Here is a 144,179-nt window from a genome sequence, read left to right as displayed (position 1 = left end):
AAATTATGTATAAAGAAGGTGGTTAGTTCGAGTTCTAATCATTTAATAGCTTGTTTATTTTGTTAAGTTCGGTTTCAAGGTTTGATCAAATTATGGTTATATTTGACATGGTTGGTTTATTTTGTTATGCTTGTTATATGATAGGTATGATTTGTGTTTTGGTGATGTGTTTGTGATGTCGATTATATGATTGAAAATGAGATATGTTAATGATGAAATATAATCACCATGGAAGTAGCTCATTTTGGAAGTATGATTTGTGGTATATTTTTTTGTGGTTGATTATAAAATTTGGCTTAAGTGAGGTAATTGGTAAAAGATGTGTTTATGATATAATACATATGCTTTCATAAGCTAAGTTATGTATATGTGATATCTTGCATATTGGTTGTTAAGGTAAGGTTTGAGATATTAACGTATGAATATGTTTTGTATACTATTTGATGTTCATTTAGGTGCGGTTATAAATGATGCAATTAGTTTTGATTTAAATTGTGAAATTGGTTGAATTATTAAAGAATAAATTTTATGACCGAATATATGGTTAAAAGGTTGGCCATGCATATGTATTTTGAAAATGGTAAAGGGTTGTATATTTGTATTTGGCTATCAATTGGAAAAATATGTTTTTACATGCCTATGATATGTTTTGTTTGTGGTTCGACAACTAATGGTTAAGTTGTTAAGTTACATGCTTGAGTTTAAAATGTGCCTTATATGTGGTTTATGAATTTGGTAAATGATAGATTGATATTTTGGATATTTCATTAGTCAAGTGATATTGTAACTATGGTATGATTTGATTCGGCACTTATGTGTAAAATTGGTAGTTATTATTTTGGTAAAATGTGCAAAATTTGGTAAGACCAAATTTTATACTTAAGCAAGTGAAGTTGTTAATGCTGTATATATATATATATATATATATCAACGATTAATAAATCATGTAGTTTGGCTTGACTTAGTAAATAGTGAAGAAATGCATATTTATACATAGTGTTTATGAAAGATAGTTTTATAAATGTGATATGAGTATTTTGTTTGTAAATGAGTAGTAAATATGTTAAGAATGGTTCTAAAATGTATATGGATGCAGTGTGATTGTGTTTGATTGGGAAGTAAATTGTTTGATTTAGCTCAAGAGCCTAGAGGATCAAAGTCGGATAAGGGAAAAGAAAAGTAAGCGAATAGCCGTAGATATCTAGTTGTCGACCACTTAGAGGTAAGTTTTAAGTGATTAAATGTTGAGTAAATTCAATCATAATAGGACATAATGAGTTGATTTAATAAGATATGATGTGGCCATGATATGTCTTAAACTCAAATGGTAAGTTCATAAGTGTTTGGACTTGGGAATTTAAGAGCAAATTGTAATAATTTGCTTGGACAGCAACGATAATGTGATTTTAGAAAATCACTATAAATTGTTGGTGTGGAATTATAGGCTGAATAAAATTTTAATCAAAGCTTAGTTGGTATAGTTTCTTATAAAAGAGACCGTGGAAGCAAAGAAATTTCCTATAAAGAGATATTTAAAGTTATGGGGCGATTATCGAATGACTCAAAATGTGACACCCGAATGTGACCCTAGTCGGAGAGTGGTTTCGGGACCACGAAACCGAGTCACAAGAATAATTAAGTGTTATATTCCGTACTTATTGTATGTGGAATTGGTATGCGTAAATATTTCGTGTCTCGATTTTTATTAATTAGGTGCTAAATTATAAGAAAGGACTTAGTAGTGAACTTTGAAAGTACGATAGGAAATAGGTGATGACTAATTAAAACATGCATGCAAAATAATGGACTTGCATGTCAAATTCCCCCTTTCTACAAGTAATGGCCGGCCATGACAAAGAAATATGGGTCAAACATGTCATGAAACATGTTTTGTTGGGCATTAGGGAGAAATAGTAAACAAATAAGCATGGGTAAGAAAAGAATGAAAAAAAAAAATGTGTGTGAGAGAGTGGCATACCCCATTGCCGTGAGTTGTAGAGAAGGAAAGAAAAAAATTTTGTTCATCCTTTCTTTGAGCCAAAACTAAGGAAGAAGGAGGATTTTTGCTTCATGCTTGGTTTGGAAGAGATCTAGAAGGAGATTTGGCTAAGTTTGCATCAAGATTAAGGTATGTATGAGGTTGTGTTGGGAGTTTCATGCATGTTTTGGTTGCTAACTTGATGTGCATGTTAGCCATGGCTCAAATCTTTGGTATGCCATGGAAATGGTATTTGGCCAAAGTTGTTATAGTGATAAAGCCATTGCATGCTAAGTGTGAAGCTTGATGATGATGCATGCAATGATGGATTTTCTACTCATGAGTAAGATTTTGAGTTTTCTCTTTGTTTTATCATGATTAAAGTTGAAAAGGAGCATGATTGTCATACTTGGCCATGATGCATTCTTGAGCACGATTCATGCTTCTTGCATGTTAGTTAAAAGTTTGTGTTTTGGATGGCTATGGACACTTTGAAAATTCGGCCATGCTCATATATGCATATATATGATTGCCCATTTTGTTTGGTTATGAACTAAGTGATGAATATATTGATTTAAAGAAGAAAATGTGGAAGAATGCTTGTGAAATTGCAAGCACAATTGACCTAGCACACATATAAGTGCTTGATGCTATATTATAAGTTTTGGGCCACAATGTGCAAGCATTAATTAGTAGATTGCATGCTGTTTTTGTGAGGTATTAAGTGCAAATTTTGACCTCAACATGTACATGAATATTCGGCCTTGGGTAGCCCATTGAAGGCCTTAGCATTTCCTTGATGTTCAAACAAATTGTATTGAATTGCTTGATGTAGTATAAAATGTGCATGACCATTGTGTATTCAAGCTAAAGAGTGGCCATATGACCATCTAAAATCCTTGTCATATTAGGCCATAAGCAAGCACAATGAGGTTTTAATAAATTGAATTTGTTTGAATTAGCTCAAGAGCCAAGAGGGCCACAATTGGACAAGGGAAGGAAAAGGTGATCGAATAGCCGAAAAAGCCGTTCGACAACATCCGAGTAAGTCCTCAAGAAGTGACCTTACTTGAATTATGTGAGATGAAATATGGATGTGTATGATTATTGATTATGTGTGTATGAGTATTTGAATTCCACGGGCTAAGTCCGGCGAATATGCTAATGATATTAATTGTGTTTGAGCCTTAATAACGAAAATGAAATATGTATGTCCAATGATTATTGATGTATGTGTGCATGAGAAATTGAATGATATCGGGCTAAGCCGAAGACAATTATGCTGGAAATTATATCGGGTTAAGACCGAAGGCAATTGTGCTAGTGGTTATATCCGGGCTAAGGCCGAAGGCATTCGTCTGAGTTATTCTATCCGGGCTAAGACCGAAGGCATTTGTGCGTGATTATATCCGGTTATACTCCGAAGAATCTTGGGCTGGAGGTGAGTGTTGGTTGCTGAAATGAATTTAATTAGTACACTCGGACAGCCCAAAGGATAAGGTGCGTTATATGTGCATTGGAAAGTCGGCGTGTTTGAGCAACATTCGCTCAATCGACTAATGAATTTCAGTTATTGAATTGATTGATGCTTTGCGAACTTATACAATGATGAAGTATGAAGTAAGAATGTGTATTAATGAAATGATGCATTTGGCTATGTGAATGTATTGCTGTAAATTATAGTTCATTATATTCCTTGAGACTTACTAAGCATAAAAATGCTTACCCGTTGCCTTGGCTCTTAGTTTTCTAGATTTAAGCTCGAGGCAATCGGATTTGGGATCGTTGAAGTCGAAGTCATCCACACTATCAAGCCTCCATTTTGGTATAAATTTTGGTTGAACTTGAGATGGCATGTATAGGACTACCTCTTGGTTGTTAAATACGTTGTAATGTAAGTTTGTATGGCCATGCGAAAATGGCTCGAAAGGGAGCATGAACTTAGACTTATTGTGGGTTGTATGTATATATATTTGGGGTCATGATGTGGCTATGGTTTGGAAGCGGGAATGTTGGTCATATGATCAGCCATTGGCATGGTTAAAATGATCATATATGAACCTATGTATGGCAAGATTAGTTGAATCATGGAGACTACCAAATAGGTAAGTCCTACCTTAAAACAGATGCTGCCAGCTGCAGTGGCGTGAATGTGAAAAATCACCATAATTCATAGGAATGGAATCAAATAGTGAATAAGCTATGTAAATGAACCTTGATGAGTCTATTTTCATATGGAAGAAACAGAAACGGTCATAGGAGTTACAGGTTAAGAGATATTAAAGCTATTGTGAGACAGGGCCAGAATGGTTTCTGGGTTCCCTGTCGCAACTTTAAAAATTCACTATAAATTATCCAAAAAGAATTAGGAGATATACCTTATATGTACAGATTCCATTTTGAGTCTAGTTTCATTAGAAACAAACGACACCAGCATTAAAGCCCTGTGCAGAGAGATATTCAAGTTATACCGCGCGAAGGTCAGAGCAGTCGATCCCTGTAACTTGGGTAACTTTAACTAATAAACTGTACCAATTGGCCCGACCAAAAATCCTAGAAATAAATCCATGGATGTATATATGAGTCTAAATTCAGGAAAATTTACGAAACCAGTTTCCGAGTTTTGAAACTCGAGATATGATTTTAAAGGCGACAGTGACGCAGTTTTCCAGCCTGACTGGAAATGTCAAATTGGTGGGCAAAAACATGTGAACTTGGTTTGTTAACCCTCGGGTCCGACACGGCGATGGTCTCGGGTTTGGGGTGTTACAATTTTATTGGTATCGAGCCACGGTTTAGTCGATTCTAGGACTACCGTGATGTGTTTGAGGTCTAGCTATACATGCCATTAAATGATGAATCGATAGTGTGATGAATTACGACAATTTGACTTCATGTTCGTTTATAGCAATGGATCCGATCCCAACCGGCGATAGCTGATGATGTGGAGAGTGTGGCGCTGCTCCGCGCAAGGACAGCGCCGCGGACTCTCAACCTATGGCCAGCAATCCTAATGACGAGGCTAAGCAAGCCTTTTATAGTGTGATGAGCGAATGGTTTAATCAATACATTCGAACCAACACGGTACATTCCACCACCTCCATTCCCGACGAATGCAACCCCGCACCTACAATACCTCCGTTGGTGACCCAATAAGGTCGGGTAAGCCCCGATCGATAGGATTAGAAAACATGGGGCCACTGAATTTAAGGCTACGGATGATGATGATGCGAAGCGAGCTGAATTATGGTTAGATAACACTATCAAGGTGCTTGATGAGCTATCCTGTACACCCGATGAGTGCTTAAAGTGTACCATCTCCTTGCTACTGAGTCCGCCTACTATTGGTGGAGTACTCGACTTGTGGTGCCTAGAGAGCAAGTGACTTGGGAATTCTTTCTAACCGAGTTAGAAAAAAGTATATCGATCGAGATTCATCGACCAAAAGCGGAGGAGTTCCTTGATCTTAAGCAAGGTTCTATGTCCGTTCTGACTCTGAGCGAAAGTTTGTGAGGCTTAGCCGATGCTGCGAGAATGCATTTCGTCCGAAGCTATTATGTGCAAGCAGCTTGAGGATGGGCTGAATGATGATATAAGGATGTTTGTTGGCATTCTCGAGATCGAGAGTTCGTAGTACTTGTTGAGCGAGCTTGTAAAGCCGAAGAGCTTAGAAAGGAGAAACAAAAAGCGATGTGGGGATTGGAGAATTCGAAAGAGGTCCTCGGAAAGTCTCTTCAACAAGCATCGAAGAGATTTCGAGATGATGCGAGCCGGTCTAGAGCGTTTGGGATTTTCTAGACGAGGACGCGATCGACCCCTGTGACCACACGAGTCACCTCGATTGCTGGTGGCGGAAATGATCGCCGAGAGAGGACGGAGTGTCCACATTGTGGCAAATGGCATTGAGGGAGCTGTTGGTTTCGTGATCGCTCTGCTATAAGTGTGGATCGGCCGACCATTTTATGAAGGATTGCAGGATGCATGAGCAGAATGCAAGTCGAGTGCAAACCGGGTGCTACCACTTTGCTCGAGGTAGGCCACCTAGAAATATGGGCAATGTCGATTGGCGGTCGAGAGGATCTAGAGATGCTACCATCGGATCTGAGGCTCGTGCTCTGCTAGGACTTATGCCATCTGCACGCGAGGATCTTGCCTCTCCGGATGTTATTACGGTACTTTCACTCTTTTCAATACAAATGTAATTGCTTTGATTGACCTGGTTCTACTCATTCTTATATATGTGAAACCTTAGCATCCATAAAGACTTTGCCCATTGAGTCTCTTGAGTTTGTAATTCGGTGTCAAACCCTTGGGTCATTACGTGCTTGTTAACAAAGTGTGCAAGAAAAGTCCCCTAGTGTTAGGGTTCTTGTTTTCCGTGGACTTAATGCTTTTGCCATTCGATGAGTTCGATGTTATTCTTGGTTTGGATTGGTTGACCATGCGATGCGGTTGTAAATTGCAAGAGCAAGACTATCGATTTGAGGTCTTGTGAATAATGAAATAATTGGGTTGAGTCCACGGACTTAAAGGGTTGCCATTTAATATCGTGATGTTGGCCCGAAATATGTAAGAAAAGGGTGCGGCGTACCTTGCGTCGTGCTTTCGATGACAAGGAATCGGAGAAGAAACCGAATCTGTGCGTGGTTTGTGAATACGGATGTTTTCCCAAGAATTGCGGGTTTACCACTGTTAGAAATAGAATTTGGCATCGAATTGGTACTGGTACCACCCAATTTCGATAGCTCCGTGTCGTATGGCACCAACGAATTGAAGGAGTTGAAAACTTCGGTTGCAAGAATTGGTGGATAAAGGTTTTGCTCGCTTGAGTTTTTCGCCTTGGGGTGCTTGCGGTGTTGTTCGTGAAGAAGAAGGATGGAACCATGCGACTATGCATCGACTATCGTCGACAACAAAGCGGCGATAAAGAACAAATATCCGTTGCCACGTATTGATGACTTGTTCGATCAAGCTGAAGGGAGCCTCGGTGTTCTCGAAAATAGATTTGAGATCGGGCTACTATCAATTGCGAATCCGAGATTGAGGCGTGCCCAAGGCGCCTTGAGCGAGATATGGTCACTATGAGTTCTGGTGATGCCGTTTGGGCTCACTAATGCCCTACGGTATTTATGGATTTAATGAATCGAATCTTTAGACCATATTTGGATCGATTAGTAGTCGTGTTCATTGATGACATCTTGGTCTATTCAAGAAATGAGACCGAACATCTTTGAACACTGCGGTTAGTCTTTGCAAATTTTACGGGACAAGCAATTATATGCTAAGTTCAGCAAGTGTGAGTTACGGTTAAGAGGTAAGCTTCTTGGGTCATGTGGTATCTGCATCGGGTATTCGAGTCGGCCGAATAAAATTTCAGCCATACTAAATTGGAAGCCTCAGAAATATTCTTGAGGTTGAAGCTTTTTGGGGCTTCTTGGTTACTACTGAAACGATTTGTAAAGGCTTCTCAACGATAGCCACGCCGATGATGGCTACTCCAAAAGGATGTTAAGTTGAATGGACGGAGAAATGCCAAAAAGCTTGATCAATGAAAACTTATTTGGTGAAGCCCCAATTCTAGTGCAACCCGAATCCGCAAGAGTTTGTCATCTATAGCGACGCCTCTCTACTTGGGTTAGGTTGCGTATTAATGCAAGAAGGTCGAGTTGTGGCCTGTCGTCGAGGCAATTAAAGCCACATGAGAAAAATTATCCGACTCATGATCTCGAATTGGCGCCATCGTATTCGCCTTAAAGATTTGGCGACATTACTTATTCGGTGAAAGGTGCCATGTATACTCGGATCACAAAAGTCTCAAGTATTTGATGACCCAACGAGACTTAAATCTGCGACAAAGGCGTTGGCTCGAGCATTAAATGATTATGAGTGATCATCGACTATCACGGGAAAGGCGAATGTAGTTGCGGATGCCTTGAGTCGTAAATCGTTATTCACTTCTGACGATGAATGTGCACTTGTCTATCCGATCCGACGGTGTGTTAGTGGCTGAAATGAAAGCCAAACCATTATTGACACACCAAATTCGAGAAGCTCGGAAAGTCGATGACGAGTTGGTTGCAAAGCGAAATGCGTGTGTTCGAACAAGGACTCGGAGTTTCAAATCGACGATGACGATTGTTTGAGGTTCAAAAGTCGTCTCATGTGTCCCAAAGAATTGAACTCATTTCGATAATTCGAAAGAAGCCCATTGTAGCGAATGGCAATCCACCCGAGAGTCGAAGATGTACAATGATTTGAAACGTCGATTTTGGTGGCATGGTATGAAGCGAGACATCTCGACTTTGTTTCAAGATGTTTAATATGTCAACAAGTGAAAGCGGAACATCGGTGCCTTGAGGATTACTTGACCAATCACGATACCCGAGTGGAAATGGGATCGAGTCACAATGGACTTTGTATCCGGACCGCCATTGTCGACAAGTAAGAAGGATGCGGTTTGGGTCGTGGTAGATCGATTGACTAAGTCGGCCCACTTTGTCCCCGTCGTCTGGATTTTCAATGGACAAATTAGCGGAATTATGCGTTTCTCGGTTGTGAAATTACACGGGTGCCTATTTCTATCGTGTCGGATAGAGATCCGAGATTTACCTCGCGGTTTTGGAAAAAGTTGCAAGAAGCTTTGGGTACCAAGTTGCATTTCAACACCGCCTTCCACCCCAAACCGATGGTCAATCCGGCGGGTAATTCGAGATACTTGAGGATATGTTAAGATGTTGCGTCCTCGAGTTTAGTGGTTCATGGGAGCGGTATTTGCCGTTGATTGAATTCGCTTACAACAACGACTTTCAATCGAGTATTAAGATGGCACCTACGAGGCTTTATGCGGCGTAAATGCCGTACACCATTGTTTTGGTGAGCTTGGTGAAAGCAAGATTTTGGGTGGATTTGATTAGGGATGCGAGCGAAAGTGAAAGTAATCCGTGAAAGTTTGAAGATAGCCTTGATCGTCGAAAGTCAGTCGTGCGCGGATATGAAGCGTAAGGATATCGAGTATCGGTGGGTGATAAAGTGTTCCTCAAGGTATCGCCTTGGAAAAAATACTCGAGTTGGTAGTAAGGGCAAGTTGAGCCCGAGGTTCATTGGGCCATATGAGATATCGAGCGAGTCGGTCCGGTGGCATATCGTTTGATTTTGCCCCGAACTCAAAAGGTTCACGATGTCTTCCACGTTTCGATGCTTGACGTTATAGATCCGATCCATCGCACGTGATTAGTCCATCGAAATTGAAATTCAAGCTAATATGAGTTATGAGGAAGAACCAATTCGTATCCTATCACGAAGTGAAAGAGTTGCGAAACAAGCGGGTTCCGCTAGTGAAAGTGTTATGGCTCAAGCACGGGATAGAAGAAGTTACTTGGGAGACCGAGAACTCAATGAGAGAGCGATATCCGAACCTATTTACGGTAAGCTTTTAGGGGCGAAAATCTCTTGAGTGGGGAGAGTTGTGACACCGAATGTGACCCTAGTCGGAGAGTGGTTTCGGGACCACGAAACCGAGTCACAAGAATAATTAAGTGTTATATTCCGTACTTATTGTATGTGGAATTGGTATGCGTAAATATTTCGTGTCTCGATTTTTATTAATTAGGTGCTAAATTATAAGAAAGGACTTAGTAGTGAACTTTGAAAGTACGATAGGGAAATAGGTGATGACTAATTAAAACATGCATGCAAAATAATGGACTTGCATGTCAAATTCCCCTTTCTACAAGTAATGGCCGCCATGACAAAGAAATATGGGTCAAACATGTCATGAAACATGTTTTGTTGGGCATTAGGAGAAATAGTAAACAAATAAGCATGGGTAAGAAAAGAATGAAAAAAAAAATGTGTGTGAGAGAGTGGCATACCCCATTGCTTAGTGAGTTGTAGAGAAGGAAAGAAAAAAATTTTGTTCATCCTTTCTTTGAGCCAAAACTAAGGAAGAAGGAGGATTTTTGCTTCATGCTTGGTTTGGAAGAGATCTAGAAGGAGATTTGGCTAAGTTTGCATCAAGATTAAGGTATGTATGAGGTTGTGTTGGGAGTTTCATGCATGTTTTGGTTGCTAACTTGATGTGCATGTTAGCCATGGCTCAAATCTTTGGTATGCCATGGAAATGGTATTTGGCCAAAGTTGTTATAGTGATAAAGCCATTGCATGCTAAGTGTGAAGCTTGATGATGATGCATGCAATGATGGATTTTCTACTCATGAGTAAGATTTTGAGTTTTCTCTTTGTTTTATCATGATTAAAGTTGAAAAGGAGCATGATTGTCATACTTGGCCATGATGCATTCTTGAGCACGATTCATGCTTCTTGCATGTTAGTTAAAAGTTTGTGTTTTGGATGGCTATGGACACTTTGAAAATTCGGCCATGCTCATATATGCATATATATGATTGCCCATTTTGTTTGGTTATGAACTAAGTGATGAATATATTGATTTAAAGAAGAAAATGTGGAAGAATGCTTGTGAAATTGCAAGCACAATTGACCTAGCACACATATAAGTGCTTGATGCTATATTATAAGTTTTGGGCCACAATGTGCAAGCATTAATTAGTAGATTGCATGCTGTTTTTGTGAGGTATTAAGTGCAAATTTTGACCTCAACATGTACATGAATATTCGGCCTTGGGTAGCCCATTGAAGGCCTTAGCATTTCCTTGATGTTCAAACAAATTGTATTGAATTGCTTGATGTAGTATAAAATGTGCATGACCATTGTGTATTCAAGCTAAAGAGTGGCCATATGACCATCTAAAATCCTTGTCATATTCGCCATAAGCAAGCACAATGAGGTTTTAATAAATTGAATTTGTTTGAATTAGCTCAAGAGCCAAGAGGGCCACAATTGGACAAGGGGAAGGAAAAGGTGATCGAATAGCCGAAAAAGCCGTTCGACAACATCCGAGGTAAGTCCTCAAGAAGTGACCTTACTTGAATTATGTGAGATGAAATATGGATGTGTATGATTATTGATTATGTGTGTATGAGTATTTGAATTCCACGGGCTAAGTCCCAAGGCGAATATGCTAATGATATTAATTGTGTTTGAGCCTTAATAACGAAAATGAAATATGTATGTCCAATGATTATTGATGTATGTGTGCATGAGAAATTGAATGATATCCGGGCTAAGCCCGAAGACAATTATGCTGGAAATTATATCCGGGTTAAGACCCGAAGGCAATTGTGCTAGTGGTTATATCCGGGCTAAGGCCCGAAGGCATTCGTGCGAGTTATTCTATCCGGGCTAAGACCCGAAGGCATTTGTGCACGTGATTATATCCGGTTATACTCCGAAGAATCTTGGGCTGGAGGTGAGTGTTGGTTGCTGAAATGAATTTAATTAGTACACTCGGACAGCCCAAAGGATAAGGTACGTTATATGTGCATTGGAAAGTCGACGTGTTTGAGCAACATTCGCTCAATCGACTAATGAATTTCAGTTATTGAATTGATTGATGCTTTGCGAACTTATACAATGATGAAGTATGAAGTAAGAATGTGTATTAATGAAATGATGCATTTGGCTATGTGAATGTATTGCTGTAAATTATAGTTCATTATATTCCTTGAGACTTACTAAGCATAAAAATGCTTACCCCGTTGCCTTGGCTCTTAGTTTTCTAGATTTCGCTCGAGGCAATCGGATTTGGGATCGTTGAAGTCGAAGTCATCCACACTATCAAGCCTCCATTTTGGTATAAATTTTTGGTTGAACTTGAGATGGCATGTATAGGACTACCTCTTGGTTGTTAAATACGTTGTAATGTAAGTTTGTATGGCCATGCGAAAATGGCTCGAAAAGGGGAGCATGAACTTAGACTTATTGTGGGTTGTATGTATATATATTTGGGGTCATGATGTGGCTATGGTTTGGAAAGCGGAATGTTGGTCATATGATCAGCCATTGGCATGGTTAAAATGATCATATATGAACCTATGTATGGCAAGATTAGTTGAATCATGGAGACTACCAAATAGGTAAGTCCTACCTTAAAACAGATGCTGCCAGCTGCAGTGGCGTGAATGTGAAAAATCACCATAATTCATAGGAATGGAATCAAATAGTGAATAAGCTATGTAAATGAACCTTGATGAGTCTATTTTCATATGGAAGAAACGAAACGGTCATAGGAGTTACAGGTTAAGAGATATTAAAGCTATTGTGAGACAGGGCTAGAATGGTTTCTGGGTTCCCTGTCGCAACTTTAAAAATTCACTATAAATTATCCAAAAAGAATTATGAGATATACCTTATATGTACAGATTCCATTTTGAGTCTAGTTTCATTATAAACAAACGACACCAGCATTAAAGCCCTGTGCAGAGAGATATTCAAGTTATACCGCGCGAAGGTCAGAGCAGTCGATCCCTGTAACTTGGGTAACTTTAACTAATAAACTGTACCAATTGGCCCGACCAAAATCCTAGAAATAAATCCATGGATGTATATATGAGTCTAAATTCAGGAAAATTTACGAAACCAGTTTCCGAGTTTTGAAACTCGAGATATGATTTTAAAGGCGACAGTGACGCAGTTTTCCAGCCTGACTGGAAATGTCAAATTGGTGGGCAAAAACATGTGAACTTGGTTTGTTAACCCTCGGGTCCGACACCGGCGATGGTCTCGGGTTTGGGGTGTTACACGAAATCTCCTGTTCTGTTTTTGGAAAATCATTATAATTTGTACAAAAATAGTTATAAGATAAGATTTATATGCTTAGACTCCTTAATGAGTCTAGTTTCAAATGAAATCGAATAGAACACATTAGGAATTCTGTACAATGAAAAATTTCATTCGTAGTGAAGAGTGGTCAGATTAGTCAAACAGTGAAACAGGGGAAACTTTAAGAAAAATCTGGTATTGATTGGCCAAACCTAAAATTCTGAAAATTTTATGGATGGAAGATATATGAGTCTATGTTCAGGGAAAATTAACGGAAATTGATTTTGAGTTTTGTAGCTCCAGTTATAAATAATTTAGTGACTATTGCTCAGGAAAACAGCTTGTGGTGAATATGTGAATTTGTTGTAAACATTGATCAAACTATTTGAGTTGCTTATAAGCTATGGCTGAAATTGATGTGCAAGATAAATAAATATATGTGTGAAATGTATATGTGGTAAAGCCGAATGGCTAATGTGAAATATATGTGTGAAATGTATATGTGGTAAAGCCGAATGGCGAATGTGAAATATATGTGTGAAATGTATATGTGGTAAAGCCGAATGGCGAATGTGAAATATATGTGTGATATGTATATGTGGTAAAGCCGAATAGCTAATGTGAAATATATGTCTGAAATGTATATGTGGTAAAGCCAAATGGCGACTGTGAAATATATGTGTGAAATGTATATGTGGTAAAGCCGAATGGCGAATGTGAAATATATGTGTGATATGTATATGTGGTAAAGCCGAATGGCTAATGTGAAATATATGTGTGAAATGTATATGTGGTAAAGCCGAATGGCGAATGTGAAATATATGTGTGATATGTATATGTGGTAAAGCCGAATGGTGAATGTGAAAAATATATGATATATGTATATGTCGTAAAGCCGAATGGCGAATGTGAAATATGTATGAGATATGAATATGTGGTAAAGCCGAATGGCTAATGTGAAGGTTGTAACATGCGACTAAATGTACATGAAACTTGGAAATAAATTCCGGGTAAGACCCGATGACTACGTGTGGAGATTATGTCCGGGTAAGACCCGATGACTACGTGTGGAGAGTATGTCTAGGTAAGACCCGATGACTTCGCGTGGAGATTTCGTCTGAGCTAAAGGTCTCACCGATAATCCGAGTAGAGGTTAAAGCTATAAGACTTCGTAATAAGAATTGCTTGTAAATATATTCAATGCGAAAGGTTAAACAGGTATGTACCCCAAGTTTATCTATGATGCATACGAGAGCAATCTATGGGACTATTCCTATGATTATGTGACATCGGATTAGTGTGAAAGGTTATGTGAAATCATACGATATATCTATGTCACATGAGCTCACTTTTATGTGAGAGTTTATCTGCCTATTGTATATGATGAGATGTTGATATTCGGAAAAGGGATGGTATGTCCGAAGGAAGAGTGAAATAAAAATACGAACAAATATGTTATAATTTGATTGTTATCTGTTGACACTGCTTAAAACTTACTAAGCATTGTAATGCTTACTCCGTTTACTCTGTTTCCTCTGTCTTATAGGTCTCATTGCAAAGCTACGTGCTCGGGGATCGTCGACAACTAGTCACACTATCACTATCCTTTGCTTATTCTTGTTATGTTTAGAATTATTTTATGGCATGTATAGAATAGAATAGTGGCGGAGAATATTTTTGGTTAATGTATATAAGCCATGCGAAAATGGCATCTTTTGAATGTTTACTTAGAAGTTTAAATTTTATCCTCAGGCGTGCTTAGTACTTATTTAAATGAATGATCTTTATTTCAAGAAAAAGTTCAAAATTTTCTTTGTTCGACATGAGTTACAAGTCGGTAATGCCCTTACCTATTCGGCGACGATTCTGGGATAGGGGTGTTACACCACAATTTGGGCCTAGAAGTTTTGGGCCTTGAGCATGGGAGCGGTTGAAGGCGACTTATAATATTACATTGTGCGTGAAAATTTCGTTAATGAAGGCTTGTTTTAGTGGTTAAGTGTATTGAGAAGTGTTGGAGAAGTCACGGTTCAAACACGGACTCTAGCAAAAATTTTGGTTTAAGGTGAATCAACCACAGGTGTAGTAGGTAGGCCTTAAGAATATTGTTGGAGAAATTGTGACACAAAAAGCCTTGTGGCTTAGTGGCAAGTAGCGTGTAGAGCATCTAAGGGAGGCATGGGTTGAATCCCATGGCAAGCAAAAGCATTTATTTTGTTAACGAGGGGCGGCAAGAGTTGGTGTTGAATTTAAACTCGATGATGGAGGATCCCACATCGGAAGCTAACATAAGAGTGGATCTGGTGGCTTTAAATATGGAGAACCATGAGGAGAGTAAAGGTACCTTTCTTGGCTGATCCCTTTCGCTCTATGGCGTGCTCGTTTGGGTTGGGCGTCGGCTAAGAGTGCTCGGAGCGTGGATTAACTCCAGTCTCCAATGAGGTGTATATTTTCTCGCTACTCTAGCTGTAGGATGGCTACTTGGACGCGAAAGTGAAAGGGGTCATGTGGGCCCAATGGGCCTACGAGCCCAATTGGATAAGTTGTTTGATTGTGTAGTAAATATTGGATTAGGCTAGGTGAATCTCATATCGTGGCTAGATTTGGGCTAAAAGGGCCACATGGCGTGTGGGCCCATTTGGTAGAGAAGAACTTTAGGCCCATTCGTATTGTTATCCCTGTTTAGAATACTTTAGTTTACCAAATTACTGAAATATCCTCAGTTGTAAAATTACAAAAGTACCCTCGATTTACAAAATTACCATTTTACCCTCGATTTACAAAATTACTGTTTTACCCTCGATTTACAAAATTACTCTTTTATCCTCGATTTACAGAGTTACTATTTTACCCTTGAATTACAAAATTATTAATTTACCCTCGATTTATAGAATTACCGTTTTACCCTCGATTTGTAAAATTACTATTTTACCCTCGATTTACAGAATTACCGTTTTACCCTCAGTTTATAGAATTACTTTTTTACCCTCGATTTACAGAATTACCGTTTTACCCTCAGTTTACAGAATTACCGTTTTACCCTCGATTTACAGAATTATCGTTTTACCCTCAATTTATAGAATTACTATTTTACCCTCGATTTATAGAATTACCGTTTTACCCTCGATTTATAAAATTATCGTTTTACCCTCGATTTACAGAATTCTTGTTTTACCCTCAATTTACGAATTACTATTTTACCCTCGATTCTGAATTACTGTTTTACCTCGGTTTACGAAATTCCGTTTTACCCTCGATTTACGAAATTACTGCTTTTACCTCGATTTGTAAAATTATCGTTTTACCCTTGATTTACAGAATTACTGGTTTACCCTAAGTTTACAAAATTATCGTTTTACCCTTGATTTACAAAATTACCGTTTTACCCTCGATTGTGAAATTACTGAAATACCCCTATAGGGTAGAATTACCAAAACACCCCTAGTTTGTAAAATTACCAAAATACCCTTGTAGGGTAGAATTACTAAAATACCCTAGTAAGGTAGAATTACCGAATACCCCTGTAGGGTAGAATTACCGAAATACCCTTGTAGGGTAGAAATACCAAAATACCCTTGTAGGGTAGAATTACCGAGATACCCTTGTGGGGTAAAATTGTCATTTTGCCCTTAGGGTGTTAAATGACTGTTTTGCCCTTGTGAGCAAGTGACTGACTTGGACTGTGGGTTGTGGTTGATTGTGAATATATGTTGGTGATATGAATGATTTGGTTGTGATTGTTTGATTCAAATATGGACATGATATTACGATTACGTATGTTGTATGCGATGACATGTATATCATTGCATGGGATATGGGTTATATTGATGGAGGAAGCGTTACGCGACCTCTTTGCAATCCGGTAACCGCCACATATATCTGATACGTGATTTCGTCACAATATCTGGCAGCCTCGCTACAATCTGGTGGCTTCGCCACATATATCTGTTCTAGTGACTTCGTCACAATATCTGGCAACCTCGCTGCAATTTCTGTGGTGTGTAGCGGTTGGGTAGGTCGAGTAGTCTCCCCACATGGTGTAAGGTTGGTACGGGGTGTATCTGTTGGATTGGGTTGGGATTACATTCACATTCTAATTCGATTACATTACGATCTGATTACGATTACATTACCTAATTCGATTACGGTTACGATTTTGATTACGTCACTTGATTCGATTCGATTACGATTCTAGTTATGATAATGTTTCTTATTACGTAATGGGTTAAAGCCCATCGATCTTCGTCTGTTATAGTGGGCTAAGGCCCAATTGATCTGACTGTAAATACTGGTGGGCGGACTTTTAATTCTTTTATATGACTGACTGTTCCTGTTTATAATAGGGGATTTCACACTGAGTTTTCGTAAACTCACCCCGTTTATTAACCTTTCAAGTAATTTCCAGACTTAGAAGGATAAGAGCTGCGAGGGGCTCGGAGGAAGCCACACACACTATTTATGTCACAATTTTAATTATTACTTTTAAATGTTTTATATGGGTTGTAGTAAAGCCGTTGCAATTTTTTGGATTTCAAATTTGGAATTTTATTTATTGTTCTTATAATTGCTAGTATTAGAACACGGTTTTCCAAAGCAACTACTGTTGTTCAAAACATCACGTAACCGCAATTGTTTTTAAATTAAGCTTCCATAGCGCCGAGATTTTTTACAAAGTTGTTAAGAATGGTATTTAGCTGAGGTTTTCTAACAAGGTTTAAAAAGGATACAAGTTTTTAATTATTAAGAAGGGTTTTTAATGGAAACATGGTTTTCGAAAAACACTTCAATGTGACACGCTAGATTCGAGCCAAACTTCTAGGCCGGGTTTGGGGTGTTACAAATTCGGTCCATGAACCTTCAAAACATGAACATTAAATAGCCCCTACTTGCATGAACGTCTCCAGTACATGTACTCCCTTAAATGCCGTCCATTGAACCTCAATTCTACATGCACCTCTTCATACATTGCACCAAGCCCTACATGAACTTGCATTAATTTCCTTCCATGCATGCATGTGTACCGTCCAAAGGGATTGGATCTTCTAGATACATTCATGCATGAATCTTCATCATTCATGTAACCGAATGTGCATTTGAACCCAAGCATTCATGTATTTTGTGCATTCATGTATTTGGCAAATACATGAACTTGTAAACACCTTGAATCGGTCATACATGCACCTAATTAAATGTTGTTCATTCATGCATGTGGGATGTCCAAAAGAGATGTTTCTTCAAGCATTCATTGCACCGTCCATGAGCATTGTACCTACAAGAAATAAAACAATTCACATGTGAACACACATAAATTCAGCACAATGTGAACACATTTAAGTTATGTGATATCTATGACATATTAATAACAAATATTAATATAAGACAAGTTTAATGCTTAAATAAATATGTGCAAATTTTATTTAATGCATTAAAGACAAAACCGAGTTAAACTAAAATGAGCTAAGCTTTAGCTCGTGAGCTAAAGTTGAGCTGAGATTAAACTCCTAAGCTGAAGCTGAGCTAAGGTTTAGCTCGTGAGCTGAATATGAGCTAGAAGTGAGCTCGGTTTAGCTCAGGCAAGTTGGATTGAGCTAGAATAAGCTAGATTTGAGCTAGACGGAGCTCGTGGAGCTGGAAACGAGCTTGGATCAGCTTGCCAACATGTCAATGCTCGGCTTGACAAGCTTGTTTGATGAAGTTCGCGGGGCGTGCTCGTATCACTCGGTGTTCTGGAAACGAGTTTCTGACACCTAAATAAACTTTGAAAGCATCTCTTCAAGGTTCTTTTTCTTTTCCTGTTGATAGGGTGGTTGTGGTCTTTGATTTCCTTGCTCCACGAGAAATTAGGGTGGTTCCTTTAACCTGCATTGTAAGTGTTACTATATGGATTGTTTTGAGGTCGAGGATTATTACCCATGTAGTTTAATTGCTCGTTATCCATGTTGTGGCCATAAGGCTGGTATTCCAGATGGCTTGTTCCACTTCCACTTGCTTCGCACTGCATTACTGGGTGAACCTGTGAAGAACTAAGAAAACCATTAATCATTTTATTTAAGAGTTCTACCTGATTAGAGAGCATGGTGACCGAATCGACGTTATAAACGCCAGCTGTTTTCATTGGCTTTGTCCTCATGACTTGCCACTGATAGTTATTCAGTGACATCTCCTCTATAAACTCATAGGCATCTTCAGGTGTTTTATTATTGATGGTTCCGCCAGCAGCTGCGTTAACCATTTGTCGAGTCGAAGGATTCAGGCCATTATGGAACGTTTGAACCTATAGCCAAAGCGGTAACCCATGGTGAGGGCACATTCTCAAAAGGTCCTTGTATCTCTCTCATGCATCGTAGAGTGTTTCTAAATCCATCTGCACAAAAGAAGAGATATCATTACGTAATTTAACCATTTTAGCCGGTGGAAAATATTTTAGTAAAAATTTTTTGGTCATTTGTTCCCAAGTAGTAATTGACCCTTGTGGTAACGAGTTCAACCACTGTTTAGCTTTATTCCTCAATGAAATAGGAATAACCGAATACGAATGGCATCATCAGAGAAACCATTAATTTTAAATGTATCACATAGTTCTAAGAAGTTGCCTAAATGAGCGTTGGGATCCTCATCCTGCAAACCATCAAACTGAACAAATTGCTGTATCATTTAAATAGTGTTAGGTTTTAATTCAAAAGTATTTGCAGCTACAACAGGTCTAACTATTTTTGATTCAGTTCCTGTTAAAGAAGGTTTAGCATAATCATACATAGTCGTGGGCGCGGATTTTGATTAACTTAGTAATTGCGGAGGTAGTGATTACCTTGGTTTTCACCATCTCTTGATTGGGGGTTGAGTATCGTCTTCTTGCTCGTTCTCTGTGTATCTTAAGCTTCGCCTTATTTCTCTTTGATTTCTGCGAACTGTGTGATCGATTTCTTTATCAAAATGTAATGGTCTTGACGGATTTCTTCTAGTCATAAACTATAAAAACCTACCAAGAGAAGGAAAAAGTAAATTAATAAATAATAATAATAAATTAAAGTGCACAAAAATAAATGGCTAAAGTAATAAAAATTGAGTGTTCCTAATATTTCAGTTCCCCGGCAACGGCGCCAAAAACTTGATCGCGTGATTTCGTGATAGGTTTTAAATATTTATAATTACTCATTCTTGAACTAACTATTATCGCAATGTAGGCAAGTTTACCTATCGAACAGTAGTATAGTTTTAGCAAGACCGGATTGTCGAACCCAAAGGAACTAAAAGTACTAGTAATGACTGTCTTTTTATTATCTAGCCTAAGAATAAAAAGGTTTTTGTTTTAACTAACTAATTATCTAAACTAAGAATGCACAGAGAATGGAATTGGGGAATTTCTTTTGGAAAAATCGATTGAATGAAGACAATACCTAAGGAAAAATCCACCTAGACTATACTTGTTATTCTGGCTTCGAATCAGGCGATTATTCATTTTACTTGTTCCGTAGAGATCCCTATGTTATGTTATTATCCTTATTCAAGACTAATAACGTCTAATCCCTGGATTGAATAACCGAGACTTTTCTCTAATTAACACTCTAGGGTTGCATTAACTCGATCTAGGGATCCCCTTATTAGGTTTCACCCTAATCCGGCAAAATCTTGTCACCCTATGTCTAGGCGCGCAATCAACTCCGCTTAATTATGACAAATGTACTCTTAAACAGGGTCTATTCCTCCTCTAAATAAGAGCTTATCTTGTATCGGTATCCTGGGATATCAAAACAAGAATTAGGAACACATAATTAAGAACAAGTCAAATATTTATCATACAATTTAGAAAATAATAACAAGATTTGTCTTAGGTTTCATTCCCGTTAGGTATTTTTGGGGATTTAGTTCATAACTAAATAAGAAAACATCTCAGAAAAATAAAGAATACAAAACATAAAGAAAATCCAAAACTCCTGAAGGGGAATTGAGGAGAGATCTTCAGTCTTGATGATGAATCCGGCTTCTGAGATGAATCAATCGGCTTTCTTGGAGTAATTCCTTACCCCCTACTCTGTCCCAGCTTTTCTTCCTTCTCTAGGGTGTATTTATCGGCTTTGGAATGCCTAAAAGCCCTCAAAATTAGCCTTTTCTAAATTGGACTCAACTTGGGCTCGGCAGGGACATGCTCGTATGACATGCCCGTGTGCGATTACTTCAGGCTGTGCTTGAGCCTACCAAATTGACACAGCCGTGTGTTCTACCCGTGTGAGGAGGTCCAGGCCGTGTTGATATTTTACTTTGGCTCATTTTCTCCATTTTTGGCTCATTTCTCGTTCCTTTCGCTCTTCTATACTCTTTTAAGTGTAAAATATGAAATTAAAGCATTAGGAGAATCGAATTCACCAATTCTAATAGAAAATCATCCATAAAATGCGTTAAACATGGGGTAAAAATATGTACAAATTACGGTTTATCAGGCATTAATAATTTAATATGCATATATTTGATTATTAATTGTTGTTAACTTTAAGTAGAATTAGAATTAGAAATTTTTTTAATTGTTAAATTATACTAAGAATTCTACTCTAATTCCTACTACTCTCACTTTAAATTCCACCCTTACTTCCCTCAATTCATTCATCACTCAAAACCCCAAAACACCAAATCCCTGAAGTGCTGCAAGCTCCTAGCCACAACATCACCCAGTAATCGGCTAGCATATGCCCAACAGACTTCACGCACACCTGCCCATCGCGCCCTCCTTGCCTGCTTGGCCCTACTCAGTGCTTACTACTCTAGCTCCAGCTGCCCAAGCCGTGTCCCATACCTGCTCTTAGTGCTTGCACCAGGCTTGCTCAACGAGGCTCTACATGCTACTTGCACACCCAACCCAGCTCCCATGTGCACTGCTACCTGCTTCCGTGCCCTTCCACCCACACACCTAGCAATATTCTAACACCCGAGCGGCACACACCTTCACCTATCCTTAGCTAAATCCTCGAACCTACCTTAAATTGACCTCTTTTGCTTTCTAACTATTTTTTTAGGAGTTCCTAAAAAAAGGTGGTTAATCATGCCTAGAAAGAGAACTCGTGCGTGTGCCCAAATTGATGAAACACAAAACAAGTTCCATTGTGATGAAGCCAAAGCAAGATACGAGATTATCTTCAAAAATTAACAAATTCATCCACAGAAAGGCTTAACATTGAAAGAGATCAACTACAAAAACTTTATGGCACGTATTCTTCAAGTTACTTAAGCCCTTATTTGGGGATTGTTTTGTAAGAAGAGACCTAGTGTGGATGAGGAGTTAGTGCGTGAATTCTATGTGAATTTAACCTCAAGTGAGTTGACAGAAGTTCCAGTTCGCCGAATCAAGGTACTAATAACTTCAAACACTATTAATGAGTTCTTTGAATTGCCTGATTTCGAAAACGATGATTATTCTTCCTTGATGAGCAATATAGAGCCTGAAAATTTGCAAGAAATTCTCAAGGAACTTACAGTTCTAGGTTCTAAGTGGACTGTGTCAAAGCAAGGAATCCACACTTGTCGAAGAGAATATCTAACACCACTCACAAAAGTATGGTTCTATTTCAGCTGTTTCAACCTTATGCCTAGCTCACATGGGACTACAATTTCATTAGAGTGAATGGTCTTATTATACTCGATTTTAACTGGAAAGTCAATCGATGTGGGAAAAATCATTCTGAGAGAGATGCAAAATTGTGCCATTAGACGTTCTAGCCCAGCCTACTTTCCTTTTATAATAACAATTCTGTGCTTGAAAGCTAAAATTTTTACAAACATAAAGAGGACAAGTTATAGCCAGGGCACAATTACAGATTGGGACCTCTATCGAATAGCTAAAGAATCTGTTCTACAGCAACAAGTTCAAGAAAGTGAGGACCTCGAAGAAGAAGAAGAAGATCCCACAGTGCAATCAGCTGAAGTCCTAGATAAGGTGGAACCAATGAAACTAGAAGCTGAACTTGATGCTGAAACTTCAATGTTCAGAGCTCAATCACCTCGCCCAGATCTTCAAGATGAGCTGTCAAAATTGATGAACATAATGCAGCATATGCAATGGTAGCAACAAGCTTACTGGAGATACTAAAAAATAGGGGATGACTCGATGAGAAGTGCTCTTAAGAAAATTTACAATGACCCATTTATTTTTGTGCCTAAATTTCCAGATTTTACATTTGAACCATGGATTCCATTATCAAAGAAGGAGCAAAGCAATTCAAGCAAAGGCAATAATGATGGAGCAAAAGATGAGTCAAATTCAGAAGGATCTACAAATAAATAAAAGGGGGATCTTGACTTTATTTTATTTCTGTTCTTAGGTTATTTTAGGATTAAGTTTAATTAGGAATTGTTATTTTCACAGAATAAAGCAAGAGATGGAAATCATGAATAATGAACAATCGTAAAGTATAATGTGTGGCAATAGGTGTATACATGTCTAAGATTGGATCTAAAGAGAGCTTGGTACTTAAGCAGTCAATTTGACTCACCTTCTCTTTTCTAGAATCCTACTTGGTGTATAGTATCTATTCACTTTAAACAATGAGGACATTGCTCATCTTAAGTAAGGGGACTTAAAAATTGAATTATTTTGACTCAGAATAAAATTTTCTTTTATTTATGATTAGGATATATTTTGTTCAAAAATTGGAAATTTTGTTAAGTATGCTAAACTTTAGTATAAATAAAGTTCTAATATTTCAATAAATTATTATGTTAGCTTAATAATGATATGAATGTATTTCTAATAAAGCATGCAAATCGTACCATAAATTTTTAGTGCCTTACGAAAGTTAGGAATGTGTGAAAGTTTAAGTCTTTAGAATTGACTTAATAGTTTCTTGAGGCGAAATCCTAGGAATCATGGAACACTAAAAAAGATTTAGGAAACTTTTGTTTGGACTGTTTGAGCCTTTCAAGCCAACTATGATGAAATTTTTATCCTTTGAAACCCAACGTTGAGACTATATGGCCTAATTTTTTTTGAACCCTTGCAAATTTAGCCATCACATCTCTCTTCACTATCTTAAAATTGTCCCAAACACTAGACTCAATACTATTCGAAGTATTCTTTAAAAATAAGTCAGGGGAAGTTGAAAAGAAATATAAAATGCTCTAAAATTGTAGTATATTCAGTAAAATGCTCAACTTTAAAAAAAAAGAGTATGAGTTCTTAAAATAAGATATGTAACACCCCTATAACCCGTATCCGTCGCTAGAGAGGGTTATGAAGAGTTACCAATCCAAAACACTACATTCGTACATTCACATATACATAATTTCATTAGCAACTATATGCATAGTCAAATACAATCAAAGATCGAAATTCAGACTTATACCGACATTCAAAAGTTGCCATATTCACTTGGCTTATATACAACAACATCTCAAAATATCATTCACTTAAGTCTATTCTATACATGCCATACTAGTTCCAAAACATAGTAGTACCAAAATGATAGATAATGTGACGAGTTACTGACGATCCCTCCCCGAGCAGGTGACTGAAGTCAACAATCTATAAAATAGAGAAACGTAACAAACAGAGTAAGCTTGCATAAGCTTAGTAAGTTTTAAGCAATGCAAACAAATAAACTCAATTATACATCAATTATTCAATTTCTCAATAGGCCATTTTCTAAATATATTGTCATTTGTCTGAATATACACAAGCACATAATGCACATTTAGCATTCTTATTTCACTTAATCTGAATTTATATAGCATAAATAAATCAAATACTTTTGCATACTTTCACACCTTGACCGAATGCATCATGATCGTAGATATAGATATAACATTTATTCACATATGTATCACATTATACACTTATGATTCAATTCAAATCATACTCACATATAAGTACATAATACGTACCTGGCCAACTTAACGTATTGAATGTATTCATTTGTCGTTCTAACACGAGGTATCTTAGTCTTAGACTTTTATCAAATCACCGGCACTCAGCCTGCTAGGTTTTAAACCCGAATTCATTCACCGGCATTTCACCTGCTAGGCTCGAAGCCCAATATCTTTTCAACGGCATTATAGCTTGCTAGGCTCAAAGGCCCGTATAGTATCTGACCGGCATTATAGCTTGCTAGGCTCAAAGGCCCGAATAGTACTGTACGATATTCAAATCAACAAGTTTCATATAACACAATCACACCAAATTAGGTACAAGCATCATTCGAATATATTATCCTACATTTTTATTCACTTTCATTTCATTTCATCACTCACATTTATCATTTGATAGATTACACATAATATCTTACTCATATTCATCTAACACTATTATTTTATCATAAAAGCATATCACATTTTACTTCCATTACAATTGCCATTCGACCATATACATATATGACAAGTAATACTTTATTCTCATAATCTGTCATGTCATTATCGAATATTATTTATATTTAACTACTTAAAACTTACCTCGAATATTTTCGAACGGTCTCGAATCGACTATTCAACTACTTTCACTTTTCCCTTGTCCAACCTTGGTTCTCTATGTTCTTGAGCTAATTCAAACAAAATTTAACCTATTAAACTCCCATCATGCTAGCTTATGGCCGAATATGACAAGAAATTTAATAGGTCATATAGCTACTTTTAGCTCAAATACAAAATGGTCATACACATTTTTAATCACATTAAGCAATTTAATACAATTAATTTAACATTTCCTCATGTACACCTTTATGACCGAATACATTTATCAAATAAGTAATTTGCCTTAACACATAACTCACATAGCCAAAGTACATATAACCCTAATGACCGAATATGTACATTACAAAAATTCCTATGCCTTAACTTATAACCTTCATAGTCGAAACCTATAACCTTCATAGCCGAATATTCGTTGTATACTTAGTTCACATACACAAACACAAAACTCATATGGCTTATCATATTTCCATATACATATCTTTACCATATAGCTGAATATATTTATAGCTCATCAAATAGGTATTTATTTACGTTTCCGTTTTAACACATATTGATCAACTAGTCCATGCATTAGCCTTTGGCACATTCGGTCACTAAAGCAATAACCTATTTAACATTCAAGCATTTTATACCAAAATTTCTCCTAAGGTCGAATTCATCTACAACCTTTAATACTTATACAAAGTTTATATTTTAAATAATTTATACACACACCATTAACCTAGTATCAATTATCTAAGTACTTTAACAATTTTCTTTAACTATGAAACTCATTCGGCAATGATAAGGACAAATTTAACAAGCTTTAAATTCAACTTATAATTGTGCATATCTCATCAAAGCATCCACACCAATTTATTATCTAATCATCCATAGTCGAATACACATATTTGTTTCATTCATTCTCAACAAAATTTTATCAAGCTTAAATCTCCATTCCATCATTTTAAAACACAAACATTACTCAAATGTTATCTAAATTCACATTCTAAGAACTACACATACACACAAGCCGATTTTCCTATCATCTAAACCACCTATATGAACATTTAACTAGCTCAAACTTCACCTATCTACAATTACTCATAAAAAGAACATGAAACAACAACCATTTCCTTCAATTCAATTCATGACCGAATGCTCACAAGACAAAAATTTTCAAAATTTAAACATGGGTTAACTAAGCAATGCTTTAACCATGCTAATTTCTCAAGAATATCAAGAAAATACATGGAAAATACCTTTGAATCATGTAGTAAATGACCGAATGTTGCTTGAGCTTTTTCCTCTCCTAATTTCGGCTATGAAGAACAAAGATGAACAAGGTTTGTCCTTTTCCTCATTTTGTTATTTTATTTATCTTTATTTTATAATAATAAAGGCATTAAATTTTATAATGCTAATTTAAAATGCATATATTGTTTATCATCATCATTATGGCCGGCCACTACAAATTAAAGTGGGAAATTTGACATGCAAGTCCACCTATTTTAAACCATAAAATATTTGGCCACTACAAATTAACCTATCACATTTTCAAAATTTCTCACATGAGTCCTATTTAATAATTTCACATACAAATGACAAAATCAAAGCATGAAATTTTCACACATGCACTTTCACATACAATAAGCATAGAATATAACATTTAATTATTTTTGTGACTCGATTTTGTGTTCCCGAAACCACTTTTCGACTAGGGTCAAATTAGGGCTGTCACAAGATATACAAAAGAGTATATGAAAGCAAAGTAAGTTGGTGTATTGAGGGAATTTAGTCCAAAGGTCCAATTGAAGCTGAGTCTAGGGTTTAAAAGCCTAAATTTATCTATCTTTTACCTACCCCTAAGCCCAGCCACGTTACAACCTTGTTAAAGACCTATTGATTCAAAGTTCCAATGCAACCTACACTAGTGGAGAGAAATTGCTACGTTGAACATATGAAGGCATAAGTTAAACTTAATGATTACAGCTTAATCTTGAATAAGGGAATAAAATTAAATTGGTAAGGTTTAATATGACTTTATTAGGAAGCATTTAGTCTAATTTTTGCTATCATATTAATGATTGAGATTAATTTGAATGATATGTATACTTAAGTAAGCATAACTATCAAATTTCTTGTTTTTTAGCATAAGTATATTAAATTCATAATTCTGGGAAGAATGTTGTTCTGAAGTAATTTTCAAAGGTGTTTATGAGAAATTCTTTTCAATTTGTTCATTACTCCGGATGATCAATGCATTAAGTTTGGGGGTGTGGAAACACAAAAATTTACACACTTTTCATACCTTTTTTAACTTAAATTCATGCGAATTTGGTTAAATTCTTGTCGAAAAATAATTAATTTTTATAAAATAATTAAAGTGCACTTAAAATATGAACATGTTAAATTTTAGTTAATTTCATAATTATTTTTGATGAATTTTGGTTATTTTCGACAGGTTTGCACAAAGGGCGAAAATTAGCTCGGCAGACACTACTAGAAACACAAAACCGAGAAGCAGGTTGAAGTATCAAGGCAAACTAAATTTCAGCCTAAGATGGTCCAAAATTATATGTATTTATTCATAATATAATTAATTTTAATTTTTATCCAATTTAATTTGGGTTAATAAATTATGATTAATTAATTATGAAAAAGTTGTCCGATTGAACCGAACTGAGTCAACCGAACCGGCCAGAAAAAGGACAGCCCAAAACCGTCCAAATGCTGACCCAATTCAGCTCATTAGATGATTATTTAATCTGAATAGAATCCCTTGAAGACTTTTTCAAATTGCAATTAAACCCCTCCACAATTGGGAGCTTTGTAGATTTGCCCCAAGCCATTTTTAGCAAAGTTTAAGCCATTAACTTTGCCTCATAGGAGACCGGCCAAGGGGTGGCTCTTTGGCTGATATTTTTAGAAAATTTTAGCTGCCGCATTCAGCTATAAAAATCCCTGTTGGCTGACCATTCAACACATCCCTCATTCACATCTCTTCTCTCACAATTCCTCTCTCCTCTTTCACTTTCTCTCTTCTTTTCCATTCTAAATTCTCTTGGTCTCTTGCCGATTTCCTCCCTTGGAAAGGGGGTGTTCACTAGCCATTTTGGAGTAACATTGAAGTTTTCATAGCAGCTTTGATCAACAAGGACAACAGAGAACGAAGAACGAAGTAAGCTAGTCAAGCCACGGAAAAACATCGGATTTGATTCTTGTTCCCTATCTCTTTAATTTTTGTTGTTGTTATGATGAACATATCTATGAATATTTATGTTGTTGGAATGGTTAATTTAATCAATTTAGCTTGAATTTAAATCGTGTTAGGTTGATTGCATTTCGTCTTCTTAAATTGTTAAAATTGTGTTTATGTCGTTATAGGCCTTGGTAAGATGCTTGATTAAGTAAAATCATGACTAAGTTATTCTAGCATTACAATTGTTAGGTAACTAATGAATTAATTTTTAAACGGATTGAAATTGTAATTAATAGACAAAGTACTTAATCAGTGCATATGTTTAATCATCTAAGGTAGCTAAGGGTTAAATTAGCAACGGTATCTGACGATACATTTGCCTTGCATAACTTCAAGATTATTGTGATTAAACTGTTTTAAGGTAAGGGTACTTTGTTACCTTACATAGTCTTTTATGTGCTTATTAAATCTAGTTAATTGTTTGAATTGACATAAGGATATGTTTAAGAGATTATTTCAATTTAATAAGTATGTATGTGCTATAACATATTTGCCTATTAATATTTGTTTAATCAATTGAATTGACATAGAGATATGTCCAAGAGATGAATGGATTTTGGTAGGTAAGTATGTTCATGAGTTAGCAAATTACTAAGTTGCCGTGAATGTAATCATAACAATATAAACATGAGTTGCATATAAGATAAGAAATGTAATTAATCTAACACAATTATGTCATATTGATTAAAATCGTATTTTGAAATCGTGCATTTGAGATTTATTTATTTAGTTTACTTAGTTTAAAATCCTAGTTTTTAATCACCCTCTTCATATTTTTCTTCACCAAAGTGTTTTAAATAGCATTCATAAATAAATTTTTTCACAGTCCTTATGGGTACGATAACTTGACATTTACTTATCACTTTATTACTTGTTACGATTGTGTACACTTGCACATTTCTGCTGTTCCACTGGTCTTCAATGTCTTACCGATGGCTAAGGTCCTGCATTTGTTGTAGATACTCAACAACTTGTGTGAGCAGCATCACGTAGTTTACATTCTGACTGTCAGCTTGTATGAGTAGACCTATTTCACGGCTTATGAGAGCAATGATGTAAAGGTAAAGGAAAGGAAAAGTTATATGTTTAGCACACTTTGTGTGAGCTTCCTTGTGTATTCAATGTTATTCTAAATGGTTCAACAAGAATGAAATGGAAAGGAAGGGTAAGTGTTCAAATGACTTATGTAATGAATCTATGAAAAGGATTAAGGAGAAAATGTTAAATGAAAGTATACTTATGTTTATGAAAATGATGATTTCAAATGATGTTGATCATGTGTAATGACTTACCTTATGTTAATTCAAGTGAATTATGAATTGATGCACTAACATGTGTTGTGATGATGCTTAGGCTTATGCCAAGCTTATGGTTGGATTGTATCATGTTTAATTTTAAGGTTATACATTAAAATGATAAGTTATGTTCATGTTTTACAAACTTCCTAAGCATTTTATGCTTACGTAATTTTTTTCCAATGTTTTATAGATAATCAGAAGCTCGATCGGTTTGGAAGCTCGTTAGAGATCTATCACAGTATCTAGCAATTATAACAGTAGTTTTTGATGTTTTGGCCAAGGTTATAATGACATGTATAGGTGGACTTATGTTTGATGTTAGTTGAATGTTGGTGGTAGTTTTGATGCCTTGATGATATGTGATTTTATGACTAAGTTTTAATACATGTTTCAATGGCCAATATGGTATGTGATGGAATAGTTTTAATGTGGTCAAGATAGGGTAAGTTTGAAATGGTATTAGACTTGATTTGTATGTATAAAATGTGGTAACGTTTCTATGTTTAAATAAGATTTGATTGAATGCATTTGAGGTGCCTTGTTGGCATATTGGTTGGATGGATTTGGTCTTTTGAATTGGTCATTTTATGCATGTTTTGGTTTGTCTGTGATGCCTTCGTCACAAGTGCAAATTGCTTGTAGGTACATGCATGTAATGGTGATAGAAATGACTTGATTTTGGAAATTTTCATGTCCACACGGCTTGAGACAGGAACGTGTGACTTAGCCGTGTGTGACACACAGCCATGCAACACGACTGTGTGTCCCCTATAGGTTTTAAGGAATACAATTTAGGCAATTACACGGCCTAGTACACGAGTGTGAGGCCATTTCGAGAGTTATAGGGCCTACCACACGAGCGTGTGGCTTGGCCGTGTGGCCCAACTTTGAAAGTTACAAGGGCACGGACACGGGCTGGGACATGGCCGTGTGTCCCTATTTCGATTGTTACATGGCCTGATACATAGGCGTGTGTCTTAGTTGTGTGTGTCACATGGCCGTGTGACCCTTGTAGTTGAAATTTTCTAACCTTTTGTTGAACTTTCTAATTGATTCTAATTTAGTCTCAAATTGTTTATAAAATGTTTGTAAGGCCTTGAAGGCTTGATTAAGGGATGATATGCATGTATATAAATGGTTTTTGATATGTTTATGTTGAGTTTTGAAATGTATGTTTTAAAGTTATATTTTTATGGTAATGCTCTGTAACCTTATTCTAGTGACAGATATAAGTTAGAGGTGTTACATTTAGTGGTATCAGAGCTATAGTTTAGTTTATTCTCAGATTGAATGTAGAATGTATGAGTCTAGAAATACATGCCATTAAATAACCTGTTATAGTGTGATAACTCCTGACTACATTTGAACTATGTTTTCATATAGATATAATGTCATCCAACCGAGCTGATTTTGATGAGGCTGAAAGTAACATGCAAGCCTCTATTCATGGAGTAACGTCAAGTGGTAGTAGGCTCATATCTAAGGGTCAAGGAGGAGAGGCTAAGGAAGCCTTCTTCCAAATGATGAATGAATGGTTTACCGAGTTCGTACAAATGAACCTTATGGCTCAACGACCTCCGCCCCAACCTGTTCCCAAAATGGTCCTCGTAGATCCTCAAGGCTTGGAACCAGTACGAGTAAGCAAGCCTCCAGTTGATAAAATCTGTAAATATGGGGCTCAAGAGTTTAGAGGTACATCTAAAGATGATCCGGAGGTAGCTGAGTTCTAGTTAGAAAATATGATTAGAGTTTTTGATGAATTATCTTGTACACTGACAGAATGCCTAAAATGTGTTGTTTCCTTATTGAAAGATTTAGCTTATCAGTGGTGGAACACCTTGGTTTTAGTAGTGCAGAGAGAACGGGTAGATTGGGAATTCTTTCAAACCAAATTTCGAAAGAAATATGTGAGCCAGTGATTTCTTGATAAGAAACGTAAAAAGTTTCTTAAGTTGAAATAGGGCCGAATGGAAATATCTGAATACGAGAGGGAACTTTTCTGACTTAGCAGGTATACCCAAGAATGTATACTGATAGAGGTTGCTATGTGCACACGGTTTGAAGACCGGTTGAACAAAGATATCAAGCTGTTAGTCAGGATCCTCGAATTGAAAGAATTTGTTGTTCTAGTTGACAGAGCACACAAAGCTGAAGAATTGAGTAAAGCAAAAAGAAAAGCCGATTATAAGGCTCTTGATTTAGGAAAGAGATCAGCAGGAAAGCCGTGTCAATCGCCATCGAAGAAATTGAAAGACTATCATGGACGTTCATTAGCTTCAGTGGGTTATTCAGGTAAAGATAAGGGAAAGCAACATGTGAGTTCAAAACCTCAAGCTACGCCTGTAGCGAGTGTGGGCAGTGTTAAAAGCAACAAGCTTAAATGTTAGCAATGTGGATGATGACACCTCAGTGATTACAAATTGAAAGATGAGACATGTTTTAAATGTGGTTCGTATAAACATTATTTTAGAGATTACCCAGAACGGTTCGATAAATTAAATGTCTAGACTACTCGACCATGTAACGCTACTGTGAGAGGTAGACTGCCATGGAACATTGGAAATCTGAGAAATAGCCATGATGGGACAAAGGACTCTACTGTGAGATTCGAGGCACGAACGCCAACTAGAGCTTATGCGATCCGTGCTCAAGAGAAAGCTTCATCCCCAGATGTTATCACCGGTACATTTTCTATCTTTGATACTGATCTTTGATTGATCCGGGCTCAACACATTCATATGTATGCACGGATTTAGTGTCAGATAAGAAATTCCTTTTTGATTCTACTAAGTTTGTGATTAAATTAATAAACCCCTAGGTCAATATGTGTTAGATGATAAAGTCTGTAAAAACTGTCATATGATGATTCGAGGTTGCAACTTTCCGAATGATTTGATGTAACTACCCTTTAATGAGTTTGATGTGATTTTGGGTATGGATTGGTTAACTCTTCATGATGCTGTAGCGAATTGTAGATGAAAACATATTGTATTGAAATGTCAGAACAGTTAAAAATTTCGAATTGAATAGTTAAAGTCTGAACCGTATCTTGCTTATATAATATGAAAACATATTATAATAGCTATGTCAGCACAAAAATATTTTAGAAAAAGCTCTGAATCATATCTTGCTTATATATTTGATTCTAGAGTTTTCAAGTTGAAGCTAAAATTGGTTCCAATGGTATATTAGTACATAGATATATTTCCAGAGGATTTACCCGAGTTACTACCGATCAGAGAGGTTGAGTTTGCTATTGTGTTAGTGCCAAGAACATTTTCAATATCGATAGCTCCTTATAGAATTAAAAGATTTGAAAGCACAGTTGCAAGAGTTGACAAATAGGGGTTTTGCTCAACCTAGATTTTCTCTTTGTGGTGCTATGGCGTTATATGTTAAGAAAAAAGATAGGTCCATGCAAATGTGTATCGACTATCGATAGCTTAACAAAGTCACAATCAAGAAAAAGTATCGTATTGAAGATTTATTTGATCAGTTGAAAGGTATGATAGTGTTTTCAAAGATTGATCTTCATTCTGGTTATTATCAGTTGTGAGTTAAAGACTCAGATGTGCTGAAAACTGCATTTAGGACCAGGTACAGACATTATGAATTTATTGTGATGCCATTTGGTTTGACTAATGAACCTGTAGTATTTATGGATTTAATGAACATAATCTTAAGACTGTATTTAGACAGATTCGTTGTGGTATTCATTGACAATATTCTAATTTATTTGTGAGATGAGATAGAACATGCCCAGCATTTGAGAATCGTTTCGTAAACTTTACGCGAAAAATAACTATTCGCTAAGTTTAGAAAATGTGAGTTTTGCCTTCGAGAAGTTGGGAATGTAACACCCCGAACCCGAGACCGTTGCCGGTGTCGGACACGAGGGGTTAACAAGCCAAAACCACTTGTAGCACCGACCAACTTGACATTCCCAGGCAAGCTGGAAAACTGCGTCACTGTTTCCTTAAAAAGCATATCTCAAGTTACAAAACTCGGAAACTGATTCCGCAAATTTTCCCTGAATTTATACTCATATATCCATCCCTGTATTTATTTCTAGAATTTTTGGTCGAGCCAATTGGTACAGTTTATTAGTTAAAGTCACCCATGTTACAGGGGTCGACTACACTGACCTTCGTGCGTTACAACTTGAATATCTCTCTGTACAGGGTTTCAATACTGATGCCGTTTATTTCAATGAAACTAGACTCAAAAAGGAATCTGCACATATAAGGAATGACTTCTAATTCATTCTGGATAATTTATGGAAAATTTTCAAAGTCCCGACAGGGGACCCAGAAACCGTTCTGGCCCTGTCTCACGAGAACTTTAATATCTCTCGGTATACTGATCATATGATCATTTAGTTACTTTCATATGAAAATAGACTCGTAAAGGTTCGATCACATAATTTATTCACTATTTAACACCATTCCTACAAATTTTGGTGATTTTCCCCATCCACGTCACTGCAGCTGGCAGCATCTGTTTTTAAGGTAGGCTTTACCTATATTGTAGTTCCCATGGATCAACTATAGTCTAGTCATACTTAGGTCCACATATGATCATATTTAGCCATTCCAATGGCTGATCATGTGACCAACACTCCCATTCCAATCCATAATCACATCATGAAACCATATATAATTACAAACCACAAATGGTCTAATTCCATACTCCACTATTACGAACCATTTTCGCATGGCCGTACACATATACAACACAAGTACTTAAAACAACCGAGGGTAGTCCTATACATGCCATATCCGAACTCAACTAAAGGAGTACCAAAAAGGGGCTTTGATAGTGTTGTTGACTTCAACTTCTATGATCCCGAATCCGATCGCTAACAAGCAAAATCTATAAACAGAGAAACAAAGAAACGGAGTAAGCAATTTATGCTTAGTAAGTTTGAGCCATAATATACACACAACCAAAGAATAGCATTCAAGTAGCTAAACAATAATTCATATGCACAATTTCTCAAAGACATGCTTACTTCACAATCCCAACTCTTATTTTCATACACAAACAACGGCTTAGTTAAGGCCGATAGCTCGTTTATCATTGGAGCGAATATTCATACGCACTTACTCATCTTGTGCAAAGCACACACAAAACATACCTTGTTGGGAATTTCACAAGTGCATTAACTGAAAATTTTCCAGCAGCTTATAAATTTCGAATCACATACCTTCGAGTTTAACCGATATAGCTACTGTTCAAACGCCTTCGGGACATAGCCCGGTTATGGTAACCCGCACAAATGCCTTCGGACTTAACCCGATATCACAACTCGCACAATTGCCTTCGGCTTAGCCCGATATCATAGCTCGCACAATTGCCTTGGGCTTAGCCCGATATCACAATCGCACAATTGCCTTCGGGCTTAGCCTGGATATCACTCGAACATTCATGCACATCTTTGGTTCATTTTCACAACAAAACTTTTATGCACAATTCACTTAACAAAATATCATTTCGGCTCAATGGCCATATACAAGGGCAAATTTCGATTGCTTATTACTTCATTCAATCGAATCAAAATCTAAGTTTCGATACTCAAAACTTACCTCGGATGTTGTCGAACGATTCCGATGGCTATTCGACTACTTTTTCCTTCCCTTTATCGGATTTGGTCCCCTTTGCTCTTGAGCTTAATTTAACAAATAATTTGATTCAATCATTTGAGTATCAAAAGAAGAACTCAAGGCACTTAGCCCACATATATTCACTAGACATTAAAGTCACATAAGTACGAATTCATGAATCGACTCAACACACAAAGCCTTCAACATGCTTACTCATGGCGAACAACACAACCTCTTAGGTACTCATTCATGGCCGATTATGCATGTTGATGTTGAGGCCAATTACATGTTTAACACCACACATGAATGGCACACATTTTACTAGCTAATGCTTTACATATTGTAGCTCAATACTTATAATATAGCATCAAGCACTCATATGGCCGATTATACTTAGTCATTCTTGCACCAAATCAACAATAAATTCCAAGATTTTCACATCATATGTGTACTAGGCCGAATGTACTTGCAATTTCACAACCATTCTTCAACATTTTCTTCTTTAAACAAACATATTTATCACTTACTTCATAACCAAAACATCATGTGCAAACATATACACACATATAGGTGCAAGGCGAATCTCAAGGGGTTCATACCCATCCAAACACAAATTTTACCAATCAAGTAACAAGCATAAATCATGCTCATGAATGCACCATGGCGAATACATCACAACCATACCCTTTTAACTTTGGTCATGGTTAAACAAAGAATTCAATGTCCTACTCAAGAATACTAAAAGAAATTTCAAGAGTAGTCAATCCTTCATTACATGCATCATCAACAAGCTTCACATTTAGCATGCAATGGCTTTAACACAATATCAACCTTGGCCAAACACCATTTTCATGGCATAACAAGGATTTGAACCATGGCTAACATGCACATCAAGTTAGCAACCAAAACAAACATGAATCTCATGACACAACCTCAAACATACCTTAATCTTGATGCAAGTATGACCAAATCTCCTTCTAGTTCTCTTCCAAGGCAAGCATGAAGCAAAACTCCTATCTTCTCCCTTAGTATTTTCGGCCAAGAAGGAAAGAACAAGGATGAACAATTTTTTCTTGTTTTTCTTTCACATACACGGCAATGGGGGAAATGCCACACTCACACACATTTTTTTCTCTTCTCTTCCCACAACTTAATTATTAATCATTTCCCTCATCATCCATTAACAAAACATGTTTCAACATGTTTTCTTTATATAACCCTTGTCATGGCCGCCACTAAGCTTCCTTTTGGGGAAATTTGACATGCAAATCCTTATTTTTCATGCATGATTAACTAGTCATCACACATTTCCCCATCATACTTTCAAAGTTTACTACTAGGTCCTTTCTAGTGAAATTCACCTTTATAACACTAAATCGAATCATCAAAATGCCACACACAAATTAACACATATCATAGGCATCAAAATAAATTTTAAATTATTCTTATGCCTCGATTTTGTGGTCCCAAACCACATCCCGACTAGGGTCAATTTTGGGTGTCACAACTCTCCCCACTTAAGAAATTTTCGTCCCGAAAATCTTACCGTAAATAGGTTTGGGTAACGCTCTTTCATAGAGCTCTTGGGTTCCCAAGTAGCTTCTTCCATCCCATGTTTGAGCCATAACACTTTCACTAGCGGAACCCGCTTGTTTCGCAACTCTTTCACTTCACGTGATAGGATACGAACCGGTTCTTCCTCATAACTCATATCGGATTGAATTTCAACCTCGATAGACTAATTACGTCGACGGATCAGATCTATAGCGTCAAGCATCGAAACATGAAAGACATCGTGAATCTTTTCAAGTTCGGGGAAAAATCAAACGATATGCAATCGGACCGACTCGCTCGGATATCTCATATGGCCCAATGAACCTCGGGCTCAACTTGCCCTTACTACCGAATCGAGTATCTTTTTCCAAGGCGAAACCTTGAGAAACACTTTATCTCCCACACGATGCTCGATGTCTTTACGCTTCAGATCCGCGTCGACTTCTAACGATCGGAGGCTATCTTGATTTTCACGGATCACTATCACTTTCTCATTCAGATCTTTAATCAAGTCCACCCCAAAATTTTGCTTTCACCGAGCTCCGTCCAACACAATGGTGTACGGCATTTACGCCCGTACAAGGCCTCGTAAGGTGCCATCTTAATACTTGATTGAAAACTATTGTTGTGGCGAATTCAATCAAAGGCAAATACTGCTCCCATGAACCATCGAACTCGAGGATGCAACATCTTAACATATCCTCAAGTATCCGAATCATCCGCCGGATTGACCATCGGTTTGGGGGTGAAAGGCGGTCTTGAAATGCAACTTCGTACCCAGAGCCTCTCGCAACTTCTTCCAAAATCGCGAGGTAAATCTCGGATCTCTATCGACACGATGGAAATAGGCACCCCGTGTAATCTCATAATTCGAGAAACGTACAATTCGGCTAGTTTGTCCATTGAAAAATCCGTACGTACGGGGAAAAAGTGAGCCGACTTAGTCAATCTATCTACAACGACCCAAATCGCATCTTTCTTACTCGCTGACAATGGCAGTTCGGATACAAAGTCCATTGTGACTCGATCCCATTTCCACTCGGGTATCGTGATCGGCTGAAGTAATCCTGAAGGCACTTGATGTTCCGCTTTCACTTGTTGACATATTAAACACCTCGAAACGACGTCGGAGATGTCTCGTTTCATACCATGCCACCAAAACCGACGTTTCAAATCATTGTACATTTTCGTACTCCCCGGGTGGATTGCCATTCAGCTACAATGGGCTTCTTTCAGAATTATCGAAATATGTTCCGAATTCTTTGGAACACACAGACGATTTCTCAACCTCAAACAATCGTCATCATCGATTTGAAACTCCGATTCCTTGTTCGAACACACTCAAATTTGCTTTTGCAACCAGCTCATCGTCGACTTTCTGAGCTTCACGAATTTGACGTATCAATAATGGTTTGGCTTTCAATTCAGCTACTAACACATTGTCGGATCGAACGGACAAGTGCACGTTCATCGCTCGTAAAGCTAATAATGATTTACGACTCAAGGCATCCGCAACCATATTTGCCTTTCCCGGGTGATAGTCAAAGACCAGCTCATAATCCTTTAACAGCTCGAGCCAACGTCTTTATCGCAGATTTAAGTCTCTTTGAGTCATCAAATATTTGAGACTTTTATGATCCGAATACACATGGCACTTTTCACCAAATAAGTAATGTCGCCATATCTTTAAGGCGAATATGATGGCAGCCAATTCGAGACCATGGGTCGGATAATTTTTCTCATGTGGCTTTAATTGCCTCGACGCATAGGCCACAACTCGACCTTCTTGCATCAATACGCAACCTAACCCAAGTAGGGAGGCGTCACTATAGATGACAAACTCTTTGCCAGATTCGGGTTGCACTAGAATTGGGGCTTCAGTCAAATAAGTTTTCAGTTGATCGAAACTTTTCTGACATTTCTCCGTCCATTCGAACTTAACATCCTTTTGGAGTAGCTTCGTCATTGGCGTGGCTATCGTTGAGAAACCTTTTACAAATCGTCGGTAATAACCGGCAAGCCCCAAAAAGCTCCGAACCTCAGTAATATTTCTCGGAGGCTTCCTATTAAGTATGGCTGAAATTTTGTTCGGGTCGACTCGAATACCCGATGCAGATACCACATGTCCCAAGAAGCTAACCTCTCTTAACCAGAACTCACACTTGCTGAACTTAGCATATAATTGCTTATCCCATAAGATTCGCAGCACTAACCTCAGGTGTTCAGCATGTTCGGCCTCATTTCTTGAATAGACCAAGATGTCATCAATGAACACGACTACGAACCAATCCAAACATGGTCTGAAGATCCGATTCATCAAATCCATAAATACTGCAGGGGCATTAGTAAGCCCAAACAGCATCACTAGGAACTCGTAGTGACAATATCTCGTTCTGAAGGCCGTTTTGGGTACGTCCGAATCTCGAATTCATGAATCGATAATAGCCCGATCTCAAATCTATTTTCGAGAACACCGAGGTTCTTCGCTTGATCGAACAAATCATCGATCTGCTGTAACGGATATTTGTTCTTTATCGCCGCTTTATTAAGTCGACGATAGTCGATCTACGACCTCATGGTTCCATCCTTCTTTTTCACAACAACACTGGTGCACTCCATGGTGAAAAACTCGAGCGAGCAAAACCTTTATCCACCAATTCTTGCAGTTGAGCTTTCAACTCCTTTAATTCCATTGGTGCCACACAATACGGAGCTATCGAAATTGGAATGGTACCAGGTACCAATTCGATGCCAAACTCTATTTCCCGAACAGGTGGTAAACCCGGCAATTCTTCAAGGAAAACATCCGGTATTCACAAACCAGCGCACGATTCGGGTTTCTTTTTAACTCCTTGTCATCTAGAACATACGCAAGGTATGCTTCGCACCCCTTTCTTACGTATTTCTGGGCCAACATTGCGATATTACGCTTGGCAACCCTTTTAAGTCCGTAGACTCAACCCGAATTATCTCGTTATTCGTACACCTTAGATCAATGGTCTTGCTTTTCAATTTACAACCACATCGTGCATGGTCAACCAATCCAAACCAAGAATAACGTCGAATTCGTCGAATGGCAAAAGCATCAAGTCCATTGGAAAACAAGAACCTCGAAATACTAGGGGACTTTTCTTACACACTTTGTTGACAAGCACGTAATGACCCAAGGGTTTGACACCGAATTACAAACTCAAGAGACTCAATGGGCAAAGTCTTCTTGGATGCTAAGGTTTCAGATATATAAGAATGAGTAGGACCAGGTCAATCAAAGCAATCACATTAGTGTAAAGGAGAGTAAGAGTACCGGTAATAACATCTGGCGAGGAAGCATCCTCACGTGCGCGTATGGCATAAGTCTTAGCAGGAGCACGAGCCTCACAAATTTTTGTTCGTAGTCGGTAACCGACATGGAACCTTGCTTAAGATCAAGGAATTCCTTTCGTTTTTGATCCATAAATCTCTGACTGATATACTTCTTTCGGAACTCGGTTAGAAAGAACTCCCAAGTTACTCGCTCTTTAGGCACAACAGAAGTCAGAGTACTCCACCCATAGTAGGTGGAATTGCGTAGCAAGGAGATGGTACACTTTAAGCACTTATCGGGTGTACAAGATAGCTCATCGAGCACCCGGATAGTGTTGTCCAACCAAAATTCAGCTTGCTCGGCATCGTCGCTATCCGTAGCTTTGAATTCAAAGGCCCCATGTTTACGAATTCACGATTGGGGCTTACTTGACCTTATTTGGTCGATTCTGGGAGGTATTGTAGGTGCTTGGGGTTGCATTAGTCGGGAATGGAGGTTGTGGAACAGTAGTGTTAGTTCGAATGTATTGGTTAAACCAATCATTCATCACACTATAAAAGGCTTGCTTAGCCTCATCATTCGGATTGTTGGCAATAGGTTGAGAGTCCGTCAAGATCGTCCCTTGTGCGGGAGCAAGCGCCACACTCTCCACATCATCAGCTATTGCTCGGTTGGGATCGGGATCCATTGCTAAAACAAACACAAACTCAAATTGTCAGAAATCACCACACTATCAATTTATCACTTAATGGCACGTATAGCTAGAACCCAAACATATCACGGTAGTCCTAGGATCGACTAAACCGTGGCTCTGATACCAATAAAATTGAAACACCCGAACCCGAGACCGCTGCTTGTTGTGGGACACGAGGTTAACAAGCCAAAACCACTTGTAGCACCGACCAACTTGACATTCCCGTGCAAGCTGGAAAACTGCGTCACTGTTGCCTTAAAAGCATATCTCGAGTTACAAAACTCGAAACTGATTCCGTAAATTTTCCCTGAATTTATACTCATATATCCATCCCTGGATTTATTTCTAGAATTTTTGGTCAGGCAAATTGGTACAGTTTATTAGTTAAAATCACCCATGTTACAGGGGTCGACTACACTGACCTTCGCGCGTTACAACTTGAATATCTCTCTGTACAGGGTTTCAATACTGATGCCGTTTATTTCTAATGAAACTACACTCAAAAAGGAATCTTCACATATAAGGCATGACTTCTAATTCATTCTGCGTAATTTATGGAAAATTTTCAAAGTCACGACAGGGTACCCAGAAACCGTTCTGGCCCTGTCTCACGAGAACTTTAATATCTCTCGGTATACTGATCATATGATCGTTTAGTTACTTTCATATGAAAATATACTCGTCAAGGTTCGATCACATAATTTATTCACTATTTAACACCATTCCTACAAATTTTGGTGATTTTCCCCATCCACGTCACTGCAGCTGGCAGCATCTGTTTTTAAGGTAGGCTTTACCTATATTGTAGTTCCCATGGATCAACTATAGTCTAGTCATACTTAGGTCCACATATGATCATATTTAGTCATTCCAATGGCTGATCATGTGACCAACACTCCCATTCCAATCCATAATCACATCATGAAACCATATATAATTACAAACCACAAATGGTCTAATTCCATACTCCACTATTACGAACCATTTTTGCATGGCCGTACACATATACAACACAAGTACTTAAAAACAACCGAGGGTAGTCCTATACATGCCATATCCGAACTCAACTAAAGGAGTACCAAAAAGGGGCTTTGATAGTGTGGTTGACTTCAACTTCTATGATCCCGAATCCGATCGCTAACGAGCAAAATCTATAAACAGAGAAACAAAGAAACGGAGTAAGCAATTTTTGCTTAGTAAGTTTCGAGCCATAATATACACACAACCAAAGCATAGCATTCAAGTAGCTAAACAATAATTCATATGCACAATTTCTCAAAGACATGCTTACTTCACAATCCCAACTCTTATTTTCATACACAAACAACGGCTTAGTTAAGGCCGATAGCTCATTTATCATTGGAGCGAATATTCATACGCACTTACTCATAGTGTGCAAAGCACACACAAAACATACCTTATTGGGAATTTCTCAAGTGCATTAACTGAAAATTTTCCAGCAGCTTATAAATTTCGAATCACATACCTTCGGAGTTTAACCGGAAATAGCTACTCGTTCAAACGCCTTCGGGACATAGCCCGGTTATGGTAACCCGCACAAATGCCTTCGGGACTTAACCCGGATATCACAACTCGCACAATTGCCTTCAGGCTTAGCCCGGATATCATAGCTTGCACAATTGCCTTCGGGCTTAGCCCAGATATCACAATTCGCACAATTGCCTTCGGGCTTAGCCCGGATATCACTCGAACATTCATGCACATCTTTGTTTCATTTTCACAACAAAACTTTTATGCACAATTCACTTAACAAAATATCATTTCGCTCAATGGCCATATACAAGGCGAATTTCGATTGCTTATTACTTCATTCAATCGAATCAAAATCTAAGTTTCGATACTCGAAAACTTACCTCGGATGTTGTCGAACGATTCCGATGGCTATTCGACTACTTTTTCCTTCCCTTTATCGGATTTGGTCCCCCTTTGCTCTTGAGCTTAATTTAACAAATAATTTGATTCAATCATTTGAGTATCGAAAAGAAGAACTCAAGGCACTTAGCCCACATATATTCACTAGACATTAAAGTCACATAAGTACGAATTCATGAATCGACTCAACACACAAAGCCTTCAACATGCTTACTCATGGCGAACAACACAACCTCTTAGGTACTCATTCATGGCCGATTATGCATGTTGATGTTGAGGCCAATTACATGTTTAACACCACACATGAATGGCACACATTTTACTAGCTAATGCTTTACATATTGTAGCTCAATACTTATAATATAGCATCAAGCACTCATATGGCCGATTATACTTAGTCATTCTTGCACCAAATCAACAATAAATTCCAAGATTTTCACATCATATGTGTACTAGGCCGAATGTACTTGCAATTTCACAACCATTCTTCAACATTTTCTTCTTTAAACAAACATATTTATCACTTACTTCATAACCAAAACATCATGTGCAAACATATACACACATATAGGTGCAAGGTCAATCTCAAGGGGTTCATACCCATCCAAACACAAATTTTTACCAATCAAGTAACAAGCATAAATCATGCTCATGAATGCACCATGGCCGAATACATCACAACCATACCCTTTTAACTTTGGTCATGGTTAAACAAAGAATTCAATGTCCTACTCAAGAATACTAAAAGAAATTTCAAGAGTAGTCAATCCTTCATTACATGCATCATCAACAAGCTTCACATTTAGCATGCAATGGCTTTAACACAATATCAACCTTGGCCAAACACCATTTTCATGGCATAACAAGGATTTGAACCATGGCTAACATGCACATCAAGTTAGCAACCAAAACAAACATGAATCTCATGACACAACCTCAAACATACCTTAATCTTGATGCAAGTATGACCAAATCTCCTTCTAGTTCTCTTCCAAGCCAAGCATGAAGCAAAACTCCTATCTTCTCCTTAGTATTTTCGCCAAGAAGGAAAGAACAAGGATGAACAATTTTTTCTTGTTTTTCTTTCACATACACGGCAATGGGGGAAATGCCACACTCACACACTTTTTTTTTCTTCTCTTCCCACAACTTAATTATTAAATCATTTCCCTCATCATCCATTAACAAAACATGTTTCAACATGTTTTCTTTGCCCATAACCCTTGTCATGGCCGGCACTAAGCTTCCTTTTGGGGAAATTTGACATGCAAATCCCTTATTTTTGCATGCATGATTAACTAGTCATCACACATTTCCCCATCATACTTTCAAAGTTTACTACTAGGTCCTTTCTAGTGAAATTCACCTTTATTACACTAAATCGAATCATCAAAATGCCACACACAAATTAACACATATCATAGGCATCAAAATAAATTTTAAATTATTTTAATGCCTCGATTTTGTGGTCCCGAAACCACATCCCGACTAGGGTCAATTTTGGGCTGTCACAGGACATGTTGTATCGGATGATGACATTAGAGTTAATCCGAGCAAAATTTCTGTTGTCGTAGATTGGAAGCCTCCAATGAATGCATCTGAAGTAAAATGTTTTCTGGGTTTAGCCGAGTATTGTAGATGATTCATCAAGGGATTCTTGATGATTGCTATGCCGTTAATGAGATTGTTGCAAAAAGAAGTTAAGTTTGAATGGTCCAAGAAATGTCAACAAAGCTTCAATCAGTTGAGAGCATTGTTAATCGAGGCACCTGTGTTAGTTCAACTAGAGTTCGGTAAAGAATTTGTGAGTTATAGTGATGCTTCATTGAATGGTTTGGGTTGTGTTCTGATGCAAGAGGGTAAAGCGATAACGTATGCTTCTAGATAGTTGAAACCGCATGAAAATAATTATCCAACATATGATTTAGAGCTTACAGCTATTGTGTTTGCTTTGAAGATTTGGTGACAGCATTTGTGCGGAGAAAAATTTCATATATTCACGGATCATAAAAGTCTAAAGTATTTGATATCCCAAAAATATTTGAATTTGAAATAGGCCAGATGGCTCGAGTTATTGAAAGAGTGCGACTTGATCATTGATTATCATCCGAGAAAGGCTAATGTTGTTGCTGATGCTTTGAGTAGAAAGTCTCTATTTGCTTTGCGAGCTTTGAACATGAGATTGAACTTGATTGATGATGGTTTGATTTTAGTTGAGTTAAAAGCTAAAATAACATTTTTGCAACAGATTTGTGAAGCTAAAAAATGTGACGATGTGTTGAGAGCTAGACGGGAGCAGATTAAGACAACAGCTGATTTAGATTTTCATGTTGGTTCTGATGATAGTTTCTATTTCAAAGGCAGAATTTGTATTATGAGAAATTCTGATCTAGTTTAGAAAATCTTACGAGAAGCTTATAGTAGTAGCTTGTCTATTCATCCTGGTAGTAATAAAATGTAACACCCCCACGCCCGAAACCGTCACCGGAGTCAAGGTTGAGGTGTTACTAAACTTATCTTACCTTTTAAACAACTCTAAACCACTTATTTTAATTTTCGGAATAAACTGATTTTCTATGTCATGGTTGCTTAAAAATTCATTTCTCGAGTTTCAAAACTCAAAATTAAGATCCGTAAATCTTTCCTGAAACTAGACTCATATATCTATCTAATAATTGTTTTCTAGAATTTTTGACTTAGCCAATTAGTACAGTTTATTAGTTAAAGTTACCCTTGTTTCAGAATTCGATTGAACTGGCCTCTACTTACTTTGAACCACTTTTCTCTCTGTACAAAAATCATATGACTATACCGTTTGTTTCTATTAAAACTAGATTCAATAAGGACTCTAACCATATAAAGTAAACCACCTAATTATTATTTTAAAATTTATGGTGAATTTCTAAATTTGGAACAGGGGATCCAGAAATCCCTCTGGCCCTATTTCACCAAAACTCAAATACCCTATAAAATACAAAACCTTTACCTGTTTTGCTTATTTCATATGAAAATAGACGCAACGAGCTTTAATTTCATATATTATTCACTATCAACCCATGTCTCCACAATTTCTTGTGATTTTTCAAAATCCCATTATTTCAGATACTTGAATCTGTTTTTAAGTTACTTTCACATATTTCATAGTTTTCATGTGATAGATACTACTTAATCATACATACTATTAAACATGTATATCATCAGCCACTCTATTAGCTAATCACTAGAAAGTATTTACACATCATTCATTGATCATATCATATCAAAAGAAACCGAGTTCCTATACATGCCATACACAAAATGAAACGTCTAACTATACCAATGTGATTTCTTCGATAGTGTGATCGGGTCTCCGACGTTTCCTTCGATCCTCGAGAGGCTTGATAAAAACTATAAGAAAAAAAAAATAAAGAGAGTAAGAACTAGGATTAGTAAGCTTACAAGCAAATAAATTACAACATTCAACATAATGAATAATTATACATAATGTCACCTAGCCTCATAAACTTTCTTTAGTTCTCATTTTCTACCTTCTTCTTTACTCACTTACCTTCTTTCTTACCTGACCTTTCACTATTCATAAATATAATATACCTTCCCTTCTGCTGATAATTCACTGTAATTTAACGTGTACAATGACCTGTTGGACCACTCGGAATACTAAGGATACTAGGGTCGTTCCTGTTTATCAATATCCTGCCAATGCCATGTCTTCGACATGGACTTTCATGAATTATTCCTGTCTCCAATGCCATATATATATATAATATGGGCTTACAAGGCTCATTCCTGTCTCCAAAGCCATATATCTGATATGGACTTACATGGATCATTTCTGTCCTGTCCTGTCCTGTCAACCCCAACATCCTAACATTCCTAAGGTTCAAACGGGGTTTCACAATGCTTTTTCTCTGTCACAATGCCTTTAATTCGACTTTAAATATTCAAAGAAAATAAGTATATAAATGCTGGAAATTGACAATAATAATGTAAAATAAAGGATATTGCATTTATTTACTGTAAACTTACCTCGATACAAAATGTGACTAAACTTTACAATTTAGTCCTTTACTTTTTCTTTTCCCCGATCTACTCCTGAATTTCGCTCTTCTTGATCTATAATAGCAAATTTAACTTATTTAATATTCACATTTATCAAAACAGTCCTTGACCCAAACTTTGGCAAAATTACATTTTTGCCCCTAAACTTTCACATATTTGCACTTTTTCCCCAAGGCTCGTAATTTAAACTTCATCCTATTTTCTTATGTTTTATGACATGCTGATCATTTTTCCGTTCTATGACAACATCAAATTCACACTATAACATGTACTTATGACTATTAGGTATTTTTACCGATTAAGCCCTTTTACTCGTTTTCACTTAAAACCGAGTAGCACAAGTTGTCTAACATATTTTAAAACCTCATATTCTATAATAAAACATCAAAATAAACACTTTTCACCTATGGGTATTTTTCCAAATATGAACCCTAACTTAAATTATTGCTAGCATAAGCTTTATCGAGCTAAGGGACTCAAAACGTAAAGAACATTAAAACGGGCTTGGAATCACTTACTATGGAGCTTGAAAGCTTGAAAAACCCTAGCTATGGATAACCCTTTAAATTTTGTGCTAATGAAGAAGATGATGAATTTTGTGTTATTTTTCCTTTTATTTCATTTAATATCCAAATGACCAAAATGCCCTTCCTTATTAAACTTTCAAAATTCCATCCATGTCCTATTTTGTCCATGAACTTAGAAATTGGTCAAATTGTTATTTAAACCCTCCTAATTAATATTCCAAAGCAATTTCATACTAAAAACTTCTAGAATGCAAGTTTTGCAAATTATTCGACCCTAATCTCTACTTAAGCACTTTATGCATAGAATTTCATCACGAAATTTTCACACAATCATGCAATCATATCATGAACCTAAAATAATAATAAAATAAATTTTTCTACATCAGATTTGTGGTTTCGCAACCACTGTTCCGTTTTGGCCCTATTTCGTGCTGTTACATTTCTCCCCCCCTTTAGGGATTTTCGTCCCCGAAAATCTTACCTGTGAAGAGATTTTGGTACTGTTTTCGCATAGCCTCTTTGGGTTCCCATGTAGCCTCGTCTACCCCATGTCTATTCCATAGTACTTTCACAAGTGCAATACTTTTGTTCCTTAATTGCTTTATCTACTAATACATGCTTGCCTAATGGATTCGATACTTTAATCACAAATTCTGTAGATTCTATAGGCATACTTGTACTAGACATCAATTTCTTGCAAACATATGAATGAGTTAAACCCGAATCAATCAAAGCAATGACATTAATATCATATAGAGAAAATATACCCGTAATCACATCGGGGAAGGATGCCTCTTCGCGTGCACGAATAGCATAAGTCCTTGCAGGGGCTCTAACATCTGGTCTCACAGCCGAATCTCTTGAGGTACCTCACATTTGCTCCTACCCCAGTTGCCTTGGTGATCGCCTCTAGTAGGAGCATTTCGATCTAGCACTCGTGTTATCTCTCGATTAGCCACCTCTGGACATTCTCGTACAAAATGATCTGAGCGCCGATTTATAACAAACATTTTCGTCTGCCCGACAAGGACCATAATGAAGTCTACCACACCATGAACACCCTGATCTACCCTGTCCAACATTACCTACACTCGCAGTCGAGGTGTTCTGAGCCTTCGAATCCTTAAATCTCTACCTCTATTCTGACTAGAATACCCGGCTGAGAAACTAGATCTGGTAGAAAACCCCTTTGGTCTTTTGGATGTAGCCTGGAATGACCTGCTCATCTGTCTCTTCTTTGTATCTTGTGTCTCTATCTCAACTTTGCCTTTTGTTTTTAACAGCTCCTTTACCTTACAGGCTCTCTCAACTAAAATAACGAACTCTTTTATTTCTAGGACGCCCACTGATAGTCGAATATTATCATTTAACCCATCCTCAAACCTTTTACACATAATAGCCTCTATGGACACACAGTCTCGAGCATATTTACTAAGCCTGACAAATTCGTGCTCATTATCTGTCACTATCATATTACCTTGTTTCAGTTCCAGGAATTCCTTTCTCTTCTGGTCAATAAACCTCTGACTGATGTACTTTTTACGAAATTCCTTCTAAAAGAAATCCCAAGTGACCTTCTCCTTTGGTACAACCGATACAAGTGTCTTCCACCAGTAGTAGGTCAATCTCTAAGAAGTGATACTACACATTTCATACATTCCTCGGTGTACAAGATAATTCGTCAAAGACTCGATAGTATTTTCTAACCAAAATTCTACTCTTTCGCATCATCATCTTTTGTTGCTCGAACTCTTCGCGCCTTGTTTCTGATTCTATTAATCGGTGGCATTTCTCTTATCACTGCACTTCGTGGATCGGAGGAGCTTCACTACATAGGGCGCTCGAGAATCATAAGGGGTGGAGGTCTAACTCTTTGGATTCGCATTTAACAAACTCGACAAACAAATCATTCAAAGCTTGGAAGAGAGCTTCTCGAGTCACTCCTCCCGATTAACTGTTACTAGCCTATTCTCAAATGGCACCGCCCTTCCACGGAGCAAATGCATTACTTTCTACATCATCATCACCAGCTCACTCGGGATCCATTACTATAAAACAAAATATCTAAAATTGTCGAGTCGTCACACTATCAAAATACAGTATGGCATGTATAGCTAGACTTTTACTCACACTAACTGCTCGAGAACCGACTAAACTCTTTTGATACCAATAAATGTAACACCCCCACGCCCGAAACCGTCACTGGAGTCAAGCTTGAGGTGTTACTAAACTTATCTTACCTTTTAATCAACTCTAAACCACTTATTTTAATTTTCGGAATAAACTGATTTTCTGCGTCATGGTTGGTTAAAAATTCATTTCTCGAGTTTCAAAACTTGAAATTAAGATCCGTAAATTTTCACCGAAACAAGACTCATATATCTATCTACAAATTGTTTTTTAGAATTTTTTACTCAGAAAATTAGTACAGTTTATTAGTTAAAGTTACCCTATTTCGAATTCGATAAGGATTCTAACCATATAAAGTAAACCACCTAATTATTATTGTAAAATTTATGGTGAATTTCTAAAGTTGGAATAGGGGATCCAGAAATCACTCTGGCCCTATTTCACCAAAACTCAGATACCTTATAAAATACAAAACCTTTACTGCTTTTGCTTATTCCATATGAAAATAGACACAACGAGCTTTAATTTTATATATTATTCACCATCAAACCATGTCTCTACAATTTCTTGTGATTTTTCAAAATCCGTTATTTCGATACTTGAATCATTTTTAAGTTACTTTCACATTTTTCTTAGTTTTCATGTGATAGTTACTACTTAATCATACATACTATTAAACATGTATATCATCACCACTCTATTAGCTAATCACTAGCAAGTATTTACACATCATTCATTGATCATATCATATCAAAAGAAACCAAGTTCCTATACATGCCATACACAAAACGAAACGCCTAACTATACCAATGAGATTTCTTCGATAGTGTGATCGGGTCTCCGACGCTTCCTTCAATCCCCGAGTGGCGTGATAAAACTATAAGAAAAAGAAAATAAAGAGAGTAAGCACTAGGCTTAGTAAGCTTACAAGCAAATAAATTACAACATTCAACATAATGAATAATTATACATAATGTCACCTAGCCTCATAAACTTTCTTTACTTCTCATTTTCTACCTTCTTCTTTACTCACTTACCTTCTTTCTTACCTGACCTTTCACTATTCATAAATATAATATACCTTCCCTTCTGCTGATAATTCACTGTAATTTAACGTGTACAATGACCCGCTTGACCACTCGGAATACTAAGGATACTAGGTCGTTCTCGCTCTATCAATATCCCGCCAATGCCAAGTCTTCGACATGGACTTACATGAATTATTCCTGTCTCCAATGCCATATATATATATATATATATAATATGGGCTTACATGACTCATTCCTGTCTCCAAAGCCATATATTTGATATGGACTTACATGGCTCATTTCGTCTGTCTGTCTGTCAACCCCAATATCCTAACATTCCTAAGGTTCAAACGGGTTTCCTAAAGCTTTTCTCTCACACTTTACCTTTAATTTGACTTTAAATATTCAAAGAAAACAAGTATATAAATGCTGAAATTGACAATAATAATGTAAAATAAAAGGATATTGCATTTATTTCATCAGAAACTTACCTCGATACAAAATGTGACTAAACTTTACAATTTAGTCCTTTACTTTTCTTTTCCCGATCTACTCCTCGAATTTCGCTCTTCTTGATCTATAATAGCAAATTTAACTTATTTAATATTCACATTTATCAAAACAGTTCTTGACCCAAACTTTGGCAAAATTACATTTTTGCCCCTAAACTTTCACATATTCACTTTTGCCCCAAGGCTCGTAATTTAAACTTCATCCTATTTTCTTATGTTTTATGACATGCTGATCATTTTTCCGTTCTATGACAACATCAAATTCACACTATAACATGTACTTATGACTATTAGGTATTTTTATCGATTAAGCCCTTTTACTCGTTTTCACTTAAAACCGAGTAGCACAAGTTGTCTAACATAATTTAAAACCTCATATTCTATCATAAAACATCAAAATAAACACTTTTCACCTATGGGTATTTTTCCAAATATGAACCCTAACTTAAATTATTGCTAGCATAAGCTTTATCGAGCTACCGGGACTCTGAAAACGTAAAGAACATTAAAAACGGGGCTTGGAATCACTTACTATGGAGCTTGAAAGCTTGAAAAAAACCCTAGCTATGGATAACCCTTTAAATTTTGTGCTAATGAAGAAGATGATGAATTTTGTGTTATTTTTCCCTTTTTATTTCATTTAATATCCAAATGACCAAAATGCCCTTCCTTATTAAACTTTCAAAAATTCCATCCATGTCCTATTTTGTCCATGAACTTAGAAATTGGTCAAATTGTTATTTAAACCCTCCTAATTAATATTCCAAAGCAATTTCATACTAAAAACTTCTAGAATGCAAGTTTTGCAAATTATTCGTCCCTAATCTCTACTTAAGCACTTTATGCATAGAATTTCATCACGAAATTTTCACACAATCATGCAATCATATCATGAACCTAAAAATAATAATAAAATAAATTTTTCTACATCAGATTTGTGGTTTCGCAACCACTGTTCCGTTTTGGCCCTATTTCGTGCTGTTACATTTCTCCCCCCCTTTAGGGATTTTCGTCCCCGAAAATCTTACCTGTGAAGAGATTTTGGTACTGTTTTCGCATAGCCTCTTTGGGTTCCCATGTAGCCTCGTCTACCCCATGTCTATTCCATAGTACTTTCACAAGTGCAATACTTTTGTTCCTTAATTGCTTTATCTACTAATACATGCTTGCCTAATGGATTCGATACTTTAATCACAAATTCTGTAGATTCTATAGGCATACTTGTACTAGACATCAATTTCTTGCAAACATATGAATGAGTTAAACCCGAATCAATCAAAGCAATGACATTAATATCATATAGAGAAAATATACCCGTAATCACATCGGGGAAGGATGCCTCTTCGCATGCACGAATAGCATAAGTCCTTGCAGGGGCTCTAACATCTGGTCTCACAGCCGAATCTCTTGAGGTACCTCTGTTACTTGCTCCTACCCCCAGTTGCCTTGGTGATCTGCCTCTAGTAGGAGCATTTCTGGATCTAGCACTCTGTGTTATCTCTCGATTAGCCACCTCTGGACATTCTCGTACAAAATGATCTGGAGCGCCGCATTTATAACAAACATTTTCGCCTGCCCGACAAGGACCATAATGAAGTCTACCACACCATGAACACCCTGATCTACCCTGTCCAACATTACCTACACTCGCAGTCGAGGTGTTCTGAGCCTTCGAATCCTTAAATCTCTACCTCTATTCTGACTAGAATACCCGGCTGAGAAACTAGATCTGGTAGAAAACCCTTTGGTCTTTTGGATGTAGCCCGGAATGACACGCTCATCTGTCTCTTCTTTGTATCTTGTGTCTCTATCTCAACTTTGCCTTTTTTTTTAATGACTCCTTTACCTTCTGTGCTCTCTCAACTAAAATAACGAACTCTTTTATTTCTAGGACGCCCACTGATAGTCGAATATTATCATTTAACCCATCCTCAAACCTTTTACACATAATAGCCTCTATGGACACACAGTCTCGAGCATATTTACTAAGCCTGACAAATTCGTGCTCATTATCTGTCACTATCATATTACCTTGTTTCAATTCCAGGAATTCCTTTCTCTTCTGGTCAATAAACCTCTGACTGATGTACTTTTTACGAAATTCCTTCTAAAAGAAATCCCAAGTGACCTTCTCCTTTGGTACAACTGATACAAGTGTCTTCCACCAGTAGTAGGCTGAGTCTCTAAGAAGTGATACTACACATTTCATACATTCCTCGGGTGTACAAGATAATTCGTCAAAGACTCTGATAGTATTTTCTAACCAAAATTCTACTCTTTCTGCATCATCATCTTTTGTTGCTCGGAACTCTTCTGCCCCTTGTTTCCTGATTCTATTAACTGGTGGCATTTCTCTTATCACTGTACCTGTGACTGGAGGAGCTTCAGCTACATAGGGCGCCTGAGAATCATAAGGGGGTGGAGGTCTAACTGCTGGATTCGTACGAACAAACTCGACAAACAAATCATTCAAAGCTTGGAAGAGAGCTTCTCGAGTCACTTCTCCCTGATTAACTGTTACTAGCCTATTCTCAAATGGCACTGCCCCTTCCACGGGAGCAAATGCATTACTTTCTACATCATCATCACCAGCTCACTCGGGATCCATTACTATAAAACAAAATATCTAAAAATTGTCAGGAGTCGTCACACTATCAAAATACAGGTATGGCATGTATAGCTAGACTTTTACTCACACTAACTGCTCTGAGAACTGACTAAACCTGCTTTGATACCAATAAATGTAACACCCCCACGCCCGAAACCGTCACTGGAGTCAAGCTTGAGGGGTTACTAAACTTATCTTACCTTTTAAACAACTCTAAACCACTTATTTTAATTTTCGGAATAAACTGATTTTCTGCGTCATGGTTGGTTAAAAATTCATTTCTCGAGTTTCAAAACTTGAAATTAAGATCCGTAAATTTTCACTGAAACAAGACTCATATATCTATCTACAAATTGTTTTTTAGAATTTTTTACTCAGAAAATTAGTACAGTTTATTAGTTAAAGTTACCCCTATTTCAGAATTCGATAAGGATTCTAACCATATAAAGTAAACCACCTAATTATTATTGTAAAATTTATGGTGAATTTCTAAAGTTGGAATAGGGGATCCAGAAATCACTCTGGCCCTATTTCACCAAAACTCAGATACCTTATAAAATACAAAACCTTTACCTGTTTTGCTTATTCCATATGAAAATAGACACAACGAGCTTTAATTTTATATATTATTCACCATCAAACCATGTCTCTACAATTTCTTGTGATTTTTCAAAATCCCGTTATTTCTGATACTTGAATCTGTTTTTAAGTTACTTTCACATTTTTCTTAGTTTTCATGTGATAGTTACTACTTAATCATACATACTATTAAACATGTATATCATCAGCCACTCTATTAGCTAATCACTAGCAAGTATTTACACATCATTCATTGATCATATCATATCAAAAGAAACCAAGTTCCTATACATGCCATACACAAAACGAAACGTCTAACTATACCAATGAGATTTCTTCGATAGTGTGATCGGGTCTCCGACGTTTCCTTCAATCCCCGAGTGGCGTGATAAAAACTATAAGAAAAAGAAAATAAAGAGAGTAAGCACTAGGCTTAGTAAGCTTACAAGCAAATAAATTACAACATTCAACATAATGAATAATTATACATAATGTCACCTAGCCTCATAAACTTTCTTTACTTCTCATTTTCTACCTTCTTCTTTACTCACTTACCTTCTTTCTTACCTGACCTTTCACTATTCATAAATATAATATACCTTCCCTTCTGCTGATAATTCACTGTAATTTAACGTGTACAATGACCCGTTTGACCACTCGGAATACTAAGGATACTAGGGTCGTTCCTGTCTATCAATATCCTGCCAATGCCAAGTCTTCGACATGGACTTACATGAATTATTCCTGTCTCCAATGCCATATATATATATATAATATGGGCTTACATGACTCATTCCTGTCTCCAAAGCCATATATTTGATATGGACTTACATGGCTCATTTCTGTCCTGTCCTGTCCTGTCAACCCCAATATCCTAACATTCCTAAGGTTCAAACGGGGTTTCCTAAAGCTTTTTCTCTGTCACTTTGCCTTTAATTTGACTTTAAATATTCAAAGAAAATAAGTATATAAATGCTGGAAATTGACAATAATAATGTAAAATAAAAGGATATTGCATTTATTTACTGTAAACTTACCTCGATACAAAATGTGACTAAACTTTACAATTTAGTCCTTTACTTTTTCTTTTCCCCGATCTACTCCTGAATTTCGCTCTTCTTGATCTATAATAGCAAATTTAACTTATTTAATATTCACATTTATCAAAACAGTTCTTGACCCAAACTTTGGCAAAATTACATTTTTGCCCCTAAACTTTCACATATTCACTTTTGCCCCAAGGCTCGTAATTTAAACTTCATCCTATTTTCTTATGTTTTATGACATGCTGATCATTTTCCGTTCTATGACAACATCAAATTCACACTATAACATGTACTTATGACTATTAGGTATTTTTACCGATTAAGCCCTTTACTCGTTTTCACTTAAAACCGAGTAGCACAAGTTGTCTAACATAATTTAAAACCTCATATTCTATCATAAAACATCAAAATAAACACTTTTCACCTATGGGTATTTTTCCAAATATGAACCCTAACTTAAATTATTGCTAGCATAAGCTTTATCGAGCTACGGGACTCAAAACGTAAAGAACATTAAAAGCGGGCTTGGAATCACTTACTATGGAGCTTGAAAGCTTGAAAAAACCCTAGCTATGGATAACCCTTTAAATTTTGTGCTAATGAAGAAGATGATGAATTTTGTGTTATTTTTCCCTTTTTATTTCATTTAATATCCAAATGACCAAAATGCCCTTCCTTATTAAACTTTCAAAAATTCCATCCATGTCCTATTTTGTCCATGAACTTAGAAATTGGTCAAATTGTTATTTAAACCCTCCTAATTAATATTCCAAAGCAATTTCATACTAAAAACTTCTAGAATGCAAGTTTTGCAAATTATTCGTCCCTAATCTCTACTTAAGCACTTTATGCATAGAATTTCATCACGAAATTTTCACACAATCATGCATTCATATCATGAACCTCAAAATAATAATAAAATAAATTTTTCTACCTTGAATTTGTGGTTTCGCAACCACTGTTCTGTTTTGGCCCTATATCGGGATGTTACATAAAATGTACAGTGATAGTGGCCAAGTATGAAATGAGAGATCTCAGAGTTCGTATCGAGATGTTTAGTTTGTCAGCAAGTTAAAGTTGAACATCAGGTACCTTCTAGTTTGTTACAACTAGCGATAATTCCAGAGTGGAAATGGGAACATGTCACGATGGATTTTGTATCGAGATTGCCTCTATCTCTGAGAAATAAAGATGCTGTGTGGGTCATTATTGATCGTTTGATGAAATCAGCGTATTTCGTTCCAGTGCATCTGGATTTTTCACTCGAGAGATTACTAGAGTTGTATTTGGTTGAGATTGATAGATTGCACGGTGTGCCGGTTTCTATTATTTCTGATAAGGATCAGCGGTTTATGTCTCGATTCTAGAGCATGTTACATGAGGCTCTAGGTGCTCGATTGCATTTAGTATTGCATTTCATCCTCAAATAGACTGTTAATCTGAGCAAGTGATTCAAATACTTGAGGATATGCTTCAATGTTGTGTTCTGGAGCTCGAAGGTAACTTGGAGAGATTTCTACCTTAGTTGAATTTGCATACAACAATAGTTATCAATCGAGCATTAAGATGGCACCTTGTGAGGCTTTATATGGTCGAAAGTGTCGAACTTCATTATACTAGACTGAGCTCAGTGAGAAAAACCTTTTTGAGGTTGATTTGATGCGAGAAATAGAAGAAAAGGTTAAACTGATGCGAGACAGTTTGAAAGCAACTTCAAATTGACAGAAACCCTATACGGATTTGAAAACAAAAAGACATCGAATTTCAATTCGGTGACAAACTATTTTTGAAGGTATCGCCCTGGAAGAAAGTTATTCATTTTGGTCGTAAATGAAAGCTTAGTCCGATGTTTATTGGGCCATATGAGATCATTGAGAGAATTGGGCCAGTAGATTATGAACACCCCTTACCCGTACCCAAGGCCGGGGTAAGATACGAGGCATTACTGAACACATACACTGTCATTCATACAAAAAAATTGGGCTAATAAAATTTTTTCTTTAAAACAACTTCATTCATACATGCACAAATTATCCCTAATAAGGGCCTACGAGGCCCAAAATAGCCATAAAAAAAGATCGGGACTAAATCAAGAACTTTTAGAAAATTTTAGGAAAGTTCCCTAATACAGAGCCACATGCCCGTGTGCTCTCCACACGTCCATGTCCATCGGCCATTTAACTCTCTGACTATGAAGTCCGCATCAATTTAGTGTCACATGGCTGTATCACACGGCCGTGTGGCCAGACCGTGTAGTCAATTATAATTAAATGAATTTTTCATAAAAAGGTGTAGACTTCACACGGCCAGATTACACACCCATGTGGGTAGGCCGTGTCCCTCACATAGGCCAAGACACATGCCCGTGTCTTAGCACGTGTGTTTACTACTAAGCATACTTACTTGCAAAATTAGGGTGTAGGGGGCACACGGCCATTCAACAAGCCCGTGGGGTAGACCTTGTGTCACACACGGTCTAGGCACATACCCATGTGTCTACCCGTGTGGACCATTTAAAGGCTATTTTCCAAGCCATTGGTCACCCTTTTTACATCCATACACACTCATATATCTCACGGACACTTAACATGGTATATAATTACACTTAAACATCCTTGGTGTGGTTCATATATTACACTTGTTCAAGTTACACTTCTTGTATTGGGGTTATCATTAGCACATTCCACATTTCATACTTAGGCCATGATATAACCACATACCATTTTATGCCATAACATTCTCAAGTTATTTGGCCTTATTTTACACATCCATTCATGCTAGACTATACAATTACATCACAAGAAACATTTAAACTTGAACATGTATATTTAGTAGGGTTACAACCTATATCAGTATGAGCCACATCTCATGGCCATATACAAAATGAATTAGCATATCTTCATAAGCCATTTCTTTGGCTGACCAAATGACATATATAACAAAATGATAAAAAACCCTATACATGCCATTATATCAAAATGAATGTTTCTTTATACAAAAAGGAGACTTGTTAATAGTGTGATCAAGGCTCCCACTGTCTTCCAAGCTCCACGAGTCCACGAGTTCTATAAAATAGGGAAAAATGAAATGGGGTAAGCATTGACATGTTTAGTAAGTCCATATAAAGGAAAGTAAATTTACTGGTTATTTTAACATACAACCACATTAAATAGGTAATCCATCAAGTATAGAATATTCTCCCTAACACATGTACTCAATCATCAAGTTAGACACACAGTAATATATGATAGTAAACAATTAGTAGATGAGCTCATCATAAAAAAAATTTCAATTCCACTTCTCATACTAATCCTGTTGAATTATTTGGAATATCAATGGATATTCTTTAGTACACTTATGGCGTACTAAATCATTTATCATTGATTCATATTAGTGACCTTTTCAACTAGCGCACTCCCGTGAACCTCATTCTTTTACAACGAGATTACCAGTCCACCCTAAATCCCCTACAATGACAAATACTCTAATGAGCTCGGATCTGAATTTACCTAGCCTAGGCTAAATTCGGATCCTAATTCAGATTACTCGTCCAGGCTAAATCTATGACATCCCTAAATTGTCCCTAGTTGGAAAGTGATTTCGGGACCATAAAACCGAGTCATAAAAACAATTAACCGTTATTTTCTATGCTTATTGTGCATGAACATGCATGTGTGAAAATTTCAATCTTTAATTTGTTCATTTGAATGTGAATTTATTTAATAGGACTTATGTGAGACAATTGTGAAATGTGATAGGTAATTTTAAATGTGGTCCATTCATGCATATATTCAAAAAAATGTGGACTTGCATGCCAAAATACCCTTTTTGGGATAGTGGCCGGCCATGATATAGATTAATAATGATAATATGTATTTTTCTATTAACATTTTTAGTTTACAAATTGTATTATTGAATAAAGAGTAATAAAATATTGGGTGAGTGGGAGGAGAAACCAAAGTTGGTTCATCCTTTCTCCACCATTTGCCGAAACTTGAGGTGAGGAAGAAGAAAAAAATCCTTGTTTGATATTCGGCTTGGATAATGTTTAGAAAGAGGTAAGTACTTTGAAATTCTTGAAAATTTATGTATAATTTAGGTGATTTGTTCAAATTCTATTCATTCCATGGATTAAATTTTTGGTTGTTTGGAGGTTTGATATTCGGCCAAGTAGTTTGAAACTCTTGATAAATTTTTTTTATGTCATTAAAATGGATGGTATTATAGGATATGATGAGTGATAAATTGTTTTTTTTAACTTGAAGGTTGAGATTAGTGTATGTTTAGAGGGAGGTGCCGAATGTTTTAATGAATAAAATGAGTAATTGAGGTTATAACATTCGGTTAAGTATTATGTGTGCTAGCAAATTTGGTATATTGTATAGTTGTAAATTGTCTTGTATTAGATACTTTTTGAAGGATAGTAAATGGTTAATTAAGATGTTGTTGGGGAAATTTTAGTTTAGCAAATGTTAAAGCATTCGGTATTTCTTATAATAATGTATAAGATTAGGAATTATGGTAAGTGAGCTGTGATCTTATAGGAGCAAGATAGAATCGGCTATTTAGGTATTGGAGTGATTCGGTCATTGTTTGGCATAGGTGAAACCATTATGAAATTGCTACTTTGATCTTGGAATGAAAATTTTAATTGGAGGTTAAATTTGTTTGGTTAGGGCCGAATAGGGTTTATAAGTTAATGGTATGCTATATATATATATATATATATATAGTTAAATTTGTGTATATGAAAGCGTGGTAAGTAATGTGAATTTTTGTTTGTGCATGCGAATTAGGTATTGGTATAATAAGCATAAAAGTTAGTCATGGCATATTTTATAAACATATTATGCATTGAAGTTATATGATTGTCAAATGTGACTATTAAAGAAGTAATGTTGAATAAGTAATTAAAGAAATTCATTTGTTTTAATTATGCTCATGAGCAAAAAGGATCTAAATCAGATAAGGGAAAGGAGAAAGCAATCGACTAGCCTATCCGCAGTTGTTCAAATAAATCCGAGGTAAGTCTTTGAGTAATGGAACTTAGCTTAAGATTTGATAAACGATGATATATATTTATATGAACATAATAAATAAAATGTGACCCAATGGTTCTACTTGAATTACATATTGAAATAAATAAGTTTCTAGCATATAAGTTTAGTTATAATGAAGAATGATATGGAATACGGGTAAAGATGGGACTATGAATTGGTGTAATTACCTATAGTAAAATGATAAGGAATAAGTTACTTCTATGAGCCTTAGCCGATTGGTTATTAGAAAAGTGATATTTAAATTATGATTTGTATGTGATAATAAGAAGTACTTATATATGATGATATGTTTTAAACTCAAATGGTAAGCTCTTAAGTGTTTGGACTTGGAAATTTTAGAGCAAATTGTAATAATCTGCTTAGGACAGTAGCAGTAGCGTGATTATTGAAAATCACCATAAATTGATGGAGTGGAATTAGAGACTGAATAAAATATGAAATCAAAGATCAATGAGTCTAGTTTCTTATAAAATAAACAGTGCAAGCAAAGGAATTTCCTATAGAGAGATATTTTAAGTTGTGTGTGACAGTGTCAGAATGAATCTGAAATCCCCTGCTCTGTTTTTAGAAAATCATTATAAATAGTACAAATATTTTTATAAGATAAAATTTATATTCTTAGACTCCTTAATGAGTCTAGTTTCAAATGAAATGAACAAGAACATATTTTGAAATCTTTACAATGAGAAATTTGATTCATAGTGAAGAGTGGTCAGTATAGTCAAACAGTGAAATAGGGGAAATTTTAAGAAAATTCTGGTTTTGATTGGCCAAACCAAAAATCCTGAAAATTTTATGGATAGAAGATATATGAGTCTAATTTCGGGAAAAATTTACGGCACTTCATTTGGAGTTTTGTAGCTCCAGTTACAAATAATTTAATGATTATTGCTCAAGAAAATAGCTTGTAGTGAATCTGTGATTTTGTTGTAAACATTGATGAAACTAATTGAGTTGCTTATAAGCTATTGCTGAATTGATGTACAAGATAAATATATAGGTGGTGAGGCCAAAATGGCTAAAATTTAAATGTGTGCAAGTTATCCGAATGGCTATTTTATAAACGTAAGCAACGATATGTAATATGTGTTGATAGTTTTATAAATTGAAGGTGTGGTGACTTATATGTTGTTTAGCGAATGGTCATCATGAGAAGAATGTAAGTCATGTGTGTATTTTCTTATTTAGTTGGAAGTTTATTGAAAAGGATATATATATATATATATGTGTGTGTGTTAAAGTCAAATGATATTATGACATGAAGTTAAGGTACATGCTATATGCTTATATTCGAATGAGGTTAATGAATTACAATGGTGATAGTTTGTGTGAAATGTGGTAACATGTGATTAAATATACATGGAATTTGGAAAGTATCCGGGTTAAGACTCGCTAACTACGTGATGTGGCTTATGGCTCTTGTGAAATGAGACTAGCTATATTGAGATACGAATACGTTCGAATGAAGTGATACCTTATTAATGTGTTTCCGTGTTGGAAAAATCGAAGGTATGTGAATTGATGTGTATACAACTTTGTGAATTAACTATGATGATATATCCGGGCTTAAAGTCCCGCAGGCTTGGTACTGGTAACTGGATTCGAAATTTTTTTAAAACCTAGCAGGCCATGGCTAAGTGCCTTGAATTATTTCAAACCGAAGACCATTTGTATATCTTTAAGATAAGGATTTAATTAGTTTCATAAAAATTTACTAATTTGAGTTGTATTCGGCAGGATGTGAAAATACAAGGTATGGATTGCGTTTGGTCATTTATGTATATGTGATAAGGAATATGTTTGGCCCTTTATATACGTATACGAAACTTTAATACTTGTCATGATTTGATTATTTGAAATATTAATGTGAATATGAACTAAAGAACTAAGCTCCTAAATACATATATACAATTATGTATGTGCACGAAATGAGTGCATATGATTAAGTGGTTAGAGGTATTGAAAGATTGAATTGGTAATTGGTAACTATGGAAACGGTAAGTGTACAAAGGTTAAGTATATGGTAAGTGATACTTACTTGCTATGTGAACTCAATTTCGTTTGTATTACAAATGCACTTGGGGAATCACTTATGAGATGGTTATAATGTAACACCCCGTACCCGAGACCGTTGCCGGAGTCAGACACGAGGGGTTCGCAGACTTAAATCACTTATTTGCACAGTCCATTTTAAATTTCCAGATGAGCTGGCTAACTGCGTCACTGTCACCTTAAAACTCATATCTCGAGTTTCAAAACTCGAAAACCAATTCCGTAAATTTTTTCTGAAACTATACTCATATGTACATCTACAAAATATTTTTCTAGAATTTTTGGTCGAGCCAATTAGTACATTTTATTAGTTAAAGTCTCCCCTGTTTCAGGGTTCGACTATACTGACCTTTGCGCATTACAACTTGGATATCTCCCTGTACAGGGATTCAATACTGATTCTGTTTGTTTCTATAGAAACTAGACTCGAAAAGGAATCCGTACATATATTGTATGACTTCTAATTATCTCTGGTTAATTTATAATGAATTTCCAAAGTCGGAACAGGGAATCCAGAAACTGTTCTGGCCCTGTTTTACGAAAACTTAAATATCTCATAATATACTGTTCATATGATCATTTCGTTACTTTCCTATGAAAATAGATTCATCAAGGTTCGATTACATAATTTATTCACTATTTAATTCCATTCCTACTATTTTTAGTGATTTTTCACATTCACGTCACTACTGCTATCAGCATCTATTTTTAAGGTAGACTTTACCTATTAAGTAGTTTCCATGATTCAACTAACCCTTTAGCATATATAGCACAAAGTATGATCGTGATTAACCATTCCAATGGCCAATCATTGCCAAGCACATCCACACCTCTCAATAACCATATACATACAAAATGATTATAACATTATGCTCAAAAATATATACAAACCATTTTCGCATGGCTATCCAAATTTGTACAATACCGAAAGGTACATGACCAACATCAAAAAGGGTAGTCCTATACATGCCATTTCAAAGTTCAACCAAAAGTGTACCAAAAGGGGCTTTGATAGTGTGGACGACTTCGACTTCGACAATCTCGAGTCCGATGGTGACGAACCAAAATCTATAAAAGCAGATTCAAAGAAACGGAGTAAGCATTTAATGCTTAGTAAGTTTTGAGCCATGAAATTAGACACAACTAAAGTGTAGCATTCATATGGCTAAACGGATAATTTCATATGCAAAAATTCTCAGTATCATACTTACTTCACATTACCAACCCTTATATTCATACACAAAAGATCAACTTAGCCAAAGGCCGGTAGCTCATTTATCGACTGAGCGAATACTAATTGTAAGGGATCAACTAAATCAATGCATATACGAGACATACCTCATTGCTGGGATTTTACGAGCATATTAATTGAAACTATTACAGCAAGGTCACTCATTCCCAAGCCAAGTACCTTCGGGAGTTAACCGGATATAGCTACTCGCTCGAATGCCTTCGGGACATAGCCCGGATATAGTAACTCGCACCAATGCCTTCAGGACTTAGCCCGGATAAAGTAACTCGCATAAATGCCTTCGGGACTTAACCCGGATATAGTAACTCGCACAAATGCCTTCGGGACTTAACCCGGATATAGTAACTCGCACAAATGGCTTCGGGACTTAGCCCGGAACTAGTCACTAGCGCAAATGCCTTCGGGACTTAGCCCGGTTATCATCCGAATCTTCACGCACATATCAATAAATCATGACACATTTATATCTCATTTTCATAATTAGAGTTCAAACACAAGTCACGTATTAAGCATTAACATTTTCAGCTCAAGAGCTACATACAAAGGGCATGATTTTGATTTGCTTATAACATAATCTAATCGAATCATAATCTAAGTTTCATTACTCGAAAACTTACCTCGGATGTTGCCGAACGATTTCGGCGGCTATTCGATCACTTTTTCCTTTCCCTTATCCAACTTTGGTCCTCTAAGCTCTTGAGCTAATTCAAACAAATTTAACTTATTAAAGTCTCATTATGCTAGCTTATGCCCGAACATGACAATGAATTTGATGGGTCATATGGCCATCTCTAGTTCAAATACAAAATGGTCATAGGCATTTTTAATCACATTGAGCAATTTAGTACAATTAATCAAACATTTCCTCATGTGCACCTTTATGACCAAATACACACATCATTAACCTAATATCAATTAACTAAGCACTTAACAAATTCTCCTTGAGCCGATTGTCTAAGTCAAGATAGGATCATCATTATGCTTACCTATAGCCGAATGTACAACATCAATCTATGCATTCATTCGTGTGGCCGAACATGCATGTCTATGTTGAGGCCGATTGCATACTTAATACATTCTACAAGTATGGTCACTTGTATTGACCAAATACCATTTTGTTTCAAGTTCAAAACTTGGCTAATACAAATATATGCGCTATTAAAGCATCCTCTCCATTCCATCAATTCAACACATGCATTACTCATTAATATACAAAATTATATTCGGCCTTAGCACACCTCTTGCTGCCCGAATTTTTCTCCATCTAGCAACATTTTATGTACTATGCCGAACCAAAAAGATCAAACACCTAGCTTAATCATTTCCAAAACACTTAACCGGCCTTTGACCAAGATTTTAAACAAAGTCTATGTTCGGCTATCACACATATGGGCATTATTAGTTCAAAGTTTTAACAAGATTAATTTCTTTGATCTTAACCTAAATGACAACCCCCATTGTTCATCTAGATTTAGCATGAAACAAACACCAACCAAGAAAACAACACCCATGGCCGAGTATCATCTTCATCACATAGCAAGATTTAAACCATGGGCTAGGTAGAACTCAAACTAACATAAAAAATATGCATGAATCTCATGGAACAACATCAAACTTACCTTAACCTAGCTACAAGCATGGCTGAATCTCTTCAACATTTCCTCCTTTCTTTCCTTTTGAATTTCGGTCAAGAAGAATGAAAAAGGATGGACATTTTTTTTTCTTTGTTTTCATCATTTTCCTTTTTCCATTTCTTTATTACTAGCTTTTTATTTTATTGTTTCCTACATACCATATTAGCACACCATGCTTAAAATATGCTATGCCCCATAGCATGGCCGGCCACTAGCTCAAATATTGGGCAATTTGACATGCAAACCCACCATTTCTATAACATGCATTAATAGGCCACTTTACATTTGCCTAGCACATTTCTAAATTTTCTCATATAAGTCCTATTTACTAAAATTCACCTACAATTAAACAAAATTCAAATATAAAATTTTCACACATGTATATATACATATAATAAGCATCAAATATGACAGCTAATTATTTTTATGACTCGGTTTTGTGGCCCTGAAACCACTTCCCGACTAGGGTCACATTAGGGCTGTCACAACTCTCCCCCACTTAAGAAATTTTTGTCCCCGAAAATCTTACCGGTAAATAGGTTTGGGTATCGCTCTTTCATAGAGTTCTCGGGTTCCCAAATAGGTTCTTCCATCCCGTGTTTGAGCCATAACACTTTTACTAATGGAAACCCTTTTGTTTCGCAACTCTTTCACTTCACGAGCTAGGATACGAATCGTTTCTTCTTCATAACTCATATCGGATTGAATTTCAACCTCTGATGGATTAATTATGTGTGATGGATCAGATCTATAACATCGAAGCATCGAAATATGAAAGACGTCGTGAATCTTTTCAAGTTCAGGGGGCAAAATCAATCTATACGTAACTGGACCAATTCGTTCGGATACTTTATATGGCCCTATGAACCTTGGACTTAGTTTGCCTTTACGGCCAAATCTGAGTATCTTTTTCCAAGGTGAGACCCTAAGAAACACTTTGTCTCCCACCTGTTACTCAATATCTCTTCGTTTTAAATCCGCATACGACTTCTGATGATCTGATGCTGCCTTCAGACTTTCACGAATTATTCTTACTTTCTATTCAGCATCTTTAATCAAATCCACTCCGAAAATTTTACTTTCACCGAGCTCGGTCCAAAACAATGGTGTACGGCATTTACGACCGTACAAAGCCTCGTAAGGTGCCATCTTAATACTTGATTGAAAACTGTTGTTGTAAGCGAATTCAATCAAAGGTAAATACCGCTCCCATGAACCACTAAACTCAAGGATGCAACATCTCAACATATCCTCAAGTATCTGAATTATCCGCTCGGATTGACCATCGGTTTGGGGGTGAAAAGCGGTGCTAAAATGCAACTTGGAACCCAAAGCTTCTTGCAATTTCTTCCAAAATCGTGAGGTGAATCTCGGATCTCTATCCGACACAATAGAAGTAGGTACCCCGTGTAATCTCACAATCTGAGAGACATACAATTCAGCTAGTTTATCCATTGAAAAATCTGTGCGTACGGGGATAAAGTGAGCCGACTTAGTCAGTCTATCAACAACAACCCAAATCGCATCTTTCTTACTTGCTGACACTGGCAACCCAGATACAAAATCCATCGTGACTCGATCCCATTTCCATTCAGGTATCATGATCGGCTGAAGTAAACCAGTAGGCACTTGATGTTCCGCTTTCACTTGCTAACATACTAAGCACTTCGAGACAAAATCGAAAATGTCTCGTTTCATACCATGCCACCAAAACTGACGTCTTAGGTCGTTGTACAATTTCGTACTCCCTGGGTGAATTGACGTTCGGCTACAATGAGCTTCGTTAAGAATCATCGAAATGAGTTCTAAATTTCTTGGAACACACAAACGATTTCTGAACCTCAAACAATCGTCATCATCAACTTGAAACTCTGATTCCATATTCGGAACACATTCGGCCCGTTTTGCAACCAATTCATCATCAACTTTCTAAGCTTCACGAATTTGATGAATCAACAATGGTTTGGCCTTTAATTCTGCCACTAACACATTGTCGGATAGAATAGACAAGTGTACATTCATCGTCAGAAAAGCAAAGCAAGATTTACGACTTAAGGCATCCGCAACCACATTAGCCTTTCCCGGGTGATAGTCAATAACAAGTTCATAATCCTTCAACAACTCGAGCCAACGTCTTTGTCGTAGATTTAAGTCTCTTTGAGTCATCAAATATTTGAGACTTTTGTGATCCGAAAATACATGGCACTTCTCACCAAATAAGTAATGTCGCCATATTTTCAAAGCAAATACGATGGCAGCTAATTCGAGATCTTGGGTCGGATAATTTTTCTCATGTGGCTTTAATTGTCTTGACGCATAGGCCACAACTCGACCTTCTTGCATCAATACGCAACCCAACCCAAGTAGGGAGGCATCACTATAAATGACAAACTCCTTGCCTAATTCGGGTTGCACTAGAATTGGAGCTTCAGTCAAATAAGTTTTCAGTTGGTCAAAACTTTTCTGACATTTTTCCGTCCATTCGAACTTAACATCTTTTTGAAGTAGCTTCGTCATTGGTGTGGCTATCATCGAGAAACCTTTTACAAACCGTCGGTAGTAACCGGTAAGTCCCAAAAAGCTCCGAACCTCAGTAATATTTCTCGGAGGCTTCCAGTTAAGTATGGCTGAAATTTTGCTCAGGTCAACTCGAATACCCGTTGCGGATACCACATGACCCAAGAAGCTAACCTCTCTTAACCAGAACTCACACTTACTAAACTTAGCATATAATTGCTTATCTCGTAAAATCTGCAACACTAATCCCAGGTGTTCAGCATGATCGGTTTCATTTCTCGAATAAACCAAAATATCATCGATAAACACGACTACAAACCGATCCAAATACGGTCTGAAGATCCGATTCATCAAATCCATAAATACCGCAGGGGCACTAGTGAGCCCAAACGGCATCACTAAGAACTCATAGTGACCGTATCTCGTTTTAAAAGTAGTTTTGGGTATATCCGAATCTCGAATTCGCAATTGGTAATAACCCGATCTCAAATCTATCTTTGAAAACACTGAGGCTCCCTTTAGTTGATCAAACAAATCGTCAATACGTGGCATCGGATATTTATTCTTTATTGTCACCTTATTCAGCTGACGATAGTCGATGCACAACCTCATGGTTCCGTCCTTCTTTTTCACAAACAATACTGGTGCACCCCAAGGTGAGAAACTTGGGCGAGCGAAACCTCTATCCGTCAATTCTTGCAACTGAGCTTTCAACTCCTTTAATTCCGTTGGTGCCATACGATACGGAGTTATCGAAATCGGCATAGTCCCAGGTACAAGCTCAATACCAAACTCTACCTCCCGAACAGGTGGTATACCAGGTAATTCCTCGGGAAAAACATCCAGGTATTCACAAACCACCGGCACAGATTTGGGTTTCTTTTCTAACTCTTTGTCATCAAGTACATACGCAAGGTATGCTTTGCATCCCTTTCTTACATATTTCTGGGCCAACATTGATGATATTACAGCTGGTAACCCCTTTAAGTCCGTAGACTCAACTCGGATTATCTCGTTATTTGCGCACCTCAAATCAATAGTCTTGCTTTTCCAATTCACAACCGCATCATGCACAGTCAACCAATCTAAACCGAGGATAACATCAAATTCATCAAACGGCAAAAGCATCAAGTCCGCCGGAAAACAGGAACCTCGAATTACTAGGGGACATTTCTTACACACTTTATCGACAAGCACGTAACGACCCAAGGGAATTGACACTCGAATTACGAACTCACTAGACTCAATAGGTAAAGTCTTACTGGATGCTAAGGTTTCACATATATAAGAATGAGTAGAACCAGGGTCAATCAAAGCAATCACATTAGTATCAAAGAGGGTAAAAGTACCGGTAATAACATCTGGCGAGGAAGCATCCTCGCGTGCGCGTATAGCGTAAGCTCTAGCAGGAGCACGAGCCTCAGATCTGGTGGTAGCATCTCTAGATCCTCTCTGACCGCCACTAGCATTGCCCGTATTCCTAGATGGTCTACCCCGAGCAGTAGTAGCACTAGGCTTCCCACTCTGATTTACGTTGTGTTCAGACAATCTCGGGCAATCTCTAATAAAGTGGTCAGCTGACCCGCACTTGTAATGTAACACCCTGAACCTGAGACCATCGCCGGTGTCGGACACGAGGGGTTAACGAGACAAATCCTCTTAAAGTACCGACCAATTTGGCATTTCCGGACAGGCTGGAAAACTGCATCACTGTCGTCTTAAAAATCATATCTCGAGTTTCAAAACTCGGAAACTGATTCCGTAAATTTTCCCTGAATTTAGACTCATATATCCATCCATGAATTTATTTCTAGAATTTTTGGTCGGGCCAATTGGTACAGTTTATTAGTTAAAGTCACCCATGTTACAGGGGTCGACTACACTGACCTTTGCGCGTTACAACTTGAATATCTCTCTGTACAGGGCTTTAATACGGGTGCCGTTTATTTCTAATGAAACTAGACTCAAAATGGAATCTGCACATATAAGGCATAACTTCTAATTCTTTCTGGATAATTTATAGTAAATTTTCAAAGTGGCAACAGGGGACCCAGAAACCGTTCTGGCCCCGTCTCACGAAATCTCGAATATCTCTTAAAATACGGCTCATATGGTCGTTTCGTTTCATCCATATGAAAATAGATTCATCAAGGTTCAATTTCATAATTTATTCACTATTTAATTCTACTTCTACTATTTTTAGTGATTTTTCCATCTCACCTCGCTGCTGCTGGCAGCATCTGTTACTAAAGCAAACAATGACTATTTCATAATTCTTCCATGGCCAACTATTTCATCATACGTAATGCAACTATGGCCACCTTATCAAAATTAAGGTTTCTAAGGCTCGTGACCATAGGTTTTAGAATCACACTCAACCGACCACATAGGCCATTTTCGCATGGCTTAAAGTTTACAACCCACAATTCAACAAAACAAAATAGCCTATACATGCCAAATGTTCTCCTAGTTCAACTACGAAGACAATACCAAAAGATTTCCAGCCGGTGTGATGACTTCAACGACGGTTCCGAGCATGCAAACGATACGAGTCCAAGAGACCTAAAATGGGTGACAAGAAAACACCGAGTGAGTTTATAACTCAGTAAGTCATAAGCATTCATCAACCAACCATTAATAAAATTATCACAACATGAAACGATAAACGAGGCTAGGTACTCCATCCATATCGAAACTATACTATAATTCCTCGGACCTTTCGGTTCAATCTCATACCAAGTCATACATCCACATTTCATATTCTATACAATAAGATATTTGAGGCATTTTCACACACCAACTCATTTTCACCACAATCATACAATTGCAATCATCACATAGATTTAAAGTTTACCAAGCTCAACCCCGAGCATGAACATATTGCCTATTCGTCATGAGCTCAAGGTACTTACCTGATCCGCTGTCCGGGATTAACTCGGTAATGTCGCGCACTCAGTGCCAATTGTAATGCAAGAGCATATAGTGAATCCGCACACTTAGTGCTATATACATTCAGCTCGCACACTTAGTGCTATATAATCAAACTCGCACACTTAGTGCTGTACAATTTTAAACCCGCACACTTACTGCCAATCTTGTCACCGTGTCCATTTATACCCGCACACCTAGTGCCGAGACCAATACCTTATGCATTTTGCTGCCTTTATACATTCAACAATGGCATCACTCCATACACATACATTTCCATTTACACATCAACTCATTTAAACACATTTACATATATATTATGATCATTCTAATCAACACCAAATATATGCTTAATGACTTACCTCGTGTTGGGTAAAATAGTTCCAAGTCGGCTACTCGATGACCTTCGTCTTTCCCTTGCTTGATTCTCCTTCTTTAACTCCTTGAGCTTAATCAATAAATCACTAGTTTAACCATCTTGCTAAACATTCATAATTCAACTACACATGCATATGTATGCTTGTATATTCGCAACCATTCTTACTAATCGCCCATTTGGTCGATTATACTCCTAACCGAATATGCACCAAAACTTGATTCAACATTACCTACATACTCACTTTAATGGCGAATATATATATATATATATATATGTACAATGTCAACTAACATCTTTTAATCACCTAATTTCATCTCATGAACATTTAATCAAATTTTCCCAATCTAGCATATATTTTCACATCCATTTGTAACATCATGTACAAACACATATACACATATATCAAAACACAAATTTTACCTATCATGCAACAAGCATAAATCGCACTTATGAGCATGCCATGGCGAATACATCCCACACCATCCCCTTTCAATTTTTGGTCATGGTTAAACAAAGAAAACTCCATGTCTTACTCAAGAATGCTAAAAGAAATTTCAAGAGTAGTAAATCCATCATTACATGCATCATAAACAAGCTTCACATTTAGCATGCAATGGCTTTAACACAATATCAACCTTGGCCAAATACCATTTCCATGGCATAACAAGGATTTGAACCATGGGCTAACATGAACATCAAGTTAGCAACTAAAACATGCATGAATCTCATGACACAACCTCAAACATACCTTAATCTTGACACAAGTATGACCAAATCTCCTTTTAGTTCTCTTCTAAACCAAGCATGAAGCAAAAATCCTTCCTTTTTCCCTTAGTATTTTCGGCCAAGATTTGAGAATGGATGAACAAATTTTTTCCTTTCTTTTCCTCTACTCACGGCAACAAAGGGGGCATCCATGCTCATTTTTTTTCATTTCTTTATTTTTCTACATAATCCACTAACTAAACATGTTGGAAACATGTTCCTTGCCCATATTCTTGTCATGGCCGGCCACTCTTCCCTTTTTTGGGCAAATTGACATGCAAAACCACTCTTTTGCATGCATGTACTATTAGACCATTGTAAGATTAGCCTATCACCTTTCAACAATGTTTCATACAAGTCCATTTTAATAAATTCACATAGAAATGATCAAATTAATGCATGAAACTTTCACACATGCATTTAATAACATCATAAACATAGAATATGACTTTTAATTACTTATAAGACTCGGTTTAGTGGTCCCGAAACCACTTTTCGACTAGGGTCAAATTAGGGATGTCACATGTAACAGGAGCGGTCATGGAACCTACAACTCCCCGAGTGCCATTTACCACAATACTGACACCCCGTTCTGTCTCGATGGTCATTTCCAACACTGGCGACCGAAGTGACTCGTGCACTCACAAGGGGTTGATCACGGTCTCGTTTAGAAAAACCCGAAGTGTCTCTAGATCGGCCCAAATCATCTCTAAACTTTTTCGATGATTGTTGAAAGGGCCTCCCCGAAGACCTCTTACGAAACTCCTTTACTCCCATATCAGCTTTTCTTTTCCCCATACTGAGCTCCTCGGCTTTGCAAGCTCGCTCGACAAGTACTACAAATTCTCGGATTTCCAAGATGCCAACATACAGCTTTATATCATCATTCAGTCCATCCTCGAAACGTTTACACATTACGGCTTCTGAGGAAATGCATTCTCGAGCGTACCGGCTAAGCCTCACAAATTTTCGTTCATAGTCGGTAACCAACATGGAACCTTGTTTGAGTTCAAGAAATTCCTTCCGTTTTTGGTCAATGAATCTCTGACTGATATACTTCTTTCGAAATTAAGTTTGGAAGAACTCCGAAGTTACTTGCTCTTTGGGCACCACAGAAGTCAACGTATTCCACCAATAGTAGGCAGAATCACGTAGCAAGGAGATAGTACACTTTAGGCACTCATCGGGTGTGCAAGATAGCTCATCGAGTACCCAGATAGTGTTGTCCAACCAAAATTCAGCTTCCTCGGCATCATCGCTATTCGTAGCCTTAAATTCAGTAGCCCTGTGTTTTCGGATTCTGTCAACTAAGGGCTTATTTGACCTTATTTGGTCAGTTGCCGGAGGTATTGTAGGTGCGGGGGTTGTGTTTGTCGGGAATGGAGGTTGTGGAACAGCCGTATTAGTCCGAATGTATTGGTTGAACCAATCATTCATCACGCTATAAAAAGCTTGTCTAGCTTCATCATTCGGATTACTAGCAATAGGTTGAGAGTCCGCCGGCGCTGTCCCTTGCGCGGGAGCAGGCGCTACACTCTCAAGATCATCAGCTACCACTCGGTCGGGATCGGGATCCATTACTATAAGTAAACACATTTGCAAATGTCAGAAATCACCACACTATCAAATAATCACATAATGGCATGTATAGCTAGACCCAAACGTACTACGGTAGTCCTAGAATCGACTAAACCGTAGCTCTGATACCAATAAAATTGTAACACCCCGTACTCGAGACCGTTTCCGGAGTCAGACACGAGGGGTTCGCAGACTTAAATCACTTATTTGCACAGTCCATTTTAAATTTCCAGACGAGCTGGCTAACTGCGTCACTGTCACCTTAAAACTCATATCTCGAGTTCCAAAACTCAAAAACCAAATCCGTAAATTTTTCCTGAAACTAGACTCATATGTCCATCTACAAATATTTTTCTAGAATTTTTGGTCAAGCCAATTAGTACATTTTATTAGTTAAAGTCTCCCCTGTTTCAGGGTTCGACTATACTGACCTTTGTGCATTACGACTTGGATATCTCCCTGTACAGAGCTTCAATACTGATGCCATTTGTTTCTATAGAAACTAGACTCGAAAAGGAATCTGTAAATATATGGCATGACTTCTAATTATCTCTGGTTAATTTATAATGAATTTCCAAAGTCGGAACAGGGAATCCAGAAACCGTTCTGGCCCTGTTTCGCGAAAAGTTAAATATCCCATAATATACTGTTCATATGATCATTTCGTTACTTTCCTATGAAAATAGATTCATCAAGGTTCAATTAAATAATTTATTCACTATTTAATTCCATTCCTACGATTTTTAGTGATTTTTCACATTCACGTCACTGCTGCTATCAGCATCTGTTTTTAAGGTAGACTTTACCTATTAAGTAGTTTCCATGATTCAACTAACCCTTTAGCATATATAGCACAAAGTATGATCGTGATTAACCATTCCAATGGCCAATCATTGCCAAGCACATCCACACCTCTCAATAACCATATACATACAAAATGATTATAACATTATGCTCAAAAATATATATAAGCCATTTTCGCATGGCTCTCCAAATTTGTACAATACCGAAAGGTACATGACCTACATCAAAAAGGGTAGTCCTATACATGCCATTTCAAAGTTCAACCAAAAGTGTACCAAAAGGGCTTTGATAGTGTGGACGACTTGACTTCGACAATCTCGAGTCCGATGGTGACGAACCAAAATCTATAAAACAGAGATTCAAAGAAACGGAGTAAGCATTTAATGCTTAGTAAGTTTTGAGTCATGAAATTAGACACAACTAAAGTGTAGCATTCATATGGCTAAACGGATAATTTCATATGCACAAATTCTCAGTATAATACTTACTTCACATTACCAACCCTTATATTCATACACAAAAGATCAACTTAGCCAAAGGCCGGTAGCTCATTTATCGACTGAGCGAATACTAATTGTAAGGGATCAACTAAATCAATGCATATACGAGACATACCTCATTGCTGGGATTTTACGAGCATATTAATTGAAACTAAAGGGATCAACTAAATCAATGCATATACGAGACATACCTCATTGCTGGGATTTTACGAGCATATTAATTGAAACTATTACAGCAAGGTCGCTCATTCCCAAGCCAAGTACCTTCGGGAGTTAACCGGATATAGCTACTTGCTCGAATGCCTTCGGGACATAGCCCGGATATAGTAACTCGCACCAATGCCTTCGGGACTTAGCCCGGATATAGTAACTCGCACAAATGCCTTCGGGACTTAACCCGGATATAGTAACTTGCACAAATGCCTTGGACTTAACCCGGATATAGTAACTTCGCACAAATGGCTTCGGACTTAGCCCAAACTAGTCACTAGCGCAAATGCCTTCGGACTTAGCCCGGTTATCATCCGAATCTTCACGCACATATCAATAAATCATGACACATTTATATCTCATTTTCATAATTAGAGTTCAAACACAAGTCACGTATAAGCATTAACATTTTCACTCAAGAGCTACATACAAAGGGCATGATTTTGATTTGCTTATAACATAATCTAATCGAATCATAATCTAAGTTTCATTACTCGAAAACTTACCTCGGATGTTGCCGAATGATTTCGTGACTATTCGATCACTTTTTCCTTTCCCTTATCCAACTTTGGTCCTCTAAGCTCTTGAGCTAATTCAAACAAATTTAACTTATTAAAGTCTCATTATGCTAGCTTATGGCGAACATGACAATGAATTTGATGGGTCATATGGCCACCTCTAGTTCAAATACAAAATGGTCATAGGCGTTTTAATCACATTGAGCAATTTAGTACAATTAATCAAACATTTCCTCATGTGCACCTTTATGACCAAATACACACATCATTAACCTAATATCAATTAACTAAGCACTTAATGATTCTCCTTGAGCCGATTGTCTAAGTCAAGATAGGATCATCATTATGCTTACCTATAGCCGAATGTACAACATCAATCTATGCATTCATTCGTGTGGCGAACATGCATGTCTATGTTGAGGCCGATTGCATACTTAATACATTCTACAAGTATGGTCACTTGTATTGACCAAATACCATTTTGTTTCAAGTTCAAAACTTGGCTAATACACATATATGCGCTATTAAAGCATCCTCTCCATTCCATCAATTCAACACATGCATTACTCATTAATATACAAAATTATATTCGGCCTTAGCACACCTCTTGCTGCCCGAATTTTTCTCCATCTAGCAACATTTTATGTACTATGCCGAACCAAAAAGATCAAACACCTAGCTTAATCATTTCCAAAACACTTAACCGGCCTTTGACCAAGACTTTAAACAAAGTCTATGTTTGGCTATCACACATATGGGCATTATTAGTTCAAAGTTTTAACAAGATTAATTTCTTTGATCTTAACCTAAATGACAACCCCCATTGTTCATCTAGATTTAGCATGAAACAAACACCAACCAAGAAAACAACACCCATGGCCGAGTATCATCTTCATCACATAGCAAGATTTAAACCATGGGCTAGGTAGAACTCAAACTAACATAAAAAATATGCATGAATCTCATGGAACAACATCAAACTTACCTTAACCTAGCTACAAGCATGGCCGAATCTCTTCAACATTTCCTCCTTTCTTTCCTTTTGAATTTCGGTCAAGAAGAATGAAAAAGGATGGACATTTTTTTTCTTTGTTTTCATCATTTTCCTTTTTCCATTTCTTTATTACTAGCTTTTTATTTTATTGTTTCCTACATACCACATTAGCACACCATGCTTAAAATATGCTATGCCCCATAGCATGGCCTACCACTAGCTCAAATATTGGGCAATTTGACATGCAAACCCACCATTTCTATAACATGCATTAATAGGCCACTTTACATTTGCCTAGCACATTTCTAAATTTTCTCACATAAGTCCTATTTACTAAAATTCACCTACAATTAAACAAAATTCAAATATAAAATTTTCACACATGCATATATACATATAATAAGCATCAAATATGACAGCTAATTATTTTTATGACTCGGTTTTGTGGCCCCGAAACCACTTCCCGATTAGGGTCACATTAGGGCTGTCACATATAAGTTATATTCAACGAGTATTGACTCTATCAAATTGTTTATGTAAGATGAAAACATGAATATGTGCTTCCAAATATGGAAACCGAATGTGATTATAGTGTTATGTTTTAGTTCGACTGATTAAACTAAAAGTAGCATTGATGTTTTTAAATGCGAAAGAGTATATACTCTTAAATTTGGATGAAATAGATGAATTGCATGTGCATACATAGGGTTTAATCTATTTGACTAAATAGTGATATATCTTGACATTTCAAAACGTGATTTGTGTAAGGCCTAATCTTAAGCGACTTAGTAATAAATCAACAATTACGGATGATCAGCACATTAAGTTGGCCAGGTATGTATTATGTACTTGTGTAGGCTTATTAAGCCCATCGAGACTTCACTTGGATTTTGTGTAAGTTATAAATGTATTTAATCCAGCAAAGTTAATTGTTTTACTTAAGACTTACTAAGCCTTGAAAGCTTACTCTGTTGTTACGTTTCTCTGTTTTATAGATTATCAAATTTGGCCTTTGCTCGGTGATCGTCAACAACTCGTCACACTATCACTATCCACTGTTTGGTACTGCTATATTTTGGATTATTTTATGGCACGTATAGAATAAACTAGTAGCGGAATAATATTCTGGTTAATGTATTTAAGCCATGCAAAAATGGCATCTTTTGAATGTGTACTTATAGAAGTTTAATTTTATCCCTGGCTGTATTTAGCATTTATCTAAATGAATGATATTTATTTGAAGAAAAAGTAAAAAAAAAATTTACTGTTCTGACATGAGTTACAAGTCTGGTAATACCCCTTTCCTATTCCGACAACGGTTACGGGATAGGAGTGTTACAAAATCCATTTAAAACACATATTCTTCGAGAGGCCAGATCACATAAGGAACACCCATCCTAGCTAGATCCCTTTTACTGTCAATTCATTTTCAAGAATTCCATCGGATACCCTTTTCATTCAACTGGGATATTAAATCCTTTATAAATCAATACAATCATGTTTCATGAATTATTATACATTGAGTATCAAAATTTATATCACATTCAAGAATATACATTTAAGTATTTTAAAAGTATTACTTTGAGTTACATGAACTTACCTGGAAGATGTTTCGGATTTGGATTTCAGTTATTTCGAAACCTTTTATTTTCCACGATCAACCTCCGGAATTGGTCTCTCGGGGTCTATATGAATGAAACAAATTATTATTCTATCTCATTATTAAATTTTAGCCCAAAATTTCACTCTTGGGCAAAACAGCCACTTTACCCCTAACCTTTCACATTTTTACAATTTGGTCCTAATGCTCGTAAAACAAAATGCATGTATTTTCTTGGTTACCCAAGCCTAGTCGAATCTATTCTAAGATCATATCAGCCCACATTTTCCTCTATTTCATATTTCTACCACACATTTTGTACCTTTTACAAATAAGTCCCTTTTTAGTGTTTTCATGAAAAAATCATCTAGTAAAAGATGTTTATCTAACATCTAACTTTCATAATCCTCCATAAATCATCAAAGAACAATCATCTGATGAATGGGTCAAATTTCTAATCATCTGATGCATGGGTCAAATTTCTAACATGAGTCCTAGCTTGAAATATGGGTAGAAATGGATAGAGCATGTTACGAGGATCTAAAAAATGTAAAGAATGTTAAAAATGGGGCTAGGAGTCACTTACTATCAAGCTTAAAAATGTCAAAACCCTAGCTTATGAAACCTTGAAAATTTCAACAGCCACAAGGAAGAAGATGAGTAAATTTTGCTTTGATTTTTTCTTTTTATTTCATTTATTACTAAATGACCAAAATGCCCTTCCATACTAAACTTTCAAAATTTTCCATCCATGCCCATTTTTGTCCAAAAAATTAATATTTGGGCAAATGGCTACTTAAGACCTCCTATCTAATGATCCAAAGCAATTTCATAGAATTTGTTTCTAGAACACAAGTTTTGCAATTTATTCAATTTGGTCTCTAATTTTCAATTGAACACCTTACACCAAGAATTTCTTCATGAAACTTTCACACATGCATGCTTTCATGTCCTAGACCTTAAAATAATCATAAAACAAATATTTTTGCGTCAGATTTTGTGGTCCCGAAACCACTATACTGACTAGGCTCTAATTTGAGATGTTATTGCTTACAAATTAGCATTTCCGTCAAAACTAGAAAATATTCATAATGTATTTCATGTATCTATGTTACGATGGTACCGATTAGATCCTTCACACTTGATTTGACCTGTTGATGTTGAGATTCAATGAAATATGATGTATAATAAAGAGACGATCAGAATTTTAGCACCAGAGGTTAAAGAATTGAGAAAAAAAAAGCATAGCTTTAGAGAAACTTATCTGGCAACGTCATGGAATAGAAGAGGCTACCTGGGAACAAGAAGAAGCTATGAAAGTGCAATACTTGAACCTCTTTTCTGGTAAGATTTTCGAAGACAAAAATTCCTTTAGGGGGAGAGTTGTAACAACCCATTTTTAGTGAAATCAGAATACTAGTTTTGAGACCATATCGATGAGAAAAATATTATTTTATTATTATTTTAATGTGTACGATATGTTAGTAGGGTCGTATAAAAATTTTGATAAGAAATTTTGATGTTTGCATGCTTAATTAAGTGAAAAGTACTAAACTGTAAAAGGTGCAAAAGTAGAGTTCTATTAGTATAAGGAGTCAAATTGCTATGAAACTTAAATGTGAGTGGATTTAAATGGAAATTAGACCATTCTAATTGTTAGTGGACAAAGATGGACATAAATTAAGTGAAATTTAAGTTAAAAACAAAAGGTTAAAAAGGTAAATAAATAAATAAATCATAATTAAACTAAGCAAAAATTAGTATCATCCTTAACATTTTTTTCTTCCACCGAAAATAGGTTAAGAAAAATCCATTGAAGGAGCTTGAACATTCGGCTAAGAACATCCTTTTCATGTAAGTGTATTTTATTATGTTTTTTTAGTTGATTTTTATGTTTTTTGGATCATTGTAGCTTAATCTAGCTAGCCCAAGGATTAAATTGCAAAATTGTTAAAGGTTTAGAGTTTTTCCGTGAATATGTTTGCATGATTCTTGAAGTTTAATGAAAGATTATGTGTCCTTTTTGTCAAATAAACAAGTTATGTAAATGGATTTTTTATAAAATTGTTAGTTTGGTACTTATTCATAAAAGTAGTAAAATTCCATGGTAAATTTGTGAAATGTTGATTTGTATGGGTTGATATAGGTCCCTAGTACATTTGGCAAGCATAAAATGTGGATAAAATTGCTTAAATTAGAATTTTTGAGCTTAAGGACTAAATTCTAAAGAAGTAAAGCACAACATAACGTAGTGTGTACGAGTTTAGAAATACATGTCATTATAAAACCTACAATAGTGTGATAACTCCTGAATCAATTTGAACTATACTTTCATATAGATAATGTCATCCAATTGAGCCGATTTTGATGAGGCTGAAATTAAAGTGCAAGCCTCCGCTCATGGAGTAGCGTCGAGTGGTAGTAGGCCCGTATCTGAGGGCTGGGGAGGAGAGGCTAAGGAAGCCTTCTTCCAGATGATATATGAATAGTTTACCGAGTTCATACGAACGAACCTGATAGCTCAACGACCTCCACCGCCACCTGTTCCCTAACCGTCCTCGTAGTTCCTTAGGGTTTCAAACCAATATAGTTAAGCAAGCCTCTAGTCAATAAATTTTGTAAATACGGGGTTGAAGAGTTTAGAGAAACATCTGAAGATGATCCAGAGATAGCCGAATTCTGGTTTGAAAATGGAATTAGAGTTTTCAATGAATTATCTTGTACACCGACAGAATGCATAAAATGTTATGTTTCCTTATTAAAATACTCAGCCTATCAGTGGTGGAACACTTTGGTTTTAGTTGTGCCAAGAGAGCGAGTGGAATGAGAATTCTTTCAAACCGAGTTTTGAAAGAAATATGTGAGCCAGAGATTTCTTGATAAGAAATGTAAAGTGTTTCTCCAGTTGAAGCAGGGCCAGATGATAGTATCTAAGTATGAGAGGGAACTAGCTCGATTGAGCAAGTATACCTAAGAATGTATACAAAAAGAGGTGGCTATGTGTAAAAGGTTTAAAGACTGGTTGAACGAAGATATTTAGCTATTAGTCGGGATTCTGGAATTGCAAGAATTTTTTGTTTTAGTTGATAGAGCACATAAAGCTGAAGAATTGAGTAAAGCTAAAAGAAAAGCTGATTATAAGGCTCGTGATTTAGGTAAGAGATCAGTGGGAAAATCACATCAATCATCGTCAAAGAAGTCTAAAGAATATCACGATCGTTCGACAGCTTCAGTTGGTTACTCTAGTAGAGATCGAGGAAAACAGCACGTGAGTTCAAAACCTCAGGCTACGTTTGTAGCAAGCGTAGTCAATGTTAAAAATAATAAGCTTGAATGTCAATAATGTGGACGTCGAAACTTAGGTGATTGCAAAATGGAAAATGAGGCATGTTTTAAATGTGGTTCATATAAACATTTTATCAAAGATTGCTTGGAAAGGTCTGACAAAGAAAAGGCTCAGACTGTTTGTAACATCTTGATTTTGGGCCTAGTCAGAATAGTGGCTTCGAGATCACAAACCCGAAGTAGAAATAATTTTATGATTATTATAAGGTCTATGATATGATTGCATGCTTGTGTGAATTTCATGAAGAAATTTTATTGATACAGTGTCCAATTTGACTTTTAGGATTAAATTGCAAAAGTTGCAAAATGTGAGTTCTAGAAGCTTTATGCATGAAATTGCCATGGATTATTAATTAGAGGTCCTTAAATAGAAATTTTCCCAATTTCTATTTTTATGGACAAAAATGGGCATAAATAGGAAAAATTTAAAAGAAAGGCCCTAAGGGCATTTTTGTCATTTGGTTAATAAAAGAATAAAAAGGGAAAAAAAGTCAAAAATTGGTTTCCACCTTCTTCATGTGTGCCAAAATTTCTAAGGGTTCCATAGCTAGGGTTTCTTCAACTTTCAAGCTCAATAGTAAGTGCATCCTAGCCTCGTTTTTAATGCTCTTTACATTTTTGAAACCCTCGTAACCCGATTTACCTATTTCTAGCAATATTTTGAAGTGGAGTTCGTGTTTGAAATTTGACCCAAGTATGACATGCATGTGTTTTGATGTTTAATGGAAGAATATGAGTGTTTGATGTGTGATAAACATCTTTCACTAAGTGATTTCTAGTGAAAATGGCTAAAAATGACTTATTTGTAAAGTTTGTAAAATGAGTAGTAAGATGTATGATTTAATGAGAAATATGGGCTGCTATGAGCATGTTGTAAGTTCGGCTAGGCTTGGGTAACAAAGATAATGAACACATTTCATTTTACGAGCCTAGAGGCTAATTTATAATTATGTGAAAGTTTAAGGGAAAAATTGTAATTTTGCCAAAGTATGATTTATGGACTGATTTGAACAATGTGATAATTAAATAAGTGAAATTTGCTATTATAGATCAAGAAAAGCAGAGTCTGAACCTAAATCGAGGAAAGAACAAGGTTGTGGACTAAATCAAATAGTTAGTCATATTTTGGTACCGAGGTAAGTTCGTGGGTAAATAATGCAACATTACATTATTATGTTTTTAATGCTTTAATATTGCATGAATTGTGTAATTGTTTTTGTGGATTTAATTAATGATGACTCGATGACGATTTAACGAAGTTTGATATCTCGAAACCTCGGTTGAACCTTGGGAATAGTTAGGATACAAATGTCATGACATTAGGGTTATATGTGATCCCATATAAGACCATATCTGGGACATGGCATTGGCACCGAAATGTGATCCCATGTAAGACCATGTCTGGGACATGGCATTGGCATCAATATTTGATCCCATGTAAGACCATATCTGGGATGTGGCATTGGCATTGATATGAGACATGGTGTAAGACCATAGCTGGGCTATTGGCTTCAATCTGTGATCCCATGTAAGACCATATCTGGGATATGGCATTGGCATCTTACTATGTGCATGAGAGTTCCTGAGTATGCTTTAGTATTCCAAGTAGTTCAACGGGTAATCCAACGATTATGTCAAAGAGATGACAAGGTATGATCATGTTGAAAGGGTACAGGTATGTACACAAAGCTCATAAATATTGAGATTATGAATCCAAGAGACCTCGGTAAGAAGTAAATCAATGAATTATGATTATAAGTTTTATTGTACATTATGTGAATGACATGACTTAAAATGCACTTATGATACTAGATGAGATTGTGATAATATTATTATGTTATGTGTATAATAATGCATGGTTAATGTTGTTAATTATTTAAATGCAAACTTACTAAGCTTTATGCTTACTCCCTTCCTTTTTCATTTTCTTATAGTATTGCCAAGCTAGCTCAGGGATCGAAGGACGTTGGAGCTCGACTCACAATATCAAACTAATCTTTTGGATATTGTGAATTCAAGTATTTTCAATATGGCATGTATAGGGACTTGGTCTTTTTTGTTATATGTCATATTGGTTTAGCCAAATGTGTTGGCTTATAATAATTTGATGATTCATTTTGTTTATGGCCATGAGATATGGCTCTTATTAATTATGGGGATGTAATCCTATTCATATATGCATGCATGTGCTATGGTCATCCATGATGTGGTTAATTTCATTTGGCATGGATGAATTGTGAATATGATCATGGATTTGATAATGGAATTGTGAGTAAATGACATAATAATAACAACCAAGGCATGAATGTATAAATTGGAAGTAAATTGATGTTACATATTGCAAGTAATTTGGTAAGCTTAGTCTAAATAAAATATGAAGTCTTAAGCTAGTGTAAATTTATAAGAAGTTGATATGCATGAGCCATGTTTATAAATTTGTAAGTGCTCATTTATGCTATGTAGGATGTCATTGTGATGTGTAAGTGTGCATGTGTTATTGAGGGTGACAAAGGGCTTGGAAAATAGCCTCAAAGTTGTCCATATAGGTAAACACATGGGCATGTGTCTAAACCGTGTGTGACATATGGTCTACCCCATAGGAGTGTGATTTGGTCGTGTGTCCCCTACACCCTAATTAGGTAAAATAGAAAATAGAATATCCAGTAACAGGGGCAGAGACACGGCCGTGTGTCTCAGCCATGTGAAGGACATGGGCGTGTGCCCTGGCCGTGTGAAGTATGCACCTGATTTTTGGAATTTAATTCACCACACAGCCTAAGCACACGGGCGTGTGACCCTAATTGTGTTGATGACATCATAATCAGAGAGATACACGGGCTGAGGACACGGGCGTGTCCCAAGCCACACGAGCGAGTGACTTGGCCGTGTGACCTTAGTTGTGTTGATGACATCATAAACAAAGAGCTACACAGGTTGAGGACACGGAGGTGTCCCAAGCCACACGAGCGTGTGTGACCACACGTCCTACCCATACAAGCGTGTAACCCTCTAAAACTAGAAAATTTTGTAAGTATCCCAAAAGTTCCGTAAGTTCTCGGTTTATTTTCGAACCACACTCAATGTATGTTTTGGGCCTCATGGGTGTAACACCCCTTACCCGAGTTCAATGCCAGAACGGAATACAAGGTGTCATAAATTTTTGTCCAAATTAAAAATTTTTGAAAACCAAGCATAAAGGCCTTAATACGAGCCCACGAGGCCCAAAACATGTTTTGAAAAGGATTCAGGACTGAACTGAGTACTTTGGAAAAACTTTCAAAAATTTCAAGGTAAACAGGGCACACGCCCGTGTAGAAAAGTGACACGCTTGTGTGTCATCTTAACATGATCGTGCTGAAGGCTGTGTAGCTCATACGACCTGGGCATATTTGGACATGCCCGTGTGGATCTATTATTCGATTCGAACCAACAGGGGTTTTCACAAGGCCTGACACACGCCCGTGTCCATGGCTCATGTCCCTCACACATCCATTGCACGCTGGTGTACAAAAAACCTCGACATTCTATTTATGATGTCATCAACCAATTAAGGGCGCACGGCCAAGGCACACGCCCGTGTGTTAGGCCGTGTCCTCCATACGGCTAAGACACACTGTCGTGTCTCTTCCCGTGTATTTACTACCATGCATACTGACTTGTAAAATTGAGGTATAGTGGACACACGGCCTGACTACGCGCCTGTGGGGTAGACTGTATGTCACACATGGCCTAGACACACGCCTGTGTGTCTGCCTGTGTGGACAAAAATAAGGCTATTTACCAAGCCTTTTCTCATGTATTTCTCAGTAGTCATAGAAGAAATCAGTACTGGTGTAACATCCCAAAATAGGGCCTAAACAGAACAGTGGCTGCAAAACCACGAATTCGAGATAGAAAAGTTTATTCCGATTAATTTTTATAATTTACCAAGTGATTAGATGCATGTGTTGGAGTATCGATGGAAAATTTTATAGATTGCATGCTTAATTTGCCTACTAGGGCTTAACTGTAAAAGTTGATAAATATGAGTTTTAGATACTAAAGGATTAAATTGATGAGTATAATTGAAGTAGAGGTCTTTAAATGGTAATTATACCATTAGGTTTTCATGGACAAAAATGGACATACATAGATAAAAATAACTAAAGTTTGAATGAAGGGTATTTTAGTCATTTGGTAATTAAAAGATTAGAAAAAGGAAAAAGATGGCAAATTGTGGCCATCTTCTTCATTAGGCCGAAATTTCAAGGGTTCTTCATAGCTAGGGTTTTGTCAAGCTTCCAAGCTTCATAGTAAGTGATTCCAAGCCTTGTTTTTAATGTTCTTTACGTTTTTGAAGTCCCGATAACTTGATTTAGCTTATTCTAGCAATAATTTAACCTAGGTTCATATTTGGAAAAATACCCATATGTATTTTAATGTTTTATGGTAGAATATGAAGCTTGAAATTATGTTAAACGACTTGAGCTAAGCAATTTTAAGCGAAAACGAGTAAAACAACATAATCGGTAAAAATACCTAATGAACATAAATACATGTTAGAGTGAGAATTTGATGTTTTCGTAGGTAAATAAATGATCAGCATGTCATAAAACATAAGAATTAGGGATAAATTTTCATTTCCGAGCTTGGGGAAAAAGTGGAAATATGCAAAAGTTTAGGGAAAAATCATAATTTTGCCAAAGTTAGAGTTAAGGACTGTTTTGATAAATGTGAATGTTAAATAAGTTAAATTTTCTATTATAGATCAAGAAGAACGAAATTCGGGGTTAGACTGAGGAAAGAAAAATGTTGAGGACTAAATTAAAATATTTGATCGTATTTTGTATCGAGGTAAGTTTGCGGTAAATAAATGCAATGTTTTATTATTTATAATTAATGATGTTATTTTTCAGCATCTATATATTTATTTTGTAAATTTATTCCTTGATGATTCAAGCAAGAATTGACGGAGAAATTATATTTAAAAGTCTCGATTGAACCTTAGGAATGTGTAGGATACAAATGTCATGACATTAGGGTTTAAGGACACCAAGTAAGACCATGCCAAGGTATGGCATTGGTAACTTTTACAAGGCAAGGAAATCATGTAAGACCATGTCAAGACATGGCATTGACAAAATATGATAAGGCAAAGATCCCATGTAAGACCATGCCAAGGCATGGAAATGGTGAGTTCATAAGGCAAAGATACCATGTAAGACCATGTCAAGACATGGCAATGGTAAGTTTAAAAAGGAAAGGTACCATGGATCCTTAGTATTCCAAGTGATTCAACGAAAAATTTAAAGAGTGTACCAAAGGGAAGGTAAGATAAGTTCATGTTCAAAAGGTTCAGGTTATCTTGATAATTCATTTAGAATGTTGTTACTTATTTACATGAAAACTTACTAAGCTTTATGCTTACTCCCTTTCTTTTCTCTCTTTTTTATAGTATTACAAAGCCAACTTGAAAAATCGTAAGGATGTGGAAGATCGCTTCACACTATCAATGAGCTATTTCGATATTTTGTGACTAGAAATACTTTAAGTTATGGCATGTATAAGGACTTGGCTATTATGTGCGTATGTCCTTATGATATGATTAAAGAAGGGCATGTGAATACTTGGTAATGCTTAGCTTATGATATAGCTAAATAAGAACATGTTTTGGTATTATGTATGCCTAAATGAGGTTTGATGCAAAGAAATTATGAAGGAGTAAGAGTTGGAGATGGAACAGTTAGGAAACAACAGTAGTGACGTGGTTTTGAAAAATCACTAAAAAATTGTAAAATTGAAATTAAATAGTGAATAAGATATAAAATTAAATCTTATTGAATCTGTTTTCATAGGAAAGAAACAGAGTAAGCAAAGGAAGTCTATATTTTGAGATATTTAAATTTTTGTAAGACTGGTTCAGAGGACTTCGTGATCCCCTGTTCCAATTTTGGAAAATCACTAGAAATTGTACAAAAAAAATTATAAGTCATAGCTTATATGTCTAGATTCCTTTGTGCATCTATTTTCATTATAAACAAATGGAAACATTATCTGAATTCTGTATAATGAGATAATTTATTTCTAGTGAAGAGAGATCAGGTCCACTGAGCTGCGAAACAGGGGAACAGTTAATGAATAAACTGTACTAATTGGCCAAACCAAAATTTTTGGAAACATTATGGTAAGAAGATATATGATTCTAGTTTTAGAAAAATTTACGGATTTAAATTTTGAGTTTCGTAACTCAAGTTATAATTAATTTAGTGACTGTTATACAGATGGACAGTTTTATTATGAACAGTGAAATAAATTGTTTTGATTTGTGCAAGAAAGTGGAAAATTTTTAATGTTCTCGGTTTGGTCCCGAACCATTCCAATTGCATGTTTTAGGGCCTCAGAGGCCCTTTTTAGGATTTATTGGATGAGTACAAGCGAATTAATTTTTAAAAGTAAAAAAATTATGCCCCGAACAAGTAAGATAAGTCTAATAATGCCTCGTGCTCGACTCCGGCGACGGTCTCGAGTAAGGGGTGTTACAATTGGTAAGCTGTCTGATTCACCTAATTCAACCCGGATAGTATCCCCATTTTTACATCTCAATTCAATAAACTTACTACCATATTTTACTAACATGTTATGAACAGTCAGCCAATCCATGCCAAGAATTAGGTCTAATTCATCAAACGGTGTAGCATGAAGTTAGCCGAAAAACAGTGGCCCCTAACCATTAAAGGACAATTTCTACACACTTTGTCAACTATTACATGTTTGCCTAACGGGTTGGACACTTTTACCACAAATTCAGTAGACTCCACTGGTATATTCGTACTAGGTACCAATTTCATGTAAATATAAGAGTAGGTAGACCTCGGGTCAATCAAAGCAATCACAGATATATCATAGACAGAAAAGGCACGAATGGTGTATGTCCTTGCAGGCACTCTGCCCTCGGACCTCATAGTAGAATCTCTAGGTGTACCTCTGCTGCCAACTCCACTCCGAGGGTTCTTCTGTGGTCTACCCTTCAAAGGAGCATTACTCTCTCTCACATCTTCCTTTTTGTCTTTCTCCTCCATCTCAGGACATTTTCGAATAAAGTGGTCTAGTGAACCACACTTGAAACAACCTCTATCATTACCTCGGCACTCACTGAAGTGTCGTCTACTACACTGCGAACACTTCGGTCTATTCAGTCGAGCACTACCAACGCTCGCAATGGAAGTGGTCTGAGCTTTAGACGCCGCATACTTGTTATTCTTGTTTCTGCTCAAGAATCCCATCAACGCATTTGTTCGAGTAGGAAACTTCCTTGATATCTTGGATGAGGTCTGAAATGATCTTCCCATTTGTCTTCACTTTGAGTCACGTGACTCAATATCAACTCTCCTCTTCTCTTTGGCCAATTATCCGGCCTTACATGCTCTCTCAACAAGTACTACAAATTCTCTTAACTCCAAAATGCAAACCAACAATCTGATGTCTTCGTTCAAACCATCTTCAAACCTCTTGCACATAGTGGCTTCAGTAGATACGCACTCCCTAGCATATTTTCTGAGTCTCATGAACTCACGCTCATACTCTGTTACCATCATTCGGCCTTGCTTCAATTCTAAAAATTCTTTCCTCTTCTGGTCTATAAACCTTTGACTAATATACTTCTTTCAGAATTCCTCCTGGAAAAACTCCCATGTAATTCTTTCCCTTAGTACAATTGACACAAGGGTGTTCCACCATTGGTAGGCTGAGTCTTGCAGGAGCGACACAACACATTTTATGCACTCCTCAAGGGTGCAAGACAATTCATTGAATACCCTAATGGTATTTTCCAACTAGAATTCTGCTCTCTCTGGGTCATAATCAATTTTAGCCCAAAATTCCTAGGCCCTATGCTTACGAATTCTATCTACCAGAGGTTTTTCTCTCCTAACCATTTCTACTCCTTGGGGAGCCATATGGGCAGGCTGAGAAATCGAAGGAGGTGGGGGAAGTGGAGTGTCCGGATTTGCACGAACAAATTCTGAATACCAGGCATCCATCATATGGAGGTAGGCTTCTCTAGCCCCTCCACCCTTACTCATTATCACGGGCCCGCTCTCTACTAGCGCGGTCCCTTCAGCGGGAGTCGATACATTACTATCTACATCATCTGCCATTGCTTCGTCGGGATCCATTTCCGAAATGAAAACACAATTTAAAATTGTTAGGAGTCGTCACACTGTCGCAATATATTTATGGCATGTATAGCTAGACTCTTACTCATGCTAGGTTAGTCTGAGAATCGACTAAATCATAGCTCTGATACCACTAAATGTAACACCATTTACCCGAGTTCAATGCTAGAACAGGATACGAGGTGTTACCGTACTTAAACACATGCTTACAAACATTTTCGTGCCATAAATTTTTGTCCAAATTAAAAATTTTTGAAAACTGAACATAAAGACTCTAATACAAGCCCACGAGGCCCAAAACAAGTTTCCAAAAAGATTCAGGACTTAACTGAGTACTTTGAAAAAACTTTGAAAAATTTCAAGGTAAACAGGGCACACGCCCGTGTGGAAAATTGACACGTGGAACGACGAAAATGTGCAAGTGTACATAATCGCAACAAGTAATAAAGTGACAAGTAAATGTCGAGTTATCGTACCCACAGGGACTGTGAAAAGAATTATTTATGAATGCTTATTTTGAACACTTTGGTGAAAAAAATATTTTGTTTGAAGAAGGTGGTTAAAAACTAAGATTTTAAACTAATTAAACTAAAGAAATAAATCTCAAATTCACGATTTCAAAATATGATTTAATCAAGATGACATAATCGTGTTGGATTAATTACATTACTTTAACTTAGAATTATTAAACTCATGCTTATGCTATTACGAATAAATTCACAGCAACTCGGTAATTTGCTAACTTATGAACATACTCACTTACACAAATCCATTCATCTCTTAACATATCCCTATGTTAATTCAAACGATTAAATAGATTTTAATAAGCAAACATGTTATGGCACATACATACTCATTAAATTGAACTAATCTCTTGCATATTCCTATGTCAATTCAAATGATTAATAAATCTAATAAGCACATAAAAGACTATGTGAGGTAACAAGGTATTCTTACCTTGAAACAGTTTAATCACAATAATCTTGCAAGTTATGCAAGGCAAGTGTATCGCCAGATACATTGCTAATTTAACCTTCAGCTACCTTAGAAAAATAAACATGCACTGATTAAGTATTATGTCCATTAATTACAATTTCAATCCGTTTGAATAATTAATTCATTAGCTACTTCACAATTGTAATGCAAGAATAACTTAGGCATGATTTTACTTAATCAAGCATTTTACGAAGGCCTATAACAGCATAAACACAGTTTTAATAATTTAAGTAGATGAAATGCAATCAAACCAACATGAATTAAATTCAAGCTAAGCTGATTAAATTAACCATTCCAGCAACCTAAATATTCATAGATATGTTCATCATAACAACAACAAAAATTAAAGAGGTAGGGAACAAGAATCAAATCCGGTGTTTTTCCGTGGCTTGACTAGGTTGCTCCGTTCTTCCTTCTTTGTTGTCCTCACAGGTCAAGGCTTCTATGAACACTCAATTGCTACTCCAAATTGGCTGAAGAAGAACCCTTTCTCAAGGGGAGAAATCAGCAAGAGAGCAAGGGACTTTGAAAGGGAAAATGAGAGGAGAAAGTCAGAGAAGAGAGAAGAGATGTGAATAAATGAGGGATGTCTTGAATGATTAGTCAAGGGGGTTTTTATAACTGAATGTGGCAGCTAAAATTTTCCAAAAATAGTAGACGAAAAGCCACCCCTTGGCCAGCCATCTATGTAACATCCCGATTTAGACCCTAATTGGAATGATGGTTTCTGGACCACAAATCTGAGTCAGAAAAATTTTTTAAAATTATTTGCTATGTTTATTTTGTGTGAATTTATATCTATGAAATTTTCGTGATTTAATTTTGTCGTTTAGGTATCTGATTTAATAAAAGGCTTTAATTGCGTAAATTAAAATTTGTTAGTTTAATGTACAAAGAGTCGAATTGTTATTGGCTTTATGAAAGGAAGCCCTTAAGTGGTAAAAAGCCCATTGACATATGAAATGAACGGTGGTGGAGATATATTATATGGTCTTGTTATAATTTTAGTTAAATAAGTAAATTAAATCATAAGTTAATAAAATATATTATAACATAAAACATAAAAAAAAAAGAAGAGAAAGCCATGTTCATATTATTTTTTTCATTGCCGAAACTAAAACAAGAAAGAAAAAAAAATAAAACCTAGGTTCAGTTGCTTTTCAAGCTCAATCAAGGTAAGAGTTAAGCTCTGTTTTTGATGATTTTTACGTTTTTGAGTGCGTTGCTTCGAGTACTACAAAACCCATGCTTGAATTTTTTATTTTAGTGAATATTTTGAATTATGCTATTGTTGAGAGCTTTTGATTTTTGTTGTTTGATGATGAAATATGAAAGATATGTTTTAGATTAACATATTTTGTATTGGAGTTTTTGATGATTTTGAGCTATTGGGACTAAATTGAAAAAATAATAATTTGAGGGACTAAAATGTGAAATAAATTAAATATACGGATATGTTTGAGAGTGGGCAAAATTCGGCTCAACATGGGTATGCTGAAATTTTGTGTATTTTGTGTTTTGTGCAAAAAGGACTACATTGTAAAAAGTGTAAATGTTAGGGGTAAAATGGTAATTTGCCCATTTATGTGTTTTTTGGACTATGAAAATATGTTTGAATGAGCTTAATTTGAATATGTTTAGATCAAGAACTAAAGAAATCGAATTTGGATCGGGGAAAAAAGAAAGTTGTCGACTAGCCGCTCCATTTTGTTTTACATCGTCTAAGGTAAGTTTATAAGCGAATAGATGTGCCTAATTGTCTTTAAATGATATATATATGCTGGTATGTAATGTATGAATTTATTCATGTTATTTTCGAATGTGTATAAGTTTGGTAACCATGTTCAAGCATTTGTTTTGACCGAGTTACGACGTCCGAAAGCCCCGTATGAACCTTAGGAATAATTGGGATACATATGTCATGACATAGGATTCCGATATATGTGTACAAGTAAGACCATGGCATCGATATGTGATTCCGATATGTGTTTTCGAGTAAGACCCTGTCTGGGACAGTGGCATCGATATGTGACTATATGTAAGATCACATCTAGGACGTTGGCATTATAAGATTTGTGTGATTATTCGAGTGTCCTATCCAATTTCGAATGGTTCATCGGGCAAAGGTAAATTGAGTTCGAATGTGTAAAATGAGCTACATGCCAGGTATGATTTAACTTGTGACAGCCCTAAAACGACCCTAGACGGAAAGTGGTTTCGGGACCACAAACCCGAGTTATAAAAATAATTAATTGTTATATTTTATGCTTACTATGTGTGTGCATGCATATGTGGAAGTTTCATTCTCTAATTTTACCAATTGTATGAGAAATTATTAAATAGGGATCAAGGTGAAACATGGTGAAAAATGATAGGCTAAATTGTAATGGCTTATTTGTGCATGTAGACACAAAGGTGGACTTGCATGTCAATATTGCCCAAATTATTCTATAGTGGCCGGCCAAGATGGGTGTGATGGGCAAGGAAAACATGTCCTAGACATGTTGGCCTAGTGCATGATGTAAGGGAGAATAAAGAAATGAAATTGGAAAAAAAAGGAATATGATGAAAACAAAAGAAAAAAAAGTGTCCATTCTCTCATTTTTCTTTGCATGGCGAATGTACTAAGAAGAAAGGGGAAAGCTTGAGAAAATCAGCCATGGAGCTTACTAGACTAAGGTGTTTTGATACAAGAAGGTATGTTTTATGCCACTCTTGAAAATGCATGCATAGTTTGGAGGATTGGTTCAAATTTTTCCTTGAATCTTGGATCGAAACTAAGTTGTTAGGTGAGTTAAATTTCGCCAAGAATGTTGTATTTCCTAATTAGTGTTTTGATGTTGTTGTGATGAAAGCATGGAGATGAGTGGGTTCAATGTTTAACAAAAGGAGATTTTGTGTCATTGAGTTCTTGTTGTTATGTGTGTATGTGCATGAGTATTCGCCATGCTATAAAATTGATGTTGCAAAATGATTTAATGCTTAATGTGATATATAATAGTACTTGTGAATGAGCTTGAGAGCACCTAAATTATTAGTTGGAAGTGCCGAATGTAGTCTTGGATGAATTTTAAAGAACAAAGAAATTTTTGGGTGACTAGAGGTCAAGGACATTCGCCAAAGGCTTGTGTGCTAGCAAAATTTGGCCTAGATGGGATAAATGTTAAGTGTTAAATGCAATGGAAATGCTAGATTAATGTTGCACATTCGGCTATAGTTAGGCATGTTTATGATCTCATTTAGACGATTAGACATAAAAAGGGTGGTAATGAGGTTGAAAATTGTTGAATGGCTAGTTGGGTAATGAATGTAGCATTCGCCATATGAGGTAAAAATGGGTCAAATGTTCGTGAAATAAAACTTTGTGAATTGATGAATTAATGATGATAGTATTATTGATGTCATGTATATATGTATAAATATTTGGCAAGACGGTTAAACTAGTTAATTTATTGATTAGCTCAAGAAGCTAGAGGGGGAGAATCAAGCAAAAGCAAAGGAAAGAACATCGAATAGCCGAGTTGGAACCATTTTACCCAACACAAGGTAAGTCATTAAGCACATATGTTTGATATTGCTTAAATGATTGTAAAATCTATGCAATTGTGTTTAATGGGATGATATATATATAAATGAAAATGTATGTGTATGGAGTGATGACATTTGTTGAAATGTGTAGAAAGTTTACTTTCGGCACTAAGTGTGCGGGCAATACGTGTGTACGGTGACGAGATTGGCACTAAGTGTGCGTGCTGGAAATATATGGCACTAAGTGTGCATGCTGGAAATATATGGCACTAAGTGTGCATGCTGGAAATATATGGCACTAAGTGTGCATGCTGGAAATATACTGACCTTTGGGTGTGCGAGCTCAAGGGTATGACACTATGTGTGCGGGCTTAAATCGCATGGCACTAAGTGTGCGAAATCGAGTATTAAGCATCGTATGCGTACTATATATATATATATATATATATATCTCCGATCGAACAATTATATGGAGGGTGTGTCTCCATCGAGTTGAGTATGGACAGCGGATCGGGTAAGTACCTTGAGCTCATGACGAATAGGAAATACATTCATGCTCAGGGTTGAGCTTGGTAAGCTTTAGATCTATGTGATGATTGCAATTGTATGATTGTGGTGTGAATGAGTTGGTGTGTAAAGTGCCTCAAATATCTTATTGTATAGAATATGAAATGTGGATGTATAACTTGGTATGAGATTGAACCGAAAGGTCCGAGGATTTATGGTATAGTTTCGATATGGATGAGTACCCAGCTTCGTTATTGTTTCATGTTGTGATAACTTTATCAATGGATGGTTGTTGAATGCTTAAGACTTACTGAGTTATAAACTCACTCGGTGTTTTCTTGTCACCCATTTTAGGTCTTTTGGACTCGTAATTGTTGCGTGCTCGGAACCGTTGTTGAAGTCATCACTCCGGCTGAAACCTTTTGGTATTGTCTTCGTAGTTGAACTAGGAGAACAATTGGCATGTATAGGCTATTATATTTTGTTGAATTGTGGGTTGTAAACTTTAAGCCATGTGAAAATGGCCTATGTGGTCGTCGAGTGGGATGCTAGAACCTATAGCCACGAGTCTTAGAAACTTTAATTTTGATAAGGTGGCCATAAATTGTGTCATGTATGATGGATGATTAGTAAGGCCAAGGAAAGATTCATGAAATTGGCATAGTCTACTGCAGTAACTGTTGCTGACAGCAGCAGTGAGATGAGATTGAAAAATCACTAAAAATAGTATAAGTAGAATTAAATAGTGAATAAATTATGAAATTGAACCTTGATGAATCTATTTTTATATGGACGAAACGAAACGACCATATGAGCAGTATACTGAGAGATATTAGAGTTCTTGTGAGACAGGGCCAGAACGGTTTCTGGGTCCCCTGTTGCGACTTTGAAAATTTACTATAAATTATCCAGAAAGAATTAGAAGTCATGCCTTATATGTGAAGATTCCATTTTGAGTCTAGTTTCTTTAGAAACAAACGGCACCAGTATTAAAGCCCTGTACAGAGAGATATTCAAGTTGTAACGCGCGAAGGTCAGTGTAGTCGACCCCTGTAACATGGGTGACTTTAACTAATAAAATGTACCAATTGGCCCGACCAAAAATTCTAGAAATAAATCCAGGGATGGATATATGAGTCTAGATTCATGGAAAATTTACAGAATTGATTTTCGAGTTCTGGAACTCGAGATATGATTTTTAAGGTGACAGTGACGCAGTTAGCTAGCCTGCCTGGAACTGAAATCAATTATTGTCAAGAGAGAAAAAAAGGGAAGTAAGCCGGTAACACCACGTGTTCAAATCCGATAACGGTCACGGGTTTGGGGTGTTACATAACTCGTTACCTATTTGAGGTAAAGTAAGTAAGTACCTTGATTAATTGTTGCAAATCTTGAAAGGGTGCAAATGAAGAATATATGCGAATGTGATATGTGTATTTGACTTTGTGACTTAGTAACTTGTTTATCATGAATAATCTTTAAACATGTGCATATATGATGAAGTAATTTCAATTAGATATTTAATATATGAATATGATGAATTATTTTGATACAGGGGATTACGTAATCAAGTATAATTGGCCTTGAAATTATTATTGAAATGAAACTTAGTATTAGGCATGCATGATTATATGTATTCGGCTTCATAGTTAATATATGCATATGAAACTATGCGATTACATATGAGTTTATATGCTAATGGGTATGTGAAGTACGTTACAGTGACTAGTTGGTTGTGGAATATAAATGGTAATAATGATAATTTGGCTTCATGAGTATTCTGCCAGGGTGATAATTGAGTATGAAAATATATATTTATAATGAATTACATAAATGTGGATCTGATATATTATGATACTATAATTTAGTTTAGTTTAAATAAGTTGATAATAATTTTGGAATGTTTAATTGCTTCTGATTTACTAAGCTTCAAAAGCTTACTCTGTGTTTTTATGTGTGTTTCTATTTTATAGATTTTGGATTCAAGTTACAAGCTCGGGGATCGTCAGCAAAGTCTATCACAATATCTATAGCTTCATATTTAAATAATCAAACTCGAATTATGGCATGTATAGGTTCGAAATGTGTTTTGAAATGTTAGATTTTGGTTTTGTATAATTTGAGCCATGCGAAAATGACTTAATTTCCATGTTAATTTCGAATATGTTTGCTTATGCTTTGAGTTTATTTTGGCTATGGTATCTTATACTATGGATGAATAATATTTGTGATATGTGTTTTGTGGAGCATTGAAGTTGATTAGTAATTTGGATGTGTTTTGGAAGATTCGACTATAATATACCCATAAGTATGAACTATATTTGCTATGTTACTCTTGATTAAAATGATTTGGCTATGACTTGTAATAATAATAATTCCATTTGGTTGACAAGTATGTTCGGTTAATTGTTGAAATGAGATAATGAATATATGTTTGGATATTAGTTCGGTATATATATATACTTGTGAAATGTAACGTCCCCTAACCCTATACCATCGCTGGAACAGGGTTACGAGACATTACCAGTTAGTACAGTCCAATTCCGGTCATTAATTAAAATAAATATTCACACTCATCCTAGTTTTAAGATGTCATCCCTTTAATGGGCCCTCGCGGTCCAATATGAACAGTAAATTCAATTCGGAACTAATTTAGAATCACTACGAATTTCTAATAAATTTTAAAATTCATACTATATACCGTTGCCAACCATAATTTACTTATTTCATCAATACTTTTACAACCTAAATGACTCTCATTAAACATCCTAGGTACATGCCATTATCAATACTCAACATACTTTACCTCATTGAATTCGTGGATCGGCTGGGATGCCGATTCAACATCTAGCCTTCACTTAACTCACATGCGAAACAAACCTTACGCCGAGTATACACTCAAGGGTATTTCTATAATCAACACTTAAGCAATTATAAAACTTATTAATTTATATATATCGAACTATTCAAACTCAATGAGTATTCAAACATTCACTTTCTAACCAATGTTTTAGTCTATTTTAAATTTCAAATCATTTATTAATTTCAATAGCAATCAATCAATCAGTAATGTTCATTAACAATCAGAACAATTATTTATTCAAGAATAAATTTATTCAAGAATAATCGGTTATTCAATAATAACCAGTTATTCAGTATCGATCAATTGATCGGTTATCTAGTAATAGTCAATTATTTAGTAAAATCAGATATTCAGTAGTAATTAAGTTATTCAGTAATAGTCATTTATTCAGTGACAATCAGTTATTCAGTAATGATCATTTATCAAGAATATTCATTATTCAAGAATAATCTATTATTCAAGAATACCAATTATTCTAAGAATCCAATTATTCAGAAATAATCAATTATTTTATACCTTTATTTACCCCTATTAACATGACTCGACTTTTCGACGGATACACGGATCCAACCAACACACCAGTATGGCACATAGTGCCTCATCGGCCGAAGCCAAAAAAGTAACACTAACAATAGCAATACGGTACATAGAGTAGCTCATCTGAACAAATCCGGAACAATAACAGTAACAGTTTGGGGTGTTACAATTTTATTGGTATCAGAGCTATGGTTTAGTCAGTTCTAGGACTACCATAGAGCGTGTGAGTCTAGCTATACATGCCAATTTGTTAGTGCTTAATAATGTCATGACTTCTGACGGTTGAAATTTTTGTTTTGATTAGCAATGGAGCCCGGAATAGAGAGACCCTTGGCGGATGACGTTGAAAGTGTAGCGGCTGCTCCCGCGCTAGGGACACCGCCTGTTGAGCCTCAGTCATCCGCGAATAATCAAAATGAAGGGGTGAAACAAGCCTTCTTCACTATGATGAATGAGTGGGTCGCGCAATATGCCCGACCCAACCCGGCTGTCCAACCATTCCCGAATTTAAATACTCTGCCCCAAGAGTCCTCAATGCCTCCGATTCATCGATCCTGTAAGGCTAAGCAAACCACCAGAGACTTGATTAGGAAGCGGGGCCGAGGAGTTCAAGGCCATAGTCATGATGATGCCGAAAGAGCCGATTCGCTCGATAACACCATTCGAGTGTTAGATGAACTGTCATGCACACCGATGAATGTCTTAAGTGTGCTATATCCTTGTTATGAGACTCACTTACTATTGGTGGAGGACTTTAATTTCCATAGTCCCAAATGAACGAGTTACTTGGGATTTCTTTCAATCCAATTTCGAAAGAAATACATTAGTCAACTGTTCATCGATCGAAGCGTAAGGAGTTCTTGGAACTCAAGCGGGCCGGATGATCAGATCTCGATCTCGAACATGAGTTCGTAAGACTTAGTCGGTATGCTCTGGAGTGTGTGGCTGATGAGGTTGCTATGTGCAAAAGATTTGAAGAAGGATTGAATGAAGACTTAAAGCTGCTAGTGGGTATTTTGGAGATAAAGGAGTTCGTAACACTAGTCGAACGAGCCTGCAAGGCGGAAGAACTTGGAAAGGAAAAGAAGAAGGCTAAATTTGAAGCAAGAGATTATCATAAAAGATCGGCGAGTAAAGCTCCGTTCTCGGTGGTAAAGAAGTTCAGGGAGGACACTAATAAGATGAGGGCGACTGCGGGAATTTCCATCAGAGCCCGACCATTGACGGACTCCCGAGCTACTTCGGTAGCTAGTGTGGGCAATAATTGTCAAGAGAGACCTGAATGCCCCCAATGTGGAAGACGACACCTAGGTGAATGTTGGGGTAAGTCTGTTAATAGGGCCTATTATGGATGCAATTCGAAGGACCACGTCATTAGAGATTGCACGGAGCTAGATGAGAGGAATAAGACGCAAGGTGCAAGACCTAGTGGAACGACGGCTAGAGGTAGGCCCCCGAGAATTTCTGGAGGTAGGGGTGGTAATCAGAGAGGAGCCTCTGATACGGCTGTTCGATCCGAGACCCGTGCTCCTGCTAGAGCATATGCCATCCGCGCACGAGAGAAGGCATCCTCCCCTGACGTTATCACTGGTACTTTCACTCTCTTTGATACTAGTGTGATTGCATTGATTGACCCTGGCTCTACTCATTCATATGTATGTGAAACCTTAGCATCCAGTAAGACTCTACCTGTTGAGTCTACTGAGTTCGTAATTCGAGTGTCAAACCCTTTGGGTCAATACGTACTCGTTGATAAAGTGTGCAAGAGATGCCCCCTAATAATTCGAGAATCCTGTTTTCCGGCCGATCTGATGCTTCTACCATTTGATGAATTCGATGTTATTCTTGGTATGGATTGGCTGACCGTACATGAGGCAGTGGTGAACTGCGAAAAGAAAACCATTGATTTGAGGAGTGCTGTAACACCCCGAACCCGAGACCATCGCCGGTGTCGGACACGAGGGGTTAGCAAGCCAAGTTCACTTGTTTTGCCCATCCATTGGACATTTACAGTCAGGCTGGAAAAACTGCGTCCACTGTCGCCTTAAAAATCATATCTCGAGTTTCAAAACTCGAAACTGGTTTCGTAAATTTTCCCTGAATTTAGACTCATATATCCATCCATGGATTTATTTCTAGAATTTTTGGTCAGGCCAATTCGTACAGTTTATTAGTTAAAGTCACCCATGTTACAGGGATCGACTGCTCTGACCTTCGCGCGGTATAACTTGAATATCTCTCTGTACAAGGTTTTAATGCTGGTGCCGTTTATTTCTAATGAAACTAGACTCAAAATAGAATCTGTACATATAAGGTATGTCTCCTAATTCTTTCTGGATAATTTATAGTAAATTTTTAAATTTACGACAGGGAACCCAGAAACCGTTCTGGCCCTGTTTCACAATAGCTTTAATATCTCTTAACATGTAACTCCTATGACCATTTCGTTTCTTCCATATGAAAATAGACTCATCAATGTTCATTTACATAGCTGATTCACTATTTAATACCATTCCTACAAATTTTGGTTATTTTTCACATTCACGTTACTGCAGCTGGCAGCATCTGTTTTTAAGGTAGGTCTTACCTATTTTGTAGTCTCCATGAACCAACTAGTCTTGCCTTACATAGGTCCACATATGATCATTTTAACCATGCCAATGGCTGATCATGTGACCAACATTCCCATTTCCAATTCATAGTCACATCATGACACCATATATATATATATATACAAACCGCAAATAGTTTTAAGTTGATACTTCACTATTACGAGCCATTTTCGCATGGCCGCATACATATACATCATAACATATTTAAACCAACAAGGGTAGTCCTATACATGCCATTTCAAGTTCAACCAAGAATTTATACCAAAATGGGGGCTTGATAGTGTGGATGACTTCGACTTCAACGATCCCGAATCCGATTGCTATCGAGCGAAATCTAGAAAACCGAGAGCCAAAGCAATGGAGTAAGCATTTTTATGCTTAGTAAGTCTCAAGGAATATAATCAACTCTAATTACAGCAATACATTCACATAGTTAAATGCATCATTTCATTAATGCACATTCACATAATCATACTTACTTCACCATCCCAACTCTTATGTTCATACACAAATAACGGCTTCATTAAGGCCGATAACTCGTTCCATCATAGGAGCGGATATTCACACGCCTACTCCTAGCGCCAGCAAGCACACACCGCACTTACCTTGTCATTGGGAAATTTCACAAGTGCATTAGCTGAAATTTTCCAGCAAGCTTATAATTTTCAAATCACATACCTTCGAGTTTAACCGGATGTCGCTACTCGATCAATCGCCTTGGGACATAGCCCGGTTATGGTAACCCGCACCAAGGCCTCACGGACTTAACCCGGATATCACGATTTGCACAAATGCCTTCGGGTCTTAGCCCGGATAGAATGACTCGCACGAATGCCTTCGGGTCTTAGCCCGGATGTAGCCACTAGCACAATTGCCTTTGGGTCTTAACTCGGTTATAATTTCCAGCATAATTGTCTTCGGGGCTTAGCCCGGATATCATTCAATTTCTCATGCACACATACATCAATAATCATTGGACATACATATTTATTTTCGTTACTAAGGCTCAAACACAATTATAATCACTAACATAATCGCCTTCGGGACTTAGCCCGGGTATCATTCGAATACTCATACACACATAAATCAATAATCAATACATCCATATTTCATTCCACATAATTCAAGTAAGGTCACTTCTTGAGGACTTACCTCGGATGTTGTCGAACGGCTTTTACGGCTATTCGATTACTTTTTCCTTCCCCTTGTCCAATTGTGGCCCTCTTAGCTCTTGAGCTAATTCAAACAAATTCAATTTATCAAAACCTCATTGTGCTAGCTTATGGCCGAATATGACAAGGAATTTAAATGGTCATATGGCCACCCTTTAGCTTGAATACACAATGGTCATGCACATTTTATACTACATCAAGCAATTCAATACAATTTATTCGAGCATCAAGGAAAAGCTAAGGCCTTCAATAGGCTACCCAAGGCCGAATATACTTGTCCATGTTGAGGCCAATTATGCACTTAATACCACACAAAACAGCATGCATTTTACTAGTTAATGCTTTGCATATTGTAGCTCAAAACTTACAATATAGCATCAAGCACTCATATGTGTGCTAGGCCTAATGTGCTTACAATTTCACAATTATTCTTCAACATCTTCTTCTTTAAACAAACTTATTCATCACTTCCTTCATAACCAAAACATCATGTGCAAACATATATATACATATATGAGCATGGTCAATTTCAAGGTGTCCATAGCCATCCAAAACACAAATTTTAACTAACATGCAAGAAGCATGAACCATGCTCATGAATGCATCATGGCCGAATATGACAATCATGCTCCTTTTCAACTTCAATCATGATAAAACAAAAGAAAGCTCAAAATCTTACTCAAGAGTAGACAATCCATCATTGCATGCATCATCATCAAGCTTCACACTTAGCATGCAATGGCTTTATCACCATAACAACTTTGGCCAAATACCATTTCCATGGCTTAACAAAGATTTGAGCCATGGCTAACATGCACATCAAGTTAGCAACCAAAACATGCATGAAACTCCTAACACAACCTCATACATACCTTAATCTTGATGCAAACTTAGCCAAATCTCCTTCTAGATCTCTTCCAAACCAAGCATGAAGCAAAATCCTCCTTCTTCCTTAGTTTTGGCTCAAAGAAAGGATGAACAAAATTTTTTCTTTCCTTCTCTACAACTCACGGCAATGGGGAGGGATTACCACACTCACACACATTTTTTTTCATTTTTTATCACCCATACACCTTTGTTTATTATTTCACCCTAATGCACCAACAAAACATGTTTCATGACATGTTTAGCCCATCCTCCTTGTCATGGCCGGCCACCACCTATAAAGGGGAATTTGACATGCAAGTCCATTATTTTGCATGCATGCTTTAATTAGTCATCACACATTTCCTATCATACTTTCAAAGTTCATTACTAAGTCCTTTCTTGTGGAATTCACCCTTCTAACACTAAATCAATCATCATAAAATGTCATACAAGAGCACACACATATTATAGGCATCAAAATAAATTTTAATTATTTTTATGCCTCGGTTTTGTGGTCCCGAGACCACCTTCCGACTAGGGTCAATTTTGGGCTGTCACAACTCTCCCCACTTAAGAAATTTTCATCCCGAAAATCTTACCGTAAATAGGTTTGGATATCGCTCTTTCATAGAGTTCTCGGTCTCCCAAGTAGCTTCTTCTATCCCGTGCTTGAGCCATAACACTTTTACTAGCGGAACCCGCTTGTTTCACAACTCTTTCACTTCTCGTGATAGGATACGAATCGGTTCTTCCTCATAACTCATATTAGCTTGAATTTCAATTTCGATGGACTAATCACGCATGCGATGGATCGGATCTATAGCGTCGAAGCATCGAAACGTGAAAGACATCGTGAACCTTTTCGAGTTCGGGGGCAAAATCAAACGATATGCCACCGGATCGACTCGCCGGATATCTCATATGGCCCAACGAACCTCGGCTCAACTTGCCCTTACGGCCGAATCGAGTATCTTTTCCAAGGCGATACCTTGAGAAACACTTTATCACCCACCGATACTCGATATCCTTACGCTTCAGTCCGCGTCGACTTACTTCGACGATCGGAGGCTATCTTCGACTTTCACGGATTACTTTCACTTTCTGCTCAGATCCCTAATCAAATCCACCCGAAAATCTTGCTTTCACCGAGCTCACCAAAACAATGGTGTACGGCATTTACGATCGCATAAGGCCTCGTAGGGTGCCATCTTAATACTTGATTGAAAGTCGTTGTTGTGTTTAATTCAATCAACGGCAAATCTGCTCCCATAAACCACTAAACTCGAGGACGCAACATCTTAACATATCCTCAAGTATCTCGAATTATCCGCCGGATTGACCATCGGTTTGGGGGTGAAAGGCGGTCTGAAATGCAACTTGGTACCCAAAGCTTCTTGCAACTTTTTCCAAAATCGCGAGGTAAATCTCGAATCTCTATCCGACACGATGGAAATAGGCACCCGTGTAATCTCACAATCTGAGAAACGTATAATTCAAATAATTTGTCAATTGAAAAATCCGACGTCACGGGACAAAGTGGGCCGACTTAGTCAATCGATCTACCACGACCCAAACCGCATCCTTCTTACTTGTCGACAATGGCGGTCCGGATACAAAGTCCATTGTGACTCGATCCCATTTCCACTCGGGTATCGTGATTGGTGAAGTAATCTTGAAGGCACCAAGTTCCGCTTTCACTTGTTGACATATTAAACATCTCAAACAAAGTCGAGATGTCTCGCTTCATACCATGCCACCAAAACCGACGCTTCAAATCATTGTACATCTTCAGACTCCCGGTGGATTGCCATTCGGCTACAATGGGCTTCATTCAGAATTATCGAAATGAGTTCAATTCTTTGGAACACACGGACGACTTTTGAACCTCAAACAATCGTCATCATCGATTTGAAACTCAATCCTTGTTCGAACACACTCACAAATTTCGCTTTTGCGCCAACTCGTCGTCGACTTTCTCGAGCTTCTCGAATTTGATGTATCAATAGTGGTTTGGCTTTCAATTCAGCTACTAACACACTATCGGATCGAATGCATAAGTGCACGCTCATCGCCAGAAGCTTAATAATGATTTACGACTCAAGGCATTCGCAACCACATTCGCCTTTCCCGTGATAGTCAATGACCACTCGTAATCCTTTAACACTCGAGCCAACGCCTTTGTCGCAGATTTAAGTCTCTTTGGATCATCAAATATTTGAGACTTTTGTGATCCGAGTATACATGGCACCTTTCACCAAATAAGTAATGTCGCCAAATCTTTAAGGCGAATACGATGGCGCCAATTTGAGATCATGAGTCGGATAATTTTTCTCATGTGGCTTTAATTGCCTCGACGATAGGCCACAACTCGACCTTCTTGCATTAATACGCAACCTAACCCAAGTAGAGAGGCGCTATAGATGACAAACTCTTTGCGGACTCGGGTTGCACTAGAATTGGGGCTTCAACAAATAAGTTTTCAGTTGATCGAAACTTTTTGGCATTTCTCCGTCCATTCGAACTTAACATCCTTTTGGAGTAAGCCGTCATCGGCGTGGCTATCGTTGAGAAGCCTTTACAAATCGTTTGTAATAACCTAAGAAGCCCCAAAAAGCTCCGAACCTCAAGATATTTCTGAGGCTTCCAATTAAGTATGGCTGAAATTTTATTCGTCGACTCGAATACCCGATGTAGATACCACATGACCCAAGAAGCTAACCTCTCTAACCGTAACTCACACTTGTTTGAACTTAGCATATAATTGCTTATCCCGTAAAATTTGCAAAGACTAACCGCAGTGTTCAAGATGTTCGGTCTCATTTCATGAATAGACCAAGATGTCATCAATGAACACAACTACGAATCGATCCAAATATGGTCTAAAGATCCGATTCATTAAATCCATAAATACCGCAGGGCATTAGTGAGCCCAAACAAGATCACTAGGAACTCATAGTGACCATATCTCGCTCAAGGCGGTCTTGGGTACGTCCAATCTCGGATTCGCAATTGATAATAGCCCGATCTCAAATCTATTTTCGAGAACACCGAGGCTCCTTTAGTTGATCGAACAAGTCATCGATACGTGGCAACGGATATTTGTTCTTTATTGTCGCTTATTAAGTCGACGATAATCGATGCACGTACCGCATGGTTCCATCCTTCTTTTCACGAACAACACCGGCGCACCCCAAGGCGAAAAACTCGGCGAGCAAAACCTCTATCCACCAATTCTTGCAATCGAGCTTCCAACTCCTTTAATTCCGTTGGTGCCATACGATACGGAGCTATCGAATTGGAGTGGTACCAGTACCAATTCGATGCCAAATTCTATTTCCGAACAGTGGTAAACCCGCAATTCTTCAGGAAAACATCCGGTATTCACAAACCACGCACGATTCGGTTTCTTTTCGATTCCTTGTCATCGAAAGCACGACGCAAGGTACGCTTCGCACTCTTTTCTTACATATTTTCGGGCCAACATTGCGATATTACACCGGCAACCCTTTAAGTCCGTAGACTTAACCCGAATTATCTCGTTATTCGCAAGACTCAAATCGATAGTCTTGCTTTTGCAATTTACAACCGCATCGTGCATGGTCAACCCATCCAAACCAAGAATAACGTCAATTCATCGAACGGAAAAAGCATCAAGTCCGCCGGAAACAAGAACCTCGGAACACTAGGGGACTTTTCTTGCACACTTTGTTGACAAGCACGAATGACCCAAGGGTTTGACACCAATTACAAACTCGAGAGACTCAATAGGCAAAGTCTTCTTTCGGATGCTAAGGTTTCACATATATAAGATTGAGTAGAACCGGGGTCAATCAAAGCAATCACATTAGTATTGAAAAGAGTGAAAGCACCGGTAATGACATCCGAGAGGCAAGATCCTCGCGTGCGCAGATGGCATAAGTCCTCGCAGAGCACGAGCCTCGAGATCCGATGGTAGCATCTCTAGATCCTCTCGACCGCCATCGACATTGCCCATATTTCTAGGTGGCCTACCTCGAGCAAAGGTAGCACCCGAGTTTCCACTCGACTCACATTCTGCTCAAGCATCCTCGGCAATCCTTCCTAAAGTGGTCGGCCGATCCACACTTATAGCAGAGCGATCACGAAACCAACAGCTCCCCGAATGCCATTTGCCACAATGTTGACACTCCGCCTCTCTCGATCATTTCCACCATCGGCGATCGAAGTGACTCGTGTGGTCACAGGGTCGATCGCGTCCTCGCCTAGAAAAGCCCAAAGCGCCTCTAGACCGGTTCACATCATCTCAAATCTCTTCTTGCTGTTGAAGAGACTTTCCCGAGGACCTCTTCGAAATTCTCCGCTCCCACATCAGCTTTTTGTTTCTCCTTTCTAAGCTCTTCGACTTTACAAGCTCGCTCAACAAGTACTACGATCTCTCGATTTCGAGAATGCCAACGAACATCCTTATATCATCATTCAGCCCATCCTCGGCGTTTACACATAATAGCTTCGGACGAAATGCATTCTCGCGTGTATCCGCTAAGCCTCACAAATTTTCGCTCATAGTCGGTAACCGACATAGAACCTTGCTTAAGATCAAGAAATTCCTTCGCTTTTGGTCGATGAATCTCGATCGATATACTTTTTTTTTTTTTTTTTTGGAACTTGGTTTGAAAGAATTTCCAAGTCACTTGCTCTCTAGGTACCACAAGTCGAGTACTCCACCAATAGTAGGTGGAATCACCTAGCAAGGAGATGGTACACTTGAAGCACTCATCGGTGTACAAGATAGCTCATCGAGCACCGGATAGTGTTGTCCAACCAAAATTCAGCTGCTCGCATCATCATCATCCGTAGCTTTAAATTCAAGTGGCCCCATGTTTTCGAATCCTATCGACCGGGGCTTACTTGACCTTATTTGGTCAGTTCACGGAGGTATTGTAGGTGCGGGGTTGCATTTGTCGGGAATGGAGGTTGTGGGACAGCCGTGTTAGTTCGAATGTATTGATTAAACCATTCGCTCATCACACTATAAAAGGCTTGCCTAGCCTCATCATTCGGATTGCTGGCCATAGGTTGAGAGTCCGCCGCGCTGTCCCTTGTGCAGAGCAGCGCCACACTCTCCACATCATCAGCTATTGCTCGGTTGGGATCGGGATCCATTGCTATAAACAAACTCAAAGTCAAATTGTCAGAAATCACCACACTATCGATTCATCATTTAATGGCATGTATAGCTAGACCCCAAACACCTCACGGTAGTCCTAGAATCGACTAAACCGTGGCTCTGATACCAATAAAATTGTAACACCCCAACCCGAGACCATCGCCGGTGTCGGACACGAGGGGTTAGCAAGCCAAGTTCACTTGTTTTGCCCATCCATTGGACATTTCCAGTCAGGCTGGAAAAACTGCGTCACTGTCGCCTTAAAAATCATATCTCGAGTTTCAAAACTCGGAAACTGGTTTCGTAAATTTTCCCTGAATTTAGACTCATATATCCATCCATGGATTTATTTCTAGAATTTTTGGTCGGGCCAATTGGCACAGTTTATTAGTTAAAGTCACCCATGTTACAGGGATCGACTGCTCTGACCTTCGCGCGGTATAACTTGAATATCTCTCTGTACAAGGATTTAATGCTGGTGCCGTTTGTTTCTAATTAAACTAGACTCAAAATGGAATCTGTACATATAAGGTATGTCTCCTAATTCTTTCTGGATAATTTATAGTAAATTTTAAAGTTACGACAGGAACCCAGAAACCGTTCTGGCCCTGTCTCACAATAGCTTTAATATCTCTTAACATGTAACTCCTATGACCATTTCGTTTCTTCCATATGAAAATAGACTCATCAATGTTCATTTACATAGCTGATTCACTATTTAATACCATTCCTACAAATTTTGGTGATTTTTCACATTCACGTTACTGCAGCTGGCAGCATCTGTTTTAAGGTAGGTCTTACCTATTTTGTAGTCTCCATGAACCAACTAGTCTTGCCTTACATAGGTCCACATATGATCATTTTAACCATGCCAATGGCTGATCATGTGACCAACATTCCCATTTCCAATTCATAGTCACATCATGACACCATATATATATATATACAAACCGCAAATAGTTTTAAGTTGATACTTCACTATTACGAGCCATTTTCGCATGGCCGCATACATATACATCATAACATATTTAAACCAACAAGGGTAGTCCTATACATGCCATTTCAAGTTCAACCAAGAATTTATACCAAAATGGGGGCTTGATAGTGTGATGACTTCGACTTCAACGATCCCGAATCCGATTGCTATCGAGCGAAATCTAGAAAACCGAGAGCCAAAGCAATGAGTAAGAATTTTTATGCTTAGTAAGTCTCAAGGAATATAATCAACTCTAATTACAGCAATACATTCACATAGTTAAATGCATCATTTCATTAATGCACATTCACATAATCATACTTACTTCACCATCCCAACTCTTATGTTCATACACAAATAACGGCTTCATTAAGGCCGATAACTCGTTCCATCATAGGAGCGGATATTCACACGCTTACTCCTAGCGCAGCAAAGCACACACCGCACTTACCTTGTCATTGGGAAATTTCACAAGTGCATTAGCTGAAATTTTCCAGCAAGCTTATAATTTTCAAATCACATACCTTCGAGTTTAACCGGATGTCGCTACTCGATCAATCGCCTTGGGACATAGCCCGGTTATGGTAACCCGCACCAAGGCCTCACGGACTTAACCCGGATATCACGATTTGCACAAATGCCTTCGGTCTTAGCCCGGATAGAATGACTCGCACGAATGCCTTGGTCTTAGCCCGGATGTAGCCACTAGCACAATTGCCTTCGGTCTTAACCCGTTATAATTTCCAGCATAATTGTCTTCGGCTTAGCCCGGATATCATTCAATTTCTCATGCACACATACATCAATAATCATTGGACATACATATTTATTTTCGCTACTAAGGCTCAAACACAATTATAATCACTAACATAATCGCCTTCGGACTTAGCCCGGTATCATTCGAATACTCATACACACATAAATCAATAATCAATACATCCATATTTCATTCCACATAATTCAAGTAAGGTCACTTCTTGAGGACTTACCTCGGATGTTGTCGAACGGCTTTTACGGCTATTCGATTACTTTTCCTTCCCTTGTCCAATTGTAGCCCTCTTAGCTCTTGAGCTAATTCAAACAAATTCAATTTATCAAAACCTCATTGTGCTAGCTTATGGCGAATATGACAAGGAATTTAAATGGTCATATGGCCACCCTTTAGCTTGAATACACAATGGTCATGCACATTTTATACTACATCAAGCAATTCAATACAATTTATTCGAGCATCAAGGAAAAGCTAAGGCCTTCAATAGGCTACCCAAGGCGAATATACTTGTCCATGTTGAGGCCAATTATGCACTTAATACCACACAAAAACAGCATGCATTTTACTAGTTAATGCTTTGCATATTGTAGCTCAAAACTTACAATATAGCATCAAGCACTCATATGTGTGCTAGGCCGAATGTGCTTACAATTTCACAATTATTCTTCAACATCTTCTTCTTTAAACAAACTTATTCATCACTTCCTTCATAACCAAAACATCATGTGCAAACATATATATACATATATGAGCATGGCCAATTTCAAGGTGTCCATAGCCATCCAAAACACAAATTTTAACTAACATGCAAGAAGCATGAACCATGCTCATGAATGCATCATGGCCGAATATGACAATCATGCTCCTTTTCAACTTCAATCATGATAAAACAAAAGAAAGCTCAAAATCTTACTCAAGAGTAGACAATCCATCATTGCATGCATCATCATCAAGCTTCACACTTAGCATGCAATGGCTTTATCACCATAACAACTTTGGCCAAATACCATTTCCATGGCTTAACAAAGATTTGAGCCATGGCTAACATGCACATCAAGTTAGCAACCAAAACATGCATGAAACTCCTAACACAACCTCATACATACCTTAATCTTGATGCAAACTTAGCCAAATCTCCTTCTAGATCTCTTCCAAACCAAGCATGAAGCAAAAATCCTCCTTCGTCCTTAGTTTTGGCTCAAAGAAAGGATGAACAAAATTTTTTCTTTCCTTCTCTACAACTCACGGCAATGGGGGGATTACCACACTTACACACATTTTTTTCATTTTTTATCACCCATACACCTTTGTTTATTATTTCACCCTAATGCACCAACAAAACATGTTTCATGACATGTTTAGCCCATCCTCCTTGTCATGGCCGCCACCACCTATAAAGGGGGAATTTGACATGCAAGTCCATTATTTTGCATGCATGCTTTAATTAGTCATCACACATTTCCTATCATACTTTCAAAGTTCATTACTAAGTCCTTTCTTGTGGAATTCACCCTTATAACACTAAATCAATCATCATAAAATGTCATACATGAGCACACATATTATAGGCATCAAAATAAATTTTAATTATTTTATGCCTCGGTTTTGTGGTCCCGAGACCACCTTTCGACTAGGGTCAATTTTGGGCATCACAAGTGCAAATAATGAGATAGTTCGAGTTGAGTCTACCTATTTAAAGGGAGCGTCGATAATATCTTCAATGACCGCCGAAACATGTGAAAAAAGGGTGTGAAACATACCTTGCGTATGTGCTTGATAGCAAAGAGACGAAAGGAAACTTGAATCGGTACCAATTGGTCCGTGAGTATTCGATGTTTTTCCGAGGAGTTACCGGATTGTCACCGGTTCGAGAAGTGGAATTCGCATCGGTTGTACCAGTACGACGCCGATCTCAATAGCCCGTGATCGTATGGCATTAACGGAGTTAAAGGAATTGAAGGTTCAATTGCAAGAATTGACGGATAGAGGTTTCGCCGACCGAGTTTTTCTCCATGGGGCGCACTCAAGATTGTTTGTGTAAAAGAAGGACGGAACCATGAGGTTGTGCATCGACTATCGCCAACTCAATAAAGTGACGATAAAGAATAAATATCCGCTGCCACGAATTGACGATTTGTTTGATCAATTAAAGGGAGCCTCAGTGTTTTCAAAGATAGATTTGAGATCGTGGTACTATCAGTTGAGGGTCCGAGAATCGGACATACCCAAAACCGCTTTTAGAACAAGGTACGGTCACTACGAATTCTTGGTGATGCCGTTTGGGCTCACTAATGCCCCTGCGGTGTTTATGGATTTAATGAATAGAATTTTCAGGCCATACTTGGATTGGTTCGTAGTTGTATTTATCGATGACATTTTGGTCTATTCGAGAGATGAAACCGAACATGCCGAACACCGAGGCTAGTGTTGCAAATCTTACGAGATAAGCGATTATACGCAAAGTTCAAGAATGTGAATTTTGGTTGAAAGAGGTTAGCTTTTGGGGCACGTGGTGTCTGCGATCGGGTTTCGTGGTGGACCCGAACAAAATTTCGCCATAGTCGATTGGAAACCACCAAGGAATGTTACCGGTTAGGAGCTTTTGGGGCTTGCCGATATTATCGACGATTTGTGAAAGGTTTTTCGGTGATAGCTGCACCGATGACTAAACTACTTCAAAAGATGTTAAGTTCGAGTGGTCGAACGTTTGTCAAGAAAGTTTCGATCAACTAAAGACCTGCTTAACCGAGGCCCCGTACTAGTACAGTAGAGTCCGATAAAGAGTTTGTCATATCTGATGACGCATCCTTGCTTGGGTTAGGTTGTGTGTTGATGCAAGAAGGTCGAGTTGTGGCTTACGCGTCGAGACAACTAAAGCCGCATGAGAGAAACTATCCGACCCATGACCTTGAACTAGCAGCCATAGTGTTCGCCTTGAAGATATGGCGGCATTACTTGTTTGGGGAAAGGTGTCACATTTATTCGCACCACAAGAGTCTAAAATATTTGATGACTCGTAGAGATTTAAACCTGCGACAAAGACGTTGGCTTGAGTTGTTGAAAGACTATGAACTCATCATTGATTATCACCCGGGAAAGGCCAACGTGGTGGCCGATGCCTTAAGTCGCAAGGCACTGTTTGCTTTGAGAGCGATGGATGCTCATCTATCCGTTTCACCCGATGAGGTGCTAGTAGTCGAATTAGAGACCAAACCGTTATTGATTCATCAAGTACTCGAATCTCAGAAGGTCGACGCCGAATTGGTCGCTAAGCGAGCCGAATGTGTTTCGAATGAGGAATCGGAATTTCAGATTGACGACCATGATTGCTTGACGTTCAAGGGTCGATTATGTATTCCAAGGAATTCGAAAATTGTTTCGATGATTTTGAACGAGGCTCACAGTAGTCGAATGTCAATCCACCCGGGTAGTACTAAAATGTACAATGACCTGAAACGTCGGTTTTGGTGGCATGGTATGAAACGAGACATCTCTGACTTTGTTTCGAGATGTTTAATATGTCAACAAGTGAAAGCAGAGCATCAAGTGCCATCGGGATTACTTCAGCCGATCACGATACCCGAGTGGAAATGGGATCGAGTCACCATGGACTTTGTATCCGGACTGCCTTTGTCAGCAAGTAAGAAGGATGCGATCTGGGTCATTGTTGATAGATGACCAAGTCTGCTCATTTTATTCTGTTCGCACGGATTTTTCGCTGATAAATTGGCGAATTATACGCCTCCCAAATTATTCGATTGCATGGGGTGCCTATATCTATCGTGGTCGGATAGAGACCCAAGATTTACATCGCGATTTTGGAAGAAATTGCAAGAGGCTTTGGGTACCAAGCTGCATTTTAGCACTTTCACCCCCAAACCGATGGTCAATCCGAACGGATAATTCAAATACTCGAGGATATGTTGAGATGTTGCATCCTTGAGTTTAGTGGTGCATGGGAACGGTATTTACCTTTGGTTGAATTCGCTACAACAATAGCTTTCAATCAAGTATCAAGATGGCGCCTTTACGAGACTTTATACGATCGTAAATGCCGTACCCATTATTCGATGAACTTAGTGAAGGAAAAATCTTGAGGTTGATTTGGTTAAGGATGCCGAGCAAAAGTTCGAGTAATTCGTGAAAGTTTGAAAGTTGCTTGGATCGCCAAAAGTCGATGCGATTTGAAAAGAAAAGATATTGAATATCGGGTTGGAGACAAGGTATTTCTCAAAGTCTCACCGAAGAAAGTGCTTAGATTTGGCCGTAAGGGCAAATTGAGTCCGAGGTTCATCGGTCCGTATGAAGTATCTGAACGAAGTTGGGCCATGAGCGTCATCGATTAATTTTACCCCGAGCTCGAAAAGATTCACAATGTTTTCCACGCTTCGATGCTTGACGATATAGGTCTGACCCGACACACGTAATTACTCCATCCGAGGTCGAGGTTCACCTAATTTGAGTTATGAAGAAGAGCCGGTTCGCATTCGATGCGCCAAGTAAAAGAGTTGTGCAATAAGAAAATCCCATTAGTGAAGGTGTTGTGGCATAAACACGAATTGAAGAAGCCACTTGGGAACTTGAGGACTCTATGAAAGAGCGATACCGAGCCTATTTACCGTAAGATTTTCGGGACAAAATTTCTTAAGTGGGGGAGAGTTGTGACAGCCCTAAAACGACCCTAGACGGAAAGTGGTTTCGGGACCACAAACCCGAGTTATAAAAATAATTAATTGTTATATTTTATGCTTACTATGTGTGTGCATGAATATGTGGAAGTTTCATTCTCTAATTTTACCAATTGTATGAGAAATTATTAAATAGGGATCAAGGTGAAACATGGTGAAAAATGATAGGCTAAATTGTAATGGCTTATTTGTGCATGTAGACACAAAGGTGGACTTGCATGTCAATATTGCCCAAATTATTCTATAGTGGCCGCCAAGATGGGTGTGATGGGCAAGGAAAACATGTCCTAGACATGTTGGCCTAGTGCATGATGTAAGGAGAATAAAGAAATGAAATTGGAAAAAAAAGGGATATGATGAAAACAAAAGAAAAAAAAAGTGTCCATTCTCTCATTTTTCTTTGCATGGCCGAATGTACTAAGAAGAAAGGGGGAAAGCTTGAGAAAATCAGCCATGGAGCTTACTAGACTAAGGTGTTTTGATACAAGAAGGTATGTTTTATGCCACTCTTGAAAATGCATGCATAGTTTGGAGGATTGGTTCAAATTTTTCCTTGAATCTTGGATCGAAACTAAGTTGTTAGGTGAGTTAAATTTCGGACAAGAATGTTGTATTTCCTAATTAGTGTTTTGATGTTGTTGTGATGAAAGCATGGAGATGAGTGGGTTCGAATGTTTAACAAAAGGAGATTTTTGTGTCATTGAGTTCTTGTTGTTATGTGTGTATGTGCATGAGTATTCGCCATGCTATAAAATTGATGTTGCAAAATGATTTAATGCTTAATGTGATATATAATAGTACTTGTGAATGAGCTTGAGAGCACCTAAATTATTAGTTGGAAGTGCCGAATGTAGTCTTGGATGAATTTTAAAGAACAAAGAAATTTTGGGTGACTAGAGGTCAAGGACATTCGCCAAAGGCTTGTGTGCTAGCAAAATTTGGCCTAGATGGGATAAATGTTAAGTGTTAAATGCAATGGAAATGCTAGATTAATGTTGCACATTCGGCTATAGTTAGGCATGTTTATGATCTCATTTAAACGATTAGACATAAAAAGGGTGGTAATGAGGTTGAAAATTGTTGAATGGCTAGTTGGGTAATGAATGTAGCATTCGCCATATGAGGTAAAAATGGGTCAAATGTTCGTGAAATAAAACTTTGTGAATTGATGAATTAATGATGATAGTATTGTTGATGTCATGTATATATGTATAAATATTTGGCAAGACGGTTAAACTAGTTAATTTATTGATTAGCTCAAGAAGCTAGAGGGGGAGAATCAAGCAAAAGCAAAGGAAAGAACATCGAATAGCCGAGTTGGAACCATTTTACCCAACACAAGGTAAGTCATTAAGCACATATGTTTGATATTGCTTAAATGATTGTAAAATCTATGCAATTGTGTTTAATGAGATGATATATATATATAAATGAAAATGTATGTGTATGGAGTGATGACATTTGTTGAAATGTGTAGAAAGTTTACTTTCGGCACTAAGTGTGCGGGCAATACATGTGTACGGTGACGAGATTGGCACTAAGTGTGCGTGCTGGAAATATATGGCACTAAGTGTGCATCCTGAAATATATGGCACTAAGTGTGCATGCTGGAAATATACTGACCTTGGGTGTGCGAGCTTGAAGGGTATGGCACTATGTGTGCGGGCTTAAATCGCATGGCACTAAGTGTGCGAAATCGAGTATTAAGCACTGTATGCGTGCATATATATATATATATATATATATCTCCGATCGAACAATTATATGGAGGGTGTGTCTCCATCGAGTTGAGTATGGATAGCGGATCGGGTAAGTACCTTGAGCTCATGACGAATAGGAAATACGTTCATGCTCGGGGTTGAGCTTGGTAAGTTTTAGATCTATGTGATGATTGCAATTGTATGATTGTGGTGTGAATGAGTTGGTGTGTAAAGTGCCTCAAATATCTTATTGTATAGAATATGAAATGTGGATGTATGACTTGGTATGAGATTGAACCGAAAGGTCCGAGGATTTATGGTATAGTTTCGATATGGATGAGTACCCAGCTTCGTTATTGTTTCATGTTGTGATAACTTTATCAATGGATGGTTGTTGAATGCTTAAGACTTACTGAGTTATAAACTCACTCGGTGTTTTCTTGTCACCCATTTTAGGTCTTTTGGACTCGTATTGTTGCATGCTCGGAACCGTTGTTGAAGTCATCACACTGGCTGGAAACCTTTTGGTATTGTCTTCGTAGTTGAACTAGGAGAACAATTGGCATGTATAGGCTATTATATTTTGTTGAATTGTGGGTTGTAAACTTTAAGCCATGTGAAAATGGCCTATGTGGTCGTCGAGTGGGATGCTAGAACCTATAGCCACGAGTCTTAGAAACTTTAATTTTGATAAGGTGGCCATAAATTGTGTCATGTATGATGGATGATTAGTAAGGCCAAGGAAAGATTCATGAAATTGGCATAGTCTACTGCAGTAACTGTTGCTGACAGCAGCAGTGAGATGAGATTGAAAAATCACTAAAAATAGTATAAGTAGAATTAAATAGTGAATAAATTATGAAATTGAACCTTGATGAATCTATTTTTATATGGACGAAACGAAACGACCATATGAGCAGTATACTGAGAGATATTAGAGTTCTTGTGAGACAGGGCCAGAACGGTTTCTGGGTCCCCTGTTGCGACTTTGAAAATTTACTATAAATTATCCAGAAAGAATTAGAAGTCATGCCTTATATGTGAAGATTCCATTTTGAGTCTAGTTTCTTTAGAAACAAACGGCACCAGTATTAAAGCCCTGTACAGAGAGATATTCAAGTTGTAACGCGCGAAGGTCAGTGTAGTCGACCCCTGTAACATGGGTGACTTTAACTAATAAACTCTACCAATTGGCCTGACCAAAAATTCTAGAAATAAATCCAGGGATGGATATATGAGTCTAGATTCATGGAAAATTTACAGAATTGATTTTCGAGTTCTGGAACTCGAGATATGATTTTTAAGGTGACAGTGACGCAGTTAGCTAGCCTGCCTGGAACTGAAATCAATTATTGTCAAGAGAGAAAAAAAGGGAAGTAAGCCCGGTAACACCACGTGTTCAAATCCGATAACGGTCACGGGTTTGGGGTGTTACATAACTCGTTACCTATTTGAGGTAAAGTAAGTAAGTACCTTGATTAATTGTTGCAAATCTTGACAGGGTGCAAATGAAGAATATATGCGAATGTGATATGTGTATTTGACTTTGTGACTTAGTAACTTGTTTATCATGAATAATCTTTAAACATGTGCATATATGATGAAGTAATTTCAATTAGATATTTAATATATGAATATGATGAATTATTTTGATACAGGGGATTACGTAATCAAGTATAATTGGCCTTGAAATTATTATTGAAATGAAACTTAGTATTAGGCATGCATGATTATATGTATTCGGCTTCATAGTTAATATATGCATATGAAACTATGCGATTACATATGAGTTTATATGCTAATGGGTATGTGAAGTACGTTACAGTGACTAGTTGGTTGTGGAATATAAATGGTAATAATGATAATTTGGCTTCATGAGTATTCTGCCAGGGTGATAATTGAGTATGAAAATATATATTTATAATGAATTACATAAATGTGGATCTGATATATTATGATACTATAATTTAGTTTAGTTTAAATAAGTTGATAATAATTTTGGAATGTTTAATTGCTTCGATTTACTAAGCTTCAAAAGCTTACTCTGTGTTTTTATGTGTGTTTCTATTTTATAGATTTTGGATTCAAGTTACAAGCTCGGGGATCGTCAAAGAAAGTCTATCACAATATCTATAGCTTCATATTTAAATAATCAAACTCGAATTATGGCATGTATAGGTTCGAAATGTGTTTTGAAATGTTAGATTTTGGTTTTGTATAATTTGAGCCATGCGAAAATGACTTAATTTCCATGTTAATTTGAATATGTTTGCTTATGCTTTGAGTTTATTTTGGCTATGGTATCTTATACTATGGATGAATAATATTTGTGATATGTGTTTTGTGGAGCATTGAAGTTGATTAGTAATTTGGATGTGTTTTGGAAGATTCGACTATAATATACCCATAAGTATGAACTATATTTGCTATGTTACTCTTGATTAAAATGATTTGGCTATGACTTGTAATAATAATAATTCCATTTGGTTGACAAGTATGTTCGGTTAATTGTTGAAATGAGATAATGAATATATGTTTGGATATTAGTTCGGTATATATATATACTTGTGAATGTAACGCCCCTAACCCTATACCATCATTGAACAGGTTACGAGACATTACCAGTTAGTACAGTCCAATTCCGGTCATTAATTAAAATAAATATTCACACTCATCCTAGTTTTAAGATGTCATCCCTTTAATGGGCCCTCGCGGTCCAATATGAACAGTAAATTCAATTCGGAACTAATTTAGAATCACTACGAATTTCTAATAAATTTTAAAATTCATACTATATACCGTTGCCAACCATAATTTACTTATTTCATCAATACTTTTACAACCTAAATGACTCTCATTAAACATCCTAGGTACATGCCATTATCAATACTCAACATACTTTACCTCATTGAATTCAGGATCGGCCTGGGATGCTGATTCAACAGTCTAGCCTTCACTTAACCTGCGCACGGAAACAAACCTTACGCTGAGTATACACTCAGTGGTATTTCTATAATCTGAACACTTAAGCAATTATAAAACTTATTAATTTATATATATCGAACTATTCAAACTCAATGAGTATTCAAACATTCACTTTCTAACCAATGTTTTAGTCTACTTTAAATTTCAAATCGTTTATTAATTTCAATAGCAATCAATCAATCAGTAATGTTCATTAACAATCAGAACAATTATTTATTCAAGAATACCGGTTATTCAAGAATAATCGCTTATTCAATAATAACCAGTTATTCAGTATCGATCAATTGATCGGTTATCTAGTAATAGTCAATTATTTAGTAAAATCAGATATTCAGTAGTAATTAAGTTATTCAGTAATAGTCATTTATTCAGTGACAATCAGTTATTCAGTAATGATCATTTATCAGTAATATTCAGTTATTCAGTAACAATCTATTATTCAAGAATACCAATTATTCGATAATACCAATTATTCAGAAATAATCAATTATTTTATACCTTTATTTACCCCTATTAACATGACTCGGACTCAGACGGATACACGGATCCAACCAACACACCAGTATGGCACATAGTGCCTCATCGGCCGAAGCCAAAAAAGTAACACTAACAATAGCAATACGGTACATAGAGTAGCTCATCTGAACAAATCCGGAACAATAACAGTAACAGTAACATTATTCAACACACAAAGTGCTGAATCGATAACGGTAACAGTAACAGTATTCGACACACAAAGTGCCAAATTGGTAACAAGAATAAAGAATGAGTCGATACATAAGTGCTCGATCGAGAAGCCAAGCAAAACCTGTACTCTTCCATATCCTATGGCATGCCAACTATATCCGACTAGCCCGACTAGTTAATAGGGTATTTAATTCACTTTTCAGTATAATTTCTATCTTAGTTCAGTATCAATTATAATTCACTTTCTCAATTCAATAATTCTTTCCTTAATATACCATTCCAATAATTACATATATTCACACATTTTCACAATCTCATACATTTTCATTCAATTCAATATATATATATCTCAATTATTCACATTAATTCATAATTTAATACAATTCAATTCACTTTTCATTTTCATATAATTAAATTCCACAATAAACACATGTTCATAATTATTTCACCACATTTTCAAATCAAATCATTTCAATAAAAACACAATACCAATAATTCATACTTTAATTATTTACCATAACATTCAATTAAAATACAACAATTATTAATTAAATTCACCCTTCAATTTCAATCAATATTCATTTTATTTCAAATAATTTAATCAATGCACCTACCATACATAATAAATAATAAATTCAATAATTAAATATTAAGTTTGGGTTATAGAAATAAAAACTGTAATTTTTGAGCTAACTCCCGTTGACTTTGTCTTCTCCTTTCTTAGCCGAGATTTTTGGTACCACGTTGACTACGAAATTAATACAATTCATAATCATTAATAAATTACTACTTTATATCTTGAGTTACAGAATTTTAAACTAAGATCTGCTAATTTTTCCTGAAACTAGACTTACAAATATTCTTACCATAAAATTTTCAAAATTTTTGGTTTAGCCATTAAGTACAGTTTATTCTTTAAATTCACCCCTATTCTGCTGTCTGACAGTTTTGACCCTTCTTCACTAAACATTAATTATCTCACAGTACAAAACTCGGATAATAATCTCGTTGATTTCTCCTGAAAATAGACTCATTATGTATTATAAAAATATAAATTTAAGCCTCTAATTATTTGTCTCCAATTTTTAGTGATTTTCCAAAGTCAGAAAAGGGGAACCCAAATTCATTCTGACCTTGTCTTACAAAATTCATTATATCTCATAATTTACAATTCAATTTCCTATACCGTTTCTTCTATAAGAAACTAGACTCAATAATATTTAATTTCGTATTTTATTCATCCTATAATTCAATTTATATAATTTTTGGGGATTTTTTAAACTTAGACTACTGCTGCTATCCAAAATAATCTTAGTGCAAAATGTTGATTTTCTACTTTTAATTTCAATTTAATCCTAACTAAATTCACTTACTTTTCTATCTTAATTCATACTTTATTTCTACTCAATTTTTAACCAAACTTAGACATAATTATCTATTTTTCATCATAAAACCATAATTTTGAAATTCTTTCAATTTAGTCCTTAAAGCATAAAACTTATGAATCACTTTACAATTCAATCCTTATTTCATTTCTAACTTGAATTTCTATCAATTTAGCCCTTAATTCATCTTTTTATTCAAAAGAACAATATCTAGAAATCTAACAACTTTCAAAATTTTCACTTAAATAAGTAGTATTCATCTCTAGGATTCCATAAACTCAAAATTTACAAGAAAAGGGATTAAATTGACTTACCAAATTAACTTTGAACCTTGAAACCCTAAATTTTTCTTTTTCTTTTTCTTTCTTTCTTTATCCGCTATTTCTTCTCTGTTTCGTTTCAATTTCATTCTGCTTCTTATGTTTCTTTACTTATTTATATAATATAATATAATATAATATAATATAATATAATATAATATAATATAATATAATATAATATAATAACAATTTCTTATTTTTAAGTAATTATTTAGTTGTATTACAAGTGTATGTATTTAATTTATTACACATGTACTTATAATTACCATACAATTGTTAAAATAATATTATAATATCATTAATATAAATTACAATATAATAAAATAATATAGTCTTATTAAATAATACATTCATGAAAAAAATCTAAGATTTTTATCCACATTTGCTGCCTATTTTATGGGACTTGGTATATTTACTTATTTGGTCCCTTTAACTTTTCTTTAATTTATAATTAAACTTTCACACTTAATTCAATTTAATCATTTCCACTAATTACTCTTAATTAAGCTAAATTTACTTAATTAAAGTCTAATTAACCACTCAATTGACTTCGTAAATATTTTTAATAAATATTTACTTAATCCATTTTTCGTAAACTAAACCCAAAATTCACTTTCCCAATAACCGTAAAATTTGGGTCATTACATAATGCTAATGGTTGTTTGTACAATTAGTCATGTTAATTTTGGTATTCGGTTATTATTTTCATACGATATATGCTTTGGAGTTGGTTGATAATTACATATATATATATATATATATATATATATATTTGTGGATGAAAAATCGGCTATGATATACTTATATGCATATTCATAGGTATATTTAATTGACTCAACTATGTTTCATGATAACATATAATATATATATGTGTACTTATAATATGGATGATATGTTTACGGGTTTAGTTATATAAATTTGCTGGTTACTTGTAAGGTTTATGTTTTGAATATATGACGACTTGTAATTAGGTATTTGTTTATATAAATATTATGCACATGATGAATGGATTTTATATATATATATAACTCATCTTAAGGTATATATTTATATAGGTAAACTTTGTTATAAACAAAAGATAAATATGGTTTTGTATCGATCTCTAATGGTATATTATTTTAAAATTCTAGTTAGTTTATTTGAGTAGTATAATTTTATTGGTAAATACATTCAATGGAATGTGAATTTAGGTAATGAAAATGTTGATTGATGATTTGGCTTTTGCACTTATGTAATTAAGTATATAATGTTTCGGTTTGATATATGTAAGTATATAAATATGATGTTGAATATATGAATTTAATTTTAGTGAATAAATATGGTTGTTCGAGGTATTTTGGTTGAGATTCATTATTGACTTATATTTTAATATGATTTATATATTATATTATGATTAATAAAATTATACTTATTATTTTAATTGAACTTATGTTTTATATATATATGAATTTGACTTGTATAAATGTGTAGTTGTTTGAAAATGTATTTTTGTTCATTAATGCCTCGTAATCCTAATTCAGCGACGGATACGGGTTAGGGGTGTTACAATCTATGTGGCAAAGTTGATGGCTTCAACTTTGCTAAATTTGGCTTGGGGCAAATCTTCAAAGCAATCAATTGTGGAAGGGCTAATTTGCAATTTGAACAAGTCTTCAAGGGCTTGTTTGCAGCTTAGATAATCAGCTAATGAGCTGAATTGGGTCGGCACTTGGACGATTTTGGGCTGTCCTCTCCTTGGCCGGTTCGGTTCAATCGGGCCATTTTTTCATAATTAATTAATAATAATCTATTAACCCAAATTAACTTGGATATAAATTAAAATTAATTATATTATGATTTAATACATATAATTTTGAATTGTCTTAGGCTGGAAATTAATTTGGCTCGATACTTCAAATTGCTTCTCGATCTTGTGCTTCTGGCAATGTTTGCAGAGCCATTTTTCACCCTTTGTGCAAATCTGTTGAAAATAACCAAAATTCATCAAAAATAATTTTAAAATTAACTAAATTTCAACATGTTCATATTTTAAGTGCACTGTAATTATTTTATAAAAGTTAATTATTTTTCGACAAGAATTTAACCAGATTCGCATGAATTTAAGTTAAAAAATGTATGAAAAACTGTGTAAATTTTTGTATTTCCACACCCCCAAACTTAATTCATTTATCGGAAACACCTTTGAAAAATTATTTCAGAACAACATTTTTCTCAAAATTATGAATTTAATATACTTATGCTCAAAGACAAGAAATTTGATTGTTATGCTACTTAAGTATACATATCGTTCAAATTAATCTCAACAACTATTATGATAGCAAAAATTAGACTAAATGCTTCCTAATAAAGTCTTGTTAAGCCTTACCAATGTAATTTTATTCCCTTTATTCAAGATTAAGCTGCAATCATTAAGTTTAACTTATGTCTTCAGATGTTGTACGTAGTAATTTCTCTCCACTAATGCAGGTAGCATTTGAACTTTTGAATCAATAGGTCTTTAACAAGGTTTTAACGTGGTTGGGCTTAAGGGTAGGTAAAAGATAGATAAATTTAGGCTTTTAAACCCTAGACTCATCTTGCATTGGACCTTTGAAATAATTACCTTCAATACATCAACTTCCTTTTCTTTCACATGCTCTTTTGTACATCTCATTTTAAGAATCCATGCCCTCTCTCTTTTTTTTTTTTCAAATTCAAGCATTTTGCTGAATGTACTACAATTTTAGAGCATTCGGTACCTCTTTTCAACTCACCCAAACTTATTTTTAAGGAATATTTTGAATAGTACTGAGTCTAGTGTTTGGGACAATTTTAAGATAGTTAAGAGAGAAGTGGTGGCTAAATTTGCAAGGGTTCAAATAAAATTAGGCCATATAGTCTCAAAGTTGGGTTTCAAAGGATAAAAACTTCATCATGGTTGGCTTGAAAGGCTCAAACGGTCCAAACAAAAGTTGCCTAAATCATTTTCAATGTTCTATGCTTCCTAGGATTTTGCCTCAAGAAACTACTAAGTCAATTTTAAAGACTTAAACTTTCATGCATGCCTAACTTTCGTAAGGTACTAATAATTTATGGTACGATTTGCATGCTTTATTAGAAATACATTCATATCATTATTAAGCTAACATAATAATTTATTGAAATAATAGAACTTTATTTATACTGAAGTTTAGCATTCTTAACAAAATTTCAAATTATTGAACAAAATATATCCTAATCATAATTAAAAGAAAATTTTATTTTGAGTGGAAATAATTCAATTTTTCAGTCCCCCCTACTTAAGATGAACAATGCCCTCATTGTTAAAAGTGAATAGATACTATACACTAGGTAGGATTCTAGAAAAAAGGAGGTGAGTCAAACTAACTGCTTAAGTACCAAGCTCTCTCTAGATCCAATCCTAGACATGTATATACCTATTGCCACACTTTGTACTTTGCGACTTGTTCATTATTCATGATTTCCACTCTTGTTTTATTATGTGAAAAATAAAAATTCCTTAAACTTAATCCTACCTAAGAATAGAAATAAAATAAGGTCAAGATCCCCCATTTTATTTATTTGCAGACCTTTCCAAATTTGACTCATCTTTTTCTCCATCATTATTGCCTTTGCATGAATCGCGTCGCTCCTTCTTCAATAATTGACTCCATGGTTCAAATATAAAATATGGAAATTTAGGCACAAAAATAAATGGGTCATTGTAAATTTTCTTAAGAGCACTTCTCATCGAATCATCCATTATTTTTTAGTATCTCTAGTAAGCTTATTTCTGCCATTGCATATGTTGCATTATGTCCAACTTTGACAGCTCATCTTGAAGATCTGGCTAGGTGGTTGAGCTCTGAATATTAAAGTTTCGTCATCAGGTTCAACTTCTGATTGTAGTGGTTCCACCTTATCAAGGACTTCAGCCGATTGCATTGGTTTGACCTCCGTGTAATCTTCTTCTTTTTCTTCTTCGAGGTCCACACTTTCTTGAACTTGCTGCTGTAGAACAGATTCTCCAACTATTAGATAGAGGTCCCAATCTGTGATTGTGCCCTGGTTATAGTCTGTCCTTTTTATGTTTGCAAGAATTTTAGCTTTCAAGCACAGAATTGTTATCGTAAAGGGAAAGTAGGCTGGGCCAGAACGTCTAACAACACAATTCTATATTTCTCTCAGGATGATTTTTCCCACATCAATGGTCTTTCCAGTTAAAATTGAGTATAATAGGACCATTCGCTCTAATGAAATCGTAGTTCCATGTGAACTAGGCATAAGGCTAAAACGAATGAAATAGAACCATACCTTTGCGAGTGGTGTCAGATATTCTCTTTGACAAGTGTGGATTCCTTACTTTGACATAGTCTACTTAGAACCTGGAACTGTAAGTTTCACGAGAATTTCTTGCAAAATTTCAGGCTCTATATTGCTCATCAAGGAAGAATAATCATTGTTTTCAAAATCAGGCAATTCCAAGAACTCATTAATAGCATTTGAAGTTATTGGTACCTTGATTCTGCGAACTAGAACTTCTGTCAACTTGCTTGAGGTTAAATTCGCATAGAATTCGTGCACTAACTCCTCATCCATACTAGGTCTTTTCTCACAAAACAATTCCCAATTGAGGGCTTCAGTAACTTGAGTAATACGTGCCATAAAGTCTTTTTAGTTGCCCTCTTTCAATGGAAAACCTTTTTCTAGATGCATCATTGATTTTTGAAGATACTCTTATATCTTGCTTTAGCTTTTTCACAATGGAACTTGTTTTGTGTTTCATCAATTTGAGCGCAGGCACGAGTTCTCTTGCGAGACAAGATTAACTTGAATAAAAGATGGGAAAATTTATTTTCTCAAAATTATAAAATTATTAATAATTCAATAAATTGAAAAATTAAATAATTAAATAAAATTAAAATTTAGGAGAAAAAAATTGTCTTACCACCCTTTCTATAAAAATTAAGAACTCCTAAAATAATTAATGAACAAAAGAGGTTAAATTAAGGTTAGCTAAGGGGCTTGGTGTAGGTGTGTGCCGTACAAGTGCTGGAGGGCTGCAGGAGTGCACGAGCAGATGAGTGCAAGCTGAACTGGGAGCTAGCGCGAGCAGCGTGCGGGACCTTCGACAAGCAAGCCTGGCGTGCGCTGAAGCTGGACGTATGCAAGTGAGGCGCCTAGGAGCAGCAGATAGGGCTTGGACGTGCAGCGTGCGATGGGGCTGGTGCTGCTGGCCGAATGGCTACTAGGTAGCTACCCAGAGTTAGCTAGGAAGCTACGACACTTAGGGAATTTGGTGTTTAGAGGGAATTTTGAGTGAAGAATAATGAAGAAGGTTGGTGGTATTTATAGTGAGGGAAATAAGAGTTAAAGTAGAATTCCTAGAAAAGTTTAATAATTAAAATTCTTAGTTCTAATTCTACTTAGAGTTAACAACAATTAATAATTAATAAAATACATATTAAATTATTTAATTGCTATTAATTTATTTTAAAAAATGAAATATGATTAAAACTAATCCTAATTCTATGCTAGATTGATAAAATTTAATATGAAAATTATAATAGATATAATTATATATTAAAGATTATCATCTTATTATTATTATTTGAAAAAAAACTTATCAAATAAAATATGATTACTTTAACACTAATCCTAACTCTATATAAAGTTGATAATAATTAGTATATATTATAATGGATATAATTATATATTAATAATTATCATCTTTTTTATTAAACTAAAATATTTATTCTAGAAGCCTTTTGAAAATATTTACAAAAGAGGCATCTAATTTTATTATTTATAAAAAGAGTAACTAAATTTTAAAAATAATTCAATTAAGTCCTTAGACTTAATGAAAATTTGAAATTGAGTTGCAATTTAAAACTTGGATCAAAATTGATCCTTTTATTTGAAAGAAATTTTATTTTCTATTTAGGGAATAATTTCTTAAAAAATTATGTTAAACTTAATTCCCAAGAAAGATTGGAGGGGTTACAAGCGGTCCTGCTTAAGTTCCAATCTCCTAGATAGAATTTATTTAAACATACTAATCCCGAAAATATACCATAAATCATTTATTAAAAAGGAAAATAAGAAAATTTAAACATCCGATAAAATGAACGAAATTTGATTTCGTTCAGTCTTATCTCCCAGTAATGTTTCAGACACTAAGCATTAAAGAAAATTACCTCCTTTACCTTGGAGTTCAACAACTCTGTATGGATTGACATGATGAATCATAAATGGACTGGACCAACGTGATTTTTGTTTACCTGGAAAGAACCTTAATCTGGAATTAAATAACAAGACTTGCTGACCTGCTTCAAATTCTCGAACTCGAATGTGCTTGTCATGCCATTTCTTAAGTCTCTTCTTGAGTAATTTGGCATTTTCGTACGAGAATATTTGGAATTCCTCTAGCTCATTGAGTTGGAGCATGCGTTTCTCTTTAGCAAGCTTAAGATCCAAGTTGAGTTGTCGTATGGCCTAGTAAGTTTTGTGCTCTAACTCCAGGGGTAGATGGCAGGCTTTTCCAAAGACCAACCTATAGGGTGACATCCCTAAAGGTGCCTTGTATGATGTTCTGTAAGCCCATAAAGCATCATCCAGTCTTTTGGACCAATCTCGTCGGTTCGGGCAAACTACCTTCTCAAGTATGCCTTTGATCTCCTTGTTCGTCAGTTCAGCTTGCACATTCATCTGCGGATGGTAAGCTGAAGCGACCTTGTGTTTCACTTTATGTTTATCTAATAACCATTTCAACCACTTGTTCACAAAATGGGACCCTTCATCGCTGATAATAGCTCTTGGGGTTCCAAACCTTGTGAACACGTGTTTCTGTAAAAACTTCATCACAACCCTAGCATCATTTGTTAGATAAGCTTCAGCCTCGACCCACTTAGACACATAGTTTATTGCTACTAATATGTACTTGTGACCAAAAGACGGTGGAAAAGGACCAAGAAAACCAATACCCCAAATATCGAATAATTCTACCTCAATGATATTTGTTTGAGGCATCTCATTTTTGTTGGTGACATTTCCAACCCTTTGACATCGATCACAACTCTTTACGTAAGCATATGCGTCCTTGAATAGTGTTGGCCAAAAGAATTTGGCTTGCAATTTGGCTTCAGTACGAGTACCTCTGAAGTGTTCCCCACTCAGAGCTGAGTGACAATGATATAAAATCTTTTGTACTTCTTCTTCTGCCACACATCTCCTGATCATTTGATCTGCACACTTTTTAAACAAATATGGCTCTTCCCGGAAATAGTACTTCACATCGTGGAGAAACTTTTTCCTTTGGTGATATGTCTTATCAATCGGCATCAAAACACAAGCTAAAAAGTTAGCAATATCAGCAAACCAAAGGGTATTATGAACGTGATTTACCTTCAGTATGTGCTCATCTGGAAACGTCTCTCAAATTGGTATAAGAGGAGAGTTCCTTTCTTGCGGCTCCAATCTAGATAAGTGGTCTGCTACTTGGTTTTCTACTCCCTTTCGATCTTAAATTTCTAAATCAAACTCTTGAAGTAGAAGTACCCACCAGATCAACCTCGGCTTAGTGTCTTTCTTGGAAAGTAAGTACTTAATTGCCGAGTGGTCTCTATAGGCATTCACCTTGGTACCCACAAGATAAGATCGAAACTTGTGACAGCCCTAAAGTGACCCTAGTCGGAAAGCGGTTTCGGGACCGCTAAACCGAGTCACCAAATTATTTGAATATGATAATTATTGTCTAAAATATGTGAATATGAATGTGTGAAAGTTTTAAGTTTCGATTTAGTTAATTGCATGTGAATTTAGTTAATAGGACTTATGTGTGACACTTGTGAAATGTGATAGGTTAATCTATAAGGATCTATTAGTGCATGTAATTAAAAAGGGTGGACTTGCATGTTAATTTCCCCACTTAATTGGTAGTGGCCAGCCATGACAATGAGGGTGGACAAAATGTGATGGGTAAAACATGTCATAAACATGTTATGTTAGTGTTTTATGGGAGGAATGATAAAATAAGGAGCATGGGTAATAAAATAATAGTGGTTAGTAGGAGGAGAAAGAGAAAAAGAAAAAAAAATGAGCTAGGCTACTCCTCCATTGCCGTGACTTGAGGAAGGAGGAAGGAAGAAGAAGAGGATTTTCTTGCTTCATGTTCGGTTGGTTGGTGTTTAGGAGGAGGTATGTTTGATGTTGTTCCATGAGATTCATGCATGTTTTTAGTTGTTAGCTTGAGTTCTACCTAGCCCATGGTTTAAATCTTTGCTATGTGATGGAGATGATATTCGGCCATGGGTGTTGTCTTCTTGGTTGGTGTTTGATGTTGTGGTGATGAGGCATGAAGATGAGTTAAGTTTCGGCTAAGGTGGATTTGTGTTGATGTCATTTGCATGCTAAATGTGAAGCTTTGTAATGATACATGTGATGGTGGATTGATGACTCTTGGATTTTGTTTTTAGCATTTTTGAGTTAGACATTAAGTTCTTTGTTTAACCCATGACCAAAATTGAAATGGTATGGTGTCTTGATGCATTCGGCCATGGTAGGAAGTAGAAGAGATATGGTTGTTGATTCATGTTATTTGGATGAAAAATGGTAGTAAGGTGAAGTGCAAATGTTAGTATTTGATTACTAGTGTATATATGTGTAGTAGCCGAGTTTTGAACTTGAAACAAAATGGTATGTAGTCAATACAAGTAACCATATTTGTAGGAAGTATTAAGCATATAATTGGCCTCAACATAGACATGCATATTCGGCCACATGAGATAGATTGGTGTTGCATGTATTCGGTTATAGGCAAGCATAATGATGAATCTATCTTGACTTAGATAATCGGCTCAAGGAGAATTTGTTAAAGTGCTTAGATAATTGATATTAGGTTAATGATGTGTGTATTCGGTCATAAAGGTGCACATGAGGAAATGTTAGATTAATTGTATTAAATTTGTGACAGCCTTAAAACGACCCTAGTCGGAATGTGGTTTCGGGACCACAAAACCGAGGCATAAAAATAATTTGATATTTATTTTGATGCCTATAATATGTGTTAACTCATGTGTGACATTCTTGATGCTTTAATTTAGAGTTATAAATGTGAATTTCACTAGAAAGGACCTAGTAGTAAACTTTGAAAGTAGGATAGGAAATGTGTGATGACTAATTAAAGCATGCATGCAAAACAATGGTCTTGCATGTCAAATATCCCTCTTTTACAAGTGATGGCGGCCATGACAAAGAATATGGGCAAAACATGTCATAGACATGTTTTGTTGGTGCATCATGGGTGAAAAAAATAAATTAATGAGCATGGGTAATAAAGAAATGAAAAAAAAAGAAAAAAAAAATTGTCTCATGCATGCCCATTGCCGTGAGTTGTGGAGAAAGAAAGAAGAATTTTTGTTCATCATTTTTCATTTCCTTTGGGCTGAAAATTCTAAGGAAGAAGGAAGGAATTCTTGTTTCATGTTGGTTTGGAAGAGGTTTAGGAGGAGGTTTGGCCATACTTGTACCTAGATTAAGCTCAAGAGCAAAGGGGAGCTAAATCCGATAAAGGGAAGGAAAAAGTAGTCGAGTAGCCATCGAAATCGCTCGACAACATCCAAGGTAAGTCTTCGAGTAATGACCCTACTTGAATTATATTGAAATCATGCTCCTTGTGTGTGGCTATTGAGCCGAAATTGTAAAGGTTTGATAAATATTTTGTGTTTGAGCCTTAGTAACGAAAATGAAATATGGATGTGTCGTGATTATTGATATATGTGTACATGAGCATTTGAATGATACCGGGCTAAGTCCCAAGGCATTTATGCTAGTGATTATATCCGGCTAAGACCAAGGCATTCGTGCGAGTTGTTATATCCGGGCTAAGACCCGAAGGCAATTGTGCAAGTTACCAAATTCGGGTTAAGACCCGAAGGCAATTGTGCTTGTGTTATATCCGGTTAAATCCCGAAGGTACGTGATTCGGAAATGAACAATCTTGCTGTAAAAATTTCAGTTTATACACTTGTGAAAATTCCAGCAATGAGGTATGTTCGTACGTGCTTGAATTAGTTGAGTCCTTACAAGTAAGTATTCGCTCAGTTGATGAACGAGCTACCGGCCTTTGGCTAAGTTGTTCTTTTGTGTATAAACATAAGGGTCGGTAATGTGAAGTAAGTATGATTATGAGAATGTGTTAATAAAGTGATTCATTTAGTTATGTAAATGTAATACTTTAGTCAAAGTTGATTTCATTACTTGAGACTTACTAAGCATTAAAATGCTTACCCCGTTGCTTTGGCTCTCTGTTTTATAGATTTTGCTCGTTAGCTATCGGATTCAGGATCATCGAAGTCGAAGTCATCCACACTATCAAAGCCCCCATTTTGGTACAATTTTGGTTGAACTTTGAAATGGCATGTATAGGACTACCTTTTTTTTTGTAGGTCATGTACCTTTCGGTTTTGTGTAAACTTGGATAGCCATGCGAAAATGGCTTATATACGTTTTTAGCATAGTTCTATAATCGTTTGTATGTTGATCATTATGAGGTATGGAATTGTTTTGAACGATTAGCCATTGGAATGGTTAATCATGATCACACTTTGTGCTATGTATGCAAAAAGGGCCAATGGAATCATGGAAATTATGAAATAGGTAAAGTCTACCTTAAAGGCAGATGCTGTCAGCAGCAGTGGTGTGGATGTGAAAAATCACTAAAAATAGCAGGAATGGAATAAATTAGTGAATAAATTATTTAAATGAACCTTGATGAATGTATTTTCATATGGAAGAAACGAAACTATCATATGAGTTGTATGTTAAGAGATATTTAGGTTTTTGTGAGACAGGGCCAGAACTGTTTCTGGATCCCCTGTTCGGACTTTGGAAATTCATTTTAAATTAACCAGGGATAATTAGGAGTCATGCAATATATGTATAGATTCCTCTTTGAGTCTAGTTTCTATAGAAACAAACGGCATCAGTATTGAAGCCCTGTACAGAGAGATATTCAAGTTGTAGCGCACGAAGGTCAGTGTAGTCGACCCTTGTCACATGGGAGACTTTAACTAATAAACTGTACTAATTTGCCCGACCAAAAATTCTATAAAAAAATATGTTGATGGAAATATGAGTCTAATTTCAGGGAAAAATTACGAAACTGATTTTCGAGCTTTGAAACTCAAGATATGATTTTTAAAGTGACAGTGACGCAGTAACCAGCTTGTCTGGAAATTTTTTTAAATGGACTATGAAAATGATTAAATTGAGTTGTGTGCACCTTGTGTTCGACTCCGGTAACGGACTCGGGTACGGGGTGTTACAATTTTATTGGTATCAGAGCTACAGTTTAGTCGATTCTAAGACTACCGTAATGCGTCTGGGTCTAGCTATACATGCCATTTTATATGATTATTTGATAGTGTGGTGATTTCTGACGTTTGAATTTGTGTTTATTTATAGTAATGGATCCCGATCCTAACCGAGCGATAGCTGATGATGTGGAGAGTGTGGCGCCTGCTCCCGCACAAGGGACAGTGCCGGCGAACTCTCAACCTGTTGCTAGCAATCCAAATGATGAGTGTAACACCCCTTACCCGTTACCGTCGCCGGAACAGGATATAAGGTATTACCAGAACATAACACATACCATTAAACATAATCGAGATATAAATATGTCATCCAATTTGATAGTGCATCGTATAACATATGTCTTGAACAATATTAGCCCACTTTAATGGCTTGTACAAAGTATCTGGTCGAGTACTGTAACTAATATTTTAACCTAGACAGATATGACACGTAACAAAATAATTAAGCCTACTATACATGCCATAATTCAAAACGTTTAGTTCAAATACCCTAAAGTATGATAGTGCGGGTAGATCTTCACGATCCTTAACTCCTGAGCAAGCCGAAGAACACTATAAGACAAAAGAGAGAAACAAAGTAAGCTTATAGCTTAGTAAGTAAGTATGTAAATACTAATTAAAGAATCTAACATATTTACACAACAATTCAAGTTTATCTACTTTAACTTCACTATTCATTCCACTTTGATTTAGCTGTCTCTACTGCATCATATTCACTAAATAAATCATAACTCGGGTTACAAAACTCGAAATTCAAATCCGTAAAATTTCCCTGAATCTAGACTCATAAAGCTTTTTGATAATTTTTTTCTATAATTTTTGGTTCAGCCGATTAGTACAGTTTATTAGTTAAAGTTTCCCTGTTACACAGCTCGACTGATCTGACCTCTGTTCACTACGAATTGAATATCTCTCAGTACACAATTCAAACAACCCTGAAGTCTGTTTCATTTAAAACTAGTCTCAATAAGGAATTTAGGCATGTAAACTATATTTCTTAATTTTCTTTGTACAATTTTTAATGATTTTTCAAAGTTGGAACAGGGGATCACGTATTCATCCTGAGCAAGTCACATACAATTGTAAATATCTCAAAATATAGAATTCCTTTGCTTTCTCTGTTTCTTTTATATGAAAGTAGACTCATTAAGTTTTAATTTTACATCTCATTCAACCTATAATTATATTCCTCCTATTTTTGGTGATTTTTCAAAATCACGTCACTGATACCATTTAAAAACAGTTTTAATGCTAGTTTCACTCTTTCACACATTCTTTATGCTAACCTCATTTTATCTTATATATGTATATACCACAAATCATTTTCACCACATTTCATTCACCATAAGTGTAGGTCCAAACCACAATATCACCACAAAACCATCCTGTTGAACAATTCGGATCAATCCTCGATATTTAATGGTTTCAAAGACACACTCCACCATCATACTTCGCTTAGTTCGGCTCTCTTGTACACATGGTGAACACTTAGTACCACTCATGCGACCTAACCGATTTGTCTCGTAGCTCTCTTGTCTACATGGTGTCCTTCACTTGGAATCACGCATGCGACCTAGCTACATTTATCTTTCACGTAGCTCTCTTGTCTACATGGTGTCCTTCACTTGGAATCACGCATGCGACCTAGCTACATTTATCTTTCACGTAGCTCTCTTGTCTACATGGGATACATCTCGTATCACACATGTGACCTAGCTACTACAGGGTGTCTCGTAGCTTTCTTGTACACATGATGTGCACTCAGATCATACATGTGACCTAGCTACGCCCTCTATTTCATTCGATCTCTCAGATTGTTCAACCGGATCTCTCTCTATATTTATTTCCATTCTTCCAATAGTCGATTTACATTTTAACATCAGCTAGTATGTTTATATAATAGGCTGAAATATAAGAATGTACATGAAATTATTGTAATATTTACATACAAACTTACCTTGGTGCAAAATATGGAAATTTTGCAATTTAGTCCAAAACTTTTTCCTTCCCTGCTCGAGATCAATTCCGCGTCTTTCTTGATCTATAATAACACATTTAGCTCATTTAATACTCATACTATTTATTTCAATCCAAAATCACATTATGGAAAAATTACATTTTGCCCCTAACTTTACAAAATTACATTTTGCCCCTAGGCTCGGAATTTAATTTCAGCCCTTATTCTTATGTTTTATGATATGCTGAACATTTTCTCTTCTACAACAACATCAAATTCTTACTCTATCATATAGTTATGAACAATAGGTATTTTTACCGATTATGCTGCTTTTACTCGTTTTCACTTAAAACCGAGTAGCACAAGTTATTTAACATAATTTAAAACCTCATATTCTATCATAAAACATCAAAATACACAAATTTCACCTATGGGTATTTTTCCAAATGTGAACCCTAGGTTAAATTATTACTAGCATAAGCTTAATCGAGCTTCCGGATTCCAAAACGTAAAGAACATTAAAAGCGGGCTTGGAATCACTTACTATGGAGCTTGAAAATTGAAGAAACCCTAGCTATGGAGAGAGGGAGAATTCGCAGCAACTAAGGAGGATGATGATCAATTTTGTGTTATTTTTCCCATTTTATTTCATTTAATATCCAAATGACCAAAATGCCCTCCTTACTAAACTTTCAAAATTTCCTTCCATGTCCTAATTTTGTCCATGAATTTAAAATTGGTCAAATTGCTATTTAAGACCTCCTAATTAATATTCCAAAACAATTTCATACTAAAAACTTCCAGGATGTAAATTTTGCAACTTATTCGATTTAGTCCCTATTTTCAATTTAAGCACTTTAGGCATAGAATTTCATCACGAAATTTTCACAAAATCATGCAATCATATCATAAACCCCAAAATAATTATAAAACAATTATTTCTATCTCGGATTTGTGGTCATGAAACCACTATTCCGATTAGGCCCTAATTCGGGTTGTCACAATGAGGCTAGGCAAGCTTTCTATAGCGTGATGAATGATTGGTTCAACCAATACATTCGAACTAACACGGCTGTTCCACAACCTCCGCTCCCGCTAATACAACCCCGACCTACAATGCCTCCGAATCGACCAAATAAGGTCGAATAAGCCCCAGCTGATGTAATCCGAAAACATGGGGATACCGAATTTAAAGTTACGGATAGCGGCGATGTCGAGCAAGCTGAATTTTGGTTGGACAACACTATCCGCACTTTCGATGAGCTATCTTGTACACCCGATGAATGGCTAAAGTGTACTATCTCCTTGCTACGTGATTACGCCTACTATTGGTGGAGCACTCGACTTCACAGTGCCCGAGAGCAAGTAACTTGGGAGTTTTTCCAAACCGAGTTTGGAAAAAGTATATCGATCGAGATTTGTTGATCAAAACGGAAGGAATTTCTTGAGCTTAAGCAAGGTTCTATGTCGATTCGATTACGAGCGAAAATTTGTTAGACTTAGTAGATATGCTCGGAATGAATTTCGTCCGAGGCTACCATGTAAACGCTCGAGGATGGGCTGAATGAAGATATAAAATGTTTGTTGGCATTCTTGAAATACGAGAGTTCGTAGTACTTGTCGAGCGAGCTTGTAAAGTCAAGAGCTTAGAAAAGAAAAACAAAAAGTTGATGTGGGAATCGAGAGTTTCGTAAAAGATCCTCGGAAAGTCTCTTCTACAGCATCAAAGAAATTTAGAGATGATGTGGGCTGGTCTAGGGCACTTGGGCCTTTTAGACGAGATCGTGATCGACCCCAAATGGGTACACGAGGCACTTTGCCGCCAAATGTTGGGAATGAACGTCGAGACAGATCGGAGTGTCAAGATTGTGGCAAATGGCATTCGAAGTCAGAGGTTCCGTGACCGCTCCGGTTACAAGTGCGGATCGGTCGACCACTTTATTAAAGATTGCCCGAGGTTGCCTGAACAGAATACAAATCAGAGTGGGAAACCGGGTGCTACCACTACTCGAGGTAGACCATCTGGAAATACGAGCAATGCTAGTGGTGGTCAGAGAGGATCTAGAGATGCTACGACCAGATCCGAGGCTCAAGCTCCTGCTAGGGCTTATGCTATACGCGCACGTGAGGATGCTTCCTCACCGGATGTTATTACCGGTACTTTCACTCTCTTTGATACTAATGTGATTGCTTTAATTGACCCTGGTTCTACTCACTCTTATATATGCGAAACCTTAGCATCCAAAGAAGACTTTACCTATTGAGTCTCATGAGTTCGTAATTCGGTGTCAAATCCTTGGGTCGTTACGTCTTTGTCGACAAAGTGTGTAAGAAATGTCCCTAGTAATTCGAGGTTCCTATTTTCCGGCGGACTTGATGCTTTTGCCGTTCGATGAATTTGATGTTATTCTTGGTTTGGATTGGTTGACCGTGCATGATGCGATTGTGAATTGCAAAAGCAAGACTATTGATTTGAGGTGCGCAAATAATGAAATGATCCGAGTTGAGTCTACGGACTTGAAGGGGTTGCCAGCTGTAATATCATCAATGTTGGCCCAGAAATGTGTAAGAAAAGGGTGCGAAGCATACCTTGCGTATGTACTTGATGATAAGGAGTTAGAAATAGAACTCGAATCTGTGCCGGTGGTTTGTGAATACCCGGATGTTTTTCCTGAAGAATTACCGGGTTTGCCACCTGTTCGGGAGATAGAGTTTGGTATTGAGCTTGTACCTGGGACCACACCGATTTCGATAGCTCCGTATCGTATGGCACCAATGGAATTAAAGGAGTTGAAAGCTCAGTTGCAAGAGTTGGTGGATAGAGGTTTTGCTCGCCTGAGTTTTTCACCTTGGGTGCACCGGTGTTGTTTGTGAAAAGAAAGACGGAACCATGAGGTTGTGCATCGACTATCGCCGCCTTAACAAAGTGACAATAAAGAACAAATATCCGCTATCACAGATCGATGATTTGTTCGATCAATCAAAGGAGCCTCGGTGTTCTCAAAATAGATTTGAGATCGGGCTATTATCGCCATGAATTCGAGATTCGGACATACCCAAAACTGCCTTCAGAACGAGATATGGTCACTACGAGTTCTTAGTGATGCCGTTTGGGCTCACTAATGCCCCTGCGGTATTTATGGATTTGATGAATCGGATCTTCAGACCGTATTTGGATCGGTTCGTAGTTGTGTTCATTGACGACATCTTGGTCTATTCAAGAGATGAGACCGAACATGCGGAGCACCTGAGATTAGTGTTGCAAATATTACGGGATAAGCAGTTATATGCTAAGTTCGGCAAGTGTGAGTTCTGGTTAAGAGAGGTTAGCTTCTTGGGTCATGTGGTATCTGCATCGGGTATTCGAGTCGACCCGAGTAAAATTTCAGCCATACTTAACTAGAAGCCTCCGAGAAATATTACTGAGGTTCGGAGCTTTTTGGGACTTGCCGATTACTACCGACGGTTTGTAAAAGGATTCTCGATGATAGCCACACCCATGACTAAACCGCTTGAAAGATGTCAAGTTTGAATGGATGAAAAGTGTCGAAAAGTTTCGACCAATTGAAAACTCATTTGACGGAAGCTCCAAGATTAGTACAAATTTTAATCGGCAAAGAGTTTGTCATCTATAGTGACGCCTCCTACTTGGGTTAGGTTGCGTATTGATGCAAGAAGGTCGAGTTGTGGCCTATGCGTCGAGACAATTAAAGCCACATGAGAAAATTATCCCACCCATGATCTCGAATTGGTCGCCATCGTATTCGCTTTAAAGATATGGCGACATTACTTATTTGGTGAGAAGTGCCATGTGTATTCGGATCACAAAAGTCTCAAATATTTGATGACTCAAAGAGACTTAAATCTGCGACAAAGACGTTGGCTCGAGTTGTTAAAAGATTATGAGCTTGTCATTGATTATCACCCGAAAGGCTAATGTGGTCGCGGACGCCTTAAGCCGAAAATCACTTTGCTTTTCTGACGATGAATGTACACTTATCTATTCTACCCGACAATGTGTTAGTAGCCGAATTAAAGGCCAAACCATTATTGACTCATCAAATTCGTGAAGCTCAGAAAGTTGACGATGAGTTGATTGTAAAATGGGTTGAATGTGTTCCGAACAAGGAATCAGAGTTTCAAATTGATGATAACGATTGTTTGAGGTTCAGAAGTCGTCTGTGTGTTCCAAAGAATTGAACTTATTTCGATAATTCTGACGAAGCCCATTGTAGCCGAATGGCAATCCACCCGGAAGTACGAAGATGTACAACGATTTGAAACGCGTTTTGGTGGCATGGTATGAAACGAGACATCTCCGACTTTGTTTCGAGATGTTTAATATGTCAACAAGTGAAAGCGGAACATCGGTGCCTTGAGGTTACTTCACCGATCACGATAGCCGAGTGGAAATGGGATCGAGTCACAATGGACTTTGTGTCCGGACCGCCATTGTCGAAAGCAAGAAGGATGTGATTTGGGTTGTTGTTGATAGATCGACTAAGTCGGCTCACTTTATCCCCGTCGTGCACGGATTTTTCATTGGATAAACTAGTTGAATTGTACGTTTCTCGATTAAGAGATTACACGGGTACCGATTTACATTGTGTCGATAGAGATCCGAGGTTCACCTCGCGATTTTGGAAGAAATTGCAAGAAGCTTTGGGTACCAAGTTGCATTTCAGCACCGCCTTTCACCCCCAAACCGATGGTCAATCCGAGCGGATAATTCAGATACTTGAGGATATGTTGAGATGTTGCATCCTCGAGTTCAGTGGTGCATGGGAACGGTATTTACCTTTGATTGAATTCGCTTACAACAATAGTTTTTAATCAAGTATTAAGATGGCGCCTTACGAGGCCTTGTACGGGCGTAAATGCCGTACACCATTGTTTTGGACCGAGCTCGGTGAAAACAAAATTTTCGGAGTGGATTTAATTAAAGATGCTAAACAGAAGGTAAAGGTAATCCGTGAAAGTCTGAAGGCGGCCACAGATCGTCAGAAGTCGTACGCGGATCTGAAACGAAAAGACATTGAGTATCAGGTGGGAGATAAAGTGTTTCTTAAAGTTTCGCCTTGGAAAAAGATACTAAGATTTGGCCGTAAAGGCAAATTGAGTCCGAGGTTCATCGGGCCATATGAGATATCCGAACGAGTCGGTCCAGTTGCGTATCGCTTGATTTTGCCTCCTGAACTTGAAAAGATTCACGACGTCTTTCATGTTTCGATGCTTCGACGTTATAGATCTGATCCATCGCACGTAATTAGTCCATCAGAGGTTGAAATTCAAGCCGATATGAGTTATGAATAAGAACCGATTCGTATCCTAGCTCGTGAAGTGAAAGAGTTGCGAAACAAAAGGGTTCCGCTAGTGAAAGTGTTATGGCTCGAACACGGGATAGAAGAAGCTACTTGGGAACCCGAGAACTCTATGAAAGAGCGATATCCAAATCTATTTACCGGTAAAATTTTCGGGGACGAAAATTTCTTAAGTGGGGGAGAGTTGTGACAGCCTTAAAACGACCCTAGTCAGAATGTGGTTTCGGGACCACAAAACCGAGGCATAAAAATAATTTGATATTTATTTTGATGCCTATAATATGTGTTAACTCATGTGTGACATTCTTGATGCTTTAATTTAGAGTTATAAATGTGAATTTCACTAGAAAGGACCTAGTAGTAAACTTTGAAAGTAGGATAGGAAATGTGTGATGACTAATTAAAGCATGCATGCAAAACAATGGTCTTGCATGTCAAATATCCCTCTTTTACAAGTGATGGCTGGCCATGACAAAGAATATGGGCTAAACATGTCATAGACATGTTTTGTTGGTGCATCATGGGTGAAAAAATAAATTAATGAGCATGGGTAATAAAGAAATGGAAAAAAAAGAAAAAAAATGGTCTCATGCATGCCCATTGCCGTGAGTTGTGGAGAAAGAAAGAAGAATTTTGTTCATCATTTTCATTTCCTTTGGGCTGAAAATTCTAAGGAAGAAGGAAGGAATTCTTGTTTCATGTTGGTTTGGAAGAGGTTTAGGAGGAGGTTTGGCCATACTTGTACCTAGATTAAGCTCAAGAGCAAAGGGGAGCTAAATCCGATAAAGGGAAGGAAAAAGTAGCCGAGTAGTCATTTAAATCGCTCGACAACATCCAAGGTAAGTCTTGAGTAATGACCCTACTTGAATTATATTTAAATCATGCTCCTTGTGTGTGGCTATTGAGCCGAAATTGTAAAGGTTTGATAAATATTTTGTGTTTGAGCCTTAGTAACGAAAATGAAATATGGATGTGTCGTGATTATTGATATATGTGTACATGAGCATTTGAATGATACCCGGCTAAGTCCCAAGGCATTTATGCTAGTGATTATATCCGGCTAAGACCAAGGCATTCGTATGAAGTTGTTATATCCGGCTAAGACCAAGGCAATTGTGCAAGTTACCAAATCCGGTTAAGACCAAGGCAATTGTGCTTGTGTTATATCCGGTTAAATCCAAGGTACGTGATTCGAAATGAACAATCTTGCTGTAAAAATTTCAGTTTATACACTTGTGAAAATTCCAGCAATGAGGTATGTTCAATGCGTGCTTGAATTAGTTGAGTCCTTACAAGTAAGTATTCGCCGCTTGATGAACGAGCTACCGCCTTTGGCTAAGTTGTTCTTTGTGTATAAACATAAGGGTCGGTAATGTGAAGTAAGTATGATTATGAGAATGTGTTAATAAAGTGATTCATTTAGTTATGTATATGTAATACTTTAGTCAAAGCTGATTTCATTACTTGAGACTTACTAAGCATTAAAATGCTTACCCGTTGCTTTGGCTCTGCTTTATAGATTTTGCTCGTTAGCTATCGGATTCAGGATCATCGAAGTCGAAGTCATCCACACTATCAAAGCCCCCATTTTGGTACAATTTTGGTTGAACTTTGAAATGGCATGTATAGGACTACCTTTTTTTTTGTAGGTCATGTACCTTTCGGTTTTGTGTAAACTTGGATAGCCATGCGAAAATGGCTTATATAATGCTTTTAGCATAGTACTATAATCGTTTGTATGTTGATCATTATGAGGTATGGAATTGTTTTGAACGATTAGCCATTGGAATGGTTAATCATGATCACACTTTGTGCTATGTATGCAAAAAGGGCCAATGGAATCATGGAAATTATGAAATAGGTAAAGTCTACCTTAAAGGCAAATGCTGTCAGCAGTAGTGGTGTGGATGTGAAAAATCACTAAAAATAGCAGGAATGGAATAAATTAGTGAATAAATTATTTAAATGAACCTTGATGAATGTATTTTCATATGGAAGAAACGAAACTATCATATGAGTTGTATGTTAAGAGATATTTAGGTTTTTGTGAGACAGGGCCAGAACGGTTTCTGGATCCCCTGTTCGGACTTTGGAAATTCATTTTAAATTAACCAGGGATAATTAGGAGTCATGCCATATATTTATAGATTCCTCTTTGAGTCTAGTTTCTATAGAAACAAACGGCATCAGTATTGAAGCCCTGTACAGAGAGATATTCAAGTTGTAACGCGCGAAGGTTAGTGTAGTCGACCCTTGTCACATGGGAGACTTTAACTAATAAACTGTACTAATTGGCCCGACCAAAAATTCTAGAAACACATATGTAGATGGAAATATGAGTCTAATTTCAGGGAAAAATTACGAAACTTATTTTTGAGCTTTGAAACTCAAGATATGATTTTTAAAGTGACAGTGATGCAGTAACCAGCTTGTCTGGAAATTTTTTTAAATGGACTGTGAAAATGATTAAATTGAGTTGTGTGCACCTTGTGTTCGACTCCGGTAACGGACTCGGGTACGGGGCGTTATAAAATTGCTCAATGTGATTAAAAATGTGTATGACCATTTTGTATTTGAGCTAAAGGTGGCCATATGACCTATAAAACTCCTTGTCATATTCGGCCATAAGTTAGCATAATGAGACTTTAATAAGTTAAATTTGTTTGAATTAGCTCAAGAGCTTAGAGGACCAAAGTTGGATAAGGGAAAGGAAAAAGTGATCAAATAGCCGCCGAAATCGTTCGACAACATCCGAGGTAAGTTTTTGAGTAATGGATCTTAGATTATGATTCCATTAGATCATGTTTTAAGTAAATCAAAATCATGCTCTTTGTATGTAACTATTGAGCCGAGAATGATAATGCTTGATAAGTGGCTTGTGTTTGAATTCTAGTTATGAAAATGAAATATAGATGTGTCATGATTTATTGATATGTGCATGGATATTCGGATGATAACCGGGCTAAGTCCCAAGGCATTTGTGCGAAGTTACTATATCCTGGCTAAGTCCCAAGGCATTTGTGCGAAGTTACTATAACCTGCTAAGTCCCAAGGCATTTGTGCGAAGTTACTATAACCAAAGCTAAGTCCCGAAGGCATTTGAGCAAGTAGCTATATCTGGATAAATTCAAGGTACTTGGTTTGGGAATGAGCGATCTTGCTGTAATAATTTCAATTAATACGCCGTAAAATCCCAACGATGAGGTACGCTTCAGATATGCATTGGAGTAGTTGATTCCTTTTAAATATTATTCGCCGCACAATTAATGAGCTTAGGCCTTTGTTAAGTTGATCCCTTATGTGTGAATATAAGGGTTGGAAATGTAAGTAGGACTGATTTTTGAGAATATGTGTATATGAAATTATCCGCTTAGTTATATGAATGCTATACTTGATTGTGCCTAATTTCATTGCTCAAAACTTACCAAGCATTAAATGCTTACTCCGTTCTTTGAATCTCTGTTTTATAGATTTTGGTTCGTCACTATCGGACTCGGACTGTCAAGTCAAGTCGTCCACACTATCAAAGCCCTTTTGGTACACTTTTGGTTGAACTCTGAAAATGGCATGTATAGGACTACCCTTTTTGTTGTTGGTCATGTACCCTTTGGTTTTGTATAAATTTGGATAGCCATGCGAAAATGGCTTATACATACTTTGAGCATAGCATTATAATCGTTTTGTATGTTGTTCATTGAGAGGTATGGAAATGTTTGGTAACGATTAGCCATAGGAATGGTTAATCAAGATCATTTTGGTGCTTTGTATGACAAATTCTAGTTGATTCATGGAAAACCATGAAATAGGTAAAGTTTACCTTAAAAGCAGATCTTGACAAAGAAGAAGGTGTGGATTTGAAAAATCACTAAAAATAGTAGAAATGGAATTAAATAGTGAATAAATTATGTAATCGAACCTTGATGAATATATTTTCATATGAAAGTAACGAAACAATCATATAAGCCGTATTTTATGAGATTCTTAAGTTTTCGTGAAACAGGGCCAGAGCGATTTCTGGATCCCCTGTTTCGACTTTGGAAATTCACTATAAATTAACCAGAGATAATTAGAAGCCATGCCCTATATGTACAGATTCCTTTTCGAGTCTAGTTTCTTTAGAAACAAACGCCATAAGTATTGAAGCCCTATACAAGGAGATATCTAAGTCGTAATGCATGAAAGTCAGAGTAGTCGAACCCCAAAACAGGGGAGACTTTAAGTAATAAACTATACTAATTGGAACTCAAGATATGATTTTTAAGGTGACAGTGACGCAGTTAGCCAGCTTGTCTGGAAATTTTTAAAATAGACTGTGAAAATAAATGAATTAAGTCTGTT

At 36.7% G+C, this 144,179-nt stretch overlaps 1 non-coding gene and 1 pseudogene across 1 annotated transcript; one reads left to right on the top strand and one right to left on the bottom strand.

The window, feature by feature from the left end:
* The first annotated feature begins 18,946 nt into the window (after positions 1–18,946).
* Positions 18,947–19,053, top strand: LOC128291242 (small nucleolar RNA R71). Its single transcript, XR_008281018.1, has one exon. It is a non-coding gene; the product is annotated as a small nucleolar RNA R71 (small nucleolar RNA).
* A 29,071-nt stretch (positions 19,054–48,124) lies between these two features.
* LOC128290584 (uncharacterized) lies at positions 48,125–88,646 on the bottom strand (annotated as a pseudogene).
* Between the last annotated feature and the right edge of the window lie 55,533 nt (positions 88,647–144,179).

This window comes from Gossypium arboreum, chromosome 3, assembly GCF_025698485.1.
Source record: "Gossypium arboreum isolate Shixiya-1 chromosome 3, ASM2569848v2, whole genome shotgun sequence".
NCBI lineage: Eukaryota > Viridiplantae > Streptophyta > Magnoliopsida > Malvales > Malvaceae > Gossypium > Gossypium arboreum.
The sequence above is the reverse complement of the archived record's forward strand: the minus strand, read 5'-3'. Positions and strand labels throughout refer to the sequence as shown.